Source organism: Pelmatolapia mariae, linkage group LG6 (genome assembly GCF_036321145.2).
Source record: "Pelmatolapia mariae isolate MD_Pm_ZW linkage group LG6, Pm_UMD_F_2, whole genome shotgun sequence".
Lineage (NCBI taxonomy): Eukaryota > Metazoa > Chordata > Actinopteri > Cichliformes > Cichlidae > Pelmatolapia > Pelmatolapia mariae.
The window spans coordinates 545856-688784 of record NC_086232.1 but is presented as its reverse complement, the minus strand read 5'-3'; the positions used below and the strand labels follow the sequence as shown (position 1 = coordinate 688784).

General features: G+C 43.1%; 7 protein-coding genes and 1 long non-coding RNA gene across 13 annotated transcripts; 4 read left to right on the top strand and 4 right to left on the bottom strand.

Annotated features, from left to right (window-relative positions):
* Window positions 1–22583: 22583 nt before the first annotated feature.
* On the bottom strand, window positions 22584–34266 carry vps37c (VPS37C subunit of ESCRT-I). 2 transcript variants are annotated; one of them, XM_063475587.1, is made up of 5 exons: window positions 33725–34266; window positions 33016–33125; window positions 31122–31293; window positions 29217–29299; window positions 22584–26883 (listed from the first exon to the last, which is right to left on the bottom strand). In XM_063475587.1, the coding sequence occupies exons 2-5, from the start codon at window positions 33106–33108 to the stop codon at window positions 26167–26169; spliced, it is 1065 nt and encodes a 354-aa protein (XP_063331657.1). In that variant the 5' UTR covers window positions 33109–33125; window positions 33725–34266; the 3' UTR covers window positions 22584–26166. The 2 variants fall into 2 exon arrangements, with proteins under 2 accessions (XP_063331657.1, XP_063331656.1); XM_063475586.1 differs by having other exon boundaries at window positions 33515–34264.
* A 13120-nt stretch (window positions 34267–47386) lies between these two features.
* On the bottom strand, window positions 47387–71787 carry si:dkey-9i23.16 (uncharacterized protein LOC571915 homolog). Its single transcript, XM_063475049.1, has 6 exons — window positions 71637–71787; window positions 65799–65865; window positions 65590–65700; window positions 49446–49502; window positions 48168–48314; window positions 47387–48026 (listed from the first exon to the last, which is right to left on the bottom strand). The coding sequence occupies exons 2-6, from the start codon at window positions 65859–65861 to the stop codon at window positions 47919–47921; spliced, it is 486 nt and encodes a 161-aa protein (XP_063331119.1). The 5' UTR covers window positions 65862–65865; window positions 71637–71787; the 3' UTR covers window positions 47387–47918.
* tmem176 (transmembrane protein 176) lies at window positions 71787–90775 on the top strand. The gene is made up of 7 exons (XM_063475048.1): window positions 71787–71906; window positions 83771–83899; window positions 84612–84722; window positions 84858–84914; window positions 85039–85188; window positions 88056–88172; window positions 88719–90775. Exons 2-7 carry the CDS (start codon window positions 83774–83776, stop codon window positions 88776–88778), a joined length of 621 nt encoding a protein of 206 aa, XP_063331118.1. The 5' UTR covers window positions 71787–71906; window positions 83771–83773; the 3' UTR covers window positions 88779–90775.
* A 2233-nt stretch (window positions 90776–93008) lies between these two features.
* Window positions 93009–97268, bottom strand: LOC134628382 (uncharacterized). Of its 2 annotated transcripts, XR_010573691.1 has the most exons (4): window positions 97142–97268; window positions 93976–94372; window positions 93686–93820; window positions 93009–93331 (listed from the first exon to the last, which is right to left on the bottom strand). It is a non-coding gene; the product is annotated as an uncharacterized LOC134628382 (long non-coding RNA). The 2 variants fall into 2 exon arrangements; XR_010573690.1 differs by lacking the exon at window positions 97142–97268 and having other exon boundaries at window positions 93976–95649.
* On the top strand, window positions 95873–99795 carry tmem109 (transmembrane protein 109). Its single transcript, XM_063475047.1, has 3 exons — window positions 95873–96932; window positions 97177–97279; window positions 98320–99795. Exons 1-3 carry the CDS (start codon window positions 96834–96836, stop codon window positions 98691–98693), a joined length of 576 nt encoding a protein of 191 aa, XP_063331117.1. The 5' UTR covers window positions 95873–96833; the 3' UTR covers window positions 98694–99795.
* A 723-nt stretch (window positions 99796–100518) lies between these two features.
* On the top strand, window positions 100519–110488 carry stx3a (syntaxin 3a). Of its 2 annotated transcripts, XM_063475581.1 has the most exons (10): window positions 100519–100846; window positions 101376–101450; window positions 101586–101685; window positions 101766–101840; window positions 101995–102065; window positions 102375–102483; window positions 103050–103123; window positions 107573–107707; window positions 108226–108336; window positions 108849–110488. In XM_063475581.1, the coding sequence occupies exons 1-10, from the start codon at window positions 100817–100819 to the stop codon at window positions 108924–108926; spliced, it is 858 nt and encodes a 285-aa protein (XP_063331651.1). In that variant the 5' UTR covers window positions 100519–100816; the 3' UTR covers window positions 108927–110488. The 2 variants fall into 2 exon arrangements, with proteins under 2 accessions (XP_063331651.1, XP_063331652.1); XM_063475582.1 differs by lacking the exons at window positions 100519–100846; window positions 101376–101450; window positions 101586–101685 and having other exon boundaries at window positions 101781–101844.
* Window positions 110489–110691: 203 nt separating this feature from the next.
* kdm2aa (lysine (K)-specific demethylase 2Aa) lies at window positions 110692–129356 on the top strand. 3 transcript variants are annotated; one of them, XM_063475580.1, is made up of 26 exons: window positions 111179–111627; window positions 115561–115699; window positions 116547–116625; window positions 116721–116767; window positions 117223–117401; window positions 117524–117630; window positions 117701–117794; window positions 117973–118126; window positions 118197–118312; window positions 118392–118518; window positions 118643–118872; window positions 118958–119035; window positions 122963–123090; window positions 123318–123441; window positions 123552–123680; window positions 123956–124039; window positions 124231–124479; window positions 125287–125322; window positions 125429–125534; window positions 125624–126250; window positions 126334–126484; window positions 127154–127405; window positions 127491–127654; window positions 127727–127873; window positions 128256–128474; window positions 128695–129356. In XM_063475580.1, exons 1-26 carry the CDS (start codon window positions 111586–111588, stop codon window positions 128874–128876), a joined length of 3990 nt encoding a protein of 1329 aa, XP_063331650.1. In that variant the 5' UTR covers window positions 111179–111585; the 3' UTR covers window positions 128877–129356. The 3 variants fall into 3 exon arrangements, with proteins under 3 accessions (XP_063331649.1, XP_063331650.1, XP_063331648.1); XM_063475579.1 differs by lacking the exons at window positions 111179–111627; window positions 124231–124479 and adding an exon at window positions 110692–110812; XM_063475578.1 differs by lacking the exon at window positions 124231–124479.
* Window positions 129357–133714: 4358 nt separating this feature from the next.
* spcs3 (signal peptidase complex subunit 3) lies at window positions 133715–141122 on the bottom strand. Its single transcript, XM_063475577.1, has 5 exons — window positions 140886–141122; window positions 140424–140497; window positions 139855–139931; window positions 138756–138871; window positions 133715–133921 (listed from the first exon to the last, which is right to left on the bottom strand). Exons 1-5 carry the CDS (start codon window positions 141026–141028, stop codon window positions 133789–133791), a joined length of 543 nt encoding a protein of 180 aa, XP_063331647.1. The 5' UTR covers window positions 141029–141122; the 3' UTR covers window positions 133715–133788.
* Between the last annotated feature and the right edge of the window lie 1807 nt (window positions 141123–142929).

Here is a 142929-nt window from a genome sequence, read left to right as displayed (position 1 = left end):
TAACTTTGTCTTCATAGTTTAGTATATGCCACTCTTCCACATTTGTCTCTTTCTTATTCTCATCTCCTTTCATATTTGTCCCGTGTCAATCCCCCCCAGCCCCCACCTCCACAGGATAATCTGCAGCTGTAATCTACCATCATCTGTCATTGTTTCTCTGGATGGAACATTTGCAGCAAGGCCAGATTAACATCCCATGCTGTGACCTGAGCAGGGAGGACAGGGCAAAATACGCCCACTCATATACAGATAGATACAAACATAGAGTCATGTTTCAGTCACTCCCAAGGACATGTTAGGCACTTTGTTACTAGCAGCCTATAACAAAAAAAAATTTCTTTAGTTGAATCTATGAAAAGGAGCATAAACCTGGTCTAGGACTGTTCACTGAAGCATCATCAGATATGGTCTCAGTGGCTGTTGAGAAGCTAGAGAATGACTTTAGTGCAGTACTATAAATCATCACCATGAAATGTATTGATATTACAGTCAGCAGCCACTTCATTAGGTTCAACCTGCTTGTACTGGGTTAAATCCCCTTATGCCTGGAAGCTCTCTTAATTCTTAATGGCATAAATAGTGCAGGAAACATTACTCAAAGACTGAAATAGCCGTCATAGATTCTAGGACTCAAGGTTATCACATTTAGGTGTGCATTTATTTACAGTGCAGTCACAAAGTGCTATATACAGTGGTGCAGGTGGGGGGAGCGAGACTCCAGGGATCCAGGGAGAGGTAAGAAACATCCAGTCTTCACACACTCTTCACTGGCAGCCACAGGCTCACCAAAGTCCAAAGGAGGGAAATCCAGGGAGCTCTGCACAGGGAGACTGGGAACATGTTAGCATTCAGAGGCAAGACAACTAGAGCAGACGATGGTCAGTAGCCGGGGCCACACTAACTGGAGAGAGTTTAACGATCCAGCGAAGACTGCAGCTCAGCCACCATCTTGAGTAATGGCTGCGATGATGAGTTCATGAGTCGCAGGTGGCTGATTGTCAGCAGGTGTGTTGGCAAAAGGCAGACCAGCGGCGGAGTGTCCTGCTGTATGACGCTAGTATTACCACAATAATCATTGAAGACAGAAAGTCATCACAAAATTAATCATTAATGATCTCATAATTTCATACAATTTGTCCCTCTCTTTTCTTGAGAACCCCAGTTTCAGGAAGTTTTTGTCTATGGTGGAGGAAAGATCCCAGTCCCATGAGTCGAAACTCATGTTCAAAATCCTGCTCCTCCTCACATACAAGGTCTTAAATAATCAGGCCCCATCTTATCTTAATGACCTTGTAGTACCATATCACCCTATTAGAGCACTTCGCTCTCACACTGCAGGCTTACTTGTTGTTCCTAGAGTATTTAAAAGTAGAATGGGAGGCAGAGCCTTCAGTTTTCAGGCCCCTCTTCTGTGGAACCAGCTTCCAGTTTGGATTCAGGAGACAGACACTATCTCTACTTTTAAGATTAGGCTTCAAACTTTCCTTTTTGCTAAAGCATATAGTTAGGGCTGGACCAGGTGACCCTGAATCCTCCCTTAGTTATGTTCAGTGTTGGGAAAGTTACTTTCAAAATGTATTCCACTCCATTACAGATTACATGCCCCAAAATTTATTTTGTAACGTATTCCGTTACGTTACTCAATGAGAGTAAGGTATTCTGAATACTTTGGATTACTTAATATATCATCATGTTTTTTACAACTACATGAATGTACTGTTGCTGTGTGATTTATTACTATTACTGAAGGATACTCGCCATACCAATACCAACTCGATTTTTAAATCTTAAAATAAAACGAGTAACAGTAGGGTGGACATTAGGTAACGCTGCACTTTTTGCTGCGATCTTGTATAGAAAACTATTTCTGTATCAGTCATATGTTTTCTTTCTGTCTGTTAATAATCATGTGAAACTGCACATGATTATTTGCAGCTAGCAGGTTGTTAATGCTATCCATCAAGTCTAAAAACAGCATGTTAAAACGTCAAATATTAATCACAATTAAATTACGAGGGGATGGCTACAAAAACTCCAGAGGTGCGATGGTATCATGTCCAGACTAGCAAAAACGCGAGTACAGACGGGCGTACATGAGTATTTAGAAACAGCCTAATAGTCTGCAGTCTATGAACTAACTTCAGCTAATACCAGCTAACAATGTTAGCTCGGTGGTGAGTATCCTTCATTAATAGTAATAAAAATCACACAGCAATAGTATGTCGCCCATCCCATTTCCAAGTAAGAGATGCATTCCTGCCCGTGCACTGCTGGCTCCAGGTCCATTTTGTAACTGACACCACTAACATTAACAGGGCGCTTACATTAGAGCCTCTTCTTACATGTTTTGTTTGGGTTTCCATCAATCAGAATCAGAGAAACTGTATAAATCCCAGATGGAAATTGAGTATAAATTTTTTTTTTAAAAGGACGTGTCGTAGTTGAACCGGCCACTCTTAGCCCTGCAATATATAATACATTCCCATCCAACTGAGCTAAACCTGTGCCCAACTGTGTTCAATCACCAAAATTGGAGAAGGCATAGAGAGGGGATAGCCAAACACATGAAATCGGAAATGACCGCCATGTATTCTATTTATTTCAACAAAGCAACTGTATTCTGATTACCAACGATTTAAAAGGTAACTGTAACAGAATACAGTTACTCACATTTTGTATTTTAAATACGTAATGCCAGTACATGTATTCCGTTACTCCCTAACACTGTTTATGCTGCAACAGGTGTAGGCTGCTGGGGGATTCCCATAATGCACTGGGTGTTTCTTCTTCTATCACTATGTGTTAATAGACCTCTCTGCACTGAATCATATCTGTTATTAATCTCTGTCTGTCTTCCACAGCATGTCTTTATCCTGTCTTCCTTCTCTCACCCCAACCGGTCCCAGTAGATGGCCAGCATATGACCCCCTATGAGCAAGCACTTTGGTGACAGTGGGAAGGAAAAACTCCCTTTAAACAGGAAGAAACCTCCGGCAGAACCAGGCTCAGGGAGGGGCGGGGCCATCTGCTGCAACTGGTTGGGGTGAGAGAAGGAAGACAGGATAGAAGATCACAGGTGTGTCCATGTCCTCCTAACAGATGTTGGAGCTGGATGTGTTGAGAAACAAGATCTTTTTGTTTCTTTGTGCAACATGGGCCAAAAGTGCGTAGAGGAGTTATTGTTGTATGAAGAAAGTTTAATAACTCAGTTAGTACATTATGAAATAACATTCTTCAGTAATAATATAGATAATCAAGATGAGGCAGTAACTTACCTATATATATACACATATATGTAAGAAATAAGAAAGAGACTGGGCAACAATGGCCTACATGGCAGAGTTCAAGACGAAACCCACTGCTGAGCAAAAGGAACATAAGGGCTCGTCTCAGTTTTACCAGAAAACATCTTGATCTCCAAGATTTCTGGAAAAACACTCTGGAGTAAAAGTAACAGCATTCCAGAAAACATCATACCACAGTAACATATGTTGGTGTTAGTGTGATGGTCTGGGGCTGTTTTGCTGCACCTGGAAGACTTGCTGTGGTAAATGGAAGCATGAATTCTGCTGTTTACCAAAACATCCTGATGGAGAATGTCCGCACGTCTGTTCATGACCTCAAGCTGAAGCTCACCCGGTTCTGCAGCAGGCCAATGATCCAAAACACACCAGAATATCTACCTCTGCATAGCTTAGGAAAAACAAGATGAAGACTTTGGAGTGGGCGGGTCAAAGATGAGCGAGCCTAAATTACATTTTTTAGGATAGGGGGGAAAGACATTTCACACAGGCCCATGTAGGTTTGGATTTTTTCCCCTTACCAATAATTGCCTTCATTTAGAAACTGCATTTTATGTTTACTTGTGTTATTGTTGTCTAATAGTTACATTTGTTTGACGATCTGAAATGTTTAAGTGTGACGAACATAAAGAAAAATCGGAAATCAAGAAGGGTGCAAACACTTTTTCACACCACTGTGTGCTCCAGTTTGTGCGATGTATAATGTTAACATGTTTACATGGTTACACAGAGTACATGGTTACTGATTTCGACTGGTTATATTGCAGTTTATTGTGACAAAGCCAACACACAGCCATGGTCTTTTCCTTTTTGTTTTATCAAAGTTCTGCTGAACTGTGCCAATGAGCATGGCTGCCTTCTGTTTGCTTTCCACCTCAGCACATTTACAGTTTCCATTCACAGAAAGAGTGATGGTGTCAGAGCCAGGCTGTTTTGGCTAGCAGGGAGGACAAGGCTCTGTCTGGAGCGTTTCTACATGGTTTGAGTGATTATATGAAAGATGGATTAGTTGCTACAAACTTGCCTGTTCAACTTGTGTTGCCATTGGCTGCCACCAGGCCTGAAATGGTAATCTGACATGCCAGGTATTTGCCAGGTGGCACGAAGAGCATGTGGGGCAATGGGTCAATATAGTTTTATAGCAGGCTAGGTTATAGTGGTGCTGTGCACCAACCCTACAACCACTGACAGCAGCCCATTTGTTCATTTTCATTACTGACACTGGATTACCCAAATCTCTTAACACAACCAGCCCCTTCCCTACCTCCCTTGTGTGCTCATGCATCTTTTGAGTTTATTGTTGAAAATGTGGTTGATACAGATAGACAAACAAAAGTGAAAAGACAGAGCAAGAGAAAAAGAAACTATACATAGATGCAGCAAAATGCATGTGATTGGTACATGAGCCAGTACCAACACGACTAAAGGAATGAGCTGACCTTTCTGGTCCAGTGGTGTAAAAATAACAATCAATATTAAAAACATAGAGCAGTTTCCAGCTGGTTCACCAACTGGCCATTCTGGGCAGGATCCGCACCACCAGCGTACATGCCCAGAATGGCCCCCACATGCTCAGCCTGCAATCTTCATCACAGTCCATGGAGCCGATCCCAAGCTCACCTGTCCCAGCCCCACATACTTGTCTTCCTGTGCAGTACCACAGTTCTTCTGTTATAGTTTTCTCTGCATTTATGTCACATTATAAATTATGAAAAAAGAAATAATGCACAATGCATTATCATTACTGGTTGTATTACAATACTCCCAGTAGCCACAATGTATGTGGAGTTATTTTTTCTTCTTCAATATACAAATTCCTTATTGGAAGACTTTTATTCTTATAAAGCTTTTATTTGGTATATCATTGGTTAGCTCTTTAAGACCACATGATGACAAAACGGCATTTAAAAAACTCTATTTAAAATCTGCAACACAAAGTGTGTAGAAATGGTGACTGTGAGGTTATAGGAGAAAGGACTCCTCTACAGTGACATCACTGAAGTAGTCAAGACATTGTGTGACGACGAACAGCTCAACCCTCAGCCCTCACTTCACCACACAGGAGATGGAAAAATGAGCATAATGAACAAGGAAGGGCTGATAGAAATGAGAAGAGAACATGAGAGAGAGTTAATGAAAGACAAGAGGGAAGACATACAGATTGCACCAGAAATAACACAAACAGGAAGCTGGTGTCAACGGCAAAGGAAACCACATCTCTGCACTCGGTAACCACCTTCATCCCTGTCTCTCCCCATTTTCTTTGTCTTTCTGTCTTCTTTAAAATCAACAAAATGTTCAAAGAAACAATCAGGTCAACTTGGTTGAATCATTTTACTTATGACAAAAAGTTGCACTTAGTATAAAAAACAGTACTATATTACCATGTTACACTCCAATTGTTCTTTTTCTGAAAATCTTTTGATGAGGAGAATATTTACAACATGTTGAAGATTGTTCCTGCAGTTCTCAGGGTCATCATTGGTTATTCATGCACAAAGAGTTCAAGTTGTGAAACTTGTAAGCAAGCAAAGTAAAAAGTAAAGTGAAAAGTACTATGAAGCTGCTGAGGCCACTAACTGCACTAACACTAAAGTTATACTCAACCAGACACAACATTTAATAGAATAAAGCACAGAAAGAAAAATGTTTATCTGGAAGTTACCATTTAAAAAACTGGAGTGCTTGCTTAAAATAGCATTTTCTCTTTTCAATCCTTCTTGATGACTAACTTTCATGTTAAACAATAAATAAAAAAACAAAAAACAACTTTAGACATTTCTAATTGCTTAGTGGATTCTTCTGAATCATTGGGTGACGCGAGCCTACCTCAGCCCAGGAGAAGACAGGTTGCAATTCAAAACTTTATTCAATTCAGTTATATTTAAACACAGAAGTTGTCCTAAGGTGCTTTACATTGTAAGGCAAATTAAAAATGTTTATGTGTGTGAGATATTAATAGATTAAGTGGATTAAACTGAACTAAAACTAAATGGACTGTGATGGAGATAAGGCTCTGCAAAACAGGACAAAGGATTTTGTTAAAGTTTGAGAGGATGAGGGCAACAACTCACATGTCAGAGATGTAGAAATGATTTAAATTGTCCTGTCTCTGTCTTATATTTATTCATGGTTAAGTTACAGGCTTTGTACAACATGTATAAATGTGTAACGCCATCAGTTTCAGTGTCGAGAGTCATTTGGACAAAGCTGCAGGTGGTGCAACCAACAACAGCTCAAAAGAAACAAAGAGTTACATTCAGACACACAGAAACATGGGGAGCTTTGCACTAAGGTTATATATGACTATTTTGGAATAGATGTGATTTTATAGCTGTGTGACTGAGAAAAAAACTCAACTACATTAATGTAAACTTGGAAATCTAGGTGTGTGTGCACGCGCAGCCGTGTGCTACATCCTGTATGTTTTATTGATATAAACTTGACATGATTGGCACTTAAAGCTAAATTCCAGCAAAACAAACTATAAACAGATGTCTGATTTGATGAAGCTCCTTTTAATGACTTTGTTCTTTTCCAGGGTGGAATGATTGCACAGCATACTCTGACACCACTTTCAAAACAAGAACTGGGTGAATTGATTTGGATTTTATCTACTACAAAATTGTGTGCTGTACAGTCATTCATGAATATTGTGTGTGTGCATGTGTGTGTGCGTGTGTGTGCATGTGTGTGTGTGTGTGTGTGGTCTACAGTTTTTGGGTTGGTGTTGTAGCTGCGGTCTGTAAGGCAGGGATGAGACCCTGTGCAACGTTTTTGTTCTCTCACAGTGGATCTCTCACAGTGGATCTCTCACAGTGGATCTCTCACAGTACTGAGGCCACAATGAAACTCACTTTTACATAACTTTGAACCTAAATTTGTGACTTCTTGATAGACTCACAAAATAGGTGAAATATAGTTACAAATGAAAATATACTACATTTCCAGCTCACATAAGACAATGATGACAGTGACTATGACGGAGGAATACGATGGAGGAAGATGATGGAGGAAGATGATGGAGGAAGATGCAAGTCAGAGGTTGTAGTCACTGTTCCTGTTGGATGAAGGCTCTCTGCTGTCAGAGATTACCAAACGATCCAGAGCTGTCGGCACACAGGAGAGACGTCAGATTTAAAGCAACAAAATGAACTCTTGTGTACACACACACATACACACCCACACACACTGTCTGGATTTCATGCAGATGTCTCTATCATATACTTTTCATAACATGCCTTGGTCTTTGAGAATATTATTGATGTGGCTAGATGCTGAAGCCGGTGTTTTTGTTAAATCAAGGATAAAAATGTTTTATCCTTGATTTAACAAAGGATTTGTTTTCTTCTGTTTAGCCTAATTATGGCCTCTTTTATGACCTTATCGGTGACTTGTCCTATTACTTTTGCACTTGTAAAAATATGTACATGTATGTAACAATTAAATTCTAAAATTTGAAATGCATTTTTCTCAAATATTGTAAAGAATTAAAGGAGGAAATAATTATACATATTTTTTGACTTTGTGTGTGTTACCAGGGTAGGAGTGTCTCTTCTCTCCATCATTATTTTTAACTGCAGTTTTCCCTCGATGATAAGACACTGAAAGAGACATAAAGAGATGGGATATCCATTACTTTTTATATGTCTACATGTTTTTCCTTTATTTTTCTGATCATCAACAAAGCACACAAACCACCCATGTACATTTATGAGTGCAGTCCTGTGAATAAGACAATTACATAAACTTTATGAGTCAATAGCTTGTGGAACCACCTTTAGCAGCAATAACCTTAAATAATCATATTGTGTATGACTGTCTCTTGCAGATCCTTATTCTGCCTCCATATTCTTTACAAAGTTGCTTTAGTACACTGAAGGCCTTCAGTGTATTTGCATAAATGTTTCCCTAAGGTCCTGTCACAGAATTTAAAATTCAACTGACTGCATTGGGCAGTCTTAAAAGTAGAGATAGTGTCTGTCTCCTGAATCAAACTGGAAGCTGGTTCCACAGAAGAGGGGCCTGAAGACTGAAGGCTCTGCCTGTCATGGTGCCTGTGCCTCACCAGCTGATCCTGTATTAGGCAACATGTGTTTTTGTTGTTTTTGCTCTTTCTCTCTCTCTGGCCGTTTATCAATATGCGTACTTGTGCGTACTTGCGTTCTCGTGTACTCGTGATACGTCATCAGTCGGAGACCAAGTACTGTTCCAATTCGAAGTACGCATCACGCCGAGAACGCGAAAAAGTCCCGGATGTGTTCTCGATCCGCCCGTTTTATCGAGCATGCATCGGTGTAGACTTGGGACAGCTAAATATCCCAGAATGCATTTCGTCCAAAACTCAACAGCGGACTCCCGGCACATCGTTTCCACCCCCCCCCCCAAACCGCTCGCGGACTTCTCACTACTCAGGTTAAAGAAACCCCAGCAGCTGTCTATAGTATTGAGTGTCCACTAGAATAGAAATAAAAGCGTTCTAACATCTCACCTGCTTGTTTTTATTAAGGTATGTACACGTATGTACATGTACACTATTTTTATTAATAGAGGTTTCACTACTGAGGTTAACAATGATATATAAGTCACTTAGATCACTTCCAAATGTTAATGTTTGGTTTATTTCAGTGTTTTATTTGTTCCTAAGTAAACCGGTTTGGCTGTGATTAAAGTTAAGCTTTATAACATGTTACTCACAGTTAAATTAAGAGGGGACGGCAGTAAAAACTCCGGACCTGTGACATCATCACGCACGCAGGTGTTCCGACTGTACAAATCACGAGTCCGTGCTCGCGTACTTGAGAATTGAGAAACGGCCGACGAGTCCGTGCTCGCGTTCTCGGCGGGTACGTACTCCCGTGCGTTCTCGGCGGGTACGTACTCACCGAGAACGCGAGTACGTACTCGCGTACTTGGGCATTGATAAACGGCCTCTGTCTCTCCTGCCGGGGCGATGCTCATTATGGGCTCCCACCCCTGGCCCACGCACCTGCCATCTCCACACCTGCTGCCTATCTGCGTAATCGTGAGCCCTACTTAAGATGGCAGCACTGTGCTACTCGTCGCTGGATCGTTGAGCTAACAGCGTCAGTCGCTCAGTAGTTTGAGAATCAGAATCTGTGAGTTGTTTCCTTCTGTTCGCCTCTAACTAAAGTTTCTGTGTACAGATCTTTCCCGGACCTTTCCCTGCCTGCCTGTCATCTCGTGGACGAGTGTGTGGATTTGTGTAACCCAGTTGCGGAGAGAGGAGAGTGATTCTGATCCCCTTCCTTTCCCTCCAGCACATTGTGTATAGTATCACCTGGTGTTGTCTGTATCAATAAACTAACTGTCTTCTCTACAAGGATTTCTGGTCTGTGTCTGAGTCCGTTAACTAAACGTGACACTGCCTCCCATTCTACTTTTAAACACCGCCCCCTCGGCCTGTGCTTCGAGGTTTCTGGTAGTTAGAATGACTCGGGGGTGTTGATTCATTTAAACCAACATTTAAACCTCTTCAAACGCTTTGAAGTCTGGACTTTGTGCCATTGCAACACCTTGATTCTTTTCATGGTCGACCTTTCAGATTTTCTGTTTTCCTCATATTTGACCCAATTTGAGTCAAGCTTTACCTGTCATTCAGGTGGCCTCACATTTGACTCTAGAGTATTATGCTATACAGAGGAGGTTGTGGCGTGGTGATGTGATTGTTTCCATTGTTCTCTCATAGCAAGAAGGCCCTAAGTTATAATTTACTTGCTGAATGGTTGTCTGTCTCTATATATTACATATACATATACAGAGTGTTCCCGTCGTCTTGCCCTGTGACCAATGGAATAAGCCCCTGATTTGGATGGATGGATAGATATGGCTTAGATAGTTCATGGTCCACTCGAGGACTGCAAGATGTCTGGGTTTGCTCAAAGAAATGTCAAAACACCCAGGAGCAACATCTCAGTTTAATCTACAGGCTTGTGAATGCTGATTATAGTACAATATGAAAAAGACTCAACAAGTATAGGTTCTTTGGAAGGATTTCCAGGTAAAACCTCTTTTCTTAAAAAAAGAACATGGGAGCACAACTTCAAGTTGCATTTGAACAAAACACAAGACTTCTGGAACAGTATTTGGATCAACGAGACCAAAAATGAAATCCTTGGCCATAATGCACAATTCCATATTTGGTAAAAACCAAACACAGCAAATGTCTGGAAGCAATCTAAAGCAACATTGTTACAAACAGGAGTTTCACAAGCCATTGAATCCATTGAGTCCTGTGAAACATCTTTTACATGACCATATATCAAACAGGGCACTATTTTGAAATACAGTATGTGATCAATGATATTGGAGCTGAGACTTAGAGTGCATGACTCACCGCTGTGACTCTGTGTAGGTCCTATCCAACGATTCTGCCTCCTGTCTGAAACTGGAAATCAACAGTGAACATGTGTGTCAGAACTTTAGCTATGCCATACTCTGGTTTCTCTGTTATGTACCAATTAAAAACACTCCCAGAAAGTTGATTCTATTCATCGGTACATTTACAGAGTGACCAAATCTAGCACCACTGGCTAACAATGGGCTGTGAGGTCAGTTTCATGATCATTAATATGCAAATTGTCACATGACCACTGATCAATACCATGAGTACCATCCACAGAGAGTTGGGGAATGGCTGCAATCACAGCATTGTAAGATGGTGACAGATGTACCCTTAGGCCCCCTCCTCGATTCAGAGATGGTCTTTTCCAGAGATGGTCTCCTTGACTCCTTGATCCTCCTGCCACTTACCACTGTACACTTTATTACTCTGTTTGTGCCAATGGAGCTGATCCTTGGGGTGCAAAATGATCCTATTGGTCATTGTGCAAATGTACTGTTTATAATGTTGGGGAAACCTGGAGTCAGCTGAGACTAAAGAAGTCACTCGGATTGACGAAATGGTCCCCTCATTGAAAACGCCATTTCCAGATGTGCAGAATTCTTGGATTTCACTATCTGAATGACTGAGTATGCATCAATTTCAATCTGAAGTCTTCCAACAGCACGTCATCTATTCTATTTTATTCTGACAGAAACCTGTGGACTGTGTGTGTACTCACATCTCTTCTGCAGGGCTTTTACAGTAGGTCTGGTGAAGCGCATCAGGAAAAGGATGAGCAATATGCAGAAGAGCAACGCTGTCAGCACTTTGTAGGTCTTCAGCTGTGCAGTGTCCTTCTCAGCTGGACACACACAAACATGCAAACACACATATTGTCTGAATAGCACATATACTGTATGTATAAAACCTGGTATTCTGTGTAAAGTACAAATAATAGTTTAACGCAATAATATACAGATAATTTATTTACTTGATAATAGTACAAAGGTTTGGCATCATCTTTTTGAAATAAGTAACATTTTTGGGAAGAATCTGCATATGTTGCTCCTGAACCTGCCATGTAGCATTAATGTGGTTTTACACAGACTGCTCCACGTTTTTATCAGAGTACAGCATGAAGCCAGTTCTACTTTTGGGAAGTTGCTCTGATCAGTTAAGTAGCAGAGGGGGTCATTAATTAGTGTCAGCTGCTACTGTGTTCATGAAATTACCAACATGTTCAGGGACAACAATGAGACAACCTCCAAAACATGAATGGTTTTACAGGTGGAGGCCAATATTTTTCCTTCCTCATCTTTTCTGACTGTTTTTTCACTAGTTTTGCATTTGGCTAAGGTTAGTGTCACTACCGGTAGCATGAGGTGATGCTTGGACCCCACAGAGGTTGTTCAGGTAGTCCAACTCCTCCAGAATGGAACATCAATAAGTGCTATTGCCAAAAGGTTTGCTGTGTCTCCCAGCACAGTCCAAGAGAAAGGCAGATAGGGCTGTAGAAGGTCCTTAATCCATCAGGAGGACCGGTATCTGCTCCTTTGTGCAAGGAGGAACAAGATGAGCATTTCCAGAGCTGCAAAAGATCCTTTGGCAGGTCACCGATTTTGATTGTTCTGACCAAACAATCAGAAACAGACTTCATGAGGGTGGCCTGAGCAGGCAACATCCTCTAGTGGGCTCTGTGCTCACTGCCTGGCACCATGGAGTTGGACTGGTATTTGCCATAGAACACCAGAACTGGCAGGTCCACCACTGGCACAATGTGCTTTTCACAGATGAGAGCATGTTCACTGTGACAGACGTGAGAGGGTCTAGAGATGCACGCTGCCTGTAACATTCTTCTGGATGACCGATTTGGTGCTGCATCAGTGATGGTCTAGGGACACATCTACATGATGTCACAGGCCTCTACAACAACAGCACCCTGACTGCCATTAGCTATCAGGATGAAATGCTTGGACCCTTGGATCGTACACTGGTACACATTCCTCCTCATTAGGAGCATGTCCCAATGTTGTCAGGCATGCATACAAACACATGGGGGCCTGTGTGCATGCTCTATTGCTGCAAAGAAATGTAGGTAAAATGGACTAGCCCGCAGCACCTGTCTTTGAATTCAGCCCTATGTAGGCTGATAATTTACATTTCCATCAAACAGTGTGGGATCCTCTCACTCCCCGGTCCATATCAGTTTAGATATCCAGCATGGTTTGTTTGCCCACTGAGATCTGATTTCTTGTTTTCCAAGTCTTCCTGTGATTTTTTTCAGCATATTTATAGAAGACAAGTTGTCAGCTGCACTAGTGCTTATACTATCACAGAGAGGGTGCCTCCTCTCCTCAGGTCAGAGGACATGGCATTCATGGTTTTCATTCAGTGAAACCACAGCATCATTTCCACCCTAAATGTGTTTGTGAGTGCAGTGACGACCCATGTTTACAGGTAATGTTAGTGTTTCTGAGGCCTGGCAATAATTACCAATACAGAATCAATATAGAATCATGTATTTATTTTCCCTCAGTGCCGTGTAGACTCCAAGATCACAACTGGTTTCGATTGTCGATCATAAATTTAAAAGAGTATCACATGTGTTGCAGTTCTTAAATGCACCGCGTCCACAGAGAAAAAACAAGTCAAACCACACGACATGAAATTGGCACCGTTGAACATCTACAAAGATCTGCAGACAGACAGCAGACCAGCCTTTGACCCACAGCACAGGCTGGCATGTTGTTTGCTACTCTCTCAGTAACGCTGTCACCTCCGCTCCAGCTATGGCTCTCTGATCTGACACACATCTTTCAAATGATGCCTGAATTGTGTTTGTTTTTTGGGTTTTTTTTTTTGACCAAACAGGAAGCGGTGGATAGAAAATGCAAGATTACCACAACATTACCTTTACATTTGGTTGAAGAAGTGACTGCATTGGATGCTTTATCCACAGACTTTGTAGCTTTAGAGGTGGTGGCAGTTGTCACAGGACTGCTAGTCAGGGAAATGGAGCTGACAGTGTAGTTTTCAGTTTGGGTATTATTTGTAGTTTGGGTATTTCCTGGAGGACACATATCAGTTAGTATATATAACAAAAGTACAACAATAATGAATGTGTCCCTCTGTTGTGGACTTCAGTATGTGGACTAGAGACGCTGTGATGACCTGCAGGGAAGAATAAAGTTACAAGAAACATGGAACAAAATCATACATTTACAAGAGAAACAAAGATATTCTTTAAGATTATGTTTGTGAGAAAATAAAAAACAACAAACGAAAAGCTGTGAAGCTGACTATGACCCAGCTAAGCTGCTGCAGATTACAGCACTATTATGTTTTATAAACCTTTGATCCTCAATAACTGCAGACGCACATTCAGGACCTGCTCTACTCAAAGCACTTTGGAAATCGGTGAAACCAGAAGAAAAGACTTGATGTTACAAATTTTGTAAAGTTTTGTGAATTTTGTCCCGCATGTTGGAAATTTGTGCGAGATGGTTGGTTAGAGATGATTCGAGCCGTAACAAACTGTAAAAAATGACATCAAAGCTCATTGATGGATATTTAGTTTTTAATCAGCGATGACTTTCTTAGTAAACTAGTAGCAGGGGTACGTGAGCTCTGATGTGTTTTTAGATATCACCTTCTTATTCTCGAAACACCAGAAACCATCTTCTATTTGGTGCCGCTGAGCTGTAGTGGTGACACAAGTTTCAGCGGCATGGATTTCAAAGCCTCTGCAAACAGAAGTGAAACTATGTGCACGACTAAACCGCTGTAGGGAAACATGTACAGATAAGACCTTTTTATATAAAGATGAACAGTACAGACTGACCCACATTTCAAACTTATCTTACTAATAAAATATACTAATTTTATCTGGAATACATACAAAACATTTCATATGTATGTACGTTATTTTTAATTTATTTTTACTGGTATTTTTTTCTTATTTATTTTATTATTTGGCTTGTGTCACAGTCGAGGTCTGTGTGGATCAGAACGAACAGGAAAGCTTTAAAAAGCAATGATTTTTAGGGACAACTGGTGGAAGAAGCTCTGAGATCCTTTCGGCAGCATCAGAGCAGAAAGAGTAAAGTGTAAATGTTCAGTAGTACTACCATTAAAACCAGTAAAATTACCCTTTGAGTATATCATACACAGCATCAGTTCATTGGGTGCTACTCCTAAAGCATCATTCAGTGCCCTTTCGAATGTGAACTCTACTGTATGGTCATTTTTTGCTGACGATAAGAACGACTGTTCGCGCTACGACAAGCAGATCAAAAATGGCCGAAGAGGCTGACGGCCACTCTGAAGCATTTTCTCTTTATCTTCTGCAACAGTGTCGGGCAGCGATCATCCGAGGCTGGCTGTGAGGACCCTGAAAGCACCACAGGTGACCTTTGTAGACGGTCTAAACTAATGTCACATCTTGAATTTATTCCCTCTTCCTGTTAAAAATGAGTCTTTGTTAGTATCTCGAACTCATTGTCTCGTGTTATCGATCCATCGCTCAGGATCATTGTGCTGCTGAAGTAACGCGCCGATGTTGAAGTATCTGTGGAGGGTATTTAAGTACGTTCTACTTTTCCAGCACTTGCTTTTACACTACAAGCCACAATCACACATGTACATTTATACAGTGCTTCTTCTTCTGCTACCTTTACTACACACACTCGCACCAACAGATAATCAACAGTTCAGTAACTTGCTCAAAGACATGAAGGAGCTCTGCAGAAACCGGGGAGCGATACTCAGATTAGTGGACGAACGCTGTGCTGAAACGTATCTACCAGTAAAATTAGTGTTTAATAAGAGTGCGCTTTTCTCTGTCAGTTAAAGCAGGTTTCAGACTCACTGATGTCATTTCTAGTTTTTGTGTATGAAGAATTCATTCCAGGTAAATTATTACCTGTAAAAATGACTCACAGCACATCGCTATCTCTCTATATATTTACTTTAGTAGCTAAACTCATAAAGATTTGTAGATTAAATAAGATCAAAACTCCAGCTGACGGTTGTTTCTGGAGTGCATCATTGATGGCCTGAAACAGGGCAGCTACAGCACATCGCACAGGCTGTTAGATGGCTGTAACTGCGCTGTGGCGTGAACGTTGGTGATTACTCAGTTGGTTGTAATAAAAATGAGTTTATGACCATTTTACAGTTCACAGCAGTTTACCATTAATTTGTTGCATTGGTGTTATGACAGCATTTTTTATTTTGGTTAGAAAAATAGCTTTTTCTCATCACTATCCATTCCAAACTAGCGATTGACACAATAGTACGCATCACCCTGAATACGCAGTCAGCGGTGGACAAACGCTATCTGCCCAGCTGCTGGAATATCACAATATCAGCATGTTGGTGAAGACAAAAGAGTCATACGAACAGCACACATTAATGACGAGTCGGCCTCAGAAATATTTTTCCTGTGCTCAGATTAAAATCAGTCCAAAATAAAAGAAAGATGAACTTCTGAAGACAAAGAATAATCTGGGCGATACTTTAGTAAAAGCTTCCTAGTTCACTAAGATAACGACGAAGGTTTTGACGCTGAGTAAAACCAGCAGGATTATAAATGCAGGGAGGATATGTGCTTGTGTCAGTGGCCTTCTTATTTAGCTGTGCTCTGTATTGTTTGCATCATCACGTACTGCATGAAATAATGTGCAGCAGACGACTTGGAATCATCAACATTTAAACTTTGAAATCTCTTATTTTAATGGATGTGAATAATCTGCATCTGGTCTCTTTATTATCATGTTATTTGTAACTATCTTCTGTCTGTTTTCGAGGTTTTATTTTATTCTATCTGTTTTTTACTTCTTTCCCCGTTTAAAACGAGTTTAAAACTATGTTGCAGTCACGTTTGCTTGGTGCAAACACACAAAATAAAACATTAAAAGTGTAAAAACTATGCTTGAAAACTTCCTGCATGCAGTGTGGGTGTCTCCTGTAATTTATATTCAGCATTGTTGTTGCATGATGTTCACAGAACCTTAACGACCACAAAGCAAATCAAATTTAAACATCCCGCACTGATAGTTTTCATTATTTTTCCAATCGTGTGAGCAATGATGATGCAAAACAGACAAGAATTAAATGTTTAATAAGAGGCTAAAAAATATATTTTAATTTTATTTTAATGTTCGAGTGTTTAACAGTAATTTTCTTATTGTCTTGGTGTTATCGAGCTCACGGCTTTATGAGAAAAATAATGAATTTCTCAGGTTTACAACAAACTTTGCGATGCTTGAATTCAAATTCACGCTTCTGTCAGCAGTTTAAGGTCAGTAACAGCTTTTCATTAAAAACAAGATTTTAGGTGATGGAAAGATGATGAAGGCCGATCGGACCTGTCAGGCTGTGGCGACAGTCGGCACAAAGTCACCTGGATAAAAAGGTGAACTGGAAGAAATGAATTAGAGTTATGGTCTCAGAGAGCGGGTCAGACGCCACCCTAACCCCAACGTCTTCAACGGAACAGCGCTCTGCACTCCCATCAGCAGCAGCAAACAGACTGACACTGCAAGGACGGACCCACTGACACCATGCTGTTGTGTCTCTTGTCTGTGTTTTATTTCCCAGAAGCAGTTTTTGTTGGAGTGCATGGTGAGGCTGACTGGGCCACACCGATCTTTGACGCTCCTGCATGTTTTCACTGACTGAAGGCAATGACACGACGCACAGTGTGAGCGTTCCTCTCCTACGCCTGACGTGTGATATGTTAAAATGACTTTGTTGTTGGATAAAGAGTAAACATGCTCAGTACTAGCTTCCTGCTGTTCCTTTTGTTTCCATGTCTAAAGTATTTGTGAGTGTTTAGGGTCCGTGGAGCACAGCTTTGTGCTGCTGGGAGAAACTGAAGCCCACGGCATCAGTGCACATGTTAAACTCGGTGAACAGATAGGAGTGGGTAGCCAGTATTCACATTATCTTTACTATACTATACTTATCTTTACTATTTTAAGTTTGTGGGGTGAAAATAAGTGTTTGCTGCTGCGGAGGTCTGCTTCACGTTTTGAGGAAGCACCTGCTAGTTAAGTTCAGCTCCACAAAGAGGCCTTCAGCAGAGGAGCAGGACGCTGCCGCTCAAAGCTTTGAGTTCTTAGTGACGGAGACAGTATTTAGCTCATTGTTGGTTGTGTGGTAGAGGAGACGCTGCCAGTTAGGTGAAACCAATACGATGAGATACAGCAGACTCTCCGGACTGTAAAATATCCAAGTTAATTATTGGTGACACAGACGTGTTCCCGTGAGTGCAGGAGCCATGCTTTAGTAACACAGTGACTGCTACCTTTATAGTCATTTAAGGAAAGAAGTTGATCTAAAGGTTACAATGCAGGTCAGCAGCTCAGCTTCAGCTGAAGACTTGAATGTTTTCAGCACGACGGCAGTGACAGCACGCACAACAACAGGGCTGATACTGTGAGAGGGTCGTGTTGTGATAAGGGTTCAGTGCTGTAGTGTGATGCAGTGATCACAGAGTCATTCACACGCTCACTCCTGATGTTTGTTAGCATAAAATCAGCTCAGAGTGTTCATTCATCCTCACGGTGAATATATGAAAACATGTCGTTCAAACCACGAGCTCCACATTACAGCTCTAAGCTCTCGATTATTGCTCGGTCATCAAGGTTTGTCTGATGAAAGCAAAGTTAAATGAAAGGACGGACTTTACTGACCACTCGCAACAAAGTGAGGAGTTTATCTTGTAAGCGCTGCGTCTACAATGCATCCACAGTTACAGCAAAATGAGACAAACCGGTCTGACTGAGAGGCCTGCTTTGCTTTTAGTATTCAGTTTGCCCCAAAATAAAGCAGACTTACCATTAGTCACAAGTAAGAGCGCAGAGATGATCACAAGAGCCCTCAGATCCATCACAGTATCAACGTGCCACCAGAAGGTAAGTGAGAAGGCAGACAGACGACACAAATCACATCAAGGCACCAACAACAGTAAACCTGATGTGAAAGGAAATGATGCAGAAGTGTCAAACTCCTCTGCCCTACCCTCCCTCCCCCTTCTCCATGCTGTGAATCACTTCATCCCCAGCCTGCTGCTGCTGCTCGTGCTTGTGCAAAAGTGCAAATTTCCTCCCTTCAAAGCGAGCTGAGTGAAGAAAGGCAGAAAGGGGTGGGGAAAGTAGCACGATAAGAAGCGAGGAAGAAGGAAGGGGTAGGAGGAAGAGGTGAAGGGAAGAGTTACATGCATTCATTTTCACTTCAGCAGTTCTGACTCACAAGTCTCTGTCGCCCGCCGAGTCCGACTGCAGCAACATAAACCTGTTTTTAGGTGGCGTCGCTCTCAGTTACTTCAAGCTTTAGTTCTGAGGCTGAAGTCTTACACTGGTGTGTGTCACCAACACACACACACTGTGGAAGCTTCCTCGGACACCTGACTCAGGTGAATGCCTGACTTTAGGGGTAATAAGCCCACACGTGTTAACATCTATATGTAAACACACATAAAGTACATATTTACAGTCGTGGTCAGACGTTTACATCCACTCATCACGTGGTCGAATGTCATGTTAATTTGGGGCTTTTGTTTTTCCAGGGTGGAACGATTGTTCAGCTTTACAAAGAAGAGTTTATTTATGGATTATCCAAAATACATTAACTGTATATATTGTATAAAAGCATATATTTATAAACCCCACTAACATTTGGTTAAGTGTCTCTTAGAAGGCTGTAACTTGACTGGACATTGTTGTAGTCATCAACAACCCGCCTGACGTTCAACCTCTTCAGCAGAGTTCTTTTAAAGTGGCTTCCCGGCACAGAACCGGCGTTGGGAAGGCAATTCCAGAAAAAGATGTGTGGTGAGCTTTGACTGTAATGAAACTGTGTTGTTCCTGTGGCTGACTGATTCAAATAAAACAACACAGTTTATAAAACAATGTCTACATTCAGTTCATTCTTTGGACCGAGTCTGCATCTTTATTTTGCCCCTTGGAAAAAGATCCATGCACACAGCACACTTGTAGAAGTAACATTTATACAACACATTATTCCTGAATAAAGTGGGATTAGCGTGAGGACACGAATCACAGGTTTCCTCTCTGTGCGGGCAGGATGGCTGAGTTTCTGCACCTCCCACATTAAACAATGCTCAAAATAAAATCAATACAAAACACAGAACAGTAACTGTGTGCTATTCTAAGCTAAACATAGAGGATGAGGTACAGGCATCTCTTTCCTTCACTATCTGTGTTTGACAGATAGTATTATACACGATACTGCACATTGTACATAATCTAATGTATAACAGGCTTACAGCAGTTTTACGATTAATTTAAATTCTTATAACACAGCATAAAGTCACATGACCTCTAAAATTCACACAGCATATTTATTCATTTTTATTTTTTCTTCTCTGCATCTTTGTTGTGCATTTATTTATTTTAGTGGTATTTCACATTGTAAAGCAATTTGTGCAGCCTGTTGGTAATGTGCTATATAAATAAATTTGACAATAATAAAAATAAATATTAGAGTAAAATCAAGTGTTGGCTTTTTTAAATTCTCTATTTTTAACATGTTTGATTTTATTTTCTGTTCATGATATTTGTTTATGTTTAGCACAACGTTTGATTTTAAAGTGCTTTATAAATAAAGGTGGTCGTTCATCGTCACCCTTCAAAGGGACGCTGCAGCATGAAGAAGAATAAGAACAGTGCAGCCATGTTATTAGCAAAACGTAAAGACAAAAAAACAAACTTAATACAAAGTTTTAACACAAAGTACAAAGAGTTCACAGTACGGCACACTCAGACACTATGTGTCAGGTGTCAGCACTCAGTTTGCCGTGCTGTGTGCAGACACAGACTGGGGGTGAGCACAGTTTGGCTGCTGGAGCAGAGCCGAGCATCGAGTTGGCTGTTTGTGGTCATGAATGTAAACGTTTTCACACATGACAAATTAAAATGTTTATACCAGGTTATAATAAATATAATGTGTTTAATATATATATATATATATATATATATATATATATATATATACATATATATATATTAAAACAGTGAGCTCTCAGAGTACACGCTGATATGAAGAACTGTAATCTGCTGCACTGGAGAAACACAAGAGCTGTGCTGCTTACAGCGAGCTGCAGCTGCAGAACGTAAATATCAAGCACATTGTCAGAAATCTTTTCAGTATAAGACATGAAGGCAGTTACAATGTTCCAAAGTAAAAATTCATATAATATAAATAGTACAGGTAGGGACGGCGTGGCTGCAGCTCAGGAGGTCGAGCTACTCGTCTGCTAATGGGACGGTTGGTGGTTTGATCCCGACTGCTGCCGTCTGCATGCTAAAATGATTTCATCAGAGTGTGAATGTTAGATTCACATAGAGGAAAGTGAGACGTGGTGTATAACGTGCTATAATCACTGCGGCTTGTGTTGTATACATGTGACAAAAACATGTAGATTTCATCACACAGCCTAAACGTGAGCAGTGACTATCCCACAGCAGTGTCTGGAGGCCCTTATTAGTGTGTGTGCTGTCATGTTAGCAGCAGATTAGCGTTTCCTTAGACTTCAACATGTGCAAAAATCCGAGCATAAATTATGACACGACAAGATAAGATGACAAGTTTCCACAAACACTGTGAGGGGAACCATGTTTGTGCAGGAACTGTGACTAAGTGAACTCATACATCATCCTTTGGGTCTGCGACAAACAAAAATATCTTGTGTTGTTGATTCATTTCGGCGTGGACTTTGCACACTACTTTACTCCGTCACTCTCGTTTTCTCTCATTCTCCACCTCTGGTTTACGGCGCCGTAGATACGACAAAACCCCCACAACTTTCAACTCCTACTCCTCTCTGCACTGAATTTCCCAAATGTCTGAGCGTTTTCCCCTCACAGGAGCTGGCGTCATGAGCTTCACAAACCATCAACCGCAGCACATCCACGAGCTCGTATCAATCTCTTAGGCAAGAACGTGATGTTTGGGAATAGCGTTTGCAGCGTATCCAACAAAACTCACTAACCCTTCCATCTCAAAGGAATTGTAAATGAAAAAGTCTTTGAAAAACCGTAATATCTCAAATCAATATCATGGTATGTAAAACTGTAACAAGTGCAGCACGTGGACTACTGAAGTGAAAGATGTAACATTTATTGACATATTACTTCCTCAGACATGATCAGAAGAATGTTTTTTGCACATTGACGCTGATCTATGAATCATTCAAGCATGAAAATTGCACCATGCATCATTTTTAAATGTATCTTTAGAAACTTTGTCAAAAAACACACGTGTTCCCATTTCTGTACTCGAGTCTATGAGAAATGAAAGAAAACACTTTGACAGCCATAAAATAATTTTTACACCAACAAGGTGAATCCCAAAGTGCTAAAAAGGGAAACTTGTGAAGTACATCCTTAAAATATCTGAGGAGGCTCTGGCGTCCTTAAGACTGAGTCCAGCCGCTGTCTGTGAGTGGTGCATGCTGTGGAGTCTTACCACGATGGTTCCTCTCCTTCGTTCTCAGGTTTCTGCTGTAAGTAAGCACACTACCATTGGACGCCATCTTCCTGTGTTTGTGTTTCCATCCCGGATGCTCTCCAGTCCTCGGCCTCCTTCCTTCCACTTAGCGTGCAGCCTCATGGTGTGAAACCCTCCACTCATGGTAAGGAGCTTCCTTGTCTTGACATCAGTGGCTCCTCATTGATCCAGTTAAAAAAGGGTTTTCTTGGTATTAGAGAACTTTACACTCCTAACTTTGTGATGAGTGAATGTTTTGATAACATTTAAGATAAATTTTCATTCTCTACAGCATCACAACCTTTTGTTCGACTCGATGCACCTCACAGAAATCATTTTTACAGCAGTATGACTCCATGAATCCTAACGTAATAAAGACTCTGAGCATTTTACTTCAAATCAACTTGTTTAATTATTCACAACCAAAACAAGAAAGAAAACATTGTTTCTTTTTCCATCTACATCATCAGTAATATAGAATTCCTCCAGATCAGAACCATTAAATCAATCTGATATTTCCCTCCAGAATATTAATGCTAACTATATTAAGACATCTGCCTTGTGCTTTTTCTAAAACACTGTAAAACTATTATTATTGTTGTTGTCATTTTTCCTAACAACACTGAAGTCCTCAGGACAAATCCACCACCATCATGTCTTTATTGTATATGAAAGCTCGTCATGCTCGGGTTATTGCAGCATCTCTATGTGAAGTAGTCACCTACTCGTGTTCACGTAAAACCAACTGAAACCAGTGAGACATCTGCTGTGTGTGTGTGTGTGTGTGCAGTAAGACTTCACAGGTAACACCAGAGGGCGACGTTAGCACCAAGAGAGGTGCAGCATCGGGACGTCAGCTCTCATCCAATCAGACGGCGCCAGTCTGTCAGCTGGTGCCACTGTGTGGACGTCTGAGGTACTGAGAGCTGATTCAGGTGAGCCATCACATGCACTCTGTCAGCTACAGCCCACATTTACCTGTGAGGAGTAAGGCACCCTTTATAAAAGACAAATTCACCTAATGCTGAAATATTTGTTTATATGTTAGTTTCTATCAAGCATTTAATAAATTCAGAGTTGGCAGTAATCTTAAAACCAGGAAAAACAAACAGTGAACTGCCAATTACATCTACTACTGCCATGAAACGTTTAAAATACATCTCCAGTCACTGCCCTCGGGGTACATGGTTCCCTGCAGAGGAGCTAATGCTGGTCTCTTTGCTCTGTGACAGACATCAGCATGGTGAGCCAGCTGTTTATAAAGAGAACCTTACTGCCATGGGTTAGCGCTCTGTGGCTAGCAACAGACAGGGCAGGTCACAGTTACACTCAACAGCTGACTGTACCTGTGCCTCAAAGTGTTTTCTATGTGCAGACGGTATACGAGTGACAGTTTCCTCAGACTCCCTCCTTCTTGTTCAGAAGAGCGAACCTTCTGATGCTCGTCTCTGTGGTGGAGCATGTTCTCCTTCACCACAGCGAGCCACTTTACATTTCTGCTTTCTTTCTGACAGTCAGCCGTCCATCACAGGCTCTTTCAGACAGGCGGAGGAACAGAGGATGGTTATACTAACCTGGTTAAATAAAAAATAAATGACCTCTCCAAACACCATAGAAACCTCTGTGTGACTAAGTGTACAGTGACTGGTCCAGACTTAAGAGTGTTTGCTGACTGACTGAACACAGCACCTGCTACTGCCACTGTGAAAGCCTTTATGCTAGCAGTCTTAGCGACAGCTCTTAAACCAGGAAGAATGAACAGTGATCTTTGACCTTGGCAGGGAAGTCAGCTGATATCCAACTTCTTCTAAATCATGTGACATCTGAAGAAACGTGGCTCACACTGGCTGCTACGATAATGACTGAATGTATCCGCACAGTGCTCGCCCTAGCATTAGCCAGCTCTCAGCTGAAGCCTGCACAGCCTGTCTTGAGGTACCGACTGCAGCTATGATGCAGATTTACTGTGTTTTGATTAACAGCTGCATCTCTACTAAATAATCCAGCAGGTTCAACTTTGCTCTGAAAGGAAATCTTTGAGTCTCTGGCATGCACTGAAACAAAAAGGATTTCTGCATACTGCTCTCCGCTGCACAACCACACCGGGATTCCTCCCCCTCTTTAACATCATCATCATCATTCAGTCGCCTAAACTCTGAGCTCGCTTCACTAATGCAGCTTTCTGGAGTGTTAGTAGCGGTGCAGTATTTCTGAGTCCCAGATCACTTTAGATTCAGTTCAATCACTTCGAGGGATGTAAGGTACAGCTCGTCACCAAAGAAATGTGAGATTTATGCGTTTGTCTGTCACAATGTTGGCACTTCAGTTTAAAAATACACACATACTAAATTCCCTTCAACACCTCCACCTCACCTACGATGGTCTGCAGTGCCAAAGTGTTTGAAGCCAGCAGGCACACATACACAAAGCTTGACTTTGGAGAGCCTCCATGGACCAATCAGAGAGGTGCAGGGAGTACACAGCAACATGAGTGACACCAACTAATCCCTTTGTGTCAGCTTCTCCACGATAATACATGCTTATAAGGAAATTAAGAGTGTGACCGTTAGTCTCCTGTTAGTGACCGTTCTGACAAGCGTCCCTTCCTGTGTTTCCCTTTGAATTACTTATTGGAAAAAATACAAAACAAAGGATCATGAAGACCAGAAACCTGCCTACAGTGTCAGTTCTCCGGCTAGTGCTGCACAAACCAGCCCTGTGAGTCATCTCCAGCTAGGCTTCCACTCACAGAAACAGACATGTTTGTTGACTTTACAGAAAAGTAGGAAAGGACATCACAGTCGGGATCAGGAATCTGAAGAATTTTCCCAAGTCTGCCTGTTTCCTCTTCGAGTGTTTTAAGCAGGGCTGAAAGGAGAAGATGCTGACACAGCTGCAGCTGGGGACGTCGCAGCACCAATGCTTACAGTAGCTTCCACACCAAATGCTGTACATGTACTGTGACCTGAAAATACACTTGGTATTTTCTATGTAGTGCACTGTAGGTAACACACTGTGGGCTCTTGTTTTAAAGGGGCAGTGCACACTGAGCAGTGCTCTCGTCTGTCCTTACAAACACTGCACACACTGCTGCTGCTGTCGAGATAGTCACCGGCTGTTTTTACTCTGGTATCTAGAATGCTACTGGCATTGGTGTGCACTACTACAAACGTAGTACTGTGACATCTCTTGCTGCAGTTTGCTTCCTCTGTCAAACACTAATGAAAGGAAGAGGAATGAAAGCAGTGTCATCAGCAGAAGTTTCTTTGGTTAAAGGAAACAAAGTGGCCGCATTCACATTCGCCTGCAACTGGAAGAGCTGAATATCCGGGCAGCTACAGATAAGAATATGGGAACTTCAAACCCTGCACTTTAACTTTATGTAAGAATCTTACTGTGTACCGGCCTTCTCCTTTTTAATGGCATCGTTTAAGCCCAGAGGTCATCAAAGCAGAACATAAAGCTTCCATATCTCGTCGGTGCTCACAGAAAACAATGTGAACCACACAGATTATGGCAGGGGATGGGGACACTGTCACAGAGTGCGATTCTTGCCATGTATTTGTCATAAGGGGGAGTGCACTTGTGTCTATAAGGACTTTCTGATTGCCAAACAGCAACACACACACACACACACACACACACACACACACACACAAATGACACGGAAGAGGAGGGAGGAGACAACAATGTGCAGAAGGAAGAAAGTGAGTGAACCAGAGACAGTGTTTGAACGCTTAAACACAAACGCAACAACCTGAGACCAGAGTAGGGGGAGTTGGTGGGTCGACAAAGGAAGGGCAAAGAAATAAACAGAGACAGACTGATATTAGAGAAATAGTGCAACAAAGTAAAGCGAGAGACCTCTTGAGTCTGGGAGCATCGGAGAAAGGACAGGGAGAGGAGGATTAGGGCGAGTAGAGCAGGAGTGAGGGAAGAGAAAATGGTGAGACAGTAAAGGAGGAAAGATTTAAGAAGAAGAGAGACAGTGGAGCAGTAGTGCTTTCAGGAGTACGGCTGTGGAACTCCATATCCCGGTCTGTACATGGGTCTCCCTGTTGCTGACTGAGAATTGGAATAGGCAGGCCCGGATGGGTAGCTGTAGCCCCCGTAGCTGTAGGAGGCCGGGTAGGGCGCAGGGCCACTCTGAGTGTGGCTCGGGGTGTACTGGCCAAATGCTGAGCCCGGATGTGGCGAAGGAAAGGAGGGCTGGGCCGGGTAAGGGCAGCTGGCCGAAGCTGGAGGCCCAAAAGGGGGGCTAGGGCCAGAGTAGCTCCCTGCCGGAGGGAAAGATGAAGTGGGACCTGGGTAAGGAGGGAACTGTGACGGGGTATTGGCTGGAACAGAACCTGCTGCTGCCACTACAGCAGGAGGAGTAGGGCCCGACACGGGGTATGGACTGTAGGGGAGCCCAGAAGAGCCCCCTGCAGACGAGGACACGGGCTGAGAGGCGTTCTGAGGTTTGGAACTCGGCTGCTGTTGATTCGTCGTCGTTGCTATTGTTGTCTGTTGATCCCACGGTGACAGCGGGGTAGCAGAGTCCTCTTTCAGGCATGCTGACGACGTCATGGCGGTGGTATTGCCCTCGCTCCTCTGTCGCAGGATTTCTTGGAGTTTCTCTATCCGTACGCGTCTTTTGTGAGCGAGTGAGCGTAGGGAGAGGAATCGGTCGAGGAAGGAGTCCAGCGGAAGAGATCCCTCCAGAAACTCATCTGCTAGAGCCTGCGGGACGAGACAGGTAAGATGAATGAGCGGTGCTTACTGCTGAGCAGGTATCAAACTACCTCTAAGGTCAAATTACTTGTAGTAGCCACAGACTAATGATGTGGGCTGCGGGGTGGGACCCACTGCTTCACAAACTGCACATCTAAACTCCATTTAGTGAGAATGTGACGGCACCCTGAAAACAAGCCCAAAGCCTGCCACAGCCCAGATAAACAGCAGCCGCTGTTAAAGGAAGTGCAAAATCCTTCAAAGTAAAAGCATTTCTAGTTCGGATAGGTCTGCACTGCTGAGCTGCCCAACTAGATAACACAGTGTGCCCAGGGGTGCACTTAGTCCAGCTAGTCTTTAGTTGAATTTCCTGATGAATGAAGCAACTAATCCAAAACACAGCACGGAGACACGAGCTGTTCAAACAACACCGCAGGTCTCCGCTACGGTTGGGCGATTGGACGAATATATCGACTGTCGCCGATAGGCTGAGCCCATCAGCATTCGTTTTTATAAGGGCGATTTATGTATTTATTCACCCATGAGTAGATATGCTAATAATGATGGAGCTAATAGAAGCAGTCAACAGAAAAAAAAGAATAATAATAGCGCTGTTTTAAAAAGGCCTCTTTCATCTACGAGCAAATGCCCCTCCTCAGAGTGCGTGTTGGAGCTGCAGAAGCTGCTGATAGCCTAGCGTACTCAGCTGGATGGTGGACGCGTACATGCTCATGTAAGTTAGTCGTGTTTGAGTACTTTGCTCACACTATATGTCTGCACGAGTGACACAGCGCTTTGGTTCCATCCTTAGGTTTACCTTTTTCATCCCAAATTGGTGATTTCATATTTTTTTAGCGCTGTCAGGGTTAATGAGCCATCATCACGACAAACACGACTGCATGACAGAGTCAAAATCTCTGAAATGTCTCTGTCAACGCATTTTGGGCAGTTTATCCAAAGTTTGTTCATTCTGCGCTCCAGATTTTAATGGCATTAATCACGATGACCGCGTTAATGCAGCGTTAACGCTGACAGCCCTAATTGTCTTTGGAAATTAGTTCGTCCATGTTTGAACTTCTGTGTTGTAAACATGCAAATCAGTCCGTGCATAATTACATTGCTCCGCCCATCAAAAAGTCTGCGCATGCGTGAATATATCGCCCATCGTTGATTATTGGACTGACGATTGTCGGTTGGAAAATTTTTACATATCGCCCAACCCTAGTCTCCACCATGCTATCACAAACAGGTGGGTCACATATTTACAGGCATCAGTGAGTGTGGCTGAGTAAAGAGGAGGAGCCATGTCGCACGCAGTCATCAGGAGGTCACGTGGACCCTCACGCTCGCTGCCTGATGGTGACGTTTACGTCATTCACATCTGACTGGAGCATAGTGAGCTCGTGGGAAGTATAATCCCAGCTCACCCATCCATCGCTGCTTATCAGGGGGTGGGTACCAGAGGCAGCAGCTCAGATGCTCTTCCACGGGGACAACAAAGCGTTCCCAAGCCAGCAGTAGTCTGATCACTTCAGTGAAAGCTGACCACATCCTGACACCTGTGGCTGCAGCTCAGCTGGCAGAGCAGGTCACCTACTAACCAGATGGTTGGTGGTTTGATCCCAGTCTGCATGCCAAATATCCTTGGGCAAGATACCAACTCCACGTTGCTTTGTGATGCATCCATCGGAGTGTGAATGTGTCCATAAATTTATATGAACAGAAACTAACTTTATACTGGCGTAGATGTTCACAGGCTGAGACCTTCTGAACCAAAGACATCATCTGATGGTGATTTGTGTGATTCCAAAACCTGCATTTATGTGTCAGCATTAAGGGGCTCTTCACTCAGGAGCAAATTCACCGTACCATGTGCACTAACGCACAGCCCATCATGGCTACAAAATGTATCGTGTAACGATATCATACCAGGTTGTCTGTCTGCTCCATCTCAGAGACGGTGGAATCAAAAATCATTTTGATTGGTCAGACCACAGAACAGTTCAGTTAATCTGAAACAGCCTCAAAAATCCAAGTTAAAACTCATCAATGCTTCATCGAGTGGTACATGCATTAGTGGGTGAAGCAGGAAACGCTGCTCCTGAGCCCGCACACACAGGCATGTCTGCATGCATGCATGCAGAGACTCATAAGAAACAACACATCCCATCTTCAGGAAACTCTTTAATCTATTCGTGATCGTCGTCGTTTAGAACCGAACTTTAAACTGTTGCCTTTCACTCATATTACCTGAACATGCTGACCCCACGTTAAAAACATCGAAGCGTCTGCCTTTACGTTAAATGATGCACCTGCAACATGTTTGACAGTCGATCACTGACCTCTGACTCTTCTTCTGTTTTGCTGCCCTCTGTCTGTAGTCTTGAGAACAGCGCTTCTGGAGACACCTGACCTGCCATGCCATCTGAGGAGAGCAAGAGTTAGAAAGAGACTGAGTATGAGCCTGGGCGTGTCTGATGATGGAAACATTAAACGCTCAGACTGATGAGAGCTGTGGAGTCACATTATTATAATGGTGAGAGATTAAAAACACAGGCAAACTGAGAGGCATGCTGGGAAATTCCCACCTGTGTGTCCCACAAATAGACTTTACCTGGTGGGCTGCACAGGTACAAGTCCAGCTGTTAAGGACAGAGATTCTGCAGACTGTTTCCAAACAAACATTCAATAACGGTGCTGAAGTGCACACTTTCAGCTTTGAATCAAGAGGGTTTATACAAATTCTGAATGAACCATTTTACACACAGTGCCTCGCTCTCTCTGGCTCGGTGGCTGTACACAGACTCAATACTAAAGAGGCACCATGGACTGGACATGGTCCCCTCATGTATTGATCCATCTATCTGGCAGGAGGAGGAAGAACTACGACTCACTACAACACTGTTTATTAGGATTTGTATGTATTCGGCACATAAAGACTGCTTTGCCCTTGACTCAGCTCTCTGAAGCTGGCGCTCCCTGCTGTTTTTGACTGACTTTTTTAAACACAGACACAGATAACCATGTACTGTCACACAATGAGCCACTTTCAAATCACCAGTTAGCCTGCCAAGCAGGTTTTTCAACAGGTTCAAACTGGGAACCTTCCTTCACTGAGGTGACTGTTTATTACTGACTCACTCATGTAACTCCGTCTGACTACACTATCAGGTCCATACGGTTCATCCCACCCAGTCTTAGTTTAGCCCATGGTACATGGACTGTCGTTTATATGGTGTTTTTCACTCTCATCTAACACTTCAAGGACATTTGAACTTTGAGCTGCATCCATGAACACATTTTAACACCCTCACATGCAAACCTAGATGGATGCATGAAAGAGTACCTGGGGTATCTTCTCCAAAGGCACTTCAAACATACAGATGCAGAAGAGAAATGCATCAATAATAAAATCCTGAGTCACATAAAGCAAGGCTTTTAGGGGCCACGGTGAGGGATGGGTCCAGTACCCACACTGTGTGTACTACTACTACACCCAGGGCACTGTCACTGCCAGCCTCATACTAGGAGCACCTGTGGTATAAATGTGAAACTCTTAGGTGATTTTCAGAAAGGCTGACCTCTCATTTTGAGGTCAAGGTCACCGGGATTTAGAGTCATCTGAGACTCTTTAGTAGATGTCAAACTCATTTTACATCATCGCCTGACCCCGACCAGTGACACTCCCCTTTGTGTGTTTAACTACACATTAAATGATAAAGAAACGCTGCTGTAGTAAATGATGCACGACTCTGAAATTGTCAGAAATAAATGTGTAAAATGACACCAAATGTACCTATGTAAAAAAAAAAGAAGAAAGAAAGTCCTATAACAGACGGAAAAATAGGAACAGTTTGACAACAACACCCCATCAGATGAAAAACAAAGAAACACTTCTGAGTGACACTTCAGGTCACTTACTAACCAGAAGGTCGGTAGTTCGATCGCTGCCTCCTCCAGTCTGCACGCCAAGATACTCAACCAGGTTCAAGTTCATCCATCAGAGTGTGAATGTGTGTGAATGTTGTATTAAGAGCTCAGAGAGAGCAGAAAAGTGCTGTATGTGAATCAGTCCATTTCCCATTTTAGACATTTATAGTCAACTTCCAAAAAGACAAATCTACTTTAACTTTTTTTGACAATCAGTGTGGCTTTTATGTGTTCATCGGACGTGATGAAAACTTACTCAGTGACACAGTGAGTCAGGTGCAGTCAGTAGTGTGCACAGTGTTCATCCCTCCCCCTACCTTTCAGGGAGCAGTGCTGTCTATAGGTTTCTCTGACTGCCTCTAGTTGAGAATATCTCTCCACCAGCAGCTCCTTCTGTGACTCCAAGCGAGGCTTCATGTCCAGGTTTTGCTCAGCCAGGCTGCGATTTGATGCCAAAGCCATTTCTCTCTCCAGCTGGATGTTCTGGATCTGAAACAACAGCATGTAATGCAATGGGAATTATAACTTTAAGTGTCGGCATCAAACACATGTCTATGTAGATCCTTCAGTGTGTCTGCATCACCACATATACAAGTGCTGAAATGTGGCATTTAGCAAGACTCAGCAGTCTTCTCTAAAAGACCAAACGATGGACTGACTTGGTGGAAGGATGTCAGCAGATTCTCCTCGTGTAGAATATAGAGTCATATCAAAAGTACTACTGCAACCACAGTGACTAACACAGGAGCCTCGTGTGTGCTGGAATCGAGCCGGATGCTCCATCTTGTTCTTGGCTTGTAAAATAACTGCAGTAAATAAGTTTGTTAGGCTGACATAAGTCTGTGTCCTGTTCCTGTACTGTGTGGCAGAGTACGCATCACAGCCGAGCACACAGAGGTGTACAGCTGAGGGATATCTTTACAGTTTTAACACGAGCCTGTGTCTTTGTGTGTACAGCCCTGTGATGTGAAACACCTGAACAACATCCAGACCAGGATCCGGCCCTGGACTGGACTTTGGTGGGCTCAGTTGGATGGGACAGCTCTGCTGCCTGTCCGCTCTCTGCACAGCTTATCAGTTTTATCTGACTGCTGTTTTTCATGCGTGACTACATAATGTTTATTATTTTGTGACGCACATATACAGCTATGGGGACATTTTTTCCACGATTACGACCCCAAAAACATCACACGACTTTCACAACAGTCTTAATATGAGACGACTAGAACTCAAAGGAAACTGTGTCACAGCGTCATTATTTACTGACTCAATATTACACATTCGTCAGTGGAAAACTTCTGCTGGCCTCTGGGATTAGCAGCATGTTTGAAAGTGTCACTGGAGTCAGGCTGGCATAAAGTGTTGTCCAAAAAGCCTTCACCTCATTTCTTTCCATTTTGCTTCCACGCAGTCAGACGTGTCATTTCCAAAGTGAGCAACAGCTCTCAGGCTTTTCTTTGGACACTGGCTGTTTTCAGTACTTGTACCTGATCATGTTATTTTGTTTGTTAAGCCACCTAACCCTGACCTATAAATCACTCAAGCATAAAAATCAGCTAACTCAAGGGATGAACCAGTATTGTGTCTGCACATAACAGGCAGCTTAGCAAAGTTATAAATGTCATCTTCAGGCACTTTGTTGGTAGCAGCATGCCGCAGAGCACGTCATTTGTTCCCATTCCTCCCAGTTGAAGTTATGAAAACTTAACACAGCCTGACAACAACAACAAAAAAAAAAAACACCTGAAGTATTCTGGACTCAGGTTGACCCAGCTCAGAGATAAGGGGACATGAGTCAGTCATTTGAAATAGGAGGTGATGAAGAACAGGAAGTTCCTCGGTACAACTCAACTCTACAATTTTGCATGACTGCAAACAAAGCAAAGGTTACAGGGACAAAGGCAAATCCCTATTTGCTCACTTCTAGGACAATTATAATAACTCCTAACTTTATTATTTTGAAGAAGAAAAATATCACACAACTACTGAACGTTGTTTTTAAAACTAAAATCCTTCCCACTGACCGCCTCGTCACTTTTCACTGAGCTGATGTAACCTTGGCAGAAAGACCATAACTTTATAGACAGTTTGAGATTTAAATTAGAAACCAGTTGTAGGGTCACTGCCACATAATCAAATTCCTGACTTCTCATTAAGGGAATTTAATCGGCGTTTCGACAAAGGGGAAGAAGAATGAAGCACCAGTTTCACCTCATCGGACTCCAGAGCCATCGATTCCACCCTCTCCGGACTGTCCAGGAGCTCCTGTAACTCTGATTGGCTGAGGTCCTGAAGCTTCTCCATTTGATTTGCCAGGATGGCTGTCCAACATAAACAAATCAGGAAAGAGACATTAAAAACGCTCTTTAGAGACAGAAAGTTGACATTTACAATCTCCGAGCAGCCATGAGCCGCTGTGAGGCAGCCCGGAAAATCAAGAAAACACTAACCACGTCCCTCGCTGCTGTTCCCTAAAGAAAGTCACCACGATGTAGGCGATATATGAAAACTGCACTTAGTCATTTTCCCGCAATATGCCATTAGACAAATTATAATACAACAAATTAGCCAATGACGGCTAACAGCTAGCTAGCATAATAAAAGCGCAGTACAAACATATGGAGGCAAGTGACTGTAGGCCCCAAAACACAACAAGCTGTCTGGGCGCACAGTGAAGCAGGAACACGGGTGAAAATGAGCCGGTACTTACACGACGCTAGCAAACCAAATTCAGTGCGGCACAGAGTGGCGGTGACATCCAACAGCACCTATTTATTCCCACTGACAGGTGACGTGACACGTCCTCAGGATCTGTAATCTGCCCCGGCTCGATCCACACACACAAACACCAACCGCTTTGTTTCTGACGCCCTTTGGCCGCAAAGCTATCTACTGCTAATCGGCCGACGTCCAATCTCACCTGACGGCTCGGCGCTAAGCGATACGATGACAACAGTCGCTATGATCGCAATGTCAGGCACTCGGCTACCGTCAACTTCGAAGGAAGCTCAGCGATTTGGTGCTCAAAACCGGAGCTAAGAGTCACCCCCTCAATCCTGACGACGACTGTCAAACGCCGGTGTCTTCCGAAGATACCTACTTTAATAAACACTCGACTACAGTCGACAAAATGCTAGAATGGAGGAAGAATTTCGCTAAAAAATAGGAAAGTTTCACTCCACACTGACAGAAACCGCCGCCATTTTTGGAAGCCTACACGAATTGCGGGTGGTATTCGGACAAATCCCAAACATTCTGAATACAGCGCTTGTGAACTTTAATGACATCGAAGTTTGTATGTATAAATGCTTCCCGATAATTATCATTTCTGGGCACACTTGGGTGTAATTATTTTAACTGTGTCCGTTTTCCCTAGTGTGTCCCCCATAAGGCAGGGTAATGGTACAGTCCGGTGCTCAGCTGATATAAGGGAAACCCCTGTGTGACGGTAATGTTCCGTCCTCTGCTGTGATCTCCACTTTCCACAGTGGCAAAAAAACACCACTAAATCCATAAAAGCGAGCTCTCACGTATTTGACTCGTATTGCAGGCGAGTTTGTGAGCAGTAATAGCTATATTATTAATACTAATAATAACGTATTGTAGTACTTTTTCGAGACTTGTCTTCAAATGTTATGTTTTCCTAACTTGTCTGAAACATAGTTCCAACTGTTCTGATAATGCGGAGGCATTGCTGTGATTTATAAAATGTCTGCTTAATTTTTTACTTGTTCTCTAAATAGCGTCTAAAACGTGCGTCTTAAATCACCAGAGATTATTAGCTCATTTTAACCTTCGGAGCCACTGGGGCAGAATCCCAACTGGAATCATAGCTAGCTACCTGTGATAATGGGAAGCTGCATTCATGTTAACTGGACATTGCACTGTGATTGTTACCAGGCACAGTGTTGTGGGGAGCGTGGAGTAAGATTTTTTTTTAGGCATTGTGATTCCAGATAAGGCAGCAGTTTAATGTCAGGATCTAATCAAATGATTTCAGGAATCATCCGAAGGCCTTTACAAAAAACAAAAACACAAATGTGACCCAGTTTGTCCCAGCTTATGGAGGTGACACATGTTGCACCACCAAACTGACCATCTAACTAAATCTGATTCAAAGCCACGAGAAATGTTAAAGCTAGATTTTTTAAAGTTAAATTAATTTCTTTTGTTTTCCTTTTTGCATATTTCTTTTCTTACAGCAAACTTTTACAACATAAAACCAGCCGAAGAAAGTTTGGATTTTAATATCTTCATTTGCATTTCTGAAACTATTTGTTGAACACTGAAGTTGCCAAAGGAAAAAAAACAGACTGAACATACCTTCTTAAATAAAACCAAATAAAACCTAATTAGAATGAATAATTGAACTGAATGCCACTTTTGTCCTTCTTTGTTAGGCACAAGCAAAATTTCCCATCCCACCACATCCCAAACACATGCTCTGTTACTGGTTGACAGCTGATATTTTGCTGTGTGGTTAGTTTTACAGAAACCCTCCCTTCTACAGTTTGGTGAGTGAAACTGTAAGTTTCTATGTTACTTGGCAGTAATTAGCACGATTCTGTCTCCATACAGTTTAATGATATTCAACTTAAATTAATTATGTTGAACTGAGAAAGCACTCGGTGACAATGGGAAGGGAAAAGTTTGTTTTAACAGGAAGAATAACTTTGGACACATTAAATAAAATGTAAAGAGGAAAACTGCAAAACCATCCCCTGAAATAACAGCAGTGACACACTGCACACGTTATTTCCTCTGGAATCAGAGATAAGCTTGTTAAAAATGTCAGTGTTATTAATGTTACAACACTTACTATGTTGAAGTATTGCACATTCTTGATTTTGCAGGGATATAATAACCTGAGCTCATTCACTGTGGATGATGAGAGTTTTTGTAACCATGGTTATTCATTGTCACGCACACCCGTGTACACCACTTGGGAGGAGAAAAGGAAAATGAATGTCCTGCAGCCTGACATCACTCTGAGCAGCTGCATGATTTCAGGTTTACACCATCACAGATGTGTTCGCCTGTTCCTCTGATCTTCTGTCTAACTTCATGCCTGCTCTGTCTGCAGCGGCAGCTCCGTCTCACCTCACTTGTCTTTCTCGTTTACTTTTTTAAATGCTTCTTATAACCACTGTTGAAGTCTTTTAGCTACCTAATCACCACCAAATCAACCAGCTGTGCAGCACAGCTGCTGGAGTCCTGTACAGTGTTGAACCCAGTTTGTCACCACTCACAGTTTACAACAGTAAACTCACATATAACATAAAGCTCACAGTCATACTCGGCTGTTAGTGATTTCTATGATTAGGGTAGTTTGGTGAGACAGAGATGGAAGTGTTTCAAATGTGACTTTGCCCGTGATAACCAGAGATAAATGGATTCTGTCCTTTGATAAAGATCTGGGGCTATTCAAAAAGTTTCCCGTGGCTAAAGACATGCTGATTCCAAGGATAACCTCGACTCACTGGTAACACTGGAGTGTAAAAACTTAATCATGTCTGTAAAACCAGTTTTGCAACGTTCTACCACAAAACTGTACAGGTTACTCTACACACAGCTGGCAGATGTAAAGGAAAAGACCATCAGTGCTTGTGCAGCCTAACTGCTAACTTCAGAAGATCAAGCCACTTCCAACATAATGGATTAAAGTAAAAATACATCCATCTTTTAACAGCCTATCCAATATGTGGTTATGAAAGTGCAGACACGGTTTCACATAAAGCTGTAAAAGTAAAATATAAATTAGTAACAATACAATAAATGTTTACTCTCCAACTTGGCTACAGGAATACATGCAGGAAAATCCTAGTTCAATGTAAAGTGTAAATATGAAGGATTTTTCTGTATTATTTTATGTGTACTTTCCTGCAGAGAAAGCTACTGTGACATCATCTATTAGTCCTGTTTTAAGGGAAGGATATGACGAAGAGGGCGGGTCTGACTGTGAAACTGTTTGCCCATTTCCTGATGACTTGTCAATCATAAATCCTCAGGTTGCGGTCATGGCCTGTTAAGGGCTCTGTTGGCTCTTAGGTGATGGTTTCCTCGTGGCTGCGTGCAGCGGGGCTAGGGGAGGGTCTGTGCTGACGGACGTGGGTTACTGACCTGGTAGCCTGGCTGCCCCTTGGTGGGTCCGGGGCAGGTGGGGGGTTCTGTGGGTGCTCCGTCTCCGGGCTGGGGCCCTGGCTGGGCCTTGGGGGCTTGGGTCCTGGTTGGTGTGTCGCCGGGGTTGTGGGCAGGTGGGTGTATGGGGGCTCAGCCCTGGCGCAGGGTGCCGCCAGTGCATCGAGCCACCTGGGGGGCTCGTCAACTGGTGGGGGAGGCTGTTACATCTTGCAGGAGGTCTCCTCTCTCCAGGAACTCACTCTGCAGGAGGGGGAGATATAGGAGAGGTGGAGGAAGATCTCAGCCTGGGTGTCTATTGTCTTGTGTAGTCTGGAAGATGAGTGGATGACGGGGTGGGTGCAGTTTTGTCTGTGGTGGGGTCGGGTGGGCTGTCCCGGGCTCTGTGGTGCCGGGCGGCACTGCTGAACTGGGCCCCGGTCTGGATGGGCCTGGGCGCCATTGCCCTGGCGGGTTGCAGAGTATGGGGGTGCCTACTGGGGTCAGCGGGGGAGCTGGTCCCAGGGAGGGGCCACTTGCCCCTCCCTTCCTTCACTCCCCATCTCCAGCTGCCTCCCTCTTCCCGCTCCACCACAATCACCCACACATGCAGGGCCTTGGGGTAAAGGTGTGTCACCAGGGTGCAGGTGAGGGCCCCTCCAACCCCCCACCCCCACCCCCCACCTCTGTCCCCTTCTGGCTGCCTCTGCCTCAATTTTATCCCACAACTTAGACATTCACATTACTCACACTCTCATAACACATACATATAGGACCTTGGGGATGGGCACGCTATATGGCATCCAGAAGACCATCAGGGTGTACAACCTCACCCCTGGCGTCGTTGCCCACCTCTCAATTTTAAATACACGTAGACATTGAGGGCTATCAGGAGGGGCTATGCGCTTACCTGCTGCTCTCTGGCAGGTAGCTCCATGCCCTCCTGGGTTTTAAATGCACCTTAGAGCACACATGCATCAACACTACATATGAGCGGGTGGAGGGAGGTTTGGAGTCTTCACACACCCCCATTCTCTGCGGCCTGTTGGAGCGGGGGGGCTAGGAGGAGGAGTTGGCCGTCCGATCGGGGTCTGGAATGTGGGGCCTCCCTGCTGCTGCGGAGTCGGGGCAGTCTGCTTCTCTCCACCGCAGGGAAAAGGGTAACACCACCTGGGTCTGGGTGCAGTTTCCCCCTCCAGGGGCAAGGGTACCTAGACCTGGGGTATAGAGTACTCTTGGGGAGTGTGATTGTGTGTACAGTGTCTCTTTATGTCTGTCTCCACGTTGGGTGAGTGCTGAGTAATTGCATATGAGAGCATGAGGGTGGGAATGGATGTTTGTATCTGTGTGTGCCTGTATGTCTGTGTCTATATGTCAGGTTGGGTATCAGATGCCACCTCTCTGGGGACATCTCAGGCCCTCCAAGGTATGGAGGCCTATCTCCCCCCACCACTTCCCCTGCCAGTGGCAGACGCCCTCAGACATCGGTGCGTTGGTGGTTCTTTGTGTCCGGGGATGGGCGTCCAGGTACGCATCGGCTCACTCCTGGTGGCTGCTTATCGGGGCCTGGAGCCTGGGGCTCGCTCGGGCCACTTCGGGGGTGGGGTGCCCTCGGCCTCTCGGCCCGGGGCTCGGTCACTCTGGCACAGCTGGCTGCCCGCGGAGCTCACGGGCACGTCACTGCAACCCCCCCTGGCTTCTGCTCCGCGACTGCTGAGTGACCCCTCATCTGGGGCTTCCCTCAGCTCTTTCTGGGATAGTGGCGCGGCTGCCCCTCTGTTGGTTTTCCTTGGTCTCTTGTGCTCTGAGGGCCTCTGGATGTCTGGAGCCTGGATCTCCTCCATACCTGCTTCATGCCCTGGAGGACGGGGCTATGGCCCCCACACCCTCTAGCAGATCATTACATGAAGGAACCTTTTAAAAACAAGCGTGTCCATGCTCACAGGTGTACACACGGGTGCTCACACACACAAATGGACCAATACGGCAAGGCAGGGATGGTCCACTTGGTAAAGTAACTCTGTTGGGCTTCTCTCTTTGCCTTCAGACAATAATTCTGATGGCAAAAGAACCAAACGGGACAGACGGCCAAAAAAAAAAAAAAAAAATCATAAATCCTCAGTCTAGATTAGATTAGATGAAACTTTATTAATTCAGTTTGTGTAATATAATGTAATATAATCTTCCATTGTGAAACATAGTATCAGTACAGAATGCAGGTTTAGGCGCTTTGCATTTTGCACCCCGAAGCTATTGCAATGTTTTTGTTTTATACGTTTTTTTGTTTGTTTCCTTTGGTGTTTGGTATAGAAGTCATATCCTTTAATCCTTAAACACAGCTCTATCTAACCATCTCTGTTTTATTTATTTATTTTACTTTATTATTCACATTATTATCTGTGCCCTGTGACTGTCCAGGCAAAGAAGAAGGCCAAACCACCTCGGACCACAACCCCCAGGAAAGCAGGCCAGCAACCATCCAAACAAGCAATGCTGAGTGGGGAACGGTAGGAGGTGAATCCCCACCCCCACCCTCAATGACAGTTTCTCACAGAGACCAAGGCTCAGTGAGCCTCCAACCCAGGTCTAGCTACACACAGAGACACACAGGAGCCGCAAAAGACACACATCCACCACACCCTCTGATTTGAGGATGGACAGGTGCCCCAACCAACCCTGGTCCCAGACAGGGTTGAAAAATGGGAAATGGGGACAGATGGACACACAGCACGGCCATCGAATCCATGTGCATCACCCTACGTAGCTTGTGCTCCTCCCGCTGATGCCCTGTGTGTGAGTGATGTGCTTTCAGAGGAAGTGGGGCATGGAAAGGGTTCAGGATGTTTAAGACCCCCAGAAGGAGAGAGCCAGCACAAATATTTCCTATATACCACCCACTGAGAGAGAACCCAGAGCCCGTGTCAGCAGCATCCCAGGCCATCGCTGCACCCAAGAACAGCACCCACAAGAAACCTAGAAGGTGGGAAAACTGACAGAACGAATGAGATCACAAAGAGAGCAGAAATGAGCTTTGTCTAAAGGGTGGCAGGTCTCTTCCAAAGAGGACTAGCCACCCTTGAGTCATCCAAGAGGTGCTCAGAGTAGAGCCCAAAAAAACAGCTGAGGTAGTTTGGGAATCAGGGGGAGGTGTCAGGGTGCCTGGATCATCAACCCAGAGTTTTCAGTTTTGTGTTATTTATGAACTTTGATTTTGATATTATTTATTATTTCTAGTCTTTGGTTTCTTTATTAGAGCTCTGTCTTCTGGTTTCTGTCTGTGTTCCATAGTTACTCTCTCTCCCCTGTCTGCTGTATCCCTGTGTCAAGTCCGCGTCTCTGTGTTATGTTTCCTGTTTTACTTTGAAGTCCGTGTCTCAGGTTATTGTATCAGGTTTTGCTTCCCCTGTCTCGTTAGCCCTGGTTTGCCCCAGCTGTGTTTCCCTTCTGTCTCTCATTCACTGGCTGCTCCCTCTGTGTATTTAAGCCCTGTGTTTTCCACTGTCGCGATCTAGCCTCATTCCGTACTGTGTGTTCTGTCTGCTCGCCTGCCTGTTTAGTTTTTGGCATTTTTTCAGTTTAGTTAGGGTTTTCAGCAATAAAGCTGTCTCAAGTCTACGTCTTGATGCATGCTCAATCATCCAGGTAAGTACATTTCTAGAAGGTGATTCTGTTCATCTGGACGTTTTCAGTGGGAGAACTGTTTCACTCATCACTCATCCAGGTGACTTCTTCAGCCTCAGCTGACTGCAGGTTTCCATCCTTATAAACAGGACATTTGCATAATGACTGAAACCAGCACCACTGAAGGAACAATGGGCTGGGAGGTCAGTTCCTAAATCATAATTATGCAAATTCTCATGACCATTAATCAACAACCACTGACCAATGGCCATGAGTACCATTCACAGAGAGTTGGGTAATGGTTGCAATCACAGCATTGTAAGGTTCAAGGTTCTTTATTCGTCACATGCATAGTTATACAAGTACAACACACAGTGAAATGTAACCTGACACGCTCCTCGACTTGTGCAAAGAGGGGGGGGGGACATTATATATTATATACATTGAGGAAATTTTAGATGGCACTCATCATCAGAAAGGTTGCCAAACCCTGCTCTAAACCCACTGGCACAATGTACATTTCAAATTCCTTTACTTTTAAATATGTTCATATTGTCTATTTTGTAAAATGTCCAGATTGTCTATTCTTATTTAATTCACTTAATGTACAGAATTCACCTGCTTGCTGCATACATGCTACTACTGGACATTCACCTAGAAGTCAATGTGCCATATGATGCATTAGCAATAAATTTAATAACGCTCTATATGAACAGTTACAGACTATATAGAACCACTTTATAGAATTATATTTGTTTGCAGATGTTGGCAGCTGTCAGCGAATAGTTATCAGCTATTTTGAAACAAAAAAAGACTTTTTATCCATAACAGCAAATGAACTGTACAACAGAAAATACAAATGCTATTTATGGTCTCCTCACAACAATGATAAGAAAAATAAACTGGGCCAATATGGCATGTTTGTTAATACAGAGACACACATGTTAATGTGATCTCTGGTCTCCCACTCAGAGACACAGGTCTCCGAGTGTCCAGCATTCAGACGGCTACCTGAGGACACTCATGTGAGAGAAAATCTGCTCACACAGATATGTAGAGCCAAATACTGTCAATAAGGCCTCTGCAATGTTCTGAAGACAGTTAAACTTGTCAGGTAGTGATGTCCAGCAGGTGAAAATGCAGCTCCATGAACACGCACAGCTGTGGATTCCAGCTGCGTCTGTAGTTCTACAAACTTTGACCCCCACAGAGTCGAAGTTTTCAGTTCAATCAGCTGCATTTCGATCTGTCCAAACAGTTAATGCGAGACAAATCCAGCTGCTCATTAAAGCTTTCTGGTTTGATCAGAAAAGAAAACATTGGTCCATACACCTGAAAGTCCCAAAAACACATTGTGAATTCTGTCTCGAGCAGTGATGGGAATAACGGCGTTACAAGTAACGGCGTTACTAACGGCGTTACTTTTTTCAGTAACGAGTAATCTAACTAATTACTATTCCTATCGTTACAACGCCGTTACAGTTACTAACAAGGAAACGCGGTCCGTTACTATTTTTCAACAAACAGACGGTTGAAGCTGTGTTCAGCTTACAGCATCTTATATCAGCTGCAGGAAGTAGCTGTAAGTAATCTGGGCGCTACAGCTTTAAGCAGCTGTGCGCTCCCGCGGACGGCAATCACGATCACTGTCTAGCACAACACCTGGAGCTAAGGAGCAAAACAATCGCACGAGTGCTGCCGTTTGACTGAGGAAGAATAAAGTAGTCGTGGTAAGCCAATCACACGACCACTTAAAGACAAAGCAACAAGATGATATATACCAGTTTACAAATTGTGTTGATAGGCCACGTAAAACCAGAGTCATGATAAGCAATATATACACGTGTTTTTTCCTCAATAGTTTCGTCACGTTTACTGTCTAAGCACAGCACAGCAAGCACTCTCTGCTTATGACCAAAACAAAACAAAAAAAAAAAAGCAGCGGAAGTTTTAGGAGTGACGGCGAGAGAGAGAGAGAGAGAGAGAGAGAGAGAGAGAGAGAGAGCAGAAAAAGAGAGAGAGCGAGTTTTGAGATGTGAGAGATTTGTGACGTTTAGCGTGTTTGGAGTGTGTAGTTCATGTGTTGTCTTGTGTAGTTAGTGTGTAGTGTTGTGGATAGTTTTGTGTTGTGTGTCAGAACAATGAGGCGACTGCTGTCTCCGGGTAGAAACAGGAGTGATACACCTGCTGCTGTCAGACCTGCAGGTATCAGGCTGTGATGTTCTCCTTTATAATGGACAGAAATATTTGGAGTGGCACAAATAATTTGTGTGGCATCTTATTGAATTCAGAACAGCTGATTGTTCTGTAAATAGTTTGAAATGGTTATTTAAAAAAAGGGTAAAAGTAAACTTGTGCATAGGATTTTAAAATTGACAATTTATATTTGCATTTAAAGTTATGAAATATGATTCATTAAAGATGTTTGTGGTTGTTACAGTAAAAAATATAACTTTTTCTACTCTGATTTTATGGTTTTTGTCTGATTTTAGATCAATTGTGTTAATACTGTCAAAATGAAAACATAACTGTAAATTCAGACACGTGAGGTTGTGCTGAAAAGAATGATACCAAACAAGGCAAAGTAAATAGTTTTTAAAGGTGAAATGTGGAGGGAAAATCAAAAGTAGTTAAAATGGCCAATTATACCCTGGACCCCAGAGGGTTAAACTTTTTTTTTAAAGTAACGCAATAGTTACTTTTCAAGTATTTAATTACTTTTAGGATATTGTAACTCAGTTACTAACTCAGTTACTTTTTTGAAGAAGTAACTAGTAACTATAATTGAATTACTTTTTCAAAGTAACTTGCCCAACACTGGTCTCGAGTCTTCGGATGTATCCGTGTATTTCCGCGGTGCTGATGCTGCGGTGAGCGGACAGCTCCTGAAGCATTTGAAGTGTCGGAATGTGGAAAGCTAGCAACGTCCCTCTCACCGGTTATTTTTAGCCAATTACAAGTTGAATCTGGTAGTTGGGGTTGTTAGCTAAGATACCGTCATTAAGAAGCGGCACAACTAATGTGTCAATGCGAGCTGATTTGCGATGTGCACCGCTGGCCCGGCCGTTTATTATTTAATGCACCTTCTCAGATTAATTCACTGCATGTCGTGCCCAGGGCTGGACTGGGATAAAAAAAATCAGCCCGGGCATTTTGACTAGAGACCGGCCCCCCAGGTATTAAAGCCATAAAGCCTTTGAATGAAAACAGACGCTGGTGTGACAGTGATGTACAGTCTTGTTGGTATATGTATGATTTCTATACATTTTACATCAGATAAAAACTTTGTTTGTAAGCTTCAGATAATTATTTAATAACAGCGAAACATTTTAAATGAGAATAAAAAAGAAAAGTATTTCTTTGTGCCCCCCTTTCCCTGTTAATGCCCTACCTGGCCCCCTGGCAAAGCTTTGCTAGACCCGCCCCTGCACAGTTACCAGCTGTCAGCTACGTAGAAAAGGATCCTGGTGTTATTTGTCTCTCAGAAACAGTTCATAACTTCCCTTCAACTCATTCATGTCACCTAAAAGGTAAACCTGTTTCTCCATCACCTGTTCAGCTCTGATGATTCAGTAAGGACATCTCCTGGTTTCATCTGCATGTTTCCCTCTCACCACATATCCAAACCGACATCATGACCAGCAGCTTTTACAGCTGTGGCTCCAGCAAACATCAGCTGATACTAGAAATTAATATCAAATAAATTCTAACAACAGCTGATCAAGCTTAAACGTGCTGCTGTTCTTTAGCGTGACATCCGCTGGTTTCCTCTTTCTGGCGCAAAGTGGGCGATAAACAAACAAGAGAGAAAAGCCAATCAGCTGATCATTGATCAGTTTCATGATTAAAGTAGCAACAGGAGAGGGAGGGGAGAGAATGAGAGAAGAAGAAACAGCTGTGCAGCGTAACGACAGAATAACCCCAGCTTTGTGTCTTTTTCATTCTAGCTGAAGTCCGGGACAAACTGTGTTCCTTTTCACCTCAATACGAAACGCGAAATATTTTCTCTGAATACGAGACGATTCAGTTTTTTACAGGACGGTTTGCAACTCTACTAACTAACCTTATGAATAAAGTTCACTATCAGTAACATCATAGCACCCACCCAGCTGTATAGAAACTCCGTCATGCTAGCTAGTACGCAGTACGAGTTATTGTAACTGACTGTAAAAAGTCCTGCCTCCCCTTTCCCTCATCCACCTGTTGGCCTCTGTGGAAGCTCCGCCATAGCCACCACCAAACAACTGAGTTATTTTTACACATCTGCCAGCATCTGGCCAATCCGCCACCTTTCATTGTTTATACTGTTACAAAAAGAAAGAAAGAAACAAACAAACAACCCCATCGGCCCATAAAAACGAAAAATCACAGCCCGGTATGCCCGATGGACAGTCCAGCTATGGTCGTGCCATCAGTTAACCCTTTGCGTACCAGCTGTGCCCAGGTTTGCCGACCCCTGGTTTAGTGTCTAGAAGAGAGTCGTGTGTGTGTGTGTGTGTGTGTGTGTGTGTGTGTGTGTGTGTGTGTGTTTTAGGGCCCTGATGGCTTGGGGATAGAAGCTCCTCTTGAGTCTCTCTGTCCTTGCCCGGATGATGCTGAACCTTCTACCAGATTGCAGAAGTTGGAACAGTTTGTTGCCAGGATGGGACGGGTCCTTCAGTGTCTGCTCTAGTCCGGCATCTCCTGGTGTAGGTGTCCTGAAGCGGGGGAAGAGCAATCCTGCAGCAGTGTTCTGCTGTACGGATCACTCTCTGAAGAGCTTTTTGGTCCTTAACACAGCTGTTCCCAAACCACGATGTCATGTTCTGTGTGAGGATGCTCTCCACAGCGCCTGTATAGAAAATCCTGAGGATCTCTGGAGAGACCCTGAACTTCCTCAGTTGTCGTAGGTAATACAGGTGCTGCCTAGCCTTTTTGGACTGGACCTGAATGTGGGCAGACCGTGTCAGGTCTGAGGAGATGTGGACACCGAGATACTTGAAGGACTGCACCCTCTCCACTGGAGCTCCATTAATGATAATGGGCTTGTAGTCTCTGTGCTGACTCCTTCTGAAGTCCACCACCAGCTCCTTGGTCTTGCCAACGTTCAGCTGGAGGTGGTTATCCTGGCGCCATGATGCCAGATTCTTCACTTCATCCATGTAGGCCGCCTCATCGTTGTTGGAGATGGCACCCAACACCACTGTGTCGTCAGCAAACTTCACAGTGGTATTGGAGCCATGGGTGGCCACACAGTCTGAAGTGTAGAGGGAGTAGAGCAGAGGCGAGAGGACACATCCCTGTGGTGCTCCTGTGTTGATGGTGATGCTGTTAGAGATGCATCTACCCACCCTCACCACCTGAGTTCTGCCAGTGAGGAAGTCCAACACCCATGCACACAGACGGCTGTTGAGTCCCAGATCCCTCAGCTTTGTGAACAGTCTGCTGGGCACTATTGTGTTAAACGCTGAACTGTAATCAACAAACAGCATTCTCACATAGTTACCTTGTTTCTTGTCCACGTGGCTGAGGGTGGTGTGCAGGACGTGGGCGATGGCGGCCTCTGTGGATCTGTTGGGTCGGTAGGCGAACTGGAGCGGATCTGTGGTGTCTGGTATGGAGGAGGAGGAGGAGGAGATGGTGACAGATGTACCCTTAGGCCCCCTCCTCGATTCAGAGATGGTCTTTCCCTTTTCACGTAAATGGCCTCCTTGACTCCGCGCTCAAACCAGCGTTCCTCCCTGTCCAGGATGTGTACATCCTCATCATTGAAAGAGTGTCCACTGGCCTGTAGGTGTAAATAGACTGCAGAGTCCTGGCCTGACGAGGTAGCTCTTCTGTGTTGTGCCATCCGCTTCGACAGAGGTTGTTTGGTTTCCCCGATGTATAAATCCTGGCAATCCTCCTGGCACTTAACAGCGTACACTATGTTACTCTGTTTGTGTCGGGGGACCCGATCCTTGGGGACCAGTTTTTGGCGCAGCGTGTTTTGGGGTTTAAAAGACACAGAGACCCGGTGTTTAGAAAAAATGCGTCTCAACTGTTCCGATACTCCTGACACATACGGGATCACTACAGGTTTTTGCTTGGGCAGCGGTTGTCCTTCTCTCCTGGATCGGCTGGAGGTTTCTTTAGGTGCCTTTCCAGCTTTGACAAAAGTCCAGCTGGGATAACCACATTTACTCAGGTGAGTAATCACCTGGTCAAGGAACTGACCTCCCAGCCCATTGTTCATTCAGTGGTGCTAGTTTCAGTCATTGTGCAAATGTACTGTTTATAAGACAGGAAACCTGGGACTGAAGAAGTCACTTGATGATGATGAAATGTTTCTCCCACTGAAAACGTCCAGATGAACAGAATCAACCTTTTGGCGATATGTAGCAGGAATGTCTGTTCACAGTTTGTGAAATGTAAGAAATTTGCCTTCTAGAATAACGTTCTCCTATCCTGCTCACTCTTGTAAACTATACTTTGAAACACTGTCTTCCCTTCGTGCCCTGAAATATGCATTCTCTCATAACGGGGCAATAGTGACAAGGGGGGGTACCTTGATTTGGTAGTGGGCCATACCAAATATAAAAGTACTTTTAAGAAAGGGGTTCTCTATTGTTTTTCAGCTTTTTTTTGGTTTTGCAGAATAAACACTGCTCAAAAATATCAAGAAAGATTTAAAAAAAACGCATCAGATCTCAACGCGGGGGGCGGAAGAAAAATCATGCATGATATCTAAACTGATATGGACTAGGGAAGGTGTGGAACAAAAGTGAAACAGGCTCTGTGTGGTATGGAAGAGCTGACACATGACTGAGAAAATGCAGCAGAAGCTATTAAAAAGGATATATTCTTCATTTATTAAAGATGACTATTTAATATAAGTCAGGAAAGATTGAAAATTAAAATATGTAACAGCATAACTAATGTATGGGTTAGGGTCACATGATTTAGCCCTGACTAAAGGTTTTATCAAAAAAAGTTTGAAGACTAACAGTGAGGCCATCTGTCTACTGAAAGCAGACTGGAAGCTGGGGAAAGGGAACAGTGTGTACAATGCATGCACTTACAAACTCGTGGCTAATGCCTCCCCATCACCAGGGGCTCAACAGAAAATTGGATGATAACTTTAGTACAACCAAGCTACCATTCACAAAGAGGTAAAACCTGTGAAGACCACATAATACAGTAACAACCAGTAATCACATTTATTAATGAGGGTCTTTGTTATACAGTGGTTACAAAACATAAGATATAGTGATAGTAGTTGTTTGTACAGAGGGTGGGATCAGTAGATATTCTGACTTGTCAGTAAAGGAAAAGTCAGATTAAGTTTTCTTACACCAGGAATCAAGCTCAGGACACCAAAGTAGAATGACTACTACAATGGTTTTGGTTTGTGTGTCTTAGTTTGTCTTCAGTGTTTTGAAGGCGGAGATAGAGAGGAGACAGTGCATGACCACAGCACCGGTGTCAAAGAGCAGCAGCAGCAGCGTCACACTCCAGGAGTAGTCCTGCAGAGCACAAGAGAGACAGGCTGTATTACAATCCACAGGACTTTAAGTTTTAGGATTAGAAAGGGAAAAAATGAAAAGAGAACAATGTGTCAAAATAAGTGAAAGGGCAAAAACCAAAACATATCTGATGACACTGACTGCCAGTAGTTGTGGGAGGCAAACCCCCGAGTAGCCATCCGAGCATGTGACTCCTCTGTGTGATGTGTGGAGGGTGTAGTAATACAGGCCGAAAGCAAGCAACGTCCCCAACAGACCAACCACATTGCTGCAGACACAACCTTGAAGCTGCAGAGGAGACAGAGTGATTTTATTAATCATGTGAGATTATTTAATATAAAAAATGAGATGATCATTTTATCAGGAATATAATCAGGTACTGTGACATTGTGAGACATAATAGTAGTCTTAGTCTTTTGGCATGTTTCCTATGCTTACTGTACACGTTTCAGAACAAACTCATTTTAGGATTAGACAAACCTGAGTAAAATCATTACTTTAAAAACTGTATTTTTTAAATGTAATCATTTTACACCACATGCAACAGGACTAAAACAATTTCAAAACACTTCAGCTTTTGCCTCATTGGTCCACAAAATATTTTCCCAAATGGGCATCATCAGGATGTTTTTTGGGGAACCTGAGTGCCTTTGTGTTCTTCTTGGTCAGCATTGGGTTTCTCCTAAGCCTACGCCCATGCATTTTTGCCCAGTCTTATTGTTGAACCGTGAGCTCTGACCTCAACTGAGGCAGGTGAGGCCTGCAGGTCTGTAGATGCTGTTCTGGCTTCTTGGAATAATTTTGCTCTCACTGTTGTTTACTGGAGTCCCAAAGCGTTAGAAATGTCTTTGTAACACTTTCTAGACAAGGTGTGGGGAACTCCAGGCCTCGAGGGGCGGTGTCCTGCAGGTTGTAGATGTGTCCTTGATCCAAAACAGCTGATTTAAATGGCTAACTGACCTCCTCAACATGTCCTGAAGTTCTCCAGAGGCCTGATAATGAACTAATAATGTGATTCAGGTGTGCTGACCCAGGGTGAGATGTAAAACCTCAGGATTCTGGCCCTCGAGGCCTGGAGTTGCCCACCCCTGGTCTAGACCGACAGACATCGATGACTATTGTCTCAGCTGTTTCTTTAGTTCGTTGCTTGCTGTTACTTTTTGAGGTCTTTCAGGCTACGTCACAAAGAGTGTTCAATCCCAGTTATGCCAGGGATTCTCTCTCTCACTCTCTCTCTCTCTCACAAACACACACACACACACACACACACACACACACACACACACACACACACACACAGAGCAGTGTATTTGCTGTTAGAAAACCTGTCTCATGTGATATTTTAGTTTTTGGGTTTGCTTTTTTTGTTCCCTTTTTTTCTTAATCTGACCTTCACATTAGCATTTTATGCCAACTCACTAGTCGTCTGCTAGGGTTCTTTTCATTGGCCATTGTGAAGGACCCCCCTGCCATAACCTGCAAGACACACAAGAAATATAACTGGAAGGTTAATGTTGCTTCAATGATAAATGATAGCAAGCACGAGCGCACAAATCAAACAGAATGCAGAAGTGTAGAAGTCAAATATGAAACAGCAGAACAAAATCCTCAAACTAAGGAATTCTTTCATTTGTTGGGGGGCGGGGGTACACACACAGCACATGGTTTAATTCAAAATCATTAAAAAAATATATTTTAAAATCAAAAGTTTTTCCATTTTGAATGATGAGAGATTCCAGTTGTTCTACAGTTTGTGGCCTCCTTTACTGTATGAACTCTTATGATGCACCATGCTTTTGGAGTACATGTAGGACAGGATTCACACAAGGCCTTCCCTGAACAAAAACAACATGTATATACAGGCAATGGGCAACTTTTTGGCTCTTTTCTACTGTACTTTATACAACATGCCTCATTCATACAAGCACTTTTTTCTACCCAAGTACTTCATATACAGCATACACCCACTCCAAAGGACACATTGTACACTCTGTTCGTTCCCATCAGGCTGCAGGCCAAAAGACAACTTAGTCTGCAGGCTGGAGCCACAAGAAATCAAAGCACCTACTTCCCAGTTAGTAGTAGAACTGGTCTAATATGAGGGACTAAATTGATCATTTTGAGATTAAAAGATGTTCAGTCTCATGCTCCCCCAAAAATGCAACAATCTGATTCTTGCCATGATGAAGTTAGCTACATTATGGCAAGGACCCGATGCACACAGTGTGTGGAGGGTGAGAGTCCATTTATTCCCAATAGCCACAATGACAACAACCACAGTAATAATTATGATTTTATACTGCGGTGACTTTTCAGTCGAGGTGAACTCAGTCCTCCTTCTCTGGCGTCTCTCACAGACAGTTTTGGGCTAATGTAGACAACAGGGCTGTCGACCCAAAACGGCCCCCAGGCTTCTGTTCGAGGCATCCATCTACAGATTAAAAGGGAAGGAAAAGTAAGGGTGTGGACTCGGGGTTCCCCACAGGGAACTGGTCAAATGCCGTGTGGGATCTGTCACAAAGTGGAAATTTGTGTTTGTTTTATGGTTTATGTTGTTTTGATCATACTGGTTTTATCCTGATATTTATATTGCATGTTTTAGTGTTGTTGCACGATATTCTTTTAATCCACTGTGGACTAGGCGGACAATAGCAGGCACCTGTTGAGGTCTGGGTGTTCCCTGAGTCAGAAACAAGGAAAGAAATGCGTGCAAGCCAGCATGAGCAAAGAAGGACCTGCTGCCTGATCGTGTGGCGTGACGGGTCATTTGGCAGACAGGCCAGTATTACATGGCGACCCAGTCCCAACAGCAAGAAGAGTTAGAGGGGGAGGCGATGCGTGTAATCAACAGCAGGCCTACCAGCCTTAGCGGCTACACATCCACTGAACTGGATCTGTGGCATCTTTGTGAGTGAGATCAGATAAGTTGCTGGTCAGCACCACGAAACCAAGCATGAACTAGCAGTAGTTGCCAGTCAGACCCAAAAACTGCTTCACCTCTTTTTTTGGTTCTGGGACGATGGCTGTAGTTTTGTCTGTCTGCAGGCGCACCTGCCTGCTTCCCAGGTGATGCCCCAGATAGTGTGCCACCCTCTATCAATGTGCTCACTTCTGATTGAGTTGGTTATGAGCCCTCCTGCCTCAGGGACTCCAGGATACAGTAGCCCTTGGTCAAATCCAGCGTTGTGAAAAAACAAGCAGTGCCTAACTGGACCAGTAGCTTGTCAAACTGGGGCATGGAATAAACATCAACCTGACAGCTTGTGGTATTCCACACAGAGCCATAAAGATCCATTTCTCTTCACCACAAGTACTATGGGGCAACACCAGGAACTATAGGGCTCTATCACTCCCATCTCCAGCATAGAAGCCACCTCCTTCTGATAAATTTGTCTTTCATGTTCAGGTAACCAAAAGGTGCATGACTGCACCGCCAAGCCAGAGCACATTTCAACAGTGCTCTATGAGTGAAGTACAACCAGGCAGGGGGAGAACACATCTGCAAAATGCTGTTGCAGTACAGCAACATCTGCTATGTGGGTCTGTGTGAGATGGTCATCACAATGGAGGAAGACAGGAATGATGGAATCTGGCACCTCTGACTAACTCATCTTTCCTTCACCAGTCTCATCTGAGAAGCTGTTCCAGCCTCTCTATACGCTTTGACTTAGTGGTATATCTGCGTGTCCCTGTCCGATCGCACTACTTATTAGTCAAGATCACCCAATCGCCATGTGACCACAAAGGGTTCTTGCCACTTAGCAAGGATCCTTGAGCTAGAAGAAAGAAGCAATACAAGCAAAACTGTCTGAGCCTAGCCCCTCTGCTGTGCAAGCTCTGCTGACGTTCCTGCGCCTGGAGCAAATTTTCCTGGGACAATCTTCCATATGGGTGTAGCTTTGCTCTCAGGTTCTGAACGTATGCCCTAGAGCAGGACATCTACACATTGGAAGGTTGGTGGTTAGTAGTAATACGATGGCAGCAATCCAAGATGGCGGCCAACCAAACCAGTTTGAGAACCGGTTTGACCGGTTTCGTGCGTGTGCGCATGCGCGTTCAGGTGTGCTGGGGGGGTATGCGAGTTCATGTGTGGAAACACACAGGGCGTTAGAGAGGTTATATGAGTTCATAGGTTTTTAACTGCATTTTAATTTAAACAAACCATAGGGTTTTAAATTAAACTATTTTTATCACTTTGGTATGTCTCAGCATTCAGTTATGCAGACATATGTGTCCTTAAGAGGAATTCTTTGTTTTGCGGGCGGAAAGGAAGGCGTTTTGCTTCGCAGTGCGCATTAACAAAGCGGGGATGCTTTTTATTTACATCTAGTCAAAAGTGTTACTAATTGTGTTTTAATCACACTAATTTTATGATTCTGATGTCACAGCATGCAGCGATGCAAGCATTTTATTTTAAAAAACGGCACAAATGGGAATTTCTTCTGAATGGGCAATGTCAGCCTGTTCACAAGCGTTTCATTTAATAAAACCACTAGTTTTAATTTAACTAGTTTTTACGCATCTACTGGGGCTTCTTTTACGGGTTGATGCGATCATTTTATTTAAAAATCGGAATGTTGATCTAAGAGGGAGACAGAGCCAGTTAGTTTTCCAACACAGTAAATGGTCACAAATAACATAAAGTCCCCTTTAGAAAATAAATGTTATAAGCAGGCAGTATCGCTCTTTTCAAACTAATTGTGTTTTAATCACGCTAATTTTGTGATTCTGACAATGTCTCAGCAGACACCGATCCATGCATTTTATTTTAAAAACGGATCAAATGGGAATTTCTTCCGTAAGGGGTTTCATGGTTTCAGAGTAGTTTTTAACACAACAGATGATCGCAAATAACATTCAGCCCTTTAGAAAATAAATGTTATAAGCAGGCAGTATCGCTCTTTTCAAACTAATTGTGTTTTAATCCCACTCATTTTGTGATTCTGATGTCACAGCATGCAGCGATGCAAGCATTTTATTTTAAAAACGGCACAAGTGGGAATTTCTTCTGAATGGGCAATGTCAGCCTGTTCACAAGCGTTTCATTTAATAAAACAACTAGTTTTTAATCTAACTAGTTTTACGCATGCACTGGGGTTTCTTTCACGGATTGATGCGATCATTTTATTTAAAAATCGGGATTTCGGAATGTTGAACTAAGAGGGAGACAGAGCCAGCTAATTTTTCAACACAGTAAATGGTCACAAATAACATTCAGTCCTTTAGAAAATAAATAGGCCTGCTTCTAAAACACGCTGCACATGATGTCACCTTTTCCCCCAAAGCAACCAGTATCGCTCTTTTCAAACTAATCCTGTTTTAATCACACTCATTTTGTGATTCTGATGTCACAGCATGCAGCGATGCATGCCTTTTATTTTAAAAACGGATCAAACGGGCATTTCTTCCGTAAGGGGTTTCATGGTTTCAGAGTAGTTTTTAACACAACAGATGGTCGCAAATAACATTCAGCCCTTTAGAAAATAAACGTTGCAGTGATACTTCTAAACAGCCGGTTAATTGTTTGAAATTGTTCAGAATTGCAAAAGCCCACTGTGGGTATCATTTAATTGTTGTGATTCCTTAGGAAAAGGTAAAAGCCGACAGGTGTACCGGTCGGGTGGGGGGCCCCTCCTATTGTCTGAAGTATCGGTTCATTTGTAATTCCTTAGGAAAAGGTAAAAGCCCCGCAGATGTACCAGTCATGCAAGTTCTCGCCTATTTTCTGAAGTAGCCAGCAACAGCGGACCCTTACGCCTATCTTGGCCAGTTACACCGGAGCTCAGCAACTGCGTGCCCCACCCTCACTGTTTTAAACTTGCACAGCATGGTGATGCCCTGCAGGTGTATCGCCCCCCAGACTTACCGGTCCCCCATCTATTGTTTTTGGAAACACCCGGTCCTATATGAAGCGTTCCTCAGAGCGTGAGACCCTCGCCATTTCGCGTCAGGACCAGCACCGGTGCAGACCATTTTCTACCCACACAGAGCGTTTCTGACAGGCTGGCGTTGCTTATGCATAAGAGAAAAGCGACAATACAACGCGGTTCTCTGCTCCAAGACATCGCGGGTCCTTTACCACGGTAAGCAAGTGTGTTAGCCGGCGCTTCATAAATGTCTGTCTGGCAGCGCAGATTATTCAAACTGTTTTTAAAACGTGACTCATTTGTTGTCCAAAAACATTTCCTCTAAATTTGCAAAGTTACTGATTTAAAAATATATTTTTTCGAATTTTTAGTTGGATGTCAAACATATGATCAAAGTCAAAGTCAAAGTCAGTTTTATTTGTCAATTTCTTCAGATGTACTTGCCATACAAAGGAATTGAAATTACGTTTCACACTGTCCCATGCGTAGACATAGACAACAATAAAGTGCAGATGCACAACATTTAGGTAACATACAGGATATAACAAGACAGGACCTACACATAACATATAACATATAATAAAGTGTTCCACAGTGCGCCCTGGAAAGTAGTGTACTAGTTCACTTGACGTAGTCCCAGGTTGTGGTTGGTAAGTGTTTTTGTTTTAATGCAGCATAAGACTGTAGCAGCAGTAATAGTAATATAAATAATATAAATAGTGCTAAAGAAAATACTAAAAATACAAAAAATATAAGGCAGCAGGTGTGTGCAATTGTAATGCAGAGGTAGTCGTGTGTGTGTGTGGGGGGGGGGGGGGGGGGGGTAGGGTCCAGTCTGTCTTCCTATACTCCTGCCAGTCTGGTGTTTCTGCTGGCTGGGAGCCGGGAGGGGAGAGAGTTCAGCAGTCTCACAGCCTGGTGGATGAAGCTGTTGGTGAGCCTGGTAGTGCGGGAGCGGAGACTTCTGTATCTTTTTCCAGAGGGCAGGAGGCTGAACAGACAGTGCGCGGGGTGGGTTGCATCGTTGACAATTGTGATGGCTTTGCGGGTAAGGCGGGTGGTGTAGATGTCTTGCAGGGAGGGGAGTGGTACACCAACTATCCTCTCAGCTGTTCTCACAATGCGCTGTAGAGCTATATATATATGATAGACTCTTGAGCATATTTGTATAGCAAAATTCACAGTGGTATAACCATAAAAGATGCCCAACTGTGCACCAGTGCACTCTAATGCAAGCCTTTAAACTGCATGCTGATAAGTGCATGAAGTATACCTCAATAGCTGAAAAGAGTCTGCATCCATAATTTGTGGATCTATTGATTTGTTTTTAATGTGGCACTTTTTTCACAAACTGCAGATGATGAAATCCTCTTTATTTGAGAAAGTGTCCCTAAGCTACTGCGGCTCATACTTACTGAGTTCCCTAGCTACTTCTTTACTATGTCAGTAAACTTTTTGAACAAGGCAGGTATCGTAGATTTAAAGACACATCTTAATTGAAGCAAAGGCAAAAAATTGGAATGAATTTTATGTGGCTGTTCATATTAAAGCCATCAAAGAGTGAAAATCCAAAAAGCTGCTGCAGTCCTTTGTATTAATGATCTCTCTCTCTCTCTCTCTCTCTGTGTGTGTGTGTGTGTGTGTGTGTGTGTGTGTGTGTGTGTGTGTGTGTGTGTGTGTGTGTGTGTGTGTGTGTGTGTGTGTGTGTGCAATGCTGAGTGTGCTACTGTGTGAGTGCGTGCTTGCAGAACGAAGGTCAAGACAGGAGCTTTTTTTTTTTTTTTTTTTAATGCATTTCCAATCAGCTTTTTTTTTTTTTTTAAACAAGAAGTGTAGCTCATACATTGCAATAAATGCATTCTGCTACATCTGCTAACGAGAGAACATGTTTTCCATCATAAAGACTGTGATATGAAGCATTGTTAAAGTGTCACCTCAGTAATGCTGCTGAGTGTTGACTCATTTCTTTTTAAATACATGACTTAAAACACTAAAATCTAATTTCAGGGGTTTATTTTAAGTTTACAGAATATAACAGCTGGTAAGACGATGAGTTTTACTTTTCACTGTCCGTGTTATGTTGTAGTATCCATTTATCATGTATGCTACTTTGCTCTGTGGACTGTAAAATGTTTCATTGTATTCATGAAATAAACCAGACTTTCAATGTCTGAATCTTTTACCGTTTTTCTGCTTTTGTTCACCCCAAGTTGACAAAACCCACAGACATCCTGAGTTAACTCACTAAAATGTGGAGCAATCTCAGTGTATTTAGCTGCTTTTACCCTAAACACAATCAGCTGACTGAGAGAAATGTCTGTAGTCCTCACTTTGGTCATTATGAATATTGAAGGAGATTTGTTCCATAGACACCTTATTTCCTACACTATGTTCTATTTAAATCCAGATTTCTTTTATAGCGTGCAATGAAATTTGTTAAACCATCGCTTAATGGGACAGAAGTACAAGTTGCTCTTTACTAGCACATTGTAGATAAGTTTATTGCTGGACAATACAGCTAGCAGCCTCACATTCTCTTTAGATTTTTGAAGTTTTGTGTGTAATGGTTTAGTCTCTCACACCTTACCCTTTTCTCACCAGTATCACAACAGTATGACTCTCAAAGTGCGGCTCAGTAAACAAACAAGGACTCTGAATTCAGAACAGAAATATACAGTTGGAAGATTAATGATTGTGTTTTTTTTATGATGCTTAGTAAACTACCCCCTCTTCTTCTTCTCTGTGTTGATGTTGTTCATGTGTGTGTGCGTGCGTGTGTATGAATGCCTTAGAAGTCAAAGTATACATTAGCCATACTTACAAAAAACATTTTTTAATTTCATTTAGAAGTGAGATTCTAAGTTGTAAGAAGAAATCTTATGCTCAGCCAGGAGTATGTTTCCCCACTTTCACAATGCTAAGATGTCAAATCCGTGATCCAACAGATGGTTTGTCACACGCGGGCAAGAAGGGCAAGCCATCCCTTACTCACACAACCTCACACACTATAGATTTTTAAAGTTCTTTTGTACAACGGTTTAGCCACAGTTATAACTTCTACTTTTGATAAAGATCACTCCCTCGGCATATTTCACAAGAAATAAAGCGTCTTTACTGGGATATTTATTGTCAAACTATGCGATTTTCCAAATGTGTGTGGAGTAAAATGTTGTGACCAAGAATCATTCAGGATTAACAACACAAACTGTTTTGATAGCAGAAACAGTCTGCCTTATAGTTCCCATACTTTACTGCTAGTTTTACAAACACATTCTTCTTCATATCTGTTTAATTGGTTTTTTTATGAAACTGATTTTCAATAGTACAACCAACGTCTAACTTTTCCTTGCTCCCCAGTATAAATGCAAGAATTTTGCAGGCTTTATTGAAACTGTCACAATTTAACACTCAATGCCATAAACAGAGTTGATCCATGTCTCTGTGGACACTGTTTCATACATCAAAAGCTCTGAAAATCACTTTTAAAGTAATGTAGAACATGATCTCTCTCACTCTCAGCGTCTCTAATAACCCCGCAAACTGACAATCACCTCTAAACAAGGCGATTAGTTTGTAGGTTTTTTTTGTTTGTTTGTTTGTTTGTTTTGTTTTTTATCAGGTGCAACACCATGTAACGCGTGGATGTTAGACTCTTTTACCAGACCATGTTGCTAGCCCAACCACCAGGCTCAGGGTTTCTGAGCTCTAACCCTGGCTGCCAAATGTGCCTCTGACCCTCTTGTGCCTTTTCACCACCAGACTAAGTTAGTAGTCTCACCTACCAATATTATTTTATTATAGCACAATATTCAGCTTGGTTACTACTTTGACTTTCTTACTTTGAGCACATTTCTGAGCCCATACATTATCAAACTTTTACTTGAGTATTTCTGACACTAGCAGCTATACTTCTACTTAAGTACTATCGGTATATAAAGCTGTCTGTAATTCTTGAACAGTTCATGCAAAAATTATAAATTAAACCTACACCACAGCTAACTCTTTTTAATAACCAATAACAGGTGTATTTCTTCGATCTACTGATACAGCCAAAACACTCTGCTTGTATGATGCCATATTCTCTCCCAGCGTACCCTTGTCTCACAACAGGGTGATTCCCAAAGTACGACTCAATAAACAGAGACTCTAAAACCAGAACAGAAAGATAAAGTTGGAAGATCAAAGATTAAGGTTTGTGTTTTTATAGCACAAAGTAAACTGTCCCCTTGTCTTCTAGGCCTTGGCGTGCGTACCTTAGAAGTCAGATTATACATTAGTCATACTTCCAAAAACATTTTGAATTCCATTTATAACTGAGATGTCAAGCTGTTATCAGACATCTTATGCTCACCAGGAGCAAGTATCCCCAACTTCAAAACCTTAAAGTGTCAAATTCACAAACCCAACATGGGCTCATTCAACACAGGGGCCAGAAGTGCATGTCACCCTTTACTGACACACTGTAAATAAGTTCAATACAGGGCAACGCGGCTAACAGCCTTGGAAACGCTTTACATGAAATAAAACTTTTTAGAAAACCCTTTACAAGAATAAATGTGATGATGTGTTTTACCTGAATCAAATGTATTTGTTCATTTACTTGAAATAAAACTTATTTTGGAAACCCTGTACATGAAGTAAAAAGTATCGTGTTGTAAGTTCTGGCTTTAATATTTCCAGCTGATAAGGAGACGTATTGCATTTCAAACGCTTCATATCCTACCCGCCCTTTAAGATCATCCTACTTCCAGATCAAGCCCCACCTTCTGTTATTTTAAAACAAGACCGCCGTCTCATTCCTCCAAAACCTTTTTTATCTCAAAACAGCGAGAAGGATGGACTGTGCACCCCTGCGTCACACTGAGGAGGAGGACAGTTCCTCGGACAGTTCCTCGGACGAGGGCTCTTTAGTACCTGACACGCCCGGTTACTATCGCCCCTTGGAAAAGCAGCAGCAGCAAGCCATCGAGCTTGACGGTCGGGCATCTTCTTTATTCATCGATACCGTGAAAACAGCTGTGTATCACCTAGTCAACCTAGTAATCAACAAGTACCTCACTGACGAATGCAGCGGCTGTAAGTTCGATCACCCCAGCCAGAGACAGCATGAGTGTCTGCAAGTGTTGGAGGATGACTTTTACGCTGAAAATTATTACAGCATCAGAAAAAGACTCCTCACCCCTCGTTTCATTCCTTCCATTCAACGTCTGCTGATTGTCCGCAACATCAAAATGGACGACGTCAAAGTCCGCACGGTGGCGGAGACTCTCTTGCACGAACTGAAATCAGTAAGGAAAGTCTTTGACGCCATCGGCGAGGCATACAACAATCTGGTGGGGTTGGACGTGGTGAAAATCGGACAGCTACGGTTGGTCACAGAGTGTTACAAAGGAGGCTGCTAATGTTTTCTCTGAAACACTGATTCTTTCAAAAAAACAAAAACAAAAATGTATTGTACCGTATCTTTCAAACAGCTACCCTGCTTATTTTTTTTCAAACAAGCATCCAGATTTTTCTTTCTTAAAATGTGTAACCTGCATTTTACCACATTTTTAAAAGCATGTATCCTTTTTCAAACATGTATCCTACATTAAGCGCATTTTTAAAACATGTATCCTGATATGGCCACCCTTCCAAGGCCCTGAGAAATTACCCAAATCACTATGGGATAAGGATGGGGACTTACCCTATGTAGCCACGTAAACGGTGATGAATTGTGAAGCTACAGTTCTTTTCTGTAAAAAAGCATTTTTATTTTGTATATAAATAAAATGTTGATGTTATGCGACGGGATTGTGTGCTTCAATTTTACATATAATGTGCCAAATCACTACAATGGATGGCTCAAGACGATGCCGTCCAGAGTAAGGATCTTATTAGACAGTGTTTCCAAGATTTTCAAGTCCCATTACAATAACCTCAGTTTTATCTGAACTTAGTAGCAAAAAAATTAAAGCTCATTATCTATCTAAAACATCCCAACTGTTTAACCAATAAAAGTGGGTATCATCTGCATAGCTGTGAAAATGTATGCTATGCCTTCTAAAGCATGTATAATGTAAACAGAACTGGTATTAGCACAGAAGTCCTTGGAGCTTCATAATTAACCTCAGTGTGTGTGAAGAGGACTCTCCATTTAATGATAGCTGTAATAAAATGTTATGGTCAGCGGTATCAGATGCTGCAATTTGGTCTAGCAGGAAAGATTTCAACATTTCAATATGATCGAAGGCTGAAAACTGATTAATTTCTGATTACCTTTTCTGTGGTTCTTCAACTTTGCAACACCGAACATATTAAAGGATGATTTAAGGCTGTTTTGGGGCTTAAGGTTCACAGGAACAGTTTAATTAGACAGCCGTTTACTATTTTTCTTTATTTCCTTGCTTTCAACACTGACATGTTCAATATGATAACTATATCAGATGAGAAAATAAATCCCTGTGTAGTTAAAAAAAAAAAAAAAAAAAACTTTAATCAAACTGAAATGTTGCTGAACTCTGATGGACGTGTCTTTTAATCTTGTCAACAAGACTGCGGTACCAAATCAACTTGATGAAGATCTCCTTTGAAAAATACATACTCACGAGACTAAGTAAAAGCAGAGCCCTCACAGCTTGTAGTACAAAACACAGTGACAACTTGTGTATTAGATACCCTCACTCCAAAAGCATATATCTATATATATGGAATCTCCAAGAATATAATCTTAAAATGGCATTCAGCGGGTTGTTACAGTAAAATACATTATTTTAAAAAAAAGAAGTAAAATTTTCATCTGAAAATGTTGAATTTTAATAAAAACATTTCTTTGTAGCTTGATACTGTCGTTACAGACAAAGTGGATGTTTAAAAGTCTTTTGTATGAAGCGTTTGAAATGCAATACGTCTCCTTATCAGCTGGAAATATTAATGCCAGAACTTACAACACGATACTTTTTACTTCATGTACAGGGTTTCCAAAATAAGTTTTATTTCAAGTAAATGAACAAATACATTTGATTCAGGTAAAACACATCATCACATTTATTCTTGTAAAGGGTTTTCTAAAAAGTTTTATTTCATGTAAAGCGTTTCCAAGGCTGTTAGCCGCGTTGCCCTGTATTGAACTTATTTACAGTGTGTCAGTAAAGGGTGACATGCACTTCTGGCCCCTGTGTTGAATGAGCCCATGTTGGGTTTGTGAATTTGACACTTTAAGGTTTTGAAGTTGGGGATACTTGCTCCTGGTGAGCATAAGATGTCTGATAACAGCTTGACATCTCAGTTATAAATGGAATTCAAAATGTTTTTGGAAGTATGACTAATGTATAATCTGACTTCTAAGGTACGCACGCCAAGGCCTAGAAGACAAGGGGACAGTTTACTTTATGCTATAAAAACACAAACCTTAATCTTTGATCTTCCAACTTTATCTTTCTGTTCTGGTTTTAGAGTCTCTGTTTATTGAGTTGTACTTTGGGAATCACCCTGTTGTGAGACAAGGGTACGCTGGGAGAGAATATGGCATTATACAAGCAGAGTGTTTTGGCTGTATCAGTAGATCTAAGAAATACACCTGTTATTGGTTATTAAGAAGAGTTAGCTGTGGTGCAGGTTTAATGTATAATTTTTGCATGAACTGTTCAAGAATTACAGACAGCTTTATATACCGATAGTACGGGCATTTTTTACTTAAGTAGAAGTATAGCTGCTAGTGTCAGAAATACTCAAGTAAAAGTTTGATAATGTATGGGCTCAGAAATGTGCTCAAAGTAAGAAAGTCAAAGTAGTAACCAAGCTGAATATTGTGCTATAATAAAATAATATTGGTAGGTGAGACTACTAACTTAGTCTGGTGGTGAAAAGGCACAAGAGGGTCAGAGGCACATTTGGCAGCCATGGTTAGAGCTCAGAAACCCTGAGCCTGGTGGTTGGGCTAGCAACATGGTCTGGTAAAAGAGTCTAACATCCACGCGTTACATGGTGTTGCACCTGATAAAAAACAAAACAAACAAACAAAAAAACTATGAACTAACCCCCTTGTTTAGAGGTGATGGTCAGTTTGCGGGGTTATTAGAGACGCTGAGAGTGAGAGAGATCATGTTCTACATTACTTTAAAAGTGATTTTCAGAGCTTTTGATGTATGAAACAGTGTCCATAGAGACATGGATCAACTCTGTTTATGGCATTGAGTGTTAAATTGTGACAGTTTCAATAAAGCCTGCAAAATTCTTGCATTTATACTGGGGAGCAGGGAATAATTAGACGTTGGTTGTACTATTGAAAACCAGTTTCATAAAAACCATGTAAACAGACATGAAGAAGAATGTGTTTGTAAAACTAGTGTTGGATTAAGTGTAGGAAACACTAGTATAAGCTGTCTATGGAACAAATCTCCTTCAACATTCATAATGACCAAAGTGAGGACTACAGACGTTTCTCTCAGTCAGCTGACGGTGTTTAGGGTAAAAGCATCTATATACACTTAGACTGCTCCACATTTTAGTGAGTTAACTCAGGATGTCTGTGGGTTTTGTCAACTTGGGGTGAACAAAAGCAGAAAAAACGGTAAAAGATTCAGACATTGAAAGTCTGGTTTATTTCATGAATACAATGAAACATTTTAGTCCACAGAGCAAAGTAGCATACATGATAAATGGATACTACAACATAACACGGACAGTGAGAAGTAAAACTCATCGTCTTACCAGCTGTTATATTCTGTAAACTTAAAATAAACCCCTGAAATTAGATTTTAGTGTTTTAAGTCATGTATTTAAAAAGAAATGAGTCAACACTCAGCAGCATTACTGAGGTGACACTTTAACAATGCTTCATATCACAGTCTTTATGATGAAAAAACATGTTCTCTCGTTAGCAGATGTAGCAGAATGCATTTATTGCAATGTATGAGCTACACTTCTTGTTTAAAAAAAAGAAAAAGAAAAAGAAAAGCTGATTGGAGATGCATTCAAAAAAAAAAAAAAAAAAAGCTCCTGTCTTGACCTTCGTTCTGCAAGCATGCACTCACACACACGCACTCACACAGTAGCACACTCAGCATTGCACACACACACACACACACACACACACACACACACACACACACACACACACACACACAGAGAGAGAGAGAGAGAGAGAGAGATCATTAATACAAAGGATTGCAGCAGCTTTTTGGATTTTCACTCTTTGATGGCTTTAATATGAACAGCCACATAAAATTCATTCCAATTTTTTGCCTTTGCTTCAATTAAGATGTGTCTTTAAATCTACGATACCTGCCTTGTTCAAAAAGTTTACTGACATAGTAAAGAAGTAGCTAGGGAACTCTAAGTATGAGCCGCAGTAGCTTAGGGACACTTTCTCAAATAAAGAGGATTTCATCATCTACAGTTTGTGAAAAAAGTGCCACATTAAAAACAAATCAATAGATCCACAAATTATGGATGCAGACTCTTTTCAGCTATTGAGGTATACTTCATGCACTTATCAGCATGCAGTTTAAAGACTTGCATTAGAGTGCACTGGTGCACAGTTGGGCATCTTTTATGGTTATACCACTGTGAATTTTGCTATACAAATATGCTCAAGAGTCTATCATATGTTTGACATCCAACTAAAAATTCGAAAAAATATATTTTTAAATCAGTAACTTTGCAAATTTAGAGGAAATGTTTTTGGACAACAAATGAGTCACGTTTTAAAAACAGTTTGAATAATCTGCGCTGCCAGACAGACATTTATGAAGCGCCGGCTAACACACTTGCTTACCGTGGTAAAGGACCCGCGATGTCTTGGAGCAGAGAACCGTGTTGTATTGTTGCTTTTCTCTTATGCATAAGCAACGCCAGCCTGTCAGAAACGCTCTGTGTGGGTAGAAAATGGTCTGCACCGGTGCTGGTCCTGACGCGAAATGGCGAGGGTCTCACGCTCTGAGGAACGCTTCATATAGGACCGGGTGTTTCCAAAAACAATAGATGGGGGACCGGTAAGTCTGGGGGGCGATACACCTGCAGGGCATCACCATGCTGTGCAAGTTTAAAACAGTGAGGGTGGGGCACGCAGTTGCTGAGCTCCGGTGTAACTGGCCAAGATAGGCGTAAGGGTCCCCTGTTGCTGGCTACTTCAGAAAATAGGCGATACCCTGTTCGACTGGTACATCTGCGGGGCTTTTACCTTTTCCTAAGGAATCACAACAATTAAATGATACCCACAGTGGGCTTTTGCAATCCTGAACAATTTCAAACAATTAACCGGCTGTTGAAAAGACTGAGCGTGTCTGTGCGACTGCAGTATCACTGCAGCGTTTATTTTCTAAAGGGCTGAATGTTATTTGCGACCATCTGTTGTGTTAAAAACTACTCTGAAACCATGAAACCCCTTACGGAAGAAATGCCCGTTTGATCCGTTTTTAAAATAAAAGGCATGCATGGCTGCATGCTGTGACATCAGAATCACAAAATGTGTGATTAAAACACAACTAGTTTGAAAAGAGTGATACTGCCTGCTTATAGCGTTTATTTTCTAAAGGACTGAATGTTATTTGTGACCATTTACTGTGTTGGAAAACTAACTGGCTCTGTCTCCCTCTTAGATCAACATTCCGATTTTTAAATAAAATGATCGCATCAATCCGTGAAAGAAACCCCAGTAGATGCGTAAAAACTAGTTAAATTAAAACTAGTGGTTTTATTAAATGAAACGCTTGTGAACAGGCTGACATTGCCCATTCAGAAGAAATTCCCATTTGTGCCGTTTTTAAAATAAAATGCTTGCATCGCTGCATGCTGTGACATCAGAATCACAAAATGAGTGGGATTAAAACACAATTAGTTTGAAAAGAGCGATACTGCCTGCTTATAACATTTATTTTCTAAAGGGCTGAATGTTATTTGTGACCATTTACGGTGTTGAAAAAACTAGCTGGCTCCATCTCCCTCTTGGATCAACATTCTGAAATCCCGATTTTTAAATAAAATGATCTCATCAAACAGTGAAAGAAGCCCCAGTAGATGCGTAAAAACTAGTTAAATTAAAACTAGTGGTTTTATTAAATGAAACGCTTGTGAACAGGCTGAATTTACCTGTACAGAAGAAATTCCCATTTGTGCCGTTTTTTTAAATAAAATGGTTGCATAGCAGCATGAGGAGACATCAGAATCATAAAATTAGTGTGATTAAAACACAATTAGTAACACTTTTGACTAGATGTAAATAAAAAGCATCCCCGCTTTGTTAATGCGCACTGCGAAGCAAAACGCCTTCCTTTCCGCCCGCAAAACAAAGAATTCCTCTTAAGGACACATATGTCTGCATAACTGAATGCTGAGACATACCAAAGTGATAAAAATAGTTTAATTTAAAACCCTATGGTTTGTTTAAATCAAGTTAAAAACACATGAACTCATATGACCCCACTGACGCCCTGTGTGTTTCCACACATGAACTCACATACCCCACGACCTGAACGCGCATGCGCACACGCACAAAACTGGTCAAACCGGTTCTCAAACCGGTTTGGTTGGCCGCCATCTTGGATTGCTGCCATCGTATTACTACTGTGGTTCAATCCTTGGCTCCTTCAGTCTGTGTGTCAAGTATCCTGGGCAAGGTACTGACCCAAAGTTGTTCTCTGAAGCGTCCAGAGTGTGAATGTGTGTGAATGTTACGCTATGGCTGCAAATTGGTGGAGGAATCATGAAGTACATACCACAATTCCTAAGACTAGTGGCAGTATGAAGAGTTTTGGAAGACTTTGGTCAATGTAAGCAAACGGGGCAGAGAACAGCACCTGGAACAGCCCCAACAGGATGGTGAGCACCTGTGCAAACAAAGATGTGCAAAAGACAACCACTGAATAATATATATGAAGTTACAAGTGAGCTTCAGAGAAGCAGCTTAGTTGTGTCTAAATCTCACCGCAACACTTTCAGGGTCAAACCAGGCAAAGAGGCGACGTAACCTTGCTCCCTCAGAAGCCATGTCACTGCAAAACAGGAAACAGTGTATCAAACTGCAGTATGGATAGTATATCCACACAAATGTGGCCACAGGCACAGGCAGGTGGGAATCAATTCTCAAACAGTTCAGAAATAACAATGAGACTAGGAGCTTCACTAAGTGCTACTGGTAGACTAACCTAAACATCACACCAGTGTAAGAATGGGTGGATGACTGAATGTAGCGTAAAGGGTCCATAGGGACTAAGTAAATACAAATACAGGCCATTTACCATTTAAACATGGTAACACTGGAGCACTCATTATTAGTGTCAAATCATGTATTTAAACAGGTAGTCTAATAAAGATCAAGAGATCAAGAAAACATTAGACATACACACAAATTAAGAAAAGTGTGTACAAAATACAAATTCCTATGAACAATATCTCCATAATAAAACACAGACAACACTGTAGATGCACCATGATCTTGTCAATTAGATTTTTTTCCCCCCAAGTTTAATCTATAATTTTCTTGAAAGGGCTTCCAGATGGTTTTCAAACGTGGGTCTATTACCCAGCCTGGGTCCAAAGTATTTATAACAGTCAGAATTTTCACTTTTATGACCATGAAAGATTTGAATATGGACTTTAGGTTGGATATGTTGACCTTCTCAAATATAAAACAATAAAACTAGTGTAACAGTATGATTAAGGTTAACATAAATATGATAAACTGTTATAAACACATGCACCTGAAATCTTTACAAAACATTAAAAACAAACTCTTCCACTGTGAAAAGGAAATCCTCGGATACACAGGAGTAAACAGGATACCACTTCATTTTGCAGACAAAGTCTCTAACCTGCACACTCACCTGGTACTCGGTGTGCTACACAGAGACATCTGCATGCTGTCTTATGCTTATATGAAGGTCAGAACTATGATGAGTCATTACTTGTCTAATTTGTCAAGTCTACTAATCACAAAGTGGGGTCCGTCTACAAGACATGGGGCACAATCTGGAGGCCAAATGGAGAACAATAGGAACACGCTATGATGTTGCCAAACGTTTAGTTGTTAGTGTACTTTTGCTGTTCTGGGATTTATTCTTCTTTTATTCTTTTGTGCTAGAAAAACAAACAAACAAAAAAATCAGTTCTGTTCTGGTCAGAACTCAAAGTCAGATTTATTCTTAATCCCACTAAAAAAATAAACCAAGTGCGGCTAAAAAAAATAAAATAAAAACATACCCAACCGGACAATAAAGCAGATTAAAAAAGAAAAAGGCTATGCACAGACCCACATACATGTGCTGTTTGTTTGGAAAGGCTCTCATGCATCGAAGAACAGAGAACACAATGAGACAGGGAAAGATAAAAGTGACTGCGTGTTAGTTCATTAAAACCACATGTCAGAATCCTCTTGGGAAGAACAGGAATGCTGCAGGACAAGAAACAGATGGTGGTGAGAAGAAGGAGAAGAGGGAAGGAAAAAGAGGAAAAGGCATGAAGAGGAAAAACAGATTGATAGGCAGGTTAATAAAATACTCTTACAACAATGTTTTCTCCTTCGCTACTCTGCAAACATTCACTCCTTTGTTCATGTGATGTATTCTTACCAATGCGGGGATCCCATATACACACAGGTTTAGAAGACAGTACAGTTTTGCATCCCAAAGAAGCAGAACTTTTACATTTAGTAGAAGTAGTTTTATTCTTTGTATATTATTAATATTGAAAAATCATGAACAAAAGCACAGCCTGCAGTGTGAGAGCGAAGTGCTCTAATAGGGTGATATGGTACTACAAGGTCATTAAGATAAGATGGGGCCTGATTATTTAAGACCTTGTATGTGAGGAGCAGGATTTTGAATTCTGGATTTAACAGGGAGCCAATGAAGGGAAGCCAATACAGGAGAAATCTGCTCTCTCTTTCTAGTCCCTGTCAGGACTCTTGCTGCAGCATTTTGGATTAACTGAAGGCTTTTCAGGGAGTTTTTAGGACTTCCTGATAATAATGAATTACAGTAGTCCAGCCTGGAAGTAATAAATGCATGAACTAGTTTTTCAGCGTCACTCTGAGATATTTCTAATTTTAGGGATGTTGGACCTCGATCTTAAAATACAGTGAGACACCTGGATCGCTGAGAACAGCATTTCCCGTACGGATGCAAAGTTTTTAAACAGATGTGTATTGATTTTCTTTTCACTTCATCTATACAATCGTTCCACACTCTGACACCTGCGACTGTGATGCTCTGATATTTTACATTAGTCCTTACTGCCGGCGTGCTGAACATGATGATTTGGTGATATTTGGAACAAGTTCTGAACGTTGTGGGGTAAAGAGTGTGTGAAAGGGTGTTTTAATGTAAGCATTTAATGTGATAAAAAAGTGTATTGGACGGTTCTTTATTCTCTGTTATTCATGTATATGTGGTGTCCAGTGACTGACAATGTGTATTACAGTTCAGACGATGGAGATAGGGTACAGACAAGCGGAAAATATAGTGGATATGGGCAGCTACAGACAGAACATGTACAAAGCTCTGTCAAGCATACTGCGTAAAGCTTCTAGTGTTCTTGGTGTTCTTGGTCTATGTGAGTTTTGTACACTTTGACTGTGGGACCTCATTATTTTCATCCTTCAGACCAGATTGGATGTGAGTGTCCATCTTTAGATATCATATACTTTAATCTACTAAAGCTCCCAAACTGTGGAACAGCAAACCACCCACTCCTCACACCTTAAACAGGTGTAAACACTGTTTACTGTACCCAGTGCCTGGGTAGGGTCTGAATCAGGGGTCTCCAATCCCAGTCCACGAGGGCCAGTGTCCCTCCAGGTTTTAGATGTGTCCTTGATCCATCACAGCTGATTTAAATGGCTAAATTACCTCCTCAATATGTCTTCAGTTCTCCAGAGGCCTGGTGATGAACTAATCATGTGATTCAGGTGTGTTGACCCAGGGTGAGATCTAAAACCTGCAGGACACCGGTCCTCGTGGACTGGGATTGGGGACCCCTGGTCTGAATGATTCATGTGTGTCATGTTTAACTTTGCACAAGCTGCTTTTTATCGATACCTCTGTAAACCACTGTTTTATTTTACTTTTCTTTTTTAAATCCTTAAACTCGCTATATAAATAAATTTAAACTTTTTCATTTACAAACATTTTACCATACACTTCTATACAACCAGATCTTTATTCCAGCCAGAGGAGTGGGCCCCCTGTTGGTCACTGGAAAGAAGAACTGATTTAATGAAACGTGTGTGTAACATCAAATCTATGACAGCACTGATGGAGCTGCCATCTTGTCATATTTGCTGCCATTGACTGAATCCTGATTTGGAGCATTTCCAAGAATCTTCTTCTTCTGTGGGGATTCCACGTTGTCTGCTCTTGAATACAGTCTGTGGTGTTGGCCAGCAGTCTGTGTGAAACACTATGCTCTGTAATGAATGAGAAAGGATGAAGTACAAAGATATGAGCTGTGTATGTTGAGCTGAAGAGAGAAGTGCAGCAGAGCAGTGTGGAGATATACTGTGAGAAAGTGCTGAATGTACAAGTGTGTGTGTGTGTGTGCGTGTGTGTGTGTGTCTGTGTGTGTGTCTGTGTGTATCTGTGTGCGTGTGTGTGTGCGTGTCTGTGTGTGTGTGTGTGTGTCTGTGTGTGTGTGTGTGTGCGTGTCTGTGTGTGTGTGTGTGTGTCTGTGTGTGTCTGTGTGTGTGTGTGTGTGTCTGTGTGTGTGTGTGTGTGTGTGTGTGTGTGTCTGTGTGTGTGTGTGTGTGTGCGTGTCTGTGTGCGTGTGTGTGTGTGCGTGTCTGTGTGCGTGTCTGTGTGTGTGTGTGTGTGTGTGTGTGTCTGTGTGTGTGTGTGTGTGTGTGTCTGTGTCTGTGTGTGTGTCTGTGTCTGTGTGTGTGTGTGTGTGTCTGTGTGTGCGTGTGTGTGCGTGTGTGTGCGTCTGTGTGTGTCTGTGTGTGTGTGTGTGTGCGTGTCTGTGTGTGTGTGTGTGTGTCTGTGTGTGTGTCTGTCTGTGTCTGTGTGTGTGTGTGTGTGTCTGTGTGTGTCTGTGTGTGTGTGTGTGTGTGCGTGTCTGTGTGTGTGTGTGTGTGTGTGTGTGTGTGTGTGTCTGTGTGTGTGTGTGTCTGTGTGTGTGTCTGTGTGTGTGTGTGTGTGTGTGTGTGTGTCTGTGTGTGTCTGTGTGCGTGTGTGTGCGTGTCTGTGCGTGTCTGTGTGCGTGTGTGTGCGTGTCTGTGCGTGTCTGTGCGTGTCTGTGTGTGTGTGTGTGTCTGTGTGTGTGTGTGTGTGTGTGTGTGTGCCTGTGTGTGCGTGTGTGTGTGTGTGTGTGTGTGTGTGAATAGACGATGTGGTTATGTGAGCTGTGTAGGGAGTTTCGGGTTCTTCTTCTAGTTTCCTGTAGCTGAGCAGATTGTCACATCAGAAGAAGGGACTGGACTCACAGTGAGCACCAGGTCATTAACAACTACCCAACATTTGTTTAATTTCTGGCTTATTCTCTACTTATTTTTTGTCATGTTGAATTAAAGTATGAAAGGAACTGAGAAGTTGGTAATGAGTCACTGCTTCCCCATTTGGACTTTCAGGCATGGCAGGAAAGGATTTCATCAGCAGCCAGAGCATACTTCCTCTTCTGTTTCATTCAGCTCAAGAACAGTTTCAGAAATCAGCATTAGGATAAAGTAGAGCAGTTAAGTTGTAATTAAATCACCTGAGTTTATTCTATGATTCCTATCATTTGCTTAAATAAAATATTTTGCACTTTAAAGTCTAAATTTGTGGTCATTTGTAAATCTTTAACCTAGCCTTTTTAGGCTCTATAATCAGGAGGGCTACTTGCACTTGACTTTCATCATCTAGATGGATCCACTCACCAGTTTCTGCACTTGCTGTTGGGGTACACCCTTTGGGATCAGAAACTCAGACCCTTCAAATGGACAGTCGGTCCACACTTCCTGTACAGGAGTGAATGGCTGATCCACATGTTACAGTTGTAAACTGGAGCCATAGAGGTACTCCAGAGTATATCACCACAGCACAGTACAGACAGGGAAAACTGTTGTTTCGGGTAAACAGCTGCATGAAGCCATTTCAAGTCATTTTCCTGGGCTGTTTGTTTTGTGGAGCTATAAGGCATTACTACATTCTCACTTATTATAAAGTGTGCACTACAAACCACCCACTCCTCACACCTTAAACAGGTTTAAACACTGTCTCAGTGCCTGGGTAGGGTCTGAATGGTTCATGTGTGTCATTTGTAACTTTACACAAGCTGCTTTTTATCGATACCTCTGTAAACCACTTTGTGACTGTTTTATTTTACTTTTATTTTTTAAATCCTTAAACTCCCTATATAAATAAATTTAAACATTTTTTTTTACTTACTAACTTTTACCATACACTTCTATACAACCAGACAAAGCAGATCCTTTGCGCATTATAAAAATGGAAATCCATATATATTTTTTTAAATGAGCTTTATACAGCAACAAGTATAATAAATATGAATAAAAACACATCAAACACTAAAAATTCACTACAACATGAATGCGTCTATTTCCATTTTTATGCTTTTTGTCCCTCTTTAAATATCTAAAAATAAAAAATTCAGTGCAAATAAAGTGTACTTTGTACACTCACTGTGTGTGTGTGTGTGTGTACACACATTCTTTCTAATATGTACATAAATAGTGCCAAAACAACAGAACGTGGACTGTGAAAGGCGCGTGGGCTTGTGTATCCTATTGAACTGTCAAAGATGAAAACAAAAATAAAAAGCAGCCCAACCTTACCTCCTGTAAAAGTCTGAGGGGGTCTTAGGATTATTCCACAAAGGTCTGTGTATCGCTGCTTGTCTGGAATGTAGGAAAACAGAACAGGAAGCGAAGGAGGCGCTCTGCTGGATGGGAGCCAGAGACGGAGAACAAGTTCCCTCTGCCCCTCCCCGTCTCCCAACAGCTTGTTTGCTCTTATAAACGTCCCCTCAAACACTGGTTTGAAAAACAGGAGGTGCATTAAAAGAAGAAGTATTCAACTGAAGGCTAAAGTGATCAGCAGAAAGGGTAGGAATGACACAATTTGATGCTTTTAATAACTGCAGAGCTTCTTAAAAACACAGAGGTATTTGGTGTTAGGCTTGTTTTATAGGAGATGACTGGTAGATCAAGCAGAGCACAGAACTGTTTTCGCTTAAAACAAATTAAAATGCGGAAGAAACAACCTTAGGCAGGATGGCACAGTAGCCTTTTGCGTCTGATCTGATCACTTCCTTCATGGTAGAATGTGAGTGCACGCTGTTTTAACTTTTAATTGTAACTTTACTTTTTTGGATTGCTGTATAACAGAGGTAGGTACCACTAGTCACCTTCTAAACTTTATATTTAATACTGTGGCTGTCCTTTTTATTCATGTAGATTTGAAAATGGCAACACTGAATTAAAATTTGAAATTGGTTGAATGTATCTGTACTGTTCTCTCTATGTGTTGAACTCCCTGAGCGTGAACAGTCAGCCAGACTCCTTTTCAAGAGCCAGGAAGGGGAGCGTACTTGCTCCTTTAATGACTTCGAACATAGTGTTGAACTGAGTGAAACTAGAAACACATAAAACAAAACTCTTAATGGATTGTCATATAATCAGCAGATAAGTATATTTAGGCACTAACATAGGAGACTACAAGATAAGTATCCTGTAGATATACAATCTGATATTAATACAAAGAACAATAAGCAGGTAGTGGGCAAGTGTACACTTGTATCATTACCTATAACTACTGCACTTCAAGGAAGGTACAAAATAATGTCTCAAACACCCTATTACTAATTGTCTAATATACAAAGAACTGACAGAACTTACGACCATCGCTTTCTGAAGGATTATTTTTGATTCAACTCAAAAGATTTCAAAGGTGTAGCCATGCTTTCCCCACTATGTTGACAGAGCCACCCTGGGACGCCTCTGTCAACCCAGGGTGGCTGTGGCTACAATGTAGCTTGCCATCACCAGTGTGTGAATGTGTGTGTGAATGGGTGGATGACTGGATGTGTAAAGCACTTTGGGGTCCTTAGGGACTAGTAAAGCGCTATACAAATACAGGCCATTTACCATTTACTATTCCCGCTTCTTCTTCTTGTAAGTTGCCGGTTGGCAAACAACTGCATGGTGCATTACTGCCACCACTGATATGGAGTGTGGACAGGAATCACACTCAAAAACAAACAAACCAAGCAAACCTACTTCATATCCTTCCAAACTACCTTCTCTCAAAAACTGAAACAAAGCCTCATAGCTTTTATCCCCCAACTCCTTTTGCAATAACTTAATAAGATCCCATTTCAAGTTACCGAGACTTTGGACCAGTTGTCTCCTCTCTACCTTATACATCCGACACTACAAAATAACATGCTCCAAAGTTTCCTCCTCTCCACAATAGTTACATTTCCCTATAAAGAATAGTGTAGAATTCAATCCTGTATGTCCAAATCTCAGTCTTGACACCACCACCTCCTCTCACCTGCTCCTTCCTGTGGCTCTCCTTACTCCCACCTTCCCCTCCTTTCTTCTTCCCGCTGTTTCTGCCATCTACCCCTCATTCACTAAATACTCACATTTCTTTAGTTGGCATTTTTAAACAGGGACGCCCCTGCATGAGGATTTTGAAGTTGCCACACTGAACGCACAAAAAGTAACATGTGACCAACACAAAGGAGCACAACAGTCAAACCCAAAATGATTACTTGACCTGCTACAACACAAAACCAAAAGTAGCAACAAATAATCACAACCAAGTGATCTGTTGTCTCTATCACACAAATGGTCACATACAAGTGGCCCTATACCACAACAAGTTGCTTTAAACTCCAAAGTTCAGTAAAGAAAGCATGTTAGTGACCAACCACAAACAGAGCTATGGCCACACAATGATTGCTCAAAAGTGATCTAACCAAAGTAGCCACATGCTCTGCCACACTAAAGGCCACAGCACAAAACACTCACTTAGGAGGATGTCATTAGCATCCATCCACACTGACATTAGATGCACACACATGATGTACACGCTATGCCAACTTAACAGCCTACCTGCCTCAGCTACAAGACCAGAATTAATGAATGGTCTCAAACCTCCTGCCACTGTTTGGTGCCACTGATTTACTATGTGCACCTCCCAACCTAAAACGCTAAAAACAATAAAACCCTAACTTTACCTACCTAGTCTTCAGTGGTGTACCACCAAACACAACAAATTAAAACAACAAAGCAAAACAACAAACAAGTGCTCTGATGGAAGGGCAACACAGCTACCCAGCTGAAACACACTTACTAAAGGGACGTTGCTCAATCACAGTGAACACCTTCACTCACCCACTTATAAGTAAAACAAACTGCTTTCAGTCCCAAAAAAATGTCCAAACAATCCCGGACGAGCCCCCACTTATGTCACGACCCTGCTCAAAAGCCGCAACAACAAAAAAAAGAGACGAATACCAGAGCGTTAGTGAGAAGAGGTTTATCTTAAAATGGCATAGCAGGTTGGCTAAAATGGCTGGTGCCACCAAGGCAAAAACTAGTGAGCTTCTGGGAAGCCTGCCTCAGGTATGCTTTTATCCACTCCTGACTAGGTGTGGCCAATTAGCACCAGCTGAACACACTGAGGAGATTAGGGGCTGCAGAGGGGCGTAACACCATCTAAAGCTCTTTAACTCCCTCCTGCCTTTCTCCCAGCAAGGTTTAAGAACTTCTAGTGCAGGGTGATCCTTCCCCTGACCCTGTAAGTTTTCCCAATAAGTCAATCTAAGCTGTTCCCTCCTCAACTCTAGTGCCATTTCCCCCATCTCCACCTGCAAGGCTACAGTACGAGTTGTCTTAAATGCCCCTGTACAAAGTCTCAACACCTGATACTGAATAAAATCTAACTTTCCAAGAGTAGTGTCTGCTGCCGAATTATATGCTACACAACCATAATCTAACATTGACCTCACCAACCCAGTGTATATGGCCCTCAGGGACTCCCTATCCGCTCCCCAATCCTTCCCAACCAAACACCTCAAAATATTCAAAACATTTTTACACTTACCCACCAATTCCTGAATGTGTGCACTCCAAGTTACCCTCTCATCAAACCACAAACCCAGAAACTTAAACTTCCTCACTCTTTCTAATTCTACGCCATATAGGTTCAGCTTAACTTCTTCACTAACCCTTTTCTTTGTAAAAAACATTGTCTTAGTCTTATCTTATCAACTGAAAATTTGAATCCCCACCTATACGACCATTCTTCCACTTTACCAACTGCTTCCTGCAACTTCTTTACAGTAAAACCTACATTCCTCCCTCTCCTCCATAAGGCTCTGTCATCAGCAAAAAGTGAACATCCCACCCCACCCTCTATGTCATTAAACACATCATTATTCATTAGAGAAAATAACAAAGGACTCAATGTGCTCCCCTGAGGAGTCCCGTTCTCTACAGAAAACCTCTCCGAATAATTCTTTCCAATTCTCACTTATATTTGCCTACCCTTTAAAAAAATCCAAAATCCACCTATACATCCGCCCCTTAATACCCAATTTACGGATTTTAATCAACAGACCTTCTCTCCACATCATATCATAAGCTTTCTCTATATTGAAAAACACTGCCACCACACACTATTTATTTGAGCCCTCCTAATTTCATGCTCCAAACACAATACTGGATCCATAGTACTTCTCCCTCTTCTAAATCCACTTTGATATTTAGATATAAACCCTCTACTTTCTACATAATACATTAACCTCTCATTCTCTCATTTACCATTCTCTCCATAACTTTACAAATATGTGATGTTAAAGCTATCGGTCTATAATTACCTGACCTACCTTGGTACCATCCCTCCCTGGCTTACGTATAGGCACCACCACAGCCTCTTTCCCACTTTGTGGCAGCTTCCCACCTTCCCACACCCTATTATACAACTCCACTAACTGCTCTTTTGCTGACTCACTAAGATGGTCTATCATAATATAGCACACCTGATCTTTCCCTGGCTCTGATAACTTATATTTCCGGAGCACTCAATGTAACTCTGACTTAGTAAAAGGCATATTCACCAGATCATCCGTATCCTCCACCATATCCAATAAATCTCTGTTCCCTATATTTGTCCTTTCTTTCCCCCTACGCCCTTCTTCACTAACATTCCCTGAGCTATGGATTTTAACAAACGCTTTTGCCAACATGTTAACCTTTTCTTCATCCTTTACTACTGTCACCTCTTCGTCCTTCAAGACTGGATAACCATACTCCCTTTTTAAACCATTCATCCTTCTAATCATAGCCCATACGCTGTGAATTTTTGTCTCCCTCCCCATTGAATTACAAAAACCCCTCCAAAAGTCCTTCTTTGCATTCTTAATTGTTCTTCTTATCTTGGTTTGTAACTGCTTAAATTCAACAAGATTCTGAGAGCTGGGATTTCCCTTTAATTTCTTAAAAATCTTATTTCGATATTTAATCACCTTATCACACTCCTTTGTCCACCATGGCACAATCTTCCTTTTCCCACTACTCCCTTTTCTCTTGCTCACTCTGCTCGCCGCCTCTAAAATGACTTTACAAATTGAATCATTTAAATCGTCCACCCCTACATCCATATCAATCTTTTGAGATTCTTGTGCACTAATTACCCTAAATACATCCCAATTAGCCTCACTAAAGCACCTGTTTCTCAATGCTCAGCTTCACCTCAATCATTATAGGATAATGATCACTCCTGTTGTTGTCATTTTCAGTACCTCCCATGAACATAAGCCTGCCAATGAATCCTACACTAACGTAAGATCAATAGCTGATTCAACCCCCGTTCTAACATTTACCCGAGTACTACTGCCATCATTCAAACACACATAATTCTTCAAATCCAACAACTCCTCAATCACTTCCCCATTCCGATCATTACCATAGCCCCATAAAGAACTGTGAGCATTAAAGTCCCCACACCAGATTACTTTCCCCCTTAAATATGTATCCAGTTCCTCCACTTCTATTAGTTTGCCACCTGGATTATAAAAACTTACCACTCTAACGCTCCCAATTCCTCCCCAAATTTCCAATACTATATATTCTAACTGTCTACCAATAGCTACTACTCTATATTGAATCTCTCGTTTCACAAATGTCACACAACCTCCTCCATTACCCTCCTTCCTATCCCTCCGAACCCCATCATATCCTTTGATAACAAAATCCAAATTAGGCTTCAGCCATGACTCCTGTACACAGATTATATCTGGTTTCCTTTTGCATTTTTTAAAAAAATCCTTTAAACTCTTGACTGCTTGCAATCAAACTTCTAGCATTCCACTGTAAAATAATCATATTGTCCTCTCCCCTGATCCTTCCGCTCTCCCTTCCCCTCCAAGTCTTTTATTAATGTTCTCCAAGATATGTCTTTAATACCGAAAAACCTCTCTGCCCCTTTCACTATTATTTTGATTTTCTCTGTCTTATGTTTCACTTGATCTGAACAATTTATGACATATGCAATGAACAAAATCAACTTCTCTACTGTCAGACCGGGGTGAGTTCCATGCACTTGAACAACTTCCAGAGTTAACCCTGATTGAACTTTTCCCAGTCCACCCTCCTGACTGCCTCAGCGTAACTTATGTTGTGAGTAACCTTGACCTGCCCAACCTCCATGGCCTTCTTCCTTACTTCACAGCCTCCAAAACTCACCCTATGTTGCCCCCCACAGTTACTGCATTTATCCTGAACATTATCTCCACACTCCTCAAATGTGTGCTCACCCCCACATTTGGGACACTTCTGCTTCCCCTTACAGACTACAGCAATGTGTCCATATCTCTGGCATTTATAGCACCTAAGGGGCGGTGGCTTGAATACTCTCACAGGAAAGCTCATGCACCCTATTTTAACCCTGTCCAGCATTACAGTACCTTCAAATTCCAACAAGACTGACAAACTACCAACCCTTTCCCCATTAACAATTTTTAACAGTCTCTTTACTCTGCTGACCTCTCCTCCCTGAATACACCGCTTTAATTTCTCAAAATCCTCTTCTACTGGGATACCTGTAATCACCCCTCTGGTCGTTTTACTGTCTCACAATGTCCTTCTCGCTTGTACTGTCCTTTTACAGATACTTTCAGCACTCAACACCTTGTTTTTCTGTTCTTCTGACTTGACCACTACCAATAATTCCCATCCCTTAGAATCTTAGCTAAAAAAAAAAACCCTCTCCAAACTTCTTTTCCAGTTCTCTAGACACCACTATTGGGCTCAATTGCACTTCCTCATCCTCCTTCCTGAATTTCAAAATTATCTTAGATTCCTCCCTCACCATCTTCTTCCTCACGACCCTGGACCCTTCATCCGAGCTGTTCTCTTCCAAACACCGTTTACTGGTCTGCAACCCATCCAAACTTGCCTCCCCTGCCTCTCCCTCTTCCTGATCTTCCCCCGCCAGCAACCGGGGTCCATTCACCAAAATCCATTTCATCGTCCTCATCTACCAGAGACACCATTCCAGCCAGTCACACACCAGTTTATGCCAACTGCCAAACTCCGTGATCCAAATCCGTAGTCCAAAGTCCAAAAACCAAACAATTCACTCAAGCCGTATGGAATGTCCACCTTCAAATTTCCCGCACCTCCCCACCGCTACTCTCTCACAGCTCCCGGGCCGACAGTCAGGTGATGCTGGAATCCTGACCCACTGTTCCTGTCTATGCACATGTCAAAATAACGGCTTTCCTGTCTATCCAGATGTCAAAATAAAAGCTTCACAATTTTCTGATGTATAACAATAGAAATACAATTTCCACTTATTTGTCTCATTAGCATATGAACATATTCAAAACAGAACAGTATCTATATATGATCTCAGACCTTGTCTGAAGTCTGAGGTTCAATATCAAGACAAATTGCCGTCCAAATTGTTTGCTCTTTGCTGAGATGAGACAGCGGGCGTAGCTCCAATGAGGAGCTGAATGTGGCTTTCACTCTTTCAGAAAAACATGGAAAACAAAAATCTTTAATCTAACACTTAAAGATAAGTGTGTATGTCTCATTTGCGGGGCAACCGGTGTGGGGCTGCACTTTTTGCAGCGATCTCGTATAGAAAACTATTCCGCGCGTATATAAAACAGGTCCGCGGCTCCGAACCGTAGTAAAGGGACCTCTGGCTAATACGTCGAGTTCGTGTTGGGCTCGTAGCTGAAAACTAGCTTTACTTTGTTGTCTGGGTCAACTTTTCTTGCGAGAGACAGAGAGAGGCGTTGAAAGGCTGCTCCAACCGAACTTATTGTTTCGGAGGAAAACACAAACACAGTGTACAGTCGAGTCTTAATAGCTTACTTACAACTGGGCTCGTCAGGCTCTCTTCTTGGCTGCAGTGGTTATTATTATATTTACATGCTTCCAGCTCCCGTTTCTGCTCGGTGACAGCTCGAACTTTTCCACTCTCCGTTTTTTGCACATAACGGGTATAGGGCTATGCCTGTAACACTCTGCTCATATTGCCTTCATATTAAATAATTTTTTGAATAATAATTTTTTTTAAAATATTTCTTCACGTCATTATGCGGGCTGTAAGTAGAGGTGACATGGGCCGTGAGATAGAGAGACAGGCTTTAGAGCCTCTTACTGCGTGTTTTGTTTGGGTTTCCAACGGTGTGGAATTACCAAAAATAGAGAGGGCATACCCTAACACAGACCTTCCCAAAGTGTGGGGCCCGCCCCCTAGGGGGGGCACAGAGCCATTGCAAGGGGGGCGCGGTATGAAAAGCGAAAAAAACAAACAAACAAAAAAAACAAGGCTTGGACACTGCTAGCACGGGGCGCCCACACAAACGCAAAGCAGGAGATGAAGCATCCTGAATATGTTTCCAAACCAACTTCATTCTAAGCCAAAGACTAGAAAATATGGTGAAGCATATCTGCCCTTTGGTTTCACCTGCACAAGTGCCGAGGTAGGTCTCCCTGCAGAATTGGTTTTCCCTTCGTCGGGAGCAGCGCTTGGCTCTCCAAATCACGGACAAACAGTATCCCACATTCTTGATTTTTAGTTCACAAACACTTGTTGTAATGACTAACTACTCCTGAAAATTTGGAGATGTTAGCTCTTTATACAGTAAAGTTACAGCGGGATACAAATAATATCAGGCTGATCCTGCCACGATTTGTTCCCCGGTTCAAATCACGGACAAACAACATCCAACAGCTGTTTATGTTTTTGAACCCATTTTGCACAGAGAGGCATTTTTTGAAAAATGTATTGATAGCAAAGTTGAATATTATTACACAGGAAAAAAACAACTACACATAAAATAATCACAGCGTGACGCCTCTGCGTTTCTAAATGGAGGGACAGTAACTGCATGTGTATGTGAGCGTGTAAAACCTTTTCGGTGATTTGAAACGCCGTTTACGTGTGGACGAAACAGCTGCGTTTTCAAAAATACCCGTGTAGGTGTGGACGTAGCGTAAAAGAGTTAGTAGTTTATTTTATTACTACCTGTCATTTATTGCAGATTACTCGTATTTGCTTAATTGTTTACTAAATGTTTGAGGTGTGAAATAAACTGCAATGGAGCAAAATATGGGTGTGTGCGGTTGGAGGATGTGTTTATGCGCGTGCGTGCGCGCGTGCACGCGCGAGAAGGGGGGGGGACAAACATTTTTCTTGTAAAACAAAGGGGGGCCCAGCAAAAAAGTTTGGGAACCACTGGCCTAACATATGAAACGGGAAAAGACCGCCGTGTAATCCATTTATTTCAACAAAGTAACTGTATTCTACATACCACCTTTTAAAACGGTAACTGTAACGAAATACAGTTACTCATATTTCGTATTTTAAATACGTAACACTGGTACATTCATTCAATTACTCCCCAGCACTGGGGGCAACTGTGGCGATGGCAAAGCGGCACAAAGTGGAGAGACACTTCAGTGCACTTCATGCAAGCCTCCATGCTAACTATCCACCATCGTGAGCAGAAAAAGTCGACGAATTAAAGGCAGCTTTGGGCAACCAGAAGTCTTTTACAAGGCTGGTGAAAAGTCACAAAAAGCAACTGAAGCTTCATTCAGAGCTGCAACGAGATTTTGGAGGGCACAGTGCTAATAATTGCAAACACTCTGTTCAAACACTTGAGAAGAATGGTCCCAATATCAATTACATAAATATGTGTAACTGGGGGCGAGTACAGTGGTGAGAAGAGTGTCAGCTATATCCGAGAACTTGACCAGGATCTGGTTAGTAGTTCAACATCCAGCACGACGAGTCTGTGGACAGCAGCAGTACATCGCAGATGATCATGTCTGTCAAATGGTGTTTGATGATTTCACACTACTGCCCCTAAAGACAACAACAGAGGGAGTTGACATCTACATGCGGTGAAGAGGTTCTTCATGGAGAACAAGCTACCACTAAAAAAGCTGGTGTCGGAGACTACACACGGGGCTCCTACCATGACATGCTGACATGCAGGCTTCATTGCTCAATGCAATAGTAACACAGACTTGCCAAAATGTCTGCCTTACCACTGCACCATTCACCAGCAGGCGTCCTATTGGAGGAACTTTCAGCTGAACACGGTGACCTGTTACTACACACACAGAGATCTGATGACTAAGCAGGGGATGGGTGGATGTCATTTTTTGTCACTTTTGGGTGAAATCAAGGAGTTCATGCAGTTCATGCAGACCAAAGGGAAAGACATCTCAAGGACACTGAGTGGATGCTTGAACTTGCATTTTTAACTGATATCACTGGGTCCTGAACCATTTGAACTGTCAATCAAAAGGTAAGACAGTTACTGATATGATAAGTACCATAAATGCATTTGAAGCTCAGAAGAACATTTTTCCGTACATTTACAGTCCTGCACTTTCCCTCCATGCAGTCAGTGCTGAATGATAGTGCTTCTTCATGACAATGCTCCCATTTGGGGCCTCGACCCCAAGGATCGGGTCTGCCTGTGCACAAACAGCACAGTATAGTGTACACTGGAGGATTGCTGTGATTTATACATCGGGGAAACCAAACAACCTCTGGCGAAGCGGATGGCACAACACAGAAGAGCCACCTCGTCAGGCCAGGACTCTGCAGTCTATTTACACCTACAGGCCAGTGGACACTCTTTCAATGATGAGGATGTACACATCCTGGACAGGGAGGAACGCTGGTTTGAGTCAAGGAGGCCATTTACATGAAAAGGGAAAGACCATCTCTGAATCGAGGAGGGGGCCTAAGGGTACATCTGTCTCCATCTTACAATGCTGTGATTGCAGCCATTCCCCAACTCTCTGTGAATGGTACTCATGGCCATTGATCAGTGGTTGTTGAGCAACAGTCATGGCAATTTGCATATTAATGATCATGAAACTGTTTCCTCCATTTTTGGGAGTTTGAGAACAGATTTAGTGACTTTAAGGTACTTGGAACATGTTTGTTATTCATTTTAAATCCTTTGATGCAAGTAGAAATGAACTAATACAAACTAAAATAATATGCAAAAATGTTAAAAATAACAAAAATTCTAAGATGTAATAATTTGTTAAAAATACAATAGATTTGGTGATCAGTACAAATGTTATAAAATTCATTTAAAAATGTGGTCAATATTAAATAACTGATCATTTGTACAAACAAAAGGCTCTTTGCCCCCCTCCAAATGGGGTCTCCACAGCTAACGTAAATGCTAGCAGCTTAAGTTTACCTAAGTCATAATTCTGCTCAGTGGAAGACAAATGATAGGAGAAGAAAGAACATGGGTGGCACTTACCATGTGGGTCACCACACTGGGAAAGGATTGCCACTGCCCCACAGTCACAAGTGTGTAACTCCACAAACTGTTTGTGTGAGTCAGGTTGTATCAAAATAGGAGTGGAGCTGTCTCAGTTTCATGAAGGCCTTGTCTGCTGTTCATACAAAGCAACAGTGTGAAAATCACACTTCTGCCTTGACACATGCTGATACAAACCAACCTTATATGCTCACAATACTGCTCCTTAGAGAAGATGAGAATATCATCAAGGTATACAAACACAAAAAGACTGTAAAACATATTGTTTACTAGGGCCTGGAAGACTGCGGGAGCATTCGATATCTTAAAAACCATGTTTAGGGATCCAGCGCTTACAGTGCCAAAATGAATGGAAGAATAGACAAGGTCAGGGCTAGTTCTTTTCTTTAGCATGTTCACAGAGTTCATGATCAATTCTTAATCTCAGTGAAATGATCTTGACGCATCCTCAATCATCCAGGTAAGGAAATCCCAAAAAGTTGATTCTGTGAAATAGTTCCTCACGGGCCTCAGGCTCATCCCTTTGAACAGGTCACCAAAGAGTGGGCAGGTTTGCAAATTCCAGATACAAACAGTGGTAGAGAGTGGGCAGGCAGGTACGTTACTGCATTGTCCTTCTCTTTACAGATCTTTACAGATTGGGGATTCTAGATGTGTATAATAAGTTTGATGTGTCACATGACCCTCTTCCTATTGAAAAAACAAAAGTTGTATCCAAGATGGCCGACTTCTAAATGGCCACCATGGTCACCACCCATCTTGAGGAGTTTGCCCCCTCACATATACTAATGTGCCACAAACAGGACTTTAATATCACCAACCATTCCCATGTTATTACAGTGTATCCATATAAATGGCCCACCCTGTACACAGTTTTAAAAATGATGGTGAGTCATTGTTTTGCCTTTTTTCCAGGAGATGGTAGTAAAGAGACAAATATCTGCTATCTACACACTTTGTTGTGATATAATTAAACGGAACATAGACTACTAAAAGTCTACGTATGTGATGTAGGAAAGTTCTGCAGCTCCCCCAATGTTCCCTGCACAATTCTGCAGAGCATGTGATTTGATTTGATTTGCAAGATGAGTGCAGTGGGTGCTTTGCTGCTCATTGCAGGTGATGGCAGTGTCAGTCTCCAGGGATCTCACAGTACGGGTGCTGGACGACCCGAATACTCTCAAGCTTGCTGAGAGACAGCAGGCACTGAAGATTGCCATCCAGAAAGGAGAACCCAAATGTCTGGGGGTGAGTTTTGACCTCTGTGTAGTTGTGTTTGAATATGTGTGGATACAGAACGTCTGTATTTTGATTTCTTTTCCCCTCCCCATGCATTTATATGCCATTTCTACATGTCATTAGCTTTTGTCCTTTCCACTCCATAGTGTGTATTTTGTCCTTGCCTCCCTTTGCAATCCTTTTGGTTCATTACTCCACAGCCAGTCTTGGCAGATGGCTGCCCCTCCATTGGTCAAGTTCTGGTGGCGGTTGCATCCTATTAAAAGGGAATACTTTCTTTACATCTTTGCTAAGTGCTTGTTCACAGAGGTCATCTGATTGTTAGAGATGTCTCTGCAATGCTGTGGGGTCTTTACATTAAGAAATCAAACTTAATTCAGTTGTCTTTGTTATTACTGGTGTACAAATGGAATTCAATGGAATCACCACCTCCATGTTTCACAGATCACATGAGGATGCAGCATGTTCCTGTATCATAACAAAAAGTCTCTTATTAATGTGTTTAATTTAGCACAAACACTAAGCATAAAGGGGCTGCTGTCCAAATATGTGCATCTGTATACAGTGATAGAGACCACACAATGCAGCACCAGCACTTCTTTCTTTCTGTCAGAGAGCTGGTTGATAGTAATCTGTGTGTGTGTGTGTGTGTGTGTGTGTGTGTGTGTGTGTGTGTGTGTGTGTGTGTGTGTGTGTGTGTGTGTGTGTGCACGCATCCCAGGTTAGTCAGGTGATGCTAGGACTGATGGTCATGTCCTACTCCATTCCTCTGCTCTTCACTGAGTTCACAGAGGTGGTCACCCTGGGAGTTCCTTGGTGGAGCGGCCTGATGGTGAGTTTGTGTGTGTGTGTGTGTGTGTGTGTGTGTGTGTGTGTGTGTGTGTGTGTGTGTGTGTGTGTGTGTGTGTGTGCATGTGCGCGTGGGGGGGTTAATGGTATATTAATAAATGAATTTTCCTGCTCGCAGTTCATCACAGCAGGAGGAATCGCAATATTCTTGGACAAACACTGCACCATGAAGATTGTGAGTCTCTTCTAAAACTTGAAACATCATTGTTTCAGCTAAGTTGAAAATAACTGAACAACAGCACATGATTTAGAAAAAGCTAATATACTAAAGTAAAATGTTTTGGGGGGCGGGGTTTCAGCTGCAGCTGTGTCTCATGATAAGCATGGTGTCTGTTATGCTGTCAGTGGTGGCTGTGATCATCTACTCTGTGGACATGAACAAGAATCCTGAGGAGCCTTGTACCAAAACTACAGAATACAAAAGATGTGACGAAAAGCACTACGAGACGGTTGGTCCTTAATGTATTCTGGGTGTCTTTCAGTACCTGTCATTCTGGATTTCTTTGTACTTAATTTGCACATTTTTGTTGTGTGTCTATCATTTTTGTGTCTCTGTAGTCTTTTTCTCTGTCATTTTGTACACTATTTTTTTCTCTTTGTAGAGATTTTTGTGTTACTTTGTATTTATTTTGTTTCAGTTTCAGTTTCAGTTTGTAGTTGTTTTCTGTCTTTTTGTAATTATGTAAAGCATAATACTCTTTTTTCCGCTCACATCCTGAGTAATAGTGACATGTGCAGGGTATGAATTGCATATTTAAGCATTTAGCCATCCCCATAATATATAAAATATAATTAGAAATAAATTATTAAGATGAAGTGCTTCTACAGTATAGTTAGATCTATACGTAAAAACAGTTCCAAACAATCCGTGCTCCGACCCATAGCTCCAACACACACTTCCCTCTTGTGCTCCCAATCCGTGACTCCGTCCAAGTGAAGAAAAACGCTCCGCTCCCGATCCCTGGTAACAAAACAAACACACATGTCGGCAAAGGTATCCACAACAAGTGAGGTTCAAAAACACAGAGGAACACGGCCATACTAACGAGGGTAAACTCAATAATCCAGCACTGACTGTAGCTCAGCCGCACTTCTAAATAGGACACTCATGGAGAAGGTAATCAGCACAGCTGGTGATGGCTTGATGAGCTGCAGTTGCGGCTGCATGTTAAGCACTAAAAGCAAAAACTGAAATCTCTCATTTGCAGAAATATTCAAAGTAGAGGTCACAGCCTCAAGGCAGTTGGAGCCCTGAGTCTTCTTTTAGTTTCCACAAACATTCCGGGTTTTAAGCATTTTATTGGACTTCTCTTGTACGACACCATGATTTGTACAATACTACACTGTACAAAGTATGAGTGAATGGTTTATGATGTGTGAGTGTCTGGCCCACTCAAGAAAAGTAGCTGGTTAGTCTAGTGGTAAGACTACACACCTTTGGAGCGGGAGTCGCACGTTCGATTCCTACCCAGTATCTAGTACAGGTCTATGCTAAAAAACCAAGCCCTGGAATGGTGAGGCTAGGCCACAAGCATTTCTGTAAGGGGCTGTGTTAGAGTGACCTTAGGGTTCTCACCATGTCCTAACCAAGGCCCTTCTTCCATGTTAATGGGTTTGACTGGAGCTCTGTGGAGTGTTTTACTGATTGACGAAACATCTCTGTTAGGCCAAGGACAATGCTGACTACTAATATGAAATAGCGGTGATATTAAAAACAGATACAAGCTTGTGTTGGAAATCACTGTGTGGGCTCAGAAAGATTCACGCAACAGCTGGCAGTTAACACAGTACACTGTAGCCACAAATGCAAGTTAAAATTGTTCCATGCAAAGAAAAAACAGATGTAAACACAGTCGAGACACTTCTCCAACTTCCCAGGACGTAAGCTGATTTAAGATGGACTGATAAGAATTGGAAAACTGTCTTATGACACTTATGAAACAGTTTTTCAATGGGCAGGTTATCTTGTTGGAGGACACAGACTATAGACAGCGTTTCTGATGGTATAGGAGTGCAATAGTGCACCTATGTTTAGGGTTTACATCTGTGAAGGACCAACTCATTCTGAACATACATCTAGGTTTTGGAGGAACAAATGCTGTCATGCAGATGTTTGTTTTGGGGGGTTTTACAGATGATGCTTATTTACCAAAACCCATTCTGCACATATCCAAGACACAGCTTCATAGTAAAAGAGCACGAAAGTAGCCTGTCTGGAGACCACACACAGAAAACATTTGGACCATTATGAAACAAGAAATATGATAAAGAATTTCAAAATAAGAATTTCCCACTTGTAACACTTGCCTTCATACTCTTTTCAATAAAATATAGAATATAGACTTAAAATAATTCATCATTCATGTTAATGATCCATCCATCCATCCATCGAATCATCCATCCATCCATCCGCCCATCCATCCATCTATCGAACCATCCATCCATCCGCCCATCCATCCATCCATCTATCGAACCATCCATCCATTTATCTATCAAATCATCCATCCATCCATCCATCGAACCATCCATCCATCCGCCCATCGAACCATCCATCCATCCGCCCATCCATCCATCTATCGAACCATCCATCCATTTATCTATCAAATCATCCATCCATCCATCCATCCAACCGTCCATCCATTTATCTATCGAACCATCCATCCATCCATCCATCGAACCATCCATCCATCCATCCATCCGCCCATCCATCCATCTATCGAACCATCTATCCATCCATCGAACCATCCATCCATCCGCCCATCGAACCATCCATCCATCCGCCCATCGAACCATCCATCCATCCGCCCATCCATCCATCCATCTATCGAACCATCCATCCATTTATCTATCAAATCATCCATCCATCCATCCATCGAACCATCCATCCATTTATCTATCAAATCATCCATCCATCCATTTATCTATCGAACCATCCATCCATCCATCCATCCATCGAACCATCCATCCATTCATCCATCGAACCATCCATCCATCCATCCATCCAACCATTTATCTATCGAACCATCCATCCATCCATTCATCCATCCATTTATCTATCGAACCATCCATCCATCCATTCATCCATCCAACCATCCATCCATTTATCTATCGAACCATCCATCCATCCATTCATCCATCGAACCATCCATCCATCCATCCAGACATTTGTTCATTAGTTTAAGTAGATCGATGGATGGATTACTTTGCTTGTATACAGCAAAAGCAAAAGTAATGGCACCGAGCATGGATAAATGCAAAACAGCATTGTGCAATAATTAATGCATCTTGTGTGAAATGTATGTACTTTTTACAACAGAGGCTGAGCAGGGGAGTGAAGTCGTCCCTCCTTGTCTTCACTCTGGCCCAGACAGTCATCGCTGTCATTCTCTGTGTCCTTCTCTTCAAGCAGAGGCGTAGCTTTGTATCATACACTGTAAGTATCTAGCTCTCAAACTCTTCATAGTCTTCATACTCAAAGTGCATCTGGATCAAATCTGCAACAATGTCAGCTACAATACCCATCTCAAGATTTTGTATGCTGCATGACAATCCTCTGCAGGTTAGTGCAGGATAAACAGGTTGGTTTGCTTCACTGCGATGGGTTTAAAGTAAAGACCAGTGTGTGACTGGTGCACAGTGGCTGTGGGTTCATGGTCAGAGATTGATATGAATTTTAGCTGATGATGCTGAGATCCACTGACTGAATTCCACCTTCACATCAACTTTATGCTTTGCACAAAAATAGAAACGCCCTCCAAAGAACTACTATTTGCTGTCTTACTTTGAGTACATGTTGGAGCCTGTACTATTTACTTTTACTTGAGTAAATGAGTTGAATCAGTACTTCAACCTTTACTGGAGTATTTTTTAACAGTAGTATCTGGACTTCTACTTAAGTACAGGATGTCTGTACTTTTGCCAACTCGGTTGTGATTTGGAAAGATGTCTGAAACACTGACTCTCTTTATTTCTTTTTCAGCCTCTCGGTGAAGCAGCTCCACCCACTTCAACACTGCTTACATCCCCCGACCTGAACTGATCAGTTATCCATTGACTGATTGATCAGCTGTGTCCTGATGATTGAAAGTCTTGAATTTGTCTATCCACTTACATCTACCACTTATTTACTCTGCTACCTGGCATGTTTACACAAGTGTGCCAGTTCTGTCAAGGGCCTTTTACACAGACGTAATAACTGTTCAACACTGGATTAATGGTTCATGGACGGCACATCAGAGTCTAAGTGCAGCCATGTGTGCAGGGAGGCATTTTTATCCAAGACTTTTATCCAAGACTAAAGACTTTTTATTCTGGTATTCTCCTCTAAGACACAACCATACTTTTTATGTGTGGCACATGATGTCACATATGTATGTATGTGGAGCGTTCGGCTATGCCCAGTCACAACCGCTGAATAGTCGCCCAAGGGGCAATTAACAAACAATTTATCCCCAAGGGGCAATCTTTTGTTAATTGCCCCTTAGGGATAAATAAAGTCTTCTGATTCTGATAGCATACAGGGACCATATAGAAATGCACTGCCTTGAAAGAAAAAATGGATCATGGTTTTTGTATCTGAAGAATTTCATATTTGAAAGATCCTGATTTTGTAATCAGGAGAAAAGGTTCTGCAATTTTCAAATGACATAAACAAGAAAATACACTAAATGTGGAAGAAACGTACCTGCATGAAGAAGGCACCCAGTCAGAAACAAACCCTGTGACTTCTTTTTCACAGTCCAGTCCAGGTTTTTGTCCTCTTTCAGGTTTGAACGTAGGTATGGCACATAGGATACAATGTGTGCAGTGTTTAGACTATGTTTAAAATAAAAATATGTTATTGTCATAAGATTGTGTTAAGAGAATTGTTCATGCCATCTTTGACAGTATTTTGTGTAGAAATAGAAAACGTCATAAATGAATAAACACATCAAACCCACTGTGTGAGACAGAAAGGCACACTGTCAACATTGGACTATGCAACAAATGAAGCACCTGTACTGTCATCAGGTGTTAGCATTCTCACTTGAGGCTAATTTTATAGCTCATAGGTATGTATGTAAAGTGCTCTGAGTGGTCAAACAGACCAGCAAGTGTTGGTAAATGGACTGGTTCTTATATAGCGCTTTTCTACTCTACTCTGAGCACTCAAAGCGCTTATACAACTAATTCATTCACCCAATCACACCCATTCACACAAGCACTTCTTCTAAGCTTAGTATTATCTAACGTTCATACACATTCACACTCCGATGGATGCATCGGAGAGCAACATGGGGTTAGTATCTTGCCCAAGGATATTTGGCATGCAGACAGGAGCAGTCTGGGTTAGTGGCTGACCTGCTCTGCCACCTGAGCTACAGCCACCCCTGGCACATTGTAATTCCTGTTGTGAGTTTCTGTCACAGTCCTTTTGAGTTCTCTCAGTTTCACTTGGAGCTTTTTTCTCACTCTTGTTATTCACCTTAGCATCTCTGTGGAGATAGACTTTACAGTATTATTGTTTCAGCATTTGTTAGTTTGGTCAAGTTTGTTGTTACAGCTTGGTTGATGAGGCTTTGGAGGCGTACCCAGTGGCGGTCCTAGCCTGTTTGGCGCCCCGGGCGAACACGCCCTCTGGCGCCCCCCCGCTCCCCCACTCCCCCCCTACACACACACGGACGCACACACACACACACACATATATGACCCTATATATGAAGAGAGAGAGAGTATGCATAGCATGCAAACGGCTACCAAACAGACATCATAATTCGTCATACAATGAGAACAGGACAAATCAGCAATTGACACTGACTAATTAATATTATATTATTGTATATATTGTTTGGAGTTTAGTCTCTTACTGTTACTATTTTTACCATTTCTTCTTGGAGGAACTGTAACCCACATAATTTCCTTAGGGATTAAGAAAGTATTCTGATTCTTAATGTTTTAGGAAACATGACCTGCCATTATCCAATGACACATCTGCTTACCTGTAGCTTTTGCTCGTTTCTCCTTGTAGGAGCCATAATTAAATGTATTGAATTTTAATGATCACTGGGTTTTCATTTGTTTGGTTGCTATGGTGATGTGTAACGGGAGTCACGTGGGTGCTAGCGGTGACATTAAGAGGGCGTTGTCAGTCTGTCTTTCACTGGTTTGATTTTGACAGAGAGGAGGGCTGGGTAGCCGTAGTTTTTGTTGACAGCAGCACAACGAGTTTCCCCTTGTTGCATTAGAGCTGTGATGTTTTAAGAGTTTGAATCGCGAGCCGATCACATTGCTCTGTAAACTTTTCAAGCACTTTAATAAACAAGCAAGCAATTCCTCCTCTCGCATTATTGCGTAAAGTTGACAGCGCGTCAGGCAAATAGGCAGGCTCCATCCCCGGCATCTGTGGAAGTCGCTACACTCCTCCTCTTCTTTTCTCTTTTTCTTAAACTTTAAAAACGGGTTGTGTGTGAGACTTTAAATCAACAAAATATAAAATATACATTTTAAATTGTTATTGATCCCTTTACCCCTGCTCCTAAAGTGTATATTTATTTTCTTACTCTTCTTATATTTATTGTTTGTTTACTTGCACTGCTGTAACTGGAGCCTCGTCGTCTCGTCTCTCTATATGCTGGACTGTATGTAGCGGAGATGACAATAAAGTTTACTTTGACTTCAGCAGCGAGCAGGCGCACCGAGGGCTCTCGCGCTCACTTTTCGCGTATAGAATTTCGAAAAAACATCGGTGCAAATTATAAGTCTGTATCATGATGTCTGCTGTTTTCCTGTTTGTTGGTTTGTTTTTATTTTGTTTTATTTTGCAAGTTGGTTATTAGATGCTGCTCCAGCCACCCAGAGAATCCCCCGCCGCCCCGCCCTCTCCTCCCTGTGCCGCAAGCAGCAGGCGCACCTCGCAAACGGAGGGCGCCCTTACTCCCAGCAAATGGGCGATAGAAAACCGATCGGTGCCTATGCCATTCCCAATATGCGCTGGCATGATGTCGGGGCAGCATGAGTACGAGCATTTTTTTTTTTTTTGCCGATGCCCGTGATGCCGCCCCCCACCACGATGCCGCCCCGGGCAACAGCCCGTGTCGCCCGTATCTAAAACCGCTACTGGGCGTACCAGTCCAGGGTGTCGTCTGGACAGCTCCACAGACTGACGCAGGGCCAACACAGAGAGATGTTTTCAAACCTGTGTGTGTGCAGCAGAGGGGCACTTACACGGTGGTTTGTGAAGGACAGCTACGCTGTTGTTAACCATTTTATCTTGCTGTATATACTGCATATCTGCAGTGCTGGCATTCCCTGTTCTATTACAAATGACCAACCTGCAGGCCTTCTTTGTAAATAAAGAATAACCAGCTCTTTCTATGGTGAGAATTAAAGTTTATAAGATGACAAAAAAGACATTAAAAACATTATGAGGGCACTTACAGGGCTCCTGCTGCCATCTTCAGGACAAAAAGCTAAAGCATTTTAGAACATTTTGGAATAAAATATGCTGTATTTATATTTTTTCTATATTTATTTGGTTTTTATTGCCTGGAATTGTTTGGATATTTTTCCTTTTACTGGGTTCTTAACAGTAGTCTATAGTAGTAGTCAGTGAAAGACTAGACCCAAACTTTACAGATTTATTACAAGATAGAAAAGTGACTTCATTTTTGTTAGGTTTATATTGTGGATTGTCATTTATGCTTAGAAATATATAACCATATATTTTTAGAGGTGTATAATCGATTGCATATTGATAGGATGTCTGATCCTTAGCAGTCTGCAAAGACTCCGTGTACCTCCCTCTGATAGACGTACACATCCTAGGGTCATGAGAGAGTTCGTACCTTGTTTTATGGTAAACACATCTATATCTGTTTTAGTATAAGTGCCTTTTGTTTAGATGAACTGCTGGACTTCCAGGCCAGCAGATTTAGGGGAGTCGTTCACAGGGTCACATCTTGACCCCACACAGACAGTACTCTTTGTTTACATGTATACCCATGTAAGATATGTTAATGAACCTATGCATATTCATGTAACCTCAATAAAGAGCAGTGCTACGAGGGAGCAGACGAGAGCGACTGGGGTGAGCGACAGGAACACGCTTGTCACAGTTCTCTTCCTCGTGCACGAGTAACACAAAGAACTTTGGCGACTTGCGTCTTGCTTTTGTAGTAGACTTGTCTCCTTCCAGCGAGGGGTTTGTGCTAGACAGACCCATCAATATTTTTCACAAAGCTAAAGAAAGGAGGCCTGACAGTCCGTGAGAGCTTAATTTGTAGTTTACTTTGGGTGCCAGTATGTATGCTTAAGTCTTACAGACGTATCCATACATTGACCATACCTCCACAGCAAAGGAAAAAACTAATCTGATGCTCAGCATTACAAAAAGTACTACTCAGTATAACAGTCACCAGTCTCTGGGAGGCCGAGCACTTCCGAAGGTTGACAGACCAGGACTCTACTAAACCAGCTCGCTGTGTGGTCAAGCTCAGCAGTCCAGAACTATCCACACTGGATGTAGAGGTGGTGTGATCCCTGGCTGCTCCACTCTGCAAGCCAAAGTATTTCTGGGCAAGACACTGAACTCCACGTTGTTCTCGGATGTGTTCACTGCAGTGTGAAGGTCACATGGAAAGCACTTTCATTCATACAACACAAGTGCTTGTGTGACCAAGTGGTCGGCGGGGCTATTTATATTTAAAAAATTTTAAAAAAAATTTAAAAAAAAGTAATACAATGACAACGCCACCTAGGGGAATTTCACCCCCAGGAAATAAAATCATTTGGGAATAAAATGTAATAAAAACCCAACAACGTTTGCACAGGTTCAGGGATGCACACTGAGGCCGGCTCAAATATTAACACAATTTATTAATATAAAATAATGACAGAGCACTGAATGCAGTGTCATCTAAAACGGTGTCCCAAATTACAATAAAAATAAAACAGACAACTGGGACTTACCAGCAGCGGTGGACCAAAAAGAAAACCACACAAAAAACCCCTCTATAGTCTATTCATCCGGTGCTGTACAACAAAGGAAGTGTGGAAAACGACCCGCCACCTGAGGTCCACGGCCGCTGGTAGATCCTCAGTTCGCTGAAATAAAAGCACAAGACATGCATGTTAAAAGGATAAAACATGGGACACCAAATAACAGGCTCTCTATATAATTCAAAAAAGAATTAAAATAAACTGAAACCTTTAATAAAACACACCCACACACAAACAGAGAACAGATTGGAAATACTTGCACTCTGCGAGCCAGCCCACAGCTGGTGCTGGTTCCGATTGTCCGTAGGCCCACTCAGTCTCGTGCAGCTCCCCACAAACTGGGAGCAACCAGGGGAGGCAGTACCAGTTTTGTAGCACCAGCCCGATATGCAGCTGAGGAACGCCCTAGCCAGCCGCGGAAGCTGGAGTGCAAACAATCGTCCAGAAGGGGCTTAAAGTGAGACCCAAAGCCCCCAGAGGCGAGGCAAAGCTGCAGGAACAAAACTGGACAGCCAACAGAACAGAACACAAGACAAAACAAGACAAGACAGCAGCTCCACTGCAGAGGAGCCCCGAAACAGCAGCTAGGCAGGTGTCTCAACTCTTCACTTAAAATCAGGCGATTGGTCACTGAGAGGGTGTGGCAGCAATCGAACCCTATAAACAAAAGGACAAATATAACCTTTATGTCCTTAAATTTACAAATACTAGTAGCTATAATATAGCTGCACTGCTTTAACATGCATTTTGATTTCTCACACCCTCCATTTATTGTGAAGATTTACAGGATATCAAGCCAACCTTTTTTTTCCAGCCATGTTTAGTGTAATATGTAACCTATTAAATGCTACCATTCATATCATAGCTACTGAAATGCACCCATGAAATGCATGTCAGGTTATTTTGAGAAAAAACGTTTTTCCACCTAACTGAGGAAGTTAGGTGGAAAAACACCTAACAACTCACCTGGAAGAACCAGGCGAGTGGACAACTCACCTGGTTCTTCCTGCTCTTAACATCCTCCTTACTCCTTCTTTGCACTGACAATCACACACTAATCGTTTGAACTAGAGAATCACATCAAATTATTTGCTATTATAATCTTTTTTTTTTTCTTTTTTTTTTGCCTGTCCCATTTGGCTCTTTTGCCATCAGAATTGTTGTCTAAAGGCGAAGAAAGATGCCTATCAACGGATTTACTTTACCAAATTGACCATCCCAGCCTTGCCGTAATGGTCTATTTGATTCACCTTTTATTGTTTATTTTATTTTCACTTGCTGAATACGGGACAGACTTGACTGGGGAAAAGAAAGGGGAGAAAGAAAGAGGGAAAGAAAAACAGCTGAGAAGAGGGACGGTGATAAAGGGCAAAAAATAAAAACCAACATAATAAGCAGACAAAAAATACATATATCGATCACCTGGATCACCTGTTGAGAAAGAAAAAAGAAAGCAAGCAGGAGAAAACGAGAGTAATAAACAATATCACGATGATATATGGGAATATGACAGTAAATACTAAATATTAAACATTATTGTGCAGCACGTGAGATCAACAGCGCACAGTGTGCTTTGAGGTAGGAGCCAAAAAGGGTGTAGTTTGTGTGTGTGAGCACCCGTGTGTACACCTGTGAGCATGAGCGCGCTTGTATTTAAAAGGTTCCTTCATGTAATGATCTGCTAGAGGGTGTGGGGGGCCACAGCCCCGTCCTCCTGGGCATGAAGCAGGTATGGAGGAGATCCAGGCTCCAGACATCCAGAGGCCCTCAGAGCACAAGAGACCAAGGAAGACCAACAGAGGGGCAGCCGCGCCACTGTCCCAGAAAGAGCTGAGGAGAGTCCCAGATGAGGGGTCACTCAGCAGCCGCGGAGCAGAAGCCAGGGGGGGTTGCAGTGACGTGCTCGTGAGCTCCGCGGGCAGCCAGCTGTGCCAGAGTGACCGAGCCCCGGGCCGAGAGGCCGAGGGCACCCCACCCCCGAAATGGCCCGATTTGCTATTATAATTGCAGATAATTGCTGCTGTGATGAAATTTAGGGGTGTCTGAGCACCCCCCCCCCCCCCCCCCCCCCCCCAAAAAAAAAGGTCTAAACTCGCCTATTGGGGGCGGCCATCGACCACAACCAGTTTGTGGCTGAGTGTAGCTGTTGCTGTTCTGTGAGTCTATGGTGCAAGTGGTGTGATATGCCCATGTAGAAAGGACGGCACTGCGACGCTGGACTTGCCCTTACTCTGGGCTCCCTCTTTATTCTGGCAACTGGTACAAAGAAAACAGCACACAGTCGTCATCAACAGTGTGCAAAGCAACTGCAACATTCAGTTCACCAGCTTGGGAGTATTTTCCTTTGCTGAGGCATTCATTATTTGTCCACCAGGTGGCTCCAACTATTCACAAAGCACATCAATTTTGAGGAAATTCATCAAGCTATTTTCTAACTCTATTACATGAGCAGAAAGAGAAGAGAGAAAAGGAGAGCATGAGAACAAAACACAAGAACAAACATCCACTGGCACATACTTCCCTTTCCTCGTTCCTGTTTCTTTAAACTGTTTTATTAAACTGTGTCAGCTGCCAGAGGTTTTTACGAGTGTTCCTGTGAGGTCTACACCATCCTGTTTGAGCACTGAATTTAAATATTCTCTAAATACACCCTAACACTACCAATATGAGAGAGAACAGACTTTTCACCTGCATAGATAAACAATGGCAACAAACAACCGCAGCTCAGTCCGTGTGCAGTGCAATGTACAGTAGAGTACAGTGTTGTACTGTAGAGTACAGAACTACTGCGATGTACAGTAGAGTACTGTGTTGTGTAATAGAGTACAGTGTTGTACTGTAGAGTACATAAGACTGTTTCATGTTGCATGCAGCTGCACACTCGTTCCAGCAGGGGGCAGACGTCCTTCCTCATTCATACGGACTTTTTCCACATCCTGTTGGAAAAACTTGGGACTGTGTACTTGTAGCTTGATGTAGTTTACTTTGTAGTTCTTCGCAGTAGACAGTGCGATTAGGAAGCAGTGCTCACGGAAGCTGCTCACGGAAGCAAGCGTTTTTGGCGGGCTTTGTGCTTTCAGTTTAGGGGGAGACGGAGTTTGAGACTCTACCAGAGACCATGCAGGAACTCCGGGACACCCTGGCCGACTTGGCCGAGCAGGGCACGACCTACCTGGGCAGGCTGGTCGGAGAACAGACGCTGCTGTCGGTGCAGAAGGTGAGAAACGGAAGTAGTCCGGTTTACTCGGAGCGGATTCTCGGCATCCAGTTTTGAACTTGTGTGTACACGATCAGGTTTTATTACCACATCAGCCCTGATTAGAAATCCTAATAATTAGACATAACCAGTTTAAGTTCAGAGAGGGGGAACTGTTCGCTCTCACTGAGTCACATCAGTGAACTTTGGCTTTTTCACTGTGTTCTTACCCTCACTGTTGTCTGGAACAAACCTCCCTCTGCAGGCTTTCTCTCAGGTCCTGGCTGTGGTTGCAGGCAGTGTGGCCGGTGCTCTCAATGTCCTGCTGCACTACATCTCACAGTTACTGCAGGCCTCTGGGATCCAAGGTGAGCATCGTTTGTTTCTGGGCTGCACTCAAGACAAGTTAAACTATAGCAGAAGTGGGTGCTGCCACCTTGTGGTGCCATCAAAGCCAGAGACTGTGGGCAAAGAGCCTTGTTTTTCCAGCCTTGACTCTTCTTTTGGATAAAAATGTTTGGTAGGTGCTTAACCTGCTAAACATAAACCTTTAATCAGAGATCCATGGAGCCTTTGACCTGTATCTGTTGGATGGATCCAGGTGAATGACTTTATTAGAATCGAACTGAAGTTTGCTGTGCTTCATATGGAGACGAGAATCTCAATATGAGCGGCTCTGTACAAGAACCGGTTCTTTCCAGTAGTTTAACTCCTTGGCACTGTTATTCTGCCTGCCTATTGATCCTGGTTATTGGTTCTCCAATCAGCTGATTTCAGTTGGTGTGCAGGAGGAGGAAAATAATGGCTCAGTCTGCAGCGTGAGCATGGATGTTACTTTTATTATTATTGCACAAAGGACAAGAGCGTGATGGTAAAGTGTAAACTGGACACAAACAGCTGCATTATGCTGCTAACACAGCATCAGCTGCACAGACAGCATGCTAACACCATGTTTACTCTGTGCTCAGACCTGAATACTGACACACAGATCACATGTGTGTGTCCTACAAACCAGCACCTGGGTTTATGTTGTTAAATGAGACGGTGAGTTTCAGGTCATTGTGTTGTACTTCAGGAAAAGAGTAATGTGAAATTAGTGTAATACGTAACTTTGTAGAGTAATAACTCCAACAGTGATCACAACAAGGAGAGGGAACACTTTCAGCATGCACAAACATTTGACCAGACAGCGTGTAATTAATCTGCATGACGTAATGTCTTTGGTATGCTGCTTAGAGGTGGTGGAGCCTCTCAAAGCAGAGCCAATGAGAACCCAGTGATAGTCAATCAAATGTATAAGTGATACTGATAAATCATTTTCAGTTCCCGTCTGTAGCTTCACAGTAAAACTGTCAGTGGAAATGAGCAGTTTTGTATGAAATCTAATTTCTGGTGCTTTTTTCCACAGTTAGCCTTCCTACCAACAAAGTGACCCCAGAGGGCCTGATCTTCGTCATTCAGTGGGTCCTCGCAGCTCTCATCTGCTACTGGCTGATTTCTCTTGCCTTCCGATTGGTTGCTTCCACTCTGATGTGCGCCCTGTGGTTTCTGAAAGTCGGAGTCGCTTTAACCTGTTTTGTGCTCATCCTGAGCGACTACAACGTGGGCACGGAGGTGATGGCCATCCGACTGGCTGTCCTGCTGTGTGTCTGCGTCCTGCTGGACGTCAGGACTTGGGGAAGTTCCAGTGCGGCTAATCAAACTGCTCGCCTCGAGGAGCAGGTGAAGATCCTGGAGAGACGGCTGAGGGAGATGGAGAGGTGGACGAGGACAGAAGAGTGACGGAGAGGATTTTCTGACATCCAAGTCAAACGACAGTCGGCCGAGGATCTCTGCATTTAGAATTGTTCTTCAAATTCACAGAAAGCGCGGCACATTACAAACAGACTGCTGGGAGCAGATCGAACTCGTAGACAAGTTGAATGGATGCAGCTCCCTCCCAGATAGGCCCACATATTTGGATGAAGTTTACTTTAATGAAAAACACTTTCTCCTCTTCCACCATTCCTCTCCCTAAACACAGTGCTCTCCCAGAGCCCATAGCCTCAACCCAACTTCTGTTAGATTTGCCCTGCGAGCAGCAGCTGGTGGAGGAGTTACCGCGTTCGTTACACCAACAGCATCGACTGGCTCTGGCTCCTCTGTGTGTGGTCCTGTCGGATCACAGAGACGTCACAAAGAGCTTTACAGGTTTTCTTCTCACTGAATATAGTTGCACTTCAGCTGCAGTGAATCAGGAGGAGGTGCAGGACAAACTGTGACACATCAATCAGGTGATGAACTCCTAATCTCAGGCCTGTTTTCAGTCATTTCTCTAATAAATAACTCTTCAAAAACATGCACTCCTTTTTCTTTCACCAAGTAAAAAAACAAGTTTGAGCACGACGTCGCGTCACACAGTCTCTCGCTCAGTGTGGGGGACGCGCTGGAAGTAGGGCCTTGGTTCTGGTTGGACTGGTGCATGTCTACTTGTACTTTAACTATATTTAAAAATGGGGATGTTGAACCTGCAGCGTCTGAGCTACCTGCGGCTTTAACAAAGAAACAGATGAAGATGATAAACGGTGCTGGACTGATGTAAATGTCAGGTCTGCTCCTGAGTCTCCCAGGCTCAAATCCAAGCTGTGGAGGAAAAGGTGCAGGTAGCGTGGACACTTTCAGGATGTCTGATCTGCTGCAGGACTACAGTCCCAGGCTACTAGTCTGTTATTTGTATTAATTTTTTAATCAGCGTAGGCTCTTTTGAATCATTTGCACAGGAACAGATGGGACCTGCACACCTCTGACTGTTTCACAGACAACATTCACGTACTGAGAGAGAGTTTTTCCTCCACGTCACAAATGTTCCATTGTTCTTGTGATGGGAATAAGTAAATAATTAGTAAACGGCTCTAGTTATGGTTGTTTTGTAGCTTCAACACAAACATGGAAATGTTGTAATCAAAGCACCAAATAATGATAAATGCACTGCAGGATAGGTGTGAAAGATGAGAGCAGGCTCAGTCATACTGCCATCTTTGACATGAGAATAAACTCATTTGTTACAGACGTGTAATAAATGGCTTAAATAAGCAGACTCAAATATATTTTGGGTCCAAGCAGTCCCTGCTGGACAGTCATCCTCCACGAGGGTGGGGTTGTCCTGGCAGTGATGAAGCAGAGACCTGGTGGAGTAGGCTGGGCCTGTGATGGAGTGCTGGGTGGGGAGCGTGTCAGCGATGCTGGGAGTGCCCCTTCCTGAACATGTGCTTCACGGTGCTGTGAGGTGGGTCAGGGCTGTGACCGCTCTGCTGCTGCTGGGTCAGACTGGCTCATGCATCAGAGGGACAGCAGGTCACAGGGTCGCTGCACACACAGTCTTCATAGGAGACTGCTGCCTGCTCTGTTATCACTCAGGCCTCCATTACAGTCCCCCCGCCGCAGACATCATCCTTATTCATGGTGCTTTGTATCAATACAAATAATAAGACACAGTAATAATACATCTTAAGACAAAGGCCAACTTCTGCTTTCCTTTCCAAAGAGAAAATCCACAGGCTGCCGTGTGGGAGGAGGGACCAGGAAGAGGTTTATCGTGGTCAACACTGTCGTCCTAATCCGCTCTTAGAGGATAGAGGCTTAGTGGGACCTCAGGTTAGGTTGATCACAACTTGTCTCAGACACAACCATCCACACGAGCGAGGCATTCATTGGTTTGCACGCATGAGTTATTTCACCTCACCCTCAGAAGTCTGTTCTCTTCTTAGTTCTGCCGGATTCATTAAAGGAAGCAAACATTTCTCTGGGCAGGTTTAGAGGCTGTTTCAGCAGCTCTGTAGACCTCAGAGAGCACACCTGCCATACTCCAGCTACACACTAGCTGTTTCTTTCTTTGTATTTCTTTAATTCAACCACGACTTCTGAAGATGAAAGACCGACTGGCTCAGCTGAAGGAGGTAAGCAGGACTGTGCCGCTGTTTTCCTTCTCGTCTATGGCGCCTGTGTTGTTCGCACGGGGCCTGACTAGTCTGTACTATAGATGTCATGGTGCAAGGCGACTGCCCCCACTGTGGAGCTCAACTGAATGTCAGAGATGTTAGCCGCAGATGTGAAACTCAAACAAACTCATATTTCAAAAAGATACAGAAACTGCTTTCTTCTCATTCTTTTATATTCTGACTGTATTTTTTAGTGAAATCAATAAGTCCTCATGAATCTTTATTTAATGTGAAGAGGTGCTAATCACACAAACGACAATTAATCGTAGTTTATTTTAGACGTGTCAGGCAGCTGGTGTCATGTGACTCTGAAACACAGGAAGTCGTTTCAGGCTCAGTACAAATGTTCTTGTCTTATCACAGAGACAGAAAATGTCAGTTAATAATGTGTGTACACTTTGGAAGTAATAGCAAATGTCCTGTAGGTCACATGGGTTTAAACGTGTGTGTGTGTGTGTGTGTGTGTGTGTGTGTCTGTGTGTAACAGAAGAGCGATGCAGGTGGTGATGATATTGAGGTTCCTGTGGAGAGTGAGGCTTTCATGGATGATTTCTTTGCTCAGGTATGCAGTGTGTCTGTCTGCTCCACTTTACATGCATCATAACACAAAATGCATTTCTACTCTTTGATGCCTCTGTGTGCGTGTGTGTGTGTGTGTGTGTGTGTGTGTGTGTGTGTGTGTGTGTGTGTCTTTCAGATTGAAGACATCCGCAGCAGTATTGACAAGATTGACGAGAGTGTTACAGAAATCAAAAAACTCTACTCCACCATCCTGTCTGCCCCGACCTCCGACCAGAGTAACGCAGATAACATGTTCAAATGTGCTGCCTGTGATTCTCAGTGTGTGTGCGTGATGCTCCATTTCCACCTCTTGCAGAAACACAGGATGATGTCGAGGCCCTCACCAATGAGATTAAAAAGTCAGCCAACAACGCAAGAAACAAACTGAAGAGTCGGTATTGGTTTGGTTTCCTTCTCCGGCACACTCTCTGGTTCCCATTTGTACAAACATACGTGTGATCAGAATGTGTCTCTGTGGCACGCCTAATGTTTTGTTTACATGTGTGAGTGAAAGCAGTGGTGAACATTGTCTGTGTGTGCGTCAGGTATCGAGCGCCAGCTGGAGTCAAACGCAGATGAGAGGGCCTCGGCCGACCTCAGGATACGCAAGTCACAGGTCAGGCAGTCGTACGGTAGCTCTGATTCACCCGACCCAACGACACAGACGAGAGCGGAGCACACTGCTGTTTCTCTTTTGATGCCTAAAACATCCACACATGTCACGTTCAGATTCACCGAGTGTAGCAGGCTGCACACACACACACACATCCTTTTACAGTCAGTGTGTGTCTCACTCGCGTGTGTAAATGAGTCAGTGCAGTCCTCTGTCCTCAGGCTCGACTGTAAAGAGGGCCTGAGGACAGTCCTCACCTACCGTGTGTGTGAGAGCCTGTCATTGGAGTGTCTGTGTTCTTATCTCCCCTAGCACGCAATTCTGGCCAAACAGTTTGTAGAGGTGATGACAAAGTACAACGAGGCTCAGGTGGACTTCAGAGACAAGAGCAAGGGACGGATCGCCCGCCAGCTGGAGATCAGTGAGTGCCAGCTGCTGAATGGATGATATGGTTATGTTTAAGCTTGATGTGGAGGAAACCACAGCTTCAGGATCCATTATATTTTCCCTTTTTTTACAATATGTGAACAGATTCACAGCATAAATGATCTAAATGCTCCTTAAAACCTCACAGTAGTTTCCCTGGACCCTGGTCACGGTGCTAACGCTGCCTTCTCCTGTCCTCTATCGTAGGTTTTATCACAGTTTCAGGCCGTCAGACTAAAGAGAATTCGACTTTCTTTTAGCACTGACAGCTGCTACGCTTTAAACATGTTTATGTGCCAACTTATTGTTGTGTACTGTGCTCAGATACATGCTCAGAGTCCAAAGAGCCGTGTGTGTAAAAATAGCCAATGTGGTGTTTTTATGGTTTTACTGTGTCACCACGTCAGCCCTGAGGGTAAACAATCACCTTTTACATCAATCAAAGTATTAGTACAACAGGCACCTCATAGTATTCTCAGTGTAATCACATGCTGTTGTGTGTACAGTGATGTTTTTACTGACTGTTGCATGAACAAGTTCTTGTCTCTATGATCTGTTCAGCTGGAAAAACAACGACTGATGAGGAGCTGGATGAGATGCTGGAGGGAGGAAACTCTGCTGTCTTCACAGCAGGGGTAAGCCTGCATGCATGTGCATGCATGCGCACACAAACACCTGCAGCAAACCAGCGTCTTTGGCCAGAGGCACGAACTCTTACTGGGTTGTGGAGCGCAGAGGCTGTTATAGCTGTCTACAAACCAGGAACTATTATCATAGTCCTGCTGGTTTGTGTTTGATGGTTCACTGTGATCTCCACTCTGTCGCCAGCTGGTCGCCTTTTTCATATTATCTGTCATTTAATGACATCTCCATATGAATTCTCTCTGTGTGTTACATGAAAACTTGTCAGGGAAATGTCTCCTCAACCCCAACCGTGGCTGCCCTCCCTGAGCCTGGTTCTGCTGGAGGTTTCTTCCTGTTAAAAGGGAGTTTTTCCTTCCCACTGTCGCCAAGTGCTTGCTCATAGGGGGTCATATGATTGTGGCAGTTTTCTGTCTGTTATTGTAGGAATTCTACTTTACAGTGTAAAGCACCTTGAGGTGACTGTTGTTGTGATTTGGAGCTGTAGACTGTTCTAGCACACGGGTCAGCACAACTTTCATTTCACAACTATTTTTAATTATAAGGAGAAATAATTAAGTCAGCTAATCAACACAAAACGAATTGTTATGTATTTGATAGCCAGTGAAGTCATTCCTCATCAAAATGTCTCCATTAAATTCTCGGCTTTTCAAATGCGGTGATTTTCTGCTTGTCTCGGTGTGTGTTTGTTATGTAGGCACGTTTCTTACTATTTAGTCAAATCAAATCAAATCAAAATTTATTTATATAGCACATATTAAAACAACAGTGTTGACCATAGTGCTTCACAGTCAGTAAAAGCATGAGACAAGTAAAACAAACAATAAAAGAGGACAACAAACAATAGGTAACAACACAACAAGCTAGACCAGCCAACTAGACAGAATCAAAAGCCAAAGTAAAAAAATAAGTTTTAAGATGTGATTTAAAAGACTGGACAGACTCGGCAGTACGAATATGAACAGGGAGGTTATTCCAGAGTCTAGGTGCCACGGATGCAAAGGCCCGGTCACCTCTCGACTTCATTCGAGACCTAGGTTGTGCTAGGAGCCTGTGATTGGACGATCTAAGTGCTCTGTTGGGATTGTATAAGTGGAGTAGTTCAGAAAGATAGCTGGGCGCTAAATTATTCAGAATATTAAAAGTGAACAAAAGAATTTTAAAATCTATGCGATATTTAACAGGGAGCCAATGTAATTTGGCTAAAATTGGAGTTATGTGTTCATGGATTCTCGTACCTGTTAAAAGACGCGCAGCTGCATTTTGAATTAACTGAAGCCGGCAAAGAGAAGAGTGTTGGAGGCCCGAGTAGAGGGAGTTACAGTAGTCCAGTCTGGATGTAATAAATGCGTGGATAAGCTTTTCAAGGTCCTTTAAAGGAAGGAACGGCTTTGCTTTGGAAATCTGACGCAACTGGTAAAAGCTGTTTTTTACCACAGTGGACACCTGTTTCTCAAGTTTAAAAGAGCCATCCAGGAACACCCCGAGGTTTCTTACAGTGAGCGAGAGATGGCTAGCGAGAGGGCCTAGGGCATCTGCTAACTGGTCTAGCGGAGTGTGACTACCAAAGACTATGATTTCGGTCTTATTTTCATTCAATGTAAGAAAATTATGTGATAGCCAAATTTTAACTTCATGCAAACAGTTGAACAGAGGTTGCAAAGAAGCAGACACATCGGATTTCAAAGGTGAATAAATCTGGATATCATCAGCATAACAGTGAAAGGAGATGTTGTATTTTCTAAAAATTAATCCCAACGGCAACATATACAAAGAGAAAAGAGCAGGACCGAGCACGGACCCTTGAGGCACACCACAATAAATCAGGGCAGAAGCCGAGGAGTGTTGCCCCATAGCAACAGAGAAGGACCTCTCTGAGAGGTAAGATTTAAACCAAGATAAAACCGTACCTTTGAGACCAACAACATGTTCCAATCTTGATAGAAGAACGTTGTGGTTAACCGTGTCAAAAGCAGCAGGCAAGTCAAGTAAAACTAAAACCACGGAATATCCAGAGTCAACAGTTAAAAGAAGATCATTAAAAACTCTAAGTAAGGCTGTCTCTGTGCTGTGGCGAGGTTTAAAACCAGACTGAAACTTTTCATTAATACCATTTGCATCTAAAAAGGCCTGAAGTTGTTTTAGAACTACCTTTTCCAATATTTTGGAAATAAAAGGGAGTTTGGAGATCGGCCTGTAGTTAGTGAGACCATTAGGGTCAAGATTTTTCTTTTTCATAATAGGTTGCACAACAGCATGCTTAAAGACAGACGGTACACAACCTGATGACAATGATGCATTCAGCAGAGATAAGATACAGGGACCAATAACATGTAAAGCTTCCTTAAAGAAACGAGAAGGAAGAATATCATGCGGGGAACCAGAGATTTTGAGATGATCAATTATATCTTTTAAAGCAGAATAAGACACTGGCTCAAACTGTTGAAAGACAGTCAAGCATTCAGAGGCTGGAACTGGGTCTAAAACTGATGATGAATGAGATGGATGAGAAGCCCTTAAAGCTGAGATCTTTCCAGAAAAAAACTTTAAGAATTTATCACAAAGAGCAGGGGAAGCATCCCTATAAGTAGTAGTGCAAGGGTTTATCACAGAGTTAAAAGTATTAAAAAGGGCTCAAGGGTTGTGGCTATTAGTCATAATAATGCTAGACAAAAAGGCAGATTTGGCAGCTTTAACAGACTTTTGATACTTAGATAGACAATTATGGAGGATGTCCAGAGAGACGTGGAGTTTGTCTTTCCTCCATTTTCTTTCAGCACGACGGCATTCACGCCTAAGGGCACGAGTAGTATCATTTAGCCAGGGTTGTGAGGATTTGGCACGTTTAATCCTCAGAGGTGCCACAGAGTTAAGAATGTCAGCGCATGTGGTATAAAAGAGGTTAGCAAGCGCATCCGCTGATAAAACCCCATTACAGTTAGCATCAGAGAGGGGAGAGTCAAGGAAAGCATCAATGAAGTGGGCGATTGACTGGGAGTTAATCGTGCGCGATTGCCGCACAGGACCATCACTGTTCAAATCCACATCACTCGCTACAGTATTAAACAAAACCGGGAAGTGATCAGAAATCCCAGAATCCTTTATGTCCATGATGCAAATATCCAGACCATAAGATAGTACCAAGTCAAGTATATGACCTTTAGTGTGAGTTGGTTCACTTACCCACTGGGTGAAATTGAGGGTGCTAATAAGAGCGAGGAAATCCTTAGCTAGCGAACTGTCCTCACAGCAAACATGAATGTTGAAGTCACCAACAATTAGTATACGGTCATAACGTGGCACTAGGCTCCCCAGTAGATCAGCAAATTCTGGAAGAAAATCCTTGATAAGTTTCGGGGGGCGATACACCACAGCGCAGAGGATGGAGGGGACACAGTTCACTTCCAATAACTGCACCTCGAAACTGGGGTACAGAACAGGTGGCAGCTGCCGACATCGAAGTTTGTTTTTAAAAACTGAAGCTAGCCCTCCACCTCTTCCAGTGGTCCTGGGTGAGCTGATAAAAGCGTAGTCAGGTGGGAGCAGCTCCGAGAAGGGAAAAAGTTCGCCGGGGCGAAGCCAAGTTTCCGTCAGGAATAAGAAATCCAGTCCCGACGATAGAATAAGATCATTTAAAATAAAAGTCTTATTCACCAGTGACCTTGTATTTAGTAAGGCCATACGGAGAGTAGTCACACTGTTACTGGTAGGAGAACGCCGCAGCAGGCGAAGGTTGCCGAGATTCGTGCCTCCTCTGGAGGACCGCACCCAGCACCGACCGGGTGGAAGATCAGCTGGGAGGTCCAGGTAACCATAAGGTCCAACGGGGCGAATCCATCGATGACAGAACAGTCTGAAGTTAGCATGGTCTCGGAGGGCAGGAATAGATGACAAAATGTTTATAGAATAGCGGTCATTTGTCGCAACATAGGACTTTAAAAAGGCCTTGATACGAACACGGATGCCGCCACGTTTACCCCGTCTCCGTGAACGTTTCGTTTGAGAGAAGGTAGATGGTAAGTGGTGGAGGTAATCAGGAAAGTCCTTCGAAAGCGGAGGAGGATTGTCAGATCTCCATTTAAAATCTTGTGTCTGGTAGTCCAAAGGCCGGAGATTCAAAAGAGTTTGGCGATCATAGGCAAGTAACGTGGAGACATCAGGGCAGCACATAGAGAGGACGACAAACAACAAACAACAGCGGAGGAGACGGCTTGCCGTGAACACTGGCGCCATCTTCCCACTGTCACTATTCCCACTGTCACTATACCCATCAGTGTCGAAACACCAAACTGGGAAATGTTAGCTGGACTTACAGGTAGATGTGATTTGTGCTAACCTGTAGTTTGGCGCTAGCAGACCCTCTGTTTGTGAACGTCCACTTGTTTGTGGTGTATTCTTTTAAGTTGTGTGTCTCTGGTCACCTCACACTCCCTCCCCCACAGATCATGGACTCTAAGATCAACCAGCAGGCCCTGAATGAGATCGAGGCTCGTCACAAAGACATCATGAGGCTGGAGAGCAGCATTAAAGAACTCCACGACATGTTTGTTGATATTGCCATGCTGGTTGAGAACCAGGTTTGTGAGATCCTGTACCCCAAAGTGTTCTCGAGCATTCACAGTTCTCGATTAACTTTTGTGGTGACACAGACTATTCTCACCCTCTGAGCTGCACTTCTTCCATTTTAGCCGTGTTATAAAACATGCAGGCTTGCCTTCTCCTGTAAAAAGGAACTGTGCCTTCCACTTTCTGCTGACTTGCATGGTTTGTAAAATTGAATAGTAGCCCTGTTTAGTTCTACATAGAGTCGTGCACAGCACAAGTTATTCTTTTAAAGTTTTTCAACAGTAACTCTCGCCCTGTTTCCCCAAAAAGCCCATCTTGCACAGAGCTTGTTTAACTGTTTAACTGAAACTAAGCCCTTTCATGACTTAAGCTTCAGTGTGCAGCTGATAAGAAAAGTCATGTGTAATAAACACGTGCCCATGTTTCTGACACAGTGGGGTACGCTCCCACTTCCTGTGTAAACAGCAGACAGGCACAAATCTTACTTTCATTAACTTTGTGTTGTCTCTCGTGTTGTGTGCCCTGCTAGGGTGGGATGATTGACAGAATCGAAAGCAACATGGACCAGTCGGTGGGCTTTGTAGAGAGAGCCGTGGCCGACACCAAGAAGGCTGCCAAATACCAGCAGGAGGCACGCAGGGTGAGTGCAGAGAGGAGAGAGAGGCTGTGGGAATGTGTTAGTGCTCTGGGTCAGTGTTTCCTCTAATGATGGCATCGGCCTATCCTCGAGCAGACAAACCACTAGTGAAGGTTAGATGCTGAAGTTGCACACGCTGACTGTCTGCTGACTGTACACGTGAGTAAGAAACACCTGCTGCTGTTTAGGATCCTGCTGCAGCGCGTCTCTGTGTACCATCTGAGCCATGTTCCTGCTACAGCATGTTACAGCGTGGTGCAGCCACGTTCAGATACTCCTGGGGAAAAATGTCTTTTTGTGAAGCAAACGGGTTAAACCTCACTGACTTGTGTGCTCCGGTTACTTTGAGACTGTTGTGTTTTGGGCACTTTAGGGGACTGTTCAGACCCTGGGGGCCTGGGCTGTAGATGTAGGGTGTGCTTTAGTCTTGCTCGGCCTGACCGGGAGTCATCTCGTTTAACACCACCTTCTGTCTCTGACCCCTCCTCCCTCCCCGAACCAACCTGTCTCTCCAGAAACAAATGATGATCTTCTGCTGCTGCGTGATTTTGGCTGTCGTCCTCGGTTCATTTGTCTACAGCTTCATCAAATAGAGACCCTAATGAAGAAAGTCTCCCACCATCTGAGTCTACGGGAGGCCGCAGGACACGTCTGCACTCAGTTTGCTCTCATTTCATTACATATCAGGAACAAAGCGCCACATTTATGATCAGTTCAATCAGAAAAACATGACGACAGCTTTCTTGTTCATGGTCTCGCTCCAGTCTGTGTTCCTAACCTGTCCAATAACAAACTGAATATGGCTGTTTGCACAAAACAGAAAAGAAATGCTGGAGACCTTAAAGTGCAGCGACCGACACGTCAATAATCCCACCAAGAATGTCCACATTATAGGGCTACATACATGTTTAATGTGTTTGCATTAGCTCATCGTTACTTAGCTGTGCTCAGAGAAGTGCAAATGTGTGTGATACGTCTTACCCTAACCCTGCTGCAGTTGTTCTGCTGTGGAGCGATTTTTCAGAACCAAACTTGGAATTTGAAAATGTGCAGCATGAAAGGTCACCAACAAACAGGTTCAAGGCCTGTGAATTACTGAGTGTGACTGCTAGCATGCTCCATTTCATTTTCATTCACTCATTTGTCAACTTATCATATCCGTATTCAGGAAAGTGCACCTGATTTATAAACAACTTTTGAATAATGCAGCCATGAAAAGCTTCTATTAGGAAGATTAACTGTTGTGTTGCTGTGTAAGGAATAAACAGCAGAGGGTGTCCATTAATATTAGAGTGAAGTGATTACAGCAGGTGCTGGTACCTGACACACCTGTGCTGTAGACCGCATCCTGCCCCGTGTCCACAGCAGGCCTGTCGAGAGGCCTTTAGGATTCTCAGTAAAAATCCACGTAGTAAGCTTTTAACCTTGAAGTGATTAAAATGGCTTATCTTAGATGCCGTGTGACCCAGGAATTGATGTTCATTTTGAATGTGTTAGATTAGAAATACAAATCATTTGATGATTCAGGTATTTGGTTTAGATCTTTGTTATTTGTGTGTTTATTACAACGACTGAACTCTCATATTTGTATAATGTGCTTGTGTGTCTGGACTGTTTTTATGCTTGTTATTCTGGCACTTGCTCTGACCCACACTGTGGTGTTGGATGCAGTGCAGCCCACTCGTGAACTGAGAGCCTGCTCTCCTATATCAATATTTTTGAAAATGTGTATTCCAATAAAATTCCAATTGGAAGTTTTCTGAGGCATCTAAACAAACTGATGGCAGACTCTTTAGTTGCGCAGTGTGTTCAGAAAAATAACCTGGAAAATTTGTCCTGCCGGGAGAGGTCATCGACAGTCGACAGGCAGCTGTTGTGTGACAATGAACTATCACAGATTTTATTCATCTTCAGATTTGATCCTAGGACCGCTAAATATCAAATTCCGGGGATTGAGGTGTGCATTCACAGGGACACGCTGTAAGATCTGGTCTGCCGATGCTTCCAGCTCTTCATCGTTAGCTTCTTTGTACACGCTGTGTGTTTGTGTCTGCTGCTGACTGAAGGCCGTGGCTTTGAGCACGGCGGACTATTTGTAAAAGTGCATCGTTTGTAGTTTTCTTCACTTTTTGAATAAAAATCAATCTGTCAGTTACTACACTTCCACTTCCATTTTATTTCACCTTAGCGTTTGCCGACGTTTTCCTCTCGCTCGCCGTACTCAAGCTGTGCGCGTTTGACAAACAGTCCCTGCCACCAATCACGAGCGCTACGCAACATTCTCCAGCCAATCAACAGTAAGCTGTTCAAAGTGCACTTCCATTTATGGGGCTGCGGGCACTTCCTTGTTGGGTTGAAGGCTACAAAACGTGTCCGTCCGCCGTGTGCCTCTGAGAGAAGAAAACAGGCCACAGAGGGCGTAATACGTCTCAGATTACGGCAGGTGTTTGTAAGTGGACGGATCTCCGCTGCGATGGGGGTAGGCATTTAAAACGTATTATTTTTGTGTAATCGTGTTATTTGAAAGTAATGACTAGTTGTATTGAGTGATAGGCGGTGGTTATTGTGATAACTGTTAGCGCGATTGGCTAGTTCTTTTGACTGATTACGCATTTGTCCACTAGTCGACCTGTTTTGACTGTATCAACCAATTAGATGTGAGTTTGTTTTGGAAGTGAGCTGTTATTGGTTGCTTCCCAATTTCTTTATATGTTGATTGGCTGGCCCTATCCAATCAGAAATTACAGCTCTTTCGCGTGAATGGCACAGCTGTAGTCCAATGAAAGAGTCGTGGGCATGTCTGTGAATGGTCCAGTGTCCGTTTGTGGGCGGGGTATAGTGAAAATGGCGGCTGTTCGGAGAAGGAACTAACTTTATTACCATGCTAGGACCAAAGCAAGTAATAGTGCCAGCTTCTTGTTGTTTTTTTAAAATGTTGATAACCGTTTCGGAGTCATGTCGAATTTTTGTCTCTGTAGGGTAGTGACAGGGCAGCTACATAAGCTAGAGAGGAGTGTGGATGTTAAAAACCATATAAAGAAGCTCGAACATTAAACGGTCCTGTCGGATTTTCTAAAAGCCAGCGAGTCCGGCTCTGTATCCGACTAAATTGTAAGAAGTCGGTGAATTAGAGGTAGGCAGAGAGCCCTGCCAGGACAGGCCTCGCCACAGAGACGGCTCCTGTGGGACCATCACTGCCCATTGGTTTCTGTAGGGAACAGTGGCACTCAGGACCCGCTTTTGGTTCCATGAATGAAAATGGATGATTCCAAACCGCGCTACAGCAAAAGACTGGTAAGTGTCGGGCAGATTCCAACACACTGGCTCTGCTACCTCAGCATGAGCCCTGTTTTCTGTTACAGCGGGAGACCACTGCAGGATGCAGGGACACAGGCTCTGGTTCAAGAGCAGTCTCAACGCTCAGTGTCTGCCTTCAGTCAAATCACTGCAACTTTATCTCTGAGCTTCAGGTTCACGTGCATCTTGTGCAGTACCATATCTCTGATAAAGCTGCATCACAGTATGCCCTGGGTCTGTGAGGGTGAAGCACAGAGGGTGGTATTGTTGGAAGATATGCTGTAGAGCAGGGGTGTCAAACTGAAGAGAGCTGTGGGCAACTCCCTCTTAAGTAACTGAGTCCTTTCATTCATCTACCAAATAAACACACTGGTCCTCTCTCTCTGGCCAACACATGGCAGCACTTCTGCTATCATGGTGTTCGTATTTAACAAAATAAAATGTGTACATATTAGTTTGACTCTCTCACTGACCTAACACAGCCAATCCCTCAGCATGTTTGTACTCTCTGCTCATGTTGCCTTCATATTCACTCATGTGAGTGCATTTCTGTAGCCTCCATCACATTCACATTTCTTTTGTTAACACGTGTGGGGCCGTGAGCTTGTTGGCATCAACCTTCAGACTTCATGTGAGCTCTTTTTCTTCAACTGATATTTCTGTCTTTTTGTACAATAAGTAGAATAGACTTTATTGGGGTTATAAAGGTACAACAACATCTTGGCTACCATCTCTTCTGTGCCCATTTAAAAATCAAACAAAAAGACTATAAAAAAACGAGACCTAATTATGTCACGGACGGGTCTTTAAGGTGTCGCAGATAAATACAACAAAATAAAACCAGTACCGGTACCAAAAAAGAAGATTTATGCATAACACACGGGAAAAAGGCCCAGGGAAACAGAGTTAACCATAAAAACGATTAAAAAAAAAACAATAAAAACCCTGAAAATCATAAATTTCACACCCGAGCCTCAACTCTTACGGCCTGGTACTGGTCCGTGTCCTGACGGTTGGGATTGCTGAGCTAAGGCGCTTGGAACGAAAAGCATCTCGACTTCTTTAAGTTTGAAAACTTATGTCCACCCAGTAAGCTTAAATCTGGGACTCCCCACCAGTTGCTCTTAGAACTGAAGAAGCTTCCTGGATGAAACGTCTTCAGGACACTTAAAGAAGTCCAGATGCTTTTCTTTCCGAGCTCCTTAGACCACGATGAGCTGGATGACTGAGAACCATCAGACGTACAGTCATTGGTGGGTTTTTGATCAGGCTTTGGGTGTTGAAGATCCAAGTCAGCTGTTTGGACCAGGTGACCTCACAGAACTGTGGCGTGTCCACATTCTGTGCATAAAGTGGTCTCTAAAATACTTTTTTGTTTTGCTTTTAAATGACCCATGAGGGGACAAATGGGGGTGCAACCCATGATACAACAGACCAACAACTGCTATACACACACTGAAATCTGACTTCTGCTCAGAGAAGATGATCTGTACAAGCCCATGAACATGGAAACTATATTGAGTAGTTTTTTTTTTGTTTGTTTTTTTTCCCCCAGCTTTCATCAGGAGTTAATACACACACACACATTTCTGTGTGGAGGGGAAGCAGGTGTGGAGTGGTGATAACCAGCACTTTGCTTTCATGTCCAAATTTTTTTCTCAAGTGTGTCTGTTTTTGACACACTTGCTGCTTGCACTTTTGTGTACCTGCAGAATTACTGTTCATGTTCCTTAGAAGTGTTTTGAAATCGTAGGCAAATTCATATACAGGAACTTTGTTATTTACTATGAAAATTCAGCTAATAAGGAGGTAATTGAGGGGAAACTATATAGTTAAGCTTTTAGTACTTGTACATTATACAAAGGAAAATGCTGAATGACTTATAATGACCAACAGCCAAAAGTACTAATGAATCTGTGCCTGAGGCATTAGTTAATGAAGAGTGTGTGTTAGTGTGAGGGGTTAGGATAAGATGGCACCCAGCGCCTTTTTCCCATCATTTTCAACTCTACAGTACTCTACAGTAGTCCTGTTTATTTTCTTTAAAAAGGACCTAATAAGGTAAGAGTCCTGAGGAAAATGAAGACGGTGATGGACGCACGTTTCACACGCGGGTTCAGTGTACGTGTGTTATCAGTATGTACCCCCAAGTATTTGTTTGACATCATCATAATAATGATGCAGGGCCAGGATAAATGTTGCAGCCAGTCAATGACGTCGCCTGAGCTTTCAGTTAGCATTATAAAAGAAGTCAGCAGGTGTTTAAAAAGAGTAATACTAGCAAACCAACATGAGTGAAATAAGTTGGCTGTTAGCCTAATTTATGTTGATAACTTGTTTATTAACATTGACATCACAACTAGGGCAGGGCAATATGGCCAAAGATACTTATCACAATATATATTTAAACATTTGCGATAACGATATAACTGACGATATAATTGACACGAGACAAAATACTTTACATCTCCACAACTTCATTAGTGCAAAAAAAACCAACCCATCAATGTATTTTCACTTAAACAAGCAGCTGTTTTTTATGTGCATTAAAGTTATATAAAACTGTAACAGTGCAAATGCAAACTCCTTGCTGACAGTTTAACCAAAAGGCATTTCCAGTGGAAACTGGCCGACATATCCTCAGCATAACCATGTATAATATCCACAAACTTAAAAAGAGGTTATACACACACAATATGGTAATATTATGTCGAAGCACAGTACGTATCACTCCGCGAGGGTCCTGCCTACGATAGCCGTAATGCTCCGACAATCCATCAAGCGGTGCGGCTTCATAGTTTAGCAAAGTCGTACCTTGATAGATTTTTTTGAGTTCCGTGTACCACATAAAATCAGTTCAGTAATAACGACGGCCCGCTAGCATGCTCTACCAAAAAATGTGCTTTGGTGTGTATCTGATGGACGAAAGCTAAACCAGTTCCACACCACTGAGGTTGCAGCATTTTTACAAACCAATTCTAGTTCAGCTGTTTCATTCAACGATCCGCTTTCACCCTTCTCATTCTCCGTCGCTGCCATGCTTTTTCCGCCATGTGCGTATGAAAACAAAGGCACTGTGCATGCGCGTTTTACCCATATTCTATTGCGATATTTCATTTTCTTATTATTGCCCAACATTATACTGGTATTACCGTGAACGGTATGATATGGCCCAGCTCTAATCACAACAATGTGATGGTCAGTTGCAGTGTCGATCCTGGACTAACATTATGATGATGATGATCACACATGCCTCTTCCTCCCTTTCTTTGCTGGAGTTCACATCTGTGCACGTGAATCCGAATAAGTTCTGTGACGTGACAGCTGCAACCAAACGTCTCACATGAAGTGTGACCTGAGTGTGTGCTTGTCTCCGTGTGTCACCCCCGTGGTGCGCTGGTGTCCTCTCGGTGTCTGCTGAGGGAGGCTGCAGCCTCGGGCCCAAAGTTGGATCGTTTTGAGGAAAATGAATCTATTAAAGTGCTGATTTTATAGTTCCTAGTGCTTCACGATGAAGCCGTTTTCACCTTCTTGGTCAAAAAGAATTGAGGTGGGCCCTAACGTGGACTGCCATTTAAGTCGGTCCCATTTCATTTATACCCATTCAGTACTCAGTAGCTGCTATGTCAGGCCTACGATACGACCGGGGTGATCCCTGTGAGTGAACACTTGGCAGTGCTGGGAAGGTTCACCTACAGAACCTAATCCTCATGAACCATAATTAGAGTTTTCAGATATTTGGCACGAGGCTATAGAAATGGTTACTTATTATCCTTTTAGCTGCCACTCTGTGAAGTGCCACTTTGAAACACCTTTATGGACTTTTTCTTTTGCGGTTGGTTTAATAAGAAGGACTGTCCAGTTTGGTTTAATGTCCATCCGAAGGACTTCAGTCTTTTACCATCCCTCTTACTCTGTTCTCCTCTCTAGCGTGCTCGTAACCAGCAGCGTTATCATGATGATGGCATCTCGGATGAGGAGATTGATGGGAGGAGGATGTTTGACCTGGAGGAGAAGGTTAACAGTGAGAGGTTCAGCTCTGACAGAGTGCTTCGCATGGATGGAAAAGGTTGGTGTGAACACTGCTGTCTCCATCGTTCTCTCCCAAAGGTAGGGAGTATGTCCTGGGTTCTGTCCGTCCAGCAGTCCAACAGCCACACCCACATCAACATATTACGTTCACCGTTTGTGTGACAGTAGACACCGACATCAGCTGATTTAACTGGGTCAAGGTCGTATCAAATGGTAAAAGTGCTACAGATGATACTACCCATAATTTTTGCGTGGTGTTATCCTGTAGCAGCTCACACTAGGTGACCCCTGCAGTCGGGCTTCCCTGAGGCCTCATTACTGCCTCATTACTATGGTCGTCAGAAGCTATCCTGTCTGCAGAGAGTCTGTGCACTGTTAAGCTCTTACAAGGTGCGTTGTTCAGCTCGTCCACGTACCTGTTGTTACAGCGTTGCAGATTGGCTGGATACTCGTAGCCACCTCAGTGCTGCACTGAGGTGGTGTCACAGAAATTTGAGAGATCGTGCTTGAAGAGTGAGATATGCCAGTTTATTAGGAATGCCACACAAAGATGTGCTTTCAGGACCCTGGACAGTGCCCATGGTGTTCACTGTGATCTCATGAGCTGTGCTCATACATGTGACCTGTAAAAAGTCAGCTGCATGCACTCTGACATCACCTCCCCCATGAAATCTGCAAATCCCAAGAAACTTAACACACCAGTCACAGAGCGTAGAAATAAACTGTCAATCAGGCGTTTGTGGAGGATTTTATCTGGTGAAAGGATGGAAGCTGTCCTAATATGAGAAACAACAACAATACTGTCCTAATTATCCATAGGACAATACTTCTTGTCCTATGGATTATAGTCCTGTATTGAATGACGCTTGTATATTTCTCTGCAGACTTTACATACGCATTCATTCAGAGAGGTGGTCTGAGGGACCCCATCGTTTTTGAGAAGCCTGATGGACTGGGAATCAAGTAAGCCCCCTGTGTAACTTCAGTGTTATTAAATACGGCAGCGTCTATAAACCAAACGAGCTGATGTAATAATGTTGTGTCCTCTGGTTCTGCAGGATGCCAGATCCTGACTTCAGTGTCAATGACGTCAAGATGTTTGTCGGTAAGACTTGTTCAGTTACACACTGCTGCTAAGCATCAGCTTCAGTTCTGGCTTTGCCTCGCTGTACAAACGGAGTTATTTAGGTAATAAATGCTGTAATTACACACGTATTTAAAATACAGGGTTTTCTATTAAAAACAAAGAAGAAATTGATCCTAATTGTTGAAAATAACTGTCAGTAATACTAATTGGTGGTGATTTCTAACTGAATCATGTACATAGTTGTACAGTTAGCTTCAGATTAGCACCAACTGAATTTTATTCATATAGAGCCAAATCAGCCAATGAGCCTGTATGTGAAACACACTCACTGCTGATTAACTTAAGGACAAAATAATAAATAAAGTCATTACTTTGAACGTTGCCGTTGTCTCGACGTTCCTCACTCAGTGAGGTTTCTGGAGAAGCTCGAGATCCGCCCAGCTGTTGTGTCTAACAGAAGGCTCCCCTCTCAGGTAGCAGACGCATGATAGATGTGATGGATGTGAGCACTCAGAAGGGGACCGAGATGTCCATGGCCCAGTGGACACGTTACTATGAGACCCCCCCGTGTCAGAGAGAGAAGCTCTATAATGTTATCAGCCTGGAGTTCAGCCACACCAAACTGGAGAACTGGGTCAAGAGACCTGCCACAGTATGTACCTGCAGGCCTATTTGACTGGAACTGCTGACACAAAATAAAAACCTTTTAAAGTGAGTTTAATCTGTTTGTTTTTTTCTCACTGTTTGTATTTTGTCTTACGTTTGCACATGTAGGTCGATCTGATCGACTGGGTGGACAACATGTGGCCTCGGCATCTGAAAGAGAGACAGAGAGACTCGACTAACTCTATCAATGACATGCAGTACCCCAAAGTACAGAAGTAAGTGTCCTGCTGTATGCAAGTGAGACGGTAGGATGTAAGCCGTGATGATGATGATGTGTCTCCACAGATACTGTCTGATGAGTGTTGAGGGCTGCTACACAGACTTCCACATCGACTTTGGTGGGACTTCAGTATGGTACCACATACTGAGAGGGAGCAAGGTGAGGCCACGAGGGGTCGGCTAAGTTAGGGAGACGATCTCTTTCCCGTTACAGCTTCGGGTCAACACATGAGTCCTGTTGTCAAGTATAAAGAACAGGCTAGAAGGGGAGGGGCCACCTGAAAGAGTGTCTGTTTTGTCCCAGAGCAGAGCACAGTGAATTACACTTTTGTTTTCAGGTGTTTTGGCTGATTCCTCCGACTCCTCAGAGCCTGGAGCTCTATGAGAACTGGGTACTGTCAGGGAAACAAGGAGATGTGTTCTTGGGAGACAGAGCGTCTGACTGCCAGAGGATTGAACTGAAGCAGGGCTGCACCTTCATCATACCCTCAGGTATACACTAATGTGCACTCACTGCCTGCAGAAGCATTCCTGTGGTATTATAATCACCTGTGTGCTACAGGTTGGATCCATGCCGTTTACACCCCGGTGGACTCGATGGTCTTTGGAGGAAACTTCTTGCACAGCTTTAACATCCCCATGCAGCTCAACATCTGTAGTATAGAGGACAGAACGCGGGTAGGTGAGCAGGCTCTGCGTGAGCTGCTGAATGACAGAGGAAAGTGAATAGACTTTAATCCTTTAACCTCCTCTGCAGGTTCCAGCGAAGTTTCGTTACCCCTTCTACTATGAGATGTGCTGGTACGTGCTGGAACGCTACGTCTTCAGCCTGACGAAGACCTCCTACCTCACCCCAGAGTTTCAGAAACACTCCCTGGGCATTGGTATGTACACAGCTCTGCCTTCTCGTTACTTTCAACCTGCAGTCACTGCCCACTGGGGGACACACATCCGTGTTGTGTGGACCATACTGGTCGGTTCTGAGTCTTTCTTATTTCCTTCATGAAGGTCTGAAGAATCCGTGTGGCTCAGATCCAGTCAGTGAGCAGCTGAAGACTGAGGGGGAGGGTGTTGGCAGTGAGGAAGACTCTGAGAAGCTTCCACTTAAGGTCCACCTGACCCCCCTTGAACTGGAGGGACTCTGGAACCTGCTGGGTAAACTGGAAGCTCTGCCCTCTAACAAGAAGTGTGTCCCAGCAGGGATACACAACGCCCCGGCGCTCATTACACACATCAAGGTATCGCTCCTCTGTATGTCGTCGTGGAGCTCCACGTGAGCCTCGCTGTTCTTTCTGTCACGCTCATGTCTCTGCTGTCCTGCAGGCACTACTGAAGGAGCACGCTAATGACAATCCCAGCACGTCGTACACAGGACGGCCCATCGTCAGGTGGCCAAAGAGGGTAAGCGGTCTTTATTCACCAACAGACTGCACACTTGTCACGGTAACCCTGCCTCTGGTCCGTGGGCCGCTCCGTCTTTGCAGAGAGAGATTGAGTCACATGAAGGAGGTTTATGATCCTCTCCACAGTCCTGTGAAGTACACCTCATGATTCGGTAGTTTTTTAAAAACCACCTTTAACACACATAACTGGAAGCAGTTTCTGTATGTACTGTTCATTTAACTCTGCGTTACAGACACTGATTGCAAATCCTCAGCTCTCCACTCTGAGGTGTTTGTGCCGACTGTGGTCATAATACACAGCACCAAGTTTGTACACGTCCTAACATGTCCACTCTGGTCTCGTCTGTCCAGCAGAGCTAACAGTGCATACGCACAAAGATGTGTGTAAATCGAGCGTCCAAATGTTTGGCGGAAGAGTTTGTTCGGACATTACGAACAGTCGTAAAAGTCCCCGTGACAGCCGGGCTGTCTCGGGAATTTAAACAACAACAACAATAATAATAATAATAATAATAATAATAATAAATTATTATTTATATAACAATAACATGCACATAAAGCAAACCCAATATTCAGCTCTTTTTTTTTTTTTTTTTTTTTTTTTTTTTTTTCTCCCACACATTTGTTTTCTTATGCTTCATGGAGGGGGGGGGGCGGTCACCCACGTCACCCGGAGGTAAATGTGTTTCCTTATACACCCAAACTGGGACAGGGTAGGATGATTACCAGTTGTTTAGTTGTTCGCACACTTGTTCTGTCCTGACCTTTAGCGATTGGTGGTGCATAAGCTAGGATAAGAAGAGAGTGCAGGATGATGAAGCAGCAGGGAGGAGGGAAACAGGAAGGCCTCAGAGGAGGTTCATGGATGTAGTGAAGGAGGACATGCAGGGGGTGCTGGGACAGGGTGAGATGGGGGCTGATGGTCCGCTGTGGCAGCATATATACTTCCTGTGTCATCGTACCAGTTCCCACTGCTAATGTCCGTCCCAGTGTGCTGGACTGCTGGTAACTGAATTTGAACAATCCATCAAGTCCAAGTGATAAAGTCATTTTCTAGTGTAAATAATTAATGTTCATAATGTTCCCGATTTCCATACACCTGTGGTCCTCAGGGGACAACAATGTCCCCACTTCATTTGAGTGTTTTTTAAAGTACAAAGTATAAATTGTCAATCAATTCAATGTTACACCTTAGTTTTACTTAAGACCAACACATGAACACAAAATTGACCCTAGATTTTACATTTTAGGGCCACCAGACCTTGTCTACATAAAGTATCGTCTGTTTTTGAGTGAAAATAAAACAAGAAAATAAAATATTTAATTGTTTAGATAATTTTGACTATTTGACTAACCACAGAGTGCTGTATGTTAAACTTTAGTGAAAATGGAGTTGTTGTGTGTTTTTTAAATCATTAAAAGATTTTAAATGGCAGCACATAATCACACCTGTGGTCCTCAGGGGTCAAAAATGTCCCCATCTGGTTTGATTGATGCTTAATTAATATGAAATGGATTTTTCCCCCACTTTTAATTAAAACTTAATTCATATTTCTTTATTCCATTTCAAATAAATGTCTGATAAAACCTAATTTATACGAAGTGTTTCTTTGTTTTTGGGTAAAAAAATAAATTAAATCATCAGTTATTGTGATTATCGTTACACAACCAGAGTCGGTTGCTTTAACAGATTATCACAGACGGGTTTATGTCAAAGTTAATTAAGAAAGCTGTTTTTAAACGACTTCAAGTTTTTTACTGGCAGCAAATAATCACATCTGTTGTCCTCTGGGCTCCAAAATGACCCCGTCTGGTTTGACTGTTTATAAAGCAATAAGTATAAAATATCATCCATCTCTGTGTTTCAAGGTTTTATTCATCTTTATTCCAACTCATTACCTGACATTTTTCTATATTTTGGCATGGTAGGACACCAGGGCATGGGTCTGAGTGAAGGCAAACTTTCATGAGAACAAAGGCGTGTCCATATTTGACACAAGTGCAGGAGGAAGCTCAGGTTTATTCCTCTGTACTGGTCCCATCATGGACAGCTTTCTTTCTGCAGTTGCAGGCCAAGGGTCACATAAAGTAAACAAGTTGTTACAGGTGATTGTTTTCTTTTGGAAACCTGCAATGTTAGGGACAACTCGCGTGTCCTGACTGCAGGCCAGACGGTTTGCCATCGTACACTAGCATGTTCCATGTACAGCTGGACCTGGCATCATATACTGCCCATGTTTTTATCTCATAGTTCCCTGGTTTACTTGGGATGTTCTGTTGGAATAGACAGAGTCCTCTGAAGGGGACTTGGTGCTCATACAGTCACATCAGTACCTGGATCTTACATCACAGCAGGAGAAACACACACTTGTTCCATACACCTCATGGGAGCACGTTTGTGTCATGAACGACGATCATCTATTGTGTCTTTATCAAGAAATTATATCTTTTTTGCGCTTCTGTGATTAATCTTGTGTCAGCATGAAAACTTCTCTACCAGACTCAGGATGTCATAAACTGGCCGTAGCGACTCTACTGGATGCACAGCAGTAAGAATCAACATACCCACATATGCCTACAGCTGCATTCGATCCATTTTTCTTCCTCTCTCGTTGTCCCTCCTTGGTCATCATTGAGTTGGCTGTAGAGCAGGTCACCTACTAATTGGATGGTTGTTGGTTCAATCTCTGTGTGCTCTAGTCTGGAGTTCTTACCAAGGTGTCCTTGGGCAAGTTACTGAACCCCAACTTGGTCTCTGATGCATCCATTGGCATTTGAACGTTAAAAAGCATAATACAAGCAGAATACACTGTGTATAATGCTTTCAGTACTCGAGTAGAAAAGCAACTGAAGGAGTATGGGACCTGGCATATGTGCTTGGACTGTGGTAGACTGTCTTTCTCTGAGGCACATGAGAGAGTCATGCATCGTCTGTCACTGGGAAGGACAGAAGACCAGATCAATGTTTCCTCACATTACTGCAAATATTCCTCCGTCTCAGCTGACTCCTCTTTCCTGCTTGATTCTTTGTCTTCATCATAATTGAAATGGAAGATGTGTAGTCCTCTGACACATCTTCTATTTCAGTTTCACAATCTGAAAATTCAAGAAACTTCAAGAAGCCCAGTCACTTTCTTTCCAAGCTGCTCAGACTACCATGTCCTGGATGCCTGAGAACCTACTTGAACATAGTTCAGATTCTTCATCATTTTCTTCACTTCATAGCCTTCTTCCACTTCTGCAGGTGGGTGATGTGCTTTTTCAGAGAAAGGGTAGCATGTGCTCTAAATATTGACAATATTTTCTTTATCTTCTAACCCTGGATCTTCCTGAACATTGATTCTCCCTCCTCATTATACTAGAGGACAATATTTGCTTTGTTCTACTGGTCATTGCTTTGCACAACATGGTTTAAAAAACTATGCTCACAAGCCTCCAGTGCAATGGAGGCTTGTGAGCATAGTTTGTGTGTACGTATTATTGTAGGGTCTACCTTACAATATGAAGCACCTTGACGCGACTGTTGTTGTGATTTGGCGCTGTGTAAATAAAACCTAATTGAATGTTGTTGTTGTGACCTTTGCTTGACCCCACACATCAGTGATCCAAGATCAAAGATGTTTGAAAGCAGTATGGTGTGACAATGTGGCCTTTTGCCACACTTTGTACTTTGGCGACATTTTCGTCCCTGAGGACCACAGGTGTTATAAAATCCAATAAAAACCCCATAAATAAATGAAATTACTTAAAACTTATTCCAATCATGCATAGCATAGTAATGAATAACTTTTGTTATTTTCAGACCATTTGATGAATAAAAAAACACATTTTTGATGGCAAAAGATTTCTTTAGAAGACAAAAATGTCCCAAGGACAACACAAAGGTTAAAGTGTTTTTCCACCTGTTTTTCTCTTATGCTTCCAGCCATCATGGTACCAACCTCCTCCCCCTCCCCCACCACCACCTCGCCCTAAACTGTCCTCCACTCCCATCACTCCACGACCTCAAAAACCAGCGTCTTCCATGTCCGTGTTGAGACGACGCAGGGTCAGGTAAAGAAGTCGTACCTGTATCAAACCTTTTGTTACTTCAGTTTATATAAAAACACGATGCAGTTTTTCGCAATTCATTAAACTTCATATTTAAGACAACATACCAAATGTTTTAACTATTTACAGTGCAGTGAAATGATTTTCACATTTAGATTTCATTCTGTCCCACAGCTGCGTTCTTTAAGCCATCCTGTTCTGTCATTGTGTGTGTGTGTGTGCGTGTGCAGGTGTAAACGCTGTGAAGCCTGTATGAGGCCTGAGTGTGGAGACTGCAACTTCTGCAGAGACATGAAGAAGTTTGGAGGCCCAGGGAAGTTAAAGCAGACCTGTGTTCTACGACAGTGTCTCTCTGTTAGTAACTCGGTCCTTGTTTTTATTAGTAGAGTTATTGTCTTTGTAATTAGCAACATGTAGGTGTGTGTGTGTGTGTGTGAGATACTTGAAGACCCTGTCTCTTCCAGCCGGGCCTGCCTCTGTCTGCGGTGTGTGAGATCTGCAAAGAGCCCAATCAGGAGGAAACCGGAGACCCCTCCCTCACTCTGATGGAATGCTCCAATTGTGCCCAGATCGTCCACCCTGCCTGCCTCACGGTACGACACACACACGGAGCATATAGAAGCTCAGCTCAGTGGGATGTACTCTTCTTGTTGTTGACAGTTCAGCGCTCGTAGCCTCGCTACATCTTAAATAGAAGCTGGATCCTTAGTAACTATGACAGCATGTCATATCTGAAGGATGGGCACAAACATGAAGGTTCCAGGTTGTGTTTAGATTGTGACAAAGGCAGACTCGGGCATAAACTGTGTTTTTCTTCTCATTAATCCTGTGTGCTAGCATGAGTAACTGTCTGCATGTCTGTCTGCAGGTTCAGGGGGAAGGAGTGGTGAATAAAGACCTCCCAAGCTGCTGGGAGTGCCCGAAGTGTGTGCAGGGCATCACTGATCCAGAGGTACACAATGCATTAATTAGCCACTGTTATCAGCCTGGGTACACACACACACACACACACACACACACACACACACACACACACACACACACACACACACACACACACACAGATCTAATGGGTTTATGTCTCCTGTTTGTTTGTTTTCATTATTATTATTTATTTTTGACTTTGATTTAATTCCGTCACAGTCATCAGGCAGTGATGAATCGCTGGCTGCTGGCCACCAACAGCGTATCCGTCCCCATGGCCCCCTGGTCCTCAGGCTGGGTCCGGGGCCCTCTCCTAGCGTAGGGGGTCCTGTGGGCCCCCATCAGGACGGGGAGGTTGTCCGCTGTGGTTTCTTCCCTGCTCCTTCTCTTCCTTCCTGCTCTTCCTCCTCAGCGTCACTTCTCTTGGTGGCGGCCCCTCTGCCTTCTCAGCCAATCAGCTCGAGACTGGTGAGAGGTGCCGCCTGTTTGTGCATAAATCCACCCGTCTGTCGCTTACATCACTCCTTTTTCTTTGCCATCTTTTTTCTTTCTTTGTTAAGAGAAGAGACACAAAGCTTGGTCTAAAGGATGTCAGCGACTCAGTGCCCTGGGCTTAGTGTCCGTGCTGGGACGCAGTGAGGGTCTCATCCTGACTTCAGCTGTAAAGCAGCAAATATCCATTTATGGCTGCACACATATGTTATACTGCAGGGTCTGTATAATTAACATATGACACACTGAGGTGTTTTATATAAATACAAACAAACATAATATGTGGTTGTTGGTGTTCTGTGGACCTGCTGAATCAGCACTGACTGACGTTCTGTGAACAGGAAATGGATATTTTGAACCATTTCCTGTGAGTGTGTTAATCATTCTGCTGCTCCCAGCATCGGAGAGCAGTAAACAAACATGAGTACCCTCTGCATCGTCTCATTGCGCTTGTGTTCAGTGATAAATGTCCTTTCTCTGAAGCTAGAGAGGTACTGAGTTAAAAATGAGTGTCTGAGCTTCAGCGCTAATTCTGTGGTTGTGGTTGAGGTCGCTGTGAGCTCGTAAAATGCCGACTGTGACAGGATTTCATGTAAATGTCTGATGGTGTGCACACCGTGAGCACTGATTGGTCCATGTAAAAGCATGCTGATGTGTGGACGGGGAGTTTGTGAGGGATAAAAAACACGTATCTGATGTTTGTGTTGCTCCAGTGTTTAATCGAGATTTTGAGATGAGCTGTTGGTCGTTTCTACTCTAAAAGAATCCGTTTTGTCTTTGCAGCAGTCTAAAGGTGACCGAGGTGACAGCCTTCCACTGGTGAGTGTTCCTCAGATCCCTACTCTAAGATTGGGAACAACCATATTCCTCCTTTTTCATTTGTTATGTCTCCCATCGCTTTGATTATTCCTCCCACGGTGTCCAGAAAAGAAAGTCCTCCTCTCTGCTTGACGCTCGTATGGCTAAGATCTACAGACGCCAGCGCCACAGCCGCGATGGAGAAGACTCTGTCAGTGATGATGACGATGAAGGTTTGTGGCTGTTAAAATCTGTTTTCATTGATTCAGTTAGCGACAGCATCAAGAAAACAGAGTTGATTTCTTTGTTCTTCCATGTGCAGCCTCTCAGAGAAGAAAGATGGCACTTCACGCTCGGGGTGGGACTCACTCTTCCAAGAGGGCCTTTGGCGCTAACAGGAGAGGCCTGCTGAGAGGAGGCTCGGCCCACAGAGGCAGCAGAGCAGGACTCGTGAGTCCGGGATCATCTTCTGTCCTCAGGCTTAAGCGAGGGGTTGGCATGAGGGACGCTGGACGCCGAGGACGAGGGGTCAGGTTGCGCGGAGGTTCCAGAATGCAACGAAGAGGAGATGAGTCTGACGAATCTGACGAGGACGACGATGATGACGAGGATGATGACGACGACGACGAGGACGACGACGATGAAGAGGATGAGGAAGAGGAGGACAGCGAGGACGGAGATAAAGAACAGCATCGTCGACACAGGAGACAGCGCAGGACGGATGATGATGAGGATGAAGACGTAGACAGTGAGGGGCAGTTTGACCCTGAAGAGGAGGAGATGGACACTCTGGAGGATGATGAGGAAGAAGAGGTGGAGGAGGAAGGACGCTGGGATTCGGACCCAGAACCTCCAGTCCTGCTGGTGTCTGATCTGAGCGATGACCTGCTGAGTGGCTCCTACCTGACGGTGACTCTACAGCGCCCCAACAAGGCCAAGAGACAGTGTGGTAAGAAACCAGCACAGCAGCTTAGGATTGGCTCACATCCGCAGGCGCAGCATGAGTAACAGAAGGCTCTTTTCATGCCTCAGGCTCCATAGTTCCAAAGCTGGAAGCAGCCATGGGCCCGAGGACTGCAGGGCAGCAGGGCTTTATTCAGAGAAAGGGCGCTCTGTCCAAACCTGCACGGCTCAGGTGCACAGACTCCACGGCTGACAGCATAACCCCACGAGGACCCGGCAGGTAGACTTTAGCACATATTGAGCTTTCATGTCACGTGTTGGTGTTCCATCCATGATTCAATGATGTCCGATACCTCTGAGCAGTCCTGGGACAGTCAGCTGCTGTGCTCATGTGGTAGAGCAGGTCAGCTACTAACTGGAAGGTTGGCGGTTCGATCCCAGGTTCTACCAGTCTGCATGCCAAATAACCTTGGGCAAGATACTAACCCCATGTTGCTCTCTGATGCATTCATCAGAGTGTGAATGTGTGTGAATGTTAGACAGTAAGCACTAAACCGTTTAGAATAAGTGCTGGTGTGATTGGGTGAATGAATTAGGTGTATAAAGCGCTTTGAGTGCTCAGAGTCGAAAAGCGCTGTATAAGAACCAGTCCATTTCCCATGATTGGGCTGTCTGCTGTTGGCCAGCTCTGCACAATCCACTGTTTAAAATATTAAACGACAGTAACTGGATAAAAGCACAGAAAACTTATAGTAGCAGAGGCAAGAGTGGAGATCTTATTGGGGATGAGTCTGTGAGTAACAGCCTGCTCATAAGGCTGTTTGGATGTATGTTGAACATTAGATGACCAGACTCGGTCCATAAGGGAGGGATTCAGCTTTTTCCTGCCTGTGTCAAATGTGCGTGATTGCATAGCACATAAGAACTACGTTGTGCTGTGTTGTCATAGGCCTCGCCTGCGTGGTAGCCGTGGTGAGAGAGGCGCTCGAACTCGCTCAGCGTCTTCTTCAGAGGAAGAGGAAGCTGCTGCTCACCCTGCGTCCTCCACCCTGTCTTCTGCATCGTTGCCGTCTCTGCTCTCCTTTAAGGATGTGGGCAATGAGAGAGGCGGGGAGAAGGAGGTCTGGGTGTCTGTGTTCAGATACTTGAACAGAGCTGAGCTGCTGGCCTGCATGACTGTCTGTAAGGCCTGGTACAAGTGGTACGTTACACTCGCTCCACCTTGTTCTGTACATGCAAAGCTCCGCGCGGCTTATGAAATGACCACCGCTTCCTCCCCTGTGCAGGAGCTGTGACAAACGTCTGTGGAGCCACTTGGATGTGAGTCGGTGCAGCCCGCTCAGCAATCAGGCCCTTGCAGGCATTATCAAACGACAGCCCACCTCTCTGGACCTTTCCTGGACGCCCATGGCCAAGAGACAGCTGAACTGCCTGCTAACGAGACTCCCAGGTACGAACGCGCGGTGTCCCAAAGGGAATGTCTCCTGTCCTGGAGTCTTATTAAACCTTTGTTTGTGTTCAGGTCTGAGAGAGCTGAGTGTGACTGGTCTGCCCTGGTCCTGTCTGTCGGCAATGGTTTCTCCCACTCTGCCCCATCTACGGCTGCTAGACCTGCGCTGGTGCGACGGCGTCAACGACGCCCAGATTAAAGAGATCGTCACGCTGCCTGGTCAGTGGCACGGTGGGCTCAGTGAGCTGTGTTTCACCCCACTCCTTCTCCTCCTCCAAGCACTGGGAGGGGCTGCACCGCCAGTGCTTGTAGTTCAGTGGCCACACTGCCGAGCAGCTCGGGACATGTTCTTTAGTCACTGATTGTGATCAGCTGAAAGCTTCGGATTGGTTTGTTTCATCAAGCACAAAATGTTTTCGGGTGTAACCAGCAGAGATCCAAAGAAGCACAGAAACCTTCATCCAGATACACATGTAACCAAATCAAAAGCAGTAGTAGTAGTACACCTGTACAGCTCATGGGATACTGTGTGATCAGAATACAAGCCATAATCTGCTCTACTCGTGTGTGTGTGTGTGTGTGTGTGTGTGTGTGTGTGTAGGTTTGGAGTCGTCCCGCAGCAGACTGAGGAACATGGTGACGCTCCGCCTGTCCGGTCTGGACATCACTGAGTCCACTCTGAGGCTCCTGCAGCGCCACATGCCGCAGCTGGAGAGGCTGGACCTGGCTCACTGCAAGGATTTAACAGACTCCTCGGTCGCCCTGTTGGCAGCAGCTGGGACTCACACACGCAATAACCTCACCGAGCTCACGCTGGCAGGTTTGAACAAACACACTGATCACTGTTGGCTTTTTCACACACCTGAGTATAGGAAGGCTTCTGTTCCATTGGCAGACCCTCATCCCTTTGATTCCTGCAGGAAACAACTTCTGTTGGCCACTAATGATGACACGTGGTCATTCATAGTTTCTCCTCCTTTTTGATCCAAAGCCTGAAAATCATATGAAGACATTAAATGTGTGTCTGTGTGTGTTTGAAGGCTGCAATGAGCTGACCGATGGCTGCCTGTCCTATCTGAAGCGTCTCTCCTCTCTGACCCTGCTCGACCTCAGAGGCTGTAAAGGCGTCAGCAGACGAGCCTGCGACGCCTTCATCTCCGACCTGTCCCACGTAGCTGTCTACTGCATGATGGAGGAGAAACTCATCCAGCGCCTGGATTAACATGAGCACACACTAAACACGAACATTTTATTTATGATCACACAAGCTGCCAACATTGGACTGAAGCATTAAAGCTGCCAAAAAGGCTGACTTCAAGTCCCTGTGTCGTCTGATGTCATTGTTAAATCATTTCTGTTAGTCTCTGGTCTACAAGAAACACTCGTACGCTTGAAACTTGTTATCTGCAAATGCTGCCAAAATATTACCAGGAGATCAGATTGTTCCCTGAATCTCGAGTTACTGCCTGAATACGAAGCTCTGTTACGTTTGCTTTTCCTTTATGTCTAAAATGTTCACCTAACGTAGAACCAGACATCTTATTTCTTATGAAACATTTGCACTGTTTTGTTGTTTGTTTGTTTTTTTTGTTTTTTTTTACGGGACTTGAGAAGGAAAAGTGTTTTGCTCTTCTGCGTCTTAACACTGATTCCCTGTGTACATATGTTGTTTGTTTCATATATGATAATGTAGCATATAAAACTTGAAGAGTCCAAGTTTCTGTGTCCATTTGTTAAGCACTGTGTTTACAGATGTGCCAAAACAACCTGTGTATCTGATGAATTGTGTCCCACATATGGAAACATTGTATCATGGAGCTGCAGCGTGGCCACCAGCTCAGCGCCTCCAGCAGGCACCCACATACGCACTTGGCAACCCTCATATCTGATTAGTTGGGCTGTTGTCTGAGTTTGCAGTGTGTCAAGACTACTGCAGGTTCAAAGTTATAAGGGTGAGGTGTTCTGATAACAGACTTTCCAAGAACTATCCGTCAGTCTTCATCCTCCTATCCAGCACTAGAAGTCCAGACCTCAGTCTTACCCAGGTGAACACCAATGAGTTCCCAGGCCAGCTGAGAACTCTCCAGCATGTTCTCGGTCTACCACAGGGCCTCCCCGAGTAGGAAACGCCTGGTAACAGGTTAGGCTTTAGAGGGTTAAAGATGGGAACCGCCCCAGTCTGCTAATCCAGAGAGCTCCATGCAATGTTGCAGTGGCGTGTCAGCCCATCCAGGGCCCACACACTCATGTCAGCACCAACTTATTTAATGTCTTCTCTTATATAGTGCTTTTCTACTCTGCTTCATGCAACACACGTGCACTTTTACTACCTTCACCTGCTTTCTATCAAACATTCACAGAGCAGCTGGTGATTGAACCACCAACCTTCTGATTAGTACCTGCCATTAGCCATCGCATCTCAAGTCTGTAACACCCACTCCCCTGCAACGCTATCCCCTCTCTTTGAGTGGTCAGCACTTTATTGACACCATTAAGGAAAGGTGCAAAGAGATTATGAAAAGTGACACTTTTCACATAAAACTAATGTAAAGTAGCTTTACAATTCCATTTTCAATTCAATTTTATTTATACAGCGCCAAATCACAAAAACAGTCACCTCAAGGCGCTTTATATTGTATTGTGCTTTATGTTACAAGTTAAAGACCCTACAATAATACAGAAAAAACAACAACAATCATATAACCCCCTATGAGCAAGCACTTTGGCGACAGTGGGAAGGAAAAACTCCCTTTTAACAGGAAGAAACCTCCAGCAGAACCAGGCTCAGGGAGGGGCGGGGCCATCTGCTGTGATTGGTTGGGGTGAGAGAAGGAAGACAGGATAAAGACATGCTGTGGAAGAGAGACAGAGATTAATAACAGATACGTTTCAGTGCAGCGAGGTCTATTAACACATAGTGAGTGAAAAAGGTGACTGGAAAGGAAACACCCAGTGTATCATGGGAATCCCCCGGCAGCCTACACCTATTGCAGCATAACTAAGGGAGGATTCAGGGTCACCTGATCCAGCCCTAACTATATGCTTTAGCAAAAAGGAAAGTTTGAAGCCTAATCTTAAAAGTAGAGATAGTGTCTGTCTCCTGAATCCAAACTGGAAGCTGGTTCCACACAAGAGGGGCCTGAAAACTGAAGGCTCTGCCTCCCATTCTACTTTTAAATACTCTGGAAGAAGTTCTTGTGGACTTCTTCCTAGACTTTTATTTGTGAAGAAGTTCATGAAGTCATTACTAGTTAATGTTAAAGGGATGGTTGGCTCAACAGAGCTCTGACTGTTTGTCAGCCTGGCTACAGTGCTGAAGAGAAACCTGGGGTTGTTCTTATTTTCTTCAATCAGTGATGAATAGTAAGATGTTCTGGCTTTGCGGAGGGCTTTCTTATAAAGCAACAAACTATTTCTCCAGGCTAAATGATGATCCTCTAAATTTGTGACACGCCATTTCCTCTCCAGCTTACGAGTTATCTGCTTTAGGCTACGTGTTTGAGAATTATACCACGGAGTCAGGTACTTCTGATTTGAGGCCTTAGTTTTCACTGGAGCTACAGTATCCAGAGTCGTACGTAGTGAGGAGGTAAAATTATTAACAAGATAATCGACCTCTGTTGGAGTAGTGTTCAGGTAGCTGCTCTGCTCTGCGTTGGTACAGGGCATTGAAGATGATAACAGTGGGTGGATTATATTCTTAAACTGAGTTACAGCGCTTTCAGAAAGACATCTACTGTGATAAAGTCTACTCTCCACTGCTGTGTAATCAATTATTGTAAATGTAAATGTTATCAGGAAATGATCAGACAGCAGAGGGTTTTCAGGAAACACTGTTAAATGTTCAGTTTCTTTGCCATATGTTAAAACAAGATCTAGAGTGTGATTAAAGTGGTGGGTGGGTTCTTTTACATTTTGAGAGAAGCCAATTGGGTCTAATAACAGATTAAATGCCATGTTGAGGCTGTCATTTTTAGCATCTACATGGATGTTAAAATCACCCACAATAATTATTTTATCTGAGCTGAGCACTAAATCAGATAAAAAGTCTGAGAAATCAGAGAGAAACTCTGTGTAAGGCCCAGGTGGACGATAGATGATAACAAGTAAGACTGGTTTCTGAGTTTTACAGCTGGGGTGGACGAGGCTAAGCTTCAGGCTTTCAAATGAATTAAAAGTCTGTCTGGGTCTTTGGTTGATTAATAGGCTGGTGTGAAAAATTGCTGCCACACCGCCCCCTCGGCCTGTGCTTCGAGGTTTCTGGTAGTTAGAATGACTCGGGGGTGTTGATTCATTTAAACTAACATAATCATCCTGCTGCAACCAGGTTTCTGTAAGGCAGAGTAAATCGATTTGTTGATCAATTATTAAGTCATGTACTAACAGAGACTTGGAGGAGAGAGACCTAATATTTAATAATCCACATTTCACTGTTTTACTCTTTGGTTCAGATGTGGATACTGTATTGTTCTTTCTTTGTGATTTTTTATGTTTAAGTTGTTTGTTGCTGGTTTTTAGTTTGTTTTGAATCGGGGAAATTTTGCCTCAGACAGTCAGAAATATTATAAGTCAGATCATGCATCAGTACATTAATATATTTTTATATCTATAAAAAGAAAGCTGACGCTTGTTAGCTTTATCAAAGGTGTGAGCATCACAGCAGATGCCTTTGTGTCAAATTGAGGATGAAACACAGAAAAACATGAAGGAGATTTTCCTGTTCTGGGATTTTATAAAAATATTCTGCAGTAGATCAAAAACGACAGAAAACCATGAATCAACATCTGAACATTAGCTGATGCTGCTGAAGTGAAGCAGAGCAAAGTTACAGAGGTTTTAGAGACACAGCTGAGCGTTTTGCAATTTTGCATAATTTTAAAAAGTTTAAATTTGTTCAGTATTGAACAGCAGAAATGAGGCTTTCTTTTCGGAAGTAAGTAAAAGGAAAAAAAACAGCGGCCGACAGCGCAGTAAGAACGGTAGACTGGTGCGTAACAAGCAAGCGAATAATGCAGAAAACAGATTTTTAGAGGGAAACTGTTCATGAAGTACAGAGAGAGAGAGAGAGAGAGAGAGAGAGAGAGAGAGAGCTGTGCAGGAAGTGTGATTTTATCGTGGTGGAAGCAAAACAGCAAAAGTCAGAGTGAATTCATGATGATGTTTACGTGAAGCGTAGTTTGGATCTTCTTTTGCTGCTGGTTCAGTCAATATTGTTTGGAGAGAGATAAAAACCTGCAGCTTCAGAATCAGCGCAAAAAGGACATAAACACAAAGTGCGGACCCGCCGAAACATCAGAATCAGCGAGCTGTCGGCTTTCAGCCCCGACCGTGTCCGTGCCGTCGGTGAGAAAGGCGACATCTCACTGACTCTGATGCGTCGGCGGAGTTTCGGGCAAAATAAATTTATATTAAAAAAATTGATTCAGGATTTTAATGAATCGATATCACGTTATCCAAGCTAGAATCGATTTTAAACGATAATCAAAACCCACCCCTAGTTGCCGGTGTCTCTAGCTTCACATCTGAGAACAGAATTACCAACTACCAGAGTTTGACCCCCGGCGGGTGTGTCGCCGAGTGGGGAAAAACGGTTAGACACATGAACAGGTTGGTGGTCACCCAGCCGCCCTCTTTCCCCAGCTGCTTGGGGTCTGCCGGGGAACAGCTAGCAGGGCCTACGCTGTCTTCAGCTGCACCAGCTACAGGGGCCTGGCTAGCTACGGGTGAATGAAGGGTGCGAAGCCGAGTCTCCAATTCAGTAATCCTGGCCTCCAGAGCTGCAAATATGCTACATTTGTTACAGGTATCATTACTGCTAAAGGAGGCCGAGGAGTAACTAAACATCTGACACAATGAGCAGGAAAGTGAGGGGGGGGGGACAGGGGAAGAGGCCATGCTGCTACCGAGTTGGTTACGAGCTAGCAGCTTTACAATGAATACACACATCCACTGTATTAGCCAGAGCTGCTCCCTCAGACCAGACGGAGGTACATGAACACACCGATGCTGACAGCATCACTGTTTGCTCGTCAGAACACAGAAGAGTTCTTCACAAACACACACGTTCCAATTTCAACTTTTATTACAAACCAAAAACTCAGTTACATCTCGTTTCAGCGGTCAAAGCACAGTCACTAATAGCTCTTGGTGGTCTCGTAGGTCTCTGGGAAAGGTATGCTGACGTGTCCACTTCCAGCCACCAGGGGCAGGATTCCAGCGTTGGGAACTACATTCCAGGACAATGTCAAGGTGATGTTCTTATTGGCTCTGAAGACGAGAAATAATGACAATCAGCCAATCATGTTCAACGTGTGTGAAGAGCATGTGAAATAAGAGACGACAAAGGCTCCGGGAAAAACTGAACTGCATTATGGGAAACATAAATCTCCTTGTCAGAATACTCAGGATGTTTCAAATTTCATACTTGATGCTATTTTTGATGCAATGGGGGAAATAATTAAAAAAATGAAGACGTATCATTTTTTTAAACTCAAGACTGGGACTCGACTCTGAGACAAGTTAAAGACCCTACAATAATACAGAAAAAAAACAACAATCATATGACCCCCTATGAGCAAGCACTTTGGTGACAGTGGGAAGGAAAAACTCCCTTTTAACAGGAAGAAGCCTCCAGCAGAACCAGGCTCAGGGAGGGGTGGGGCCATCTGCTGCGAGTGAGAGAAGGAAGACAGAACAAAGACACGCTGTGGACGAGAGCCAGAGATTGATAATAACTAAGGATTAAATGCAGAGAGATGTATTAACCAGTGTTGGGACTAACGCGTTATTAAGTAACGCGTTACAGTAACTACGTTATTATTGTGGTAACGAGCACGGTAACTAGTTATTATGCCAAAACCAGGAACGCGTTACTCGTTACTGGGATTTAGATAGGCTCGTTATTCGTTACTTCGTGTGGTGGCTATCGCGGAGCTTCCACAGATTCAATAACATTAGCAAGTGGTGGAGGCCAGCAGGTGGATGAGGGAAAGGGGAGGCAAGAGGAGAGACCCGAAGCGGCCACCGGTCCGAGTGTCAGGTGAACTGAACTTCAGGTAAGAAGTTATGACCTGCAGTCTATCTGGGTCAGATATAAACCAAGTTTAGGTGGAGTTTATTTTCGTTATGCTGACTTTTTCGTACTGCGTGCTAGCTAGCATGAGGGGGTTTCTATACAGCTGGGTGGGTGCTATGATGTTACTGATGTTGAACTTTATTTTGTTCATAAGGTTAATTATTAGAGTTGCCAACCATCCCGTAAAAAACGGAATCGTCTGGTATTCAGAGAAAATATTTCGCGTTTCATACTGAGGTGAAAAGAAACACAGTTTGTCCGGTACTTCAGCTACAATGAAAAAGACACAAAGCTGGAGTTATTCTGCGTCTTTACGCTGTCAGCTGCCTCTTCTTCTCTCATTCTCTCCCCCTCCCTCTCCTGTTTCTACTTCAATCATTAAACTGATCAATGATCAGCTGATCAGCTTTTCTCTCTTGTTTGTTTATCGCCCACTTTGCGCCAGAAAGAAGAAACCAGCGGAGGTCGCGCTAAACAACAGCAGCACGTTTAAGCTTGATCAGCTGTTGTTAGAATTTATTTAATATTAATTTCTAGTATCAGCTGATGCTTGCTGGAGCCACAGCTGTAAAAGCTGCTGGTCATGATATCAGTTTGGTTATCTGGTGAGAGGGAAACATGAAGATGAAACCAGGAGATGTCCTTACTGAATCATCAGAGCTGAACAGGTGATGGAGAAACAGGTTTACCTTTTAGGTGACATGAATGAGTTGAAGAGAAGTTATGAACTGTTTCTGAGAGACAAATAACACCAGGATCCTTTTCTAAGTAGCTGGCATCTGGTAACTGTGCAGGGGCGGGTCTAGCAAAGTTTTGCCAGGGGGCCAGGTAGGGCATTAACAGGGAAAGGGGGGCACAAAGAAATACTTTTCTTTCTTATTCCGATTTAAAATGTCTCGCTTTTAATAAATAATTATCTAAGTCTTACAACAAACGATTGATAGATTGATACATATATACCATCAAAACAGTGTACATCACTGTCACAACAGTGTTTGTTTTCATTCAAAGGCTTTATGCTTTTTCCTATAATGGCGGGCCAGTCTCTAGTCAAAATGCCCGGGACGATTTTTTGTCCCAGTCCAGCTCTGTATGCAGCTCATCTGCAGTCTGGTGTTACCTACATCTTCCTATTCAGAAGGCAGAATTTCCGAGTTCTGAGTACAATCGAAAGCACCACGACTGCAGTTTTTGTGTTGGATGTAAAAAGCAGGCTAGAATCATGGCGGCAGTCAACGACGGTCCAGGCGTGGGATTTCTCTTGTGGAAATATGCACATTACTTTTCCTTTCTATTGGTAGGTGGCACAGTGCACTTGTGGCAAGTAAGCAAGCTAGAAGACTGGCAATCTTGCTGGGTATCCAGTTACGGAAGCAACACATTAACGAGAGAATTCTGAGTAAAACCAAAGTTACTTTCCCTAGTAACTAGTTACTTTGAAAGTAACGAGTAACTTGAAGTAACTGAGTTACTTTTGATAGAAGTAACTACTAATGTAACTAAGTTACTAATTTAAAGTAACTTACCCAACACTGGTATTAACACATAGTGAGTGAAGAAGAAGCATTGCATCATGGGAATCCCCCAGCAGCTGAGGCCTATTAGTAAGTAAGGGAGGACTGAGGGTCGCCATATCCAGCCCTGCTTTATCATAAAAGAACATGTGTGAGGGAGGGACTGTGTTTGTGTGTCAGCTGAAGGTGGCAGGAAAAAAAATGAATGGAAGTCCAAGTTAAAGCCTGTACAGTAAGTATGGGCTGAAGTCACATTCCCAACTAGAACATTCAGGAGAAAGATGAGGAACAGGTCCTAAGATCTAAGCCCTTTAATGAGCATGTCTTGAGTGCATTCAGAGCTCGATGCTGATGGTTTAATGCTAAGGATCTCCTCTGATAGATGGTACAGCTGCAGCTAACGAGGACAGAGTCTGCCTCCATGAGTCCACTTAGGTCTGAGTGATGAACATGTCATCGGAGGTTCATGCCTGCCTGTTCTTTGTGACCGTGTGGAGCCAAGAACCAAGCAGACTTGGCCCCCTAACCCCTGTTGGTATTTAATGAGGCCCACCTACTACCAAAGAAGACTAAGTAATATGATGATGTGAGCTTGACTGGAAGAGCCTATCAGGTAACATGTTTAGCATGAGGAAACACTGGTTACAATTATGCTCAGAGAGAAAAATAGAGGTCAGTGTAATTAACAGTTAATAATAATAATAATAACAATAATAATAATAAATTTTATTTATAAAGCGCCTTTCAAGACACCCGAGGACACTGTACAATAGATAAAAAACACATAATAGCATAATGACACAATGAAGAACAATAAAACAAAAGCACAAGATAAAATTAACAAACAGTGGGTTCACAGTGAATATGCAGATTTTAACAGATGGGTTTTGAGTTGAGATTTAAACTGGTGGAGAGAACCAGTGTATATTATATCTGGGGGTAGAGAGTTCCACAGCCTGGGAGCAGAGCAACTAAAAGCTCTGCTTCCCATGGTGCTGAGGCGGGAAGAAGGCACAGAAAGCTGGATAGAAGAAGAAGATCGAAGTGAGCGGGCAGAAAAGGTAGTGCTTAACAGGTCAGAAAGGTAAGGAGGTCCGAGGTTATGAATGGCCTTGAAGGTGAGCAGAAGAAGTTTGTATATTATTCAGAATTTCACTGGGAGCCAGTTCCTGAAGAACAGGAGTGATGTGCTGGTAGGAGGGGTTCTGGTGATAGTGCGGGCAGTGGAGCTTTGAACCAGTTGAAGCTTATGAAGGGATTTTTGGGGGAGACCATGCAAGAGAGTTGCAGTAGTCAATGCGGGAGGTAACGAGACTGTGGACAAGAATGGACGTAGACTGGGTGGAAAGTGAAGGACGTAATCTGTTAATGTTGCGTAGATAGAAATAGGCAGAACAGGTGAGATTATTGATGTGAGATTTATAGGAAAGTGAACTGTCTAGGATGACACCGAGGCTCTTAACCTGAAGAGAAGGGAAAACTGTGGAGTTATCGATAGTGAGAAAGAAATGGTTCACCTTCAAAAGGTTGAATTTGGTGCCAATAAGGAGGATTTCAGTTTTATCCTCATTGAGCTTTAGAAAATTAGAGCTAAACCAGGATTTTAATTCGGATAGACATTCTGTAAGGGAAGAAGGTGGGAGGGAGGAATCAGGCCTGCAGGAGAGAGATACACGGGTGTCATCAGTGGAAAATGGTACCTAGAGGGAGGATGTATATTATAAAGAGAAGAGGGCCTAAGACTGAACCTTAGGGTACACCAGAAGTGACCGGGAATAGACGAGAGCGGAATGATTTCAGTTGAATAAACTGGGAGCGGTCAAGGAGATATGATTGAAACCAGGCGAGGGGTGTGTCAGAGATGCCGAGAGAGGAGAGTCTGCTTAGAAGTACAGAGTGAGAGATGGTGTCGAAGGCTGAGCTCAAATCCAAAAGGACGAGAATGGTGAGTAGACCAGAGTCAGCTCCGATTAGAAGATCGTTAGTGACTTTAAGTAAAGCAGTTTCTTTACTGTGACATGAACGAAAACCAGACTGAAATCTCTCGTAGATGTTATTATTAACCAGGCGTGAATGAAGTTGAGCTGCAACTACTTTTTCAAGTATTTTAGAGATGAAGGGTAGATTAGAAATCGGACGGAGGTTGTTAAAGTTGTTAGGGTCTAAAGAAGGTTTTTTCAGTATAGGAGTTACTGAAGCAATCTTGAATAAGGAGGGAACGATACCCGTGGTGAGTGAAGAGTAAATATAGCAGAGATGAGTGGGAGTAAGGAAGAGAGGCAGGATTTCACAAGCTCTGTAGTCATAGTGTCAAGATGACACGTGGCAGGCTTTGATTTACATATAAACTCAGAAATATCAGATAAATCAGGAAGATGAAGAGTGGAAAACAGCTCAAAATAGAGAAAAGGTTCTGGAGAGGGGGTAGACACAACATTTGAACAGAGTTGCTGGTGGATGTTATTGATTTTAGTAGTCCAGAACATGTGTTGATACACATCTGGTATCTCACCTCAGTCCATTTCCATCGTCAAAGAAGAAGTACTTGGACTTCATGTCTCTGAGGTTCAGCTTGGTGTTCTCACCTCGAAGAACGATCTTATCCCACAGGACGACCTGGTTCAGAGACTGACACACACACACAGATTATTTATACTGCAGGACCTCCATCCATGGTCAGGCAGCGGTTCATCTACCAATCAGAAGGCTGGTGGTTTGATCCCTGCCTCCTCCGGGCTAAAATGTCCTTTGTGTGAATGTAGCCTGTAGTTAAAAGAGCACGGTACGATGAATGATTGTTAGGGGCGCTTTCTCTCATGCATGTACGAGGACATAAAGCAGCCTGTGAGATGAATGCTGACACTGAATGCTGAATCTCCATCCCTCAGAATCACTGAATTAAAGTCTCATTTTAACTGAATGTCTAATCCATCCTTCTGCTGTGGGTTACCTTTACAGCCGTGTTCCTCACAGCTACAGTCACAAATTTCCAAAACACTGACATATGACAATGTTGTGGTTACACTGTTACAGACAGACCAGCTGATCCTATTAAAGTTGTCACGAGACTGTCTGAGCTCCACACAGACGCACACGCTTACACACAGATCCTGCTGCTGTTTGCAGTTACACACCTTCAGGGAACTTCTGGAAACTTGGGCTCATCCTAAACCTGTCAAACTCGGATTAGATGAACTACTGAGTTTTGTTGTTGTTACACACACACTCTGCAAACACCTTTCACGTACTCTCTTGCTCATTGTTACGTATCAAAGCAGTCCTACAGTTCCACTCCTCTGACAGCTAAAAACCACCCAGCTGTGTATTGTTTGCCGTCGGTGATCTGTATGGACCGCTGTCACTGACTTGTGCAAAAAGCCTCATGTTCAGCATTCTCATAACAACGTGATGATGATGAAGATGAGGTGAGACGAGTGACTGAATGCTTAAAGTGATCCATCACTGTGCTGGTGTGCATTCACACATCAGACTTGTAGTTTGACCTGCGCACTAACCGTTAGACACAATGTGATGCTTTGATAAGCCATATGTAGCGTGCTTCATGTCTGCTTCTTACTAAAAGGTCGACGTGTGTGTGCATTAGGACTTACATTGCTCTTTGTGGCATACTCAGCAGACAGGTAGAGAAACAACTGCTTCACATTCCAATCAAAAATTGGCTGCAAATGTGGGAAAAGTTAAGGACCATCAACAGAACCGAGAGAGGAAAACAAAAATGAATCCAAGCATCTTCACTGCATTGTCAGTGCCTAAAACAATGGTGTACATCGCCATGGTAACCAGGGCTAATCTGGTGTTAACGCGACTTGAACTCAAATGTGAATGATTCCGCAGTGAGTGTGCAGGGTTATTTTGGTTTAAGAATCAATGTAAAGACTGTATAATTACAAGCCTTTGGCTGGAATCTCTGTCAGACCTACTGGCATTCATTCAGAGTCCCAGTTTAGTAACGCCCAACACACACAGCTGCTTGAAACTGTTCTTTTGTCTCAGGATGTAGTTTTTAAAAAAGACGACAACAAGTCTACAAAGAACTGAATGAATGCACAATCATGAGCAGCCGCACAGTGCACTCTTATTGCAAAGATTATCTGAAGCAGCTGCAACACATGGCAAGAAGAAAAGATCAAAGACAGCAATGCTTTAACAGGAAGGATATCAGCTGAAAGGTCAAAGGTGATGAAACCCAGGTCACTTCGTTCTCGGGGTCCAGTGAAGTCGTCAACGTTCTTCCTGTGAGAGAGAGAGAAGTTACAAACTTCACTGGACATGTAGAAGTTGGGACGGACGCATGCAAAGGTGAAGGAAACGACTGCTGTTCCTCACATGACCCTAAATGCTTCTGTGTTTACCTCTGTACTACAGATATGTACTGTACCACAGCTGTGGTACAGTACACAGCTCTGTACTGTACCACAGCTCTGAACTACCGCTCTGCACCCCTTCCAGGCACAGTGAGTATCCCGAGGCTGAGGATGCTGTCCAGGCTCAGGACCGCAGGCCACAGAGCGGCTCCCACCAAACAGCTAGCATGTAAACCAGCCAGCAGCCTCTGCTACACGGAACAAAGACAGGACAGAACCTGGTGTGATGCTAACAGCTGTTGAAAGCAGAGACTTACAGCATGACTTTAGAGACGTGGATGTCCACAGGAACTCTTCTGTCTTTAAACGCTGTGGTGATGAAGCAGCCGAAAGTCAGAGCCGCCATGACGCTCAGGGAGAAGGCAAACAGCGAGTTAGCTCTCGACAGGACCGTGTTCATGTTGGGATTCAGCAAGTACCACACGGACACTAATTCAAACGACAGACTTGTTCCAAGCCCTGCAGCGGATGTAGAGTTAGCGCAAACCGGAAACGTGAAGTTGCGTGGAATAAACACATACTTCCGGTTAAGGCCTTTCAAAATAAAGCAAATTTGAAGCGTTTTCGGCCAGAAGAGAGTTTTAAAAGAATCACAGTCTAAGTGAAGCAGCATAGGTGTGTAGTCCAACATGGCTCTGACTCACATTAAACATGGATCAGTGTTTGTGACTCTCGGCCGGGTTTAAACATGTGCACATGTGTGCTCGCGCGGCGGCAGGAACCGGAAAGAGCTGTGGAACGATGAGTAAGCGGAAGCTCTCACTTCCTTATTCAAAACGTTCCGTCGGTTTAAAATGAGGCAGGTGAACTGTAACCTCTGTAACACACACACATTCGTTTTCATATCTCAGTGGGGACATTTCATTGACAATGCCTAACCTTAACCATCAGCCTAAAGCTAACCATAACTATTAACCCTGATAATGAAACCACTTTTTGAGCCTCAAAACTGTCTTCAGGCTCGTGGGGATGGACATTTTGTCCTCTTAAGGGCTGTTGGTCCCCACAAGTATAGTAGCATGCCAATTTTTTCTGTCCCCTCACAAAGATGTCTAAACATGTACACACACACACACACACAAACCGCATACAATACAAAGACAGACTTTCAACAAAGAAAATAACTTTTTTCCTCTTTTCCATTCTCTTAAACCTTGATTGAAATGATTGATTGATGTGGATATTTATAATCATTGACATCCACATCAATCAATCATTCTCATTTGTGATGTGGTTAAACTCACAGGTTTTTCATGGGAAAGGAGGCAGACATTGTTTTTGCTATGATCTATAAGAAGGTTCTTCCATTGTACAACATTTATACTTGTTTTTGATTTCCAACATCAAAATGTGACCTTTTTGGCAATAGTAAGGTCTGGTCTTTCCCATTTACCCCATCAGACAGTCCTGTCCTACAATGCAAGAATAAATCTGTGTGCAATGAAGGAAAAACTCAAATAAATATTGTTTTTGCCTTTCACACCCTCAGCTCCTAGTAATGTACACTGCTCAGTGAGTAAGCAAGAGAAGAGTCAAAGAGTCAAATGCTTCCTTCTGAGGTGTCTCCCACTGGGACTTCAAGTCCACATGAGCACAGATGTTCCTGCACACTATTTGGGGTGGCTGTAGCTCAGGTGGTAGACCAGGTCATCCACTGATCAGAAGGTTGGTGGTTTGATTCCTGGCTTCCCCTAGTCTACATGCCAAATATCCTTACTTAAGATACTAACCCCAAATTGCTCTCCGATGCAAATCCATCGGAGTATGAATGTGTGTGAATGTTAGCTATGAAGCACTTAGAAAGATGTGAATGGGTGAATGCACAAGTTGTGTAAAGCACTTTGAGTGCTCAGATGAGTAGAAAAGCGCTATATAAGAACCAGTCCATTTACCATTTATCCCAGCCACTTCTGAGTGTACACTGTCCTAGCATGCCTCTTACATCATGCTGCTATGTATTAGATCATAGGTGTCAAACTCTGGCCCGCGGGCCAAATTTGGCCCGCAGCCTAATTACATTTGGCCCGCGAAGCCATACCAAATTACTATTAGAGCTGGCCTACTGGTATTATACAGCTAATATATATATCGTTTAGTATTAAGCTTTGTTTGTTACATATTCAGTTTTTCAGCAAAACTTGTTTGAGTCCATAAGAAAAGATTCATTCTTATATCTGGAGGAAGATTTTTTTTTTCAATAAATATTAATGTGAGCCCGCGACTTTGTTCCAGTTTTGAATTTTGGCCCACTGTGTATTTGAGTTTGACACCCCTGTATTAGATAGTCTCCAAGGCACTTTT

Bases quoted from the DNA above. Each gene is read 5' to 3' on its own strand.
- spcs3 (XM_063475577.1), bottom strand. From the start codon at position 141,028: ATGAACACGGTCCTGTCGAGAGCTAACTCGCTGTTTGCCTTCTCCCTG. The intron at 139,932-140,423 runs ATATCCTTCCTG...AACTTTTCCCAC, and splicing joins CACCTTTGACCTTTCAGCTG to ATTTGCAGCCAATTTTTGAT. The intron at 133,922-138,755 runs GTGAGATACCAG...TCTCGTCTTCAG, and splicing joins GACGATGGAAATGGACTGAG to AGCCAATAAGAACATCACCT.
- kdm2aa (XM_063475580.1), top strand. From the start codon at position 111,586: ATGAAAATGGATGATTCCAAACCGCGCTACAGCAAAAGACTG. The intron at 117,631-117,700 runs GTAAGTGTCCTG...GTGTCTCCACAG, and splicing joins CAGTACCCCAAAGTACAGAA to ATACTGTCTGATGAGTGTTG. The intron at 127,406-127,490 runs GTACGTTACACT...TCCCCTGTGCAG, and splicing joins TGTAAGGCCTGGTACAAGTG to GAGCTGTGACAAACGTCTGT.
- tmem176 (XM_063475048.1), top strand. From the start codon at position 83,774: ATGGCAGTGTCAGTCTCCAGGGATCTCACAGTACGGGTGCTGGACGAC. The intron at 84,915-85,038 runs GTGAGTCTCTTC...GCGGGGTTTCAG, and splicing joins AACACTGCACCATGAAGATT to CTGCAGCTGTGTCTCATGAT. The intron at 88,173-88,718 runs GTAAGTATCTAG...TTTCTTTTTCAG, and splicing joins GTAGCTTTGTATCATACACT to CCTCTCGGTGAAGCAGCTCC.
- vps37c (XM_063475587.1), bottom strand. From the start codon at position 33,108: ATGGAGAAGCTTCAGGACCTCAGCCAATCAGAGTTACAGGAGCTCCTG. The intron at 31,294-33,015 runs GTGAAACTGGTG...CTGTTGTTTCAG, and splicing joins TGGCTCTGGAGTCCGATGAG to ATCCAGAACATCCAGCTGGA. The intron at 29,300-31,121 runs GTAGGGGGAGGG...TGCTCTCCTCAG, and splicing joins ACAGCACTGCTCCCTGAAAG to ATGGCATGGCAGGTCAGGTG.
- stx3a (XM_063475581.1), top strand. From the start codon at position 100,817: ATGAAAGACCGACTGGCTCAGCTGAAGGAG. The intron at 101,841-101,994 runs GTCGGTATTGGT...TGTGTGCGTCAG, and splicing joins CGCAAGAAACAAACTGAAGA to GTATCGAGCGCCAGCTGGAG. The intron at 102,066-102,374 runs GTCAGGCAGTCG...TATCTCCCCTAG, and splicing joins TCAGGATACGCAAGTCACAG to CACGCAATTCTGGCCAAACA.
- tmem109 (XM_063475047.1), top strand. From the start codon at position 96,834: ATGCAGGAACTCCGGGACACCCTGGCCGACTTGGCCGAGCAGGGCACG. The intron at 96,933-97,176 runs GTGAGAAACGGA...CTCCCTCTGCAG, and splicing joins CGCTGCTGTCGGTGCAGAAG to GCTTTCTCTCAGGTCCTGGC. The intron at 97,280-98,319 runs GTGAGCATCGTT...TTTTTTCCACAG, and splicing joins GCAGGCCTCTGGGATCCAAG to TTAGCCTTCCTACCAACAAA.
- si:dkey-9i23.16 (XM_063475049.1), bottom strand. From the start codon at position 65,861: ATGGCTTCTGAGGGAGCAAGGTTACGTCGCCTCTTTGCCTGGTTTGAC. The intron at 48,315-49,445 runs GTGAGTTGGCAT...TCTCCTCTGCAG, and splicing joins AGAACCCTAGCAGACGACTA to CTTCAAGGTTGTGTCTGCAG. The intron at 48,027-48,167 runs GTCAGTGTCATC...TGTGCTCTGCAG, and splicing joins GCCTCCCACAACTACTGGCA to GACTACTCCTGGAGTGTGAC.